The sequence below is a fragment of the Nelumbo nucifera genome, chromosome 1, assembly GCF_055504915.1.
Source record: "Nelumbo nucifera cultivar China Antique chromosome 1, China Antique-T2T, whole genome shotgun sequence".
NCBI classification, from domain to species: Eukaryota; Viridiplantae; Streptophyta; class Magnoliopsida; order Proteales; family Nelumbonaceae; genus Nelumbo; species Nelumbo nucifera.
Genome location: NC_142649.1, coordinates 182,133,399 through 182,247,821, shown reverse-complemented (window position 1 = coordinate 182,247,821; position 114,423 = coordinate 182,133,399). Strand labels below are relative to the sequence as shown.

The 114,423-nt window shown below is 38.1% G+C and overlaps 5 protein-coding genes across 21 annotated transcripts; 1 reads left to right on the top strand and 4 right to left on the bottom strand.

Annotated features, from left to right (window-relative positions):
• Nucleotides 1–7,608: 7,608 nt before the first annotated feature.
• On the bottom strand, nucleotides 7,609–14,110 carry SPO11-2 (sporulation 11-2). 2 transcript variants are annotated; one of them, XM_088895509.1, is made up of 12 exons: nucleotides 13,892–14,098; nucleotides 13,698–13,781; nucleotides 13,310–13,439; nucleotides 9,873–10,010; nucleotides 9,649–9,737; nucleotides 9,034–9,162; nucleotides 8,843–8,937; nucleotides 8,582–8,644; nucleotides 8,413–8,489; nucleotides 8,201–8,328; nucleotides 7,923–8,059; nucleotides 7,609–7,843 (listed from the first exon to the last, which is right to left on the bottom strand). In XM_088895509.1, exons 1-11 carry the CDS (start codon nucleotides 13,967–13,969, stop codon nucleotides 7,925–7,927), a joined length of 1,146 nt encoding a protein of 381 aa, XP_088751635.1. In that variant the 5' UTR covers nucleotides 13,970–14,098; the 3' UTR covers nucleotides 7,609–7,843; nucleotides 7,923–7,924. The 2 variants fall into 2 exon arrangements, with proteins under 2 accessions (XP_088751635.1, XP_010261366.1); XM_010263064.3 differs by lacking the exon at nucleotides 13,310–13,439 and having other exon boundaries at nucleotides 7,609–8,059; nucleotides 9,649–9,712; nucleotides 9,811–10,010; nucleotides 13,892–14,110.
• Nucleotides 14,111–16,077: 1,967 nt separating this feature from the next.
• LOC104600221 (RING/U-box superfamily protein) lies at nucleotides 16,078–28,342 on the bottom strand. Its single transcript, XM_010263065.3, has 9 exons — nucleotides 27,869–28,342; nucleotides 27,511–27,781; nucleotides 27,243–27,344; nucleotides 27,045–27,127; nucleotides 26,837–26,953; nucleotides 17,666–17,768; nucleotides 17,062–17,584; nucleotides 16,425–16,612; nucleotides 16,078–16,336 (listed from the first exon to the last, which is right to left on the bottom strand). Exons 1-9 carry the CDS (start codon nucleotides 27,985–27,987, stop codon nucleotides 16,235–16,237), a joined length of 1,608 nt encoding a protein of 535 aa, XP_010261367.1. The 5' UTR covers nucleotides 27,988–28,342; the 3' UTR covers nucleotides 16,078–16,234.
• A 1,709-nt stretch (nucleotides 28,343–30,051) lies between these two features.
• Nucleotides 30,052–32,347, top strand: LOC104600223 (putative pentatricopeptide repeat-containing protein At5g59200, chloroplastic). Of its 13 annotated transcripts, none has more exons than XM_088895505.1 (5): nucleotides 30,057–30,514; nucleotides 30,645–30,736; nucleotides 30,855–31,257; nucleotides 31,473–31,611; nucleotides 31,684–32,347. In XM_088895505.1, the coding sequence occupies exons 4-5, from the start codon at nucleotides 31,506–31,508 to the stop codon at nucleotides 32,118–32,120; spliced, it is 543 nt and encodes a 180-aa protein (XP_088751631.1). In that variant the 5' UTR covers nucleotides 30,057–30,514; nucleotides 30,645–30,736; nucleotides 30,855–31,257; nucleotides 31,473–31,505; the 3' UTR covers nucleotides 32,121–32,347. The 13 variants fall into 13 exon arrangements, with proteins under 13 accessions (XP_010261372.1, XP_088751626.1, XP_010261371.1 ...); XM_088895506.1 differs by having other exon boundaries at nucleotides 30,645–30,740; XM_088895507.1 differs by having other exon boundaries at nucleotides 30,057–30,736; nucleotides 30,855–30,996; nucleotides 31,134–31,257.
• A 1,148-nt stretch (nucleotides 32,348–33,495) lies between these two features.
• Nucleotides 33,496–60,483, bottom strand: LOC104600224 (uncharacterized protein At3g49140). 3 transcript variants are annotated; one of them, XM_010263073.3, is made up of 11 exons: nucleotides 58,676–60,478; nucleotides 58,502–58,592; nucleotides 58,202–58,430; nucleotides 57,933–58,035; nucleotides 57,754–57,821; nucleotides 57,500–57,664; nucleotides 57,250–57,375; nucleotides 55,447–55,776; nucleotides 54,289–54,441; nucleotides 34,452–34,547; nucleotides 33,496–33,802 (listed from the first exon to the last, which is right to left on the bottom strand). In XM_010263073.3, the coding sequence occupies exons 1-11, from the start codon at nucleotides 58,767–58,769 to the stop codon at nucleotides 33,698–33,700; spliced, it is 1,560 nt and encodes a 519-aa protein (XP_010261375.1). In that variant the 5' UTR covers nucleotides 58,770–60,478; the 3' UTR covers nucleotides 33,496–33,697. The 3 variants fall into 3 exon arrangements, with proteins under 3 accessions (XP_010261375.1, XP_010261376.1, XP_010261377.1); XM_010263074.3 differs by having other exon boundaries at nucleotides 58,688–60,476; XM_010263075.3 differs by lacking the exon at nucleotides 34,452–34,547 and having other exon boundaries at nucleotides 58,676–60,483.
• Nucleotides 60,484–74,373: 13,890 nt separating this feature from the next.
• LOC104600226 (dnaJ protein ERDJ2) lies at nucleotides 74,374–98,813 on the bottom strand. 2 transcript variants are annotated; one of them, XM_088895508.1, is made up of 12 exons: nucleotides 98,113–98,805; nucleotides 93,535–93,761; nucleotides 89,694–89,919; nucleotides 89,489–89,584; nucleotides 87,659–87,779; nucleotides 87,379–87,485; nucleotides 87,038–87,255; nucleotides 79,955–80,132; nucleotides 79,736–79,855; nucleotides 78,926–79,012; nucleotides 78,319–78,429; nucleotides 74,374–75,374 (listed from the first exon to the last, which is right to left on the bottom strand). In XM_088895508.1, the coding sequence occupies exons 3-12, from the start codon at nucleotides 89,877–89,879 to the stop codon at nucleotides 74,538–74,540; spliced, it is 2,061 nt and encodes a 686-aa protein (XP_088751634.1). In that variant the 5' UTR covers nucleotides 89,880–89,919; nucleotides 93,535–93,761; nucleotides 98,113–98,805; the 3' UTR covers nucleotides 74,374–74,537. The 2 variants fall into 2 exon arrangements, with proteins under 2 accessions (XP_088751634.1, XP_010261378.1); XM_010263076.3 differs by lacking the exon at nucleotides 93,535–93,761 and having other exon boundaries at nucleotides 98,113–98,813.
• Between the last annotated feature and the right edge of the window lie 15,610 nt (nucleotides 98,814–114,423).

Below are 114,423 nucleotides of genomic sequence, written 5' to 3'. Positions count from 1 at the left end.
TTCTATCTCCCGATCAATTGAACTAGCTTGAGGCAACACTCTCCCTCCCTCACTCTTAAAACTTCCATTTATTAAATAAATGTTTGTAATTGATTTGTCTTTAAAACCGAGAAAAAGTATTAACCGTTGGGGAAGTATTAAAACAAAGCTTCCCTAATGGTTGGCGTGCACATAAATCAAGATCAACTTTTATCAATACTTATATATACGAATAGGCATGATGGAATAAATGCTGATTTGTGATAGCATGACACCGTTTATGAAATAAACAAACTTTACCAACCACTGCCAAAAAAATTGGGTTGTAAAATCATTTGTTCACTCTGATCTTGATTCTATGATGAGGTGTGTTGGCCTACAAAATTAACTTTGGTTTTCAGTTTTGAAATGTCAGAGGTACCTTGTTTCCAATTACTGCCGGTGTTTTTGCTCTTTTTGATGAGCAAATTACTGCTATGTATTTTTGACAATAGCAGGGTATTTTATTGATTCTCCTTCCATTATGAGAGATTGGATCTGCTCCTCACACATGGCATCTCACATCGATTTCAAAGGCACATCCCACCAAGGTTTTTAAAATCGAATCGAACAACGAATTGATCAGGGGTCCGGTTATTAGGTCGAATGGTTTGACCTTTTGAACTAAACGAATGGCCCGTTCTGACAAATAATTAAAAAAATTAAAAATTTAAAAAAAATGGCCAAACTGTTGAACGATTTGAATGGTTTGACCACCTAAATCAGTGGTTTTTTTACCAAATCAACAGTTTTTGGGGAAATAACGATTCTGGGGTAAAATGGAATCGATCACCTAACCGGTTCCTAATTTTTCTGGTCCAACCATCTGATTTGATCTAGTTTTGAAAACCATGCATCCCACCATGCATTGGGAACATCTCCCATGTACCCTTGTGTACCCTTGGGTACAAGGGAGATGTTCCCAATGCATGGTGGGATGTGGCTGAGGTCGTTGTGTGAGGCCCTATGTGAGGAACAGATCCCAATTCCCATTACAACATGGTAAAAGAGGGGTTCAGGTACTTATGGCCGTAGACTCTCAGAAATGCAATCATTTCGTTTGCAGAACTTGTATGGCATTTTATAATATTAGGGATTTTTGGACTGCAATCCCCCTTAGAAATTGAATTTGCAACCCCTTCCTAGTCTATATAGCCCCCCTCCCCCCTATAAACTGCATCTTGCCCTTGAATTTGGCATCAATCCATGGGTAGGATTCAGTCCACCCCTAGTCTACTAGAAACTCCACCTAGGGGTGGATTGAACGGTAAAAACCCCTTTATATTATTTAATTTGTAGTTTACCAAGATGCGGGTGTCAAACAAGCTATATCATTTGCGTCAAACCCGAGCCTAGCCGACCCAGCCCACAATTTTATGTGGATTAGACTTGGATATTCAGTCTAAAGTTCAGGCTTTCTTTTTTTTTTGTTATTTTTTGGGCTGGCTGGCCCAACTTATTCCCCTACTGCTCTTAGTAGAGATGGAAGAAGGGAAGAAAGAGGAGGCAATAGGGCTCAACATTTCAAATAGGGCATGTTTTGAAAATTTAATGAACAGTTTGAAAGGTTTAATTTATCCTTTTTATCTATTAACATTTGAAGGTCAACAAGGTATATACAAGTAAATCTTGAAACTACATGATATAAGTGATTTCCTCAAACTTCATAGTATACATATTATCCCATCCCAAAATATACCAAAAGAACAAGGTCTAACTAACTACACATTATCTATCAATGAGCATGGGCCTTAACATTGCTTATAAAAAATTGAAAAAAAAACTGAACCGAACTGAGAAAACTGAATCGATCAATATGGTTAATTTGGTTTTGATTTGGTATTTTTGAAAAACCAGAGGACTAGTTTAGTTTTTAGTTAACCTAAAACAACCAATGGTTAACCAAACCAGCTGGTATATATACACTTTTCTTCATATTAATTACTTAAATTTTAGATCTATCATAGTTAAGATAGATATTGAAAATTAACAAAAGTAACAATATGATTAATAATTAAACTTAAATATTTATTATTCAATTATGACATCATGGATTTCTTTGAAAAGTTGGATCATTGACCCACCATCTAGATAAGAAAATAACATTGCTTTTGGATTAGTTTTAAATTAAGGAAAATTATAGTTGGAACTGCTTGTACATTTAAAATTAGGCTACAAGTTGGTCCATAAACCAACAAAACTCTAACAACTGGCTCTACATTTCAAATTATAAAAACCCTCACCATGTCATCGGAGGCTTATGTGGTTATTACCAATATGAGACTTATAATCCATATTGGACACAACAAAAGGCTTATACTAAAATTGTCTTTTAATGTTGGGTGATTGGAAAATAAAAAAAAAGGGTTTTTAGTTTCTCTTTCTCTCTTCCAATCTCCCACACACTCTCACTCACAATCATCTTTATCTCCTCAACGACTATGTGATTTGAAAATAAATAAAAATGGTTTTTGGTTTTTGTATTTACGTTCTATATAACAATTTATCCCATTCTCTCTATCTACTTATCATTTTCCCTCAATATCTCTCATTCTCTTTCTTGGTCAATTTCTCCTTCTCCCTTAATTTCTATCATTCTCCCTTAGTTTTTCTCCCGCTCCTTCTCTCATTTTTCTTTTTATTTTCTTACGCACATGTATGGTATTAATCAAATCGTATAAAAGAACATGAAACCAACTTTTTTTTTTCGCTTCATGGGGCTACACAACAAGGGGTAGCCCATCCCCTTTCCCTTAACCCCCCAACCCCTAGTGGCAGCGGGATTTGATCCTAGGTCTCTACACAACATGAGACCAACTTGGCATGGTTTAAAAATTATTACACCAATTTGATAAAAAATCACAAGAAATTCTTGGTATAAAATTTACACCAACTGGGGAATGATAGAGATTGAGGGAGAAGGAGATATTGACCAAGAGGGAGAGTAAGGAATAAGAATGAGAAAGATTGGAGGACAATATATATATATATATATATATATATATATATATATATATATATATATATATAAGAGAGAGAGATGTTTTGATTTGGCTACAAACCAAAATTGAGATAGTGGGAGAGAAACTAAAATCCTATTTTCGGTATAGGTTTTTTGTTGTGTCCAACATAGACTAAGAGTCACATGTTGGCAATAGCCACATAAGCCTCCGATGACATGGTTGAGGTTTTTATAATTTGAAATGTAGAACCAGTTATCAGAGTTTTGTTGGTTTCTGGAACAACCTGCAACCTAATTTTAAATGTACAACCGACTTTGACTACAATTTTTCCTTTAAATTATATATTTCATTTACATTATATAAAATATTTTTTACTTCACACTTAAATTTTGTATTACATTTCCATCACTGAAAAAATTATTTCTTATTTATAAAACTTATTTTTGTTCAATATAATGAAATGCACAATATTAGAGATGTACCCCAATATTTTTATTTTTATAAATATATAACATTAGATATGTGCCTAAAATTTTCTATATCTTTTTTTTTTATTTTTTGTGATTCTCTATATTTTTTTATTATTAAAAATTTTATTGTTTGACTATGACATCATTTAATTTCTAGGTAGATTTTGAATTTGGCATTCAATTTTCATCATTAATAAAAATATTTCTTACACTTTATAGTTATTTATTTTAAATTTTTATTATTTAATTATGACATTATTTATTAATCCATTTGACTCCAAATGGCCGAATTGCTACCCACCACTGGGAGGGAAGAAAATAGTTTTATTTTCAAATTACTTTTCAAAATGGTTAATTTTTATACTACTAAAATTAATATTGTGGATTTAAATACAAGAATTTAATGATGAGAAAAATATATCTTAAGTATAGGATTTAATGAAGGAGAATAGGAAAATACTTCTATTTCCATTTGGTTTTAAATTTTACATTCCATTCCCATCATTAATAAAAACAATTCTTATTTATCATACTTATTATTGTTTAATATGTATGTTAAAAATGGTCACAATTTTTTTAATTTCTATTTTTTAATTTTATTATTTAGTCGTGACAACATGGATTAACCCATTTGACCCAAAATGATTTAATTTTTAGGAAAAGTATAAGCTTTTATGTTATTGGAATTATTAATTTATTAAGTATGGATTTAATTAATAGAACTTAATGATGAGAAGAAACAAAAATGACTTAAATATATGATTCAATGAACATGAATGAATTTTAATAACTTAAATGTTGGATTTAATGAAAGAGAATTGAATATCTTTAAATTACCTCTTTTCAACTCATTTAATATCAAGAACCAATTATCCTATTTGCCTTCATTTTTTATTAATAAATTTAAATATTGAGAGGTAAATTTTGTCCTTAAAAAATTCCAGAAATATTATTGAGGCCAGAAATATACTTTTTAAAGTAATATAAATATAGTATAGGGTCATTTACTAGAACACTCTTTATAGTTTCACAGATTTACTTAAACATACCTTATAGTATGCATTTTTCTAAAACACCCCTTATAATTTGCAACCTATTTACTTAGTCAACCTTTCATTAAGAACTATGTGTGTGTACCATATGAAAATAGTAACATGGTCACCTAAACTAAGTGGAAAATGTTCAAGGGTATGGACCCATGGTTGTTTATTCCAAAAGTACTAACACTTTTTTTTTTTTTTGTATAGAAAACAAAATTGAATTGACCAAATAGAGAAAAATAGAGTGATTGCAAACTGTAAGGAATGCTTTAATAAAACACAAACTATAGGGGTGTTTTTAGTAAATGGCCCTATAATATATTATAAATATGCATATTTATAACATATTATATATTTTATATATTTATACATTTATTTAAAATATATATATATATATATATATATTAAGAATATAAAAAACCAAGAAACTGAAGAACCAAACTGGTCAACCGATTTGATTTGGTTTGGTTTCAGTTTGGGGATTTTAAAAAACCGGTAATACCGGTTTGGTTTAGAAAAGCACCACTAAATTGGTTCTCATCATTTTCATGGTTGAACCTGAGCAACAGAAGAAACTCCCTTGGCGTCCGAAATAATATGCATAAGAAACTGAAGAACCAAACTGGTCAAAACCAAAACTGGTCAACCGATTTGATTTGGTTTGGTTTCAGTTTGGGGATTTTCAAAAACCGGTAATACCGGTTTGGTTTAGAAAAGCACCACTAAATTGGTTCTCATCATTTTCATGGTTGAACCTGAGCAACAGAAGAAACTCCCTTGGCGTCCGAAATAATATGCATAATTTTCTACTAAACGTACAATTCAATTGTATAAATGTACATATTTCATGCTGGTATAAGGGCTGCCAGGCTAGCCAAGCTTTTGCTCTGTTCAGTGCAGGGTTGTTGAACGTGAAGCAGGGATGCACGTTTTGTTCGCTATGTCTCTCTCTTGAGTGCATGATCCAACGTCTTAAAGGTGTGAAGATTGAAGAAACTTGGTGATGACCCTTTTATTTTAAGGTAAATTTTTTAAACTACTCTTATGGTTTAGCTAAATGACTAAGTGTATCTTTATTGTTTTAAAATTGACCAACGCTACCCCTACTATTTTTGACAACTGATTAATACTTCCCTTACCGTTTGCATCTATTATCTTTCTGTCAAAACCTGTATATACGTGAAATCACATGGTGTTTAAAATTCTTTTAAAACCCAATATTACCCCCTCCCTTGTCCCGAATTCATTTTCGAGAGAACCGAAAAACACTATTAATCATCCCTTTCAATTCTCGGCACAACGGCAGCGAACAGGCATTGACCCTCTCCACCTCTGACCAGGTCCCTTCCCCGATTTCTCTCTCTCTCTCTCTCCTCTTCCCTCTCTCTTTCCCCCTCTTCTTCTCTTTCTCCATCTTGATCTCTGTTCATCGTCTTCTTGACGGTGAATAGAGAACTACCACCGATGAAACCCTGTTGGTAGACCAGAGTTGTACAGTTCGACTAGGGTACAAAAACTTGAGATGCTAACAATGAGTCCTCACGATGATCTCAGCAATGGCCATGAGAGCCGATTGGCACATGCCTGATTTAGGTACAGAAACAACTGGAGAAAAAATCTACCCCCATCTCCTCACATCTCCACCTCGTCGGAGGACCAAACCAAAGAATTTAAGAGGCTGCTACATCCTAAATTGCTTTGCCTGCAAGGAGGCATCTCAACTGCAAACAGGAGTTAAGCGAAGGGACCTGCAACGTACTTGTAGTTGATTTACTGAGTGGGGACTTGTGTAGTGAGCCAAGAGGGCTGATTTACTGAGACGAGATCAGATCATCGTCTCAGAATAGCTGATGGGAGACTCGATAATGGTTTGAACGATGGAGCTCTGAATGGAGCAGAGTTCTGGGTTTCACGCTTGCTGTCTGGTCGAGGAGAAGATTTGGTATGCTAAGTCGCCACGACTGAGGATATAAAGGCATATTTTAGATGGGGAAACCGAAGGAGTTGGCGTCAATCAACAAAACAGGGGCCATATTTATATCGAAAAGCATGGAGATGGGGGGCTGAAATCACTTTGTTGCTTAGAGGACCCGAGATGGATGCCTTTCCTTCTGTATTTGTTAATGGTCTTAAGGGAAAAGGCTGTGTTGTACAGCTCTGGACTCTGAAACTTGCACAGTATGCGATTGAAGAGGTTTTCAATCGCCGCTTCCATCCATGGACCAGCTGTTTTCATCGATTGTATTGCTCTAACTCACTCACAACTCTGGACTGTGTCAATCGCCACTCTGGACTCTGTCATTTGTTGCTTTTCTTCTCAGAGTTCTAGAGTCTAGAGCTTACATTTCCTTTTCTCTCCTCCCCTCATCGGCAAACAAAAGTTCAAGGATTGAATAATGGATAAAATAGTTTGCAAACAAAGTGGTCAAGCCCCGTAACTACGATCTGCACGGAGAATTCACAACTCTATGCAAAGACCTGCCTGCCTTGAACGGCTCCAATCACCGAGGGCCTTCCGAAGAAGAGCTCCAACAGGGTTTGATGAACCAATGTTTCTTTCCCTTTTTTACTATTTTATTTTAAAATTTTGAAAAATAAAGGGTAAAATAGTCTTTTTGTCTTTCTGTTAACAGGCACTAACGATAAAGATAGTATTAGTCAATTGTCAAAAACAGTAGGGATAGCATTGGTCAATTTTCAACAGTAAAAGTACACTTAGTCAATTAACTAAACCATAAGGGTAATTTAAGAAATTTACCCTTTATTTTATCAAATCCAAGTGCCTATGCGTTTTTGGTGGAAAAGCTACCTTTGTTTTGATGTAAAAGTGAGAATTATTTCATTTACTTATCATTGAAAATAGGTGGTACCGGGTAGCAGCAGCAAGTGAAAACCTTCTGATAACTCAAGGTGCTTACAGTTATCACGCTTGTAGATTATATGAAATCAGAATAAACAAAACCTAGATAAGGTGAAGCTTTCCATGCCTTTACCACGCTTGGCTCGTGATGGTCCAAGACTCCAAGCTCATGAACTTGTTTGGCTCTAGGTGCTGATTTTACCATATCCGGAGTTCATTTCTTACCCACTAGATTCATTTAGTTATGAGTCAAAACAGAAGCGGACGACAAACCCCCAAGACCAAGAGGTTTGAGCTAAATTACTGAATTTACTTTTCATTGTTATTCTTTCTATTGAAATGATGCACAAGGCTTCAGAAAACATCTCTACAATGATGGGCAACTAGTTTGAAGTTTTAAGTTGCAAGAGACTAGATTGATTGGCTGCCCAAGATGCGGCATTCAGCTAGATTTTACATCCGCTGCCTATAAACAAAACCTATCCCTTATCCCTTCAAGGGAAGAGAACATAATCAGGAGATGGAACCAAGGATAACAGGGAAAGAAGAAATATATAGGTAGGGAGGTTACCCTTAGATGTAATCAGATTGTACAATTTTTGTTGCAATATACTTCCCCAAAAAATCATAACCATGGAAATGGAGTGATTCAATTTCTGCCCTTTGGCCACTCTGAACCATTAATGTCAACTCTTCCCTATAGTTTTCCTACGGGGTAAAAAGACCACATCAGAGAGCAGTTTCAGATCACAAAAAACAAAGGGAAAAAAAACAAGAACTCTCTCTCTTGTATGATTTAGGATGTATACTTTCAATAATACGAGAGGGCAAAGTTCAAATTGACCTTACCTGCAACATCTCAGAGGACATCAAACTTTGAGCAATTTGCAGGTCCCATGGCTTCAGCGGAATGAATGATTGTTCAGGTATAAGGTGTAAATCACACCCTCGCATACCCAACCACCTAACATTGCAAGCTGAAAAGAAGAGCAAAGAGTACATGGATATCCATAGGATTGATTTATGCTAACTTGTATTGTAGCCAGGATAAGGAAGAGTACCATATTTGTAGGCCTCCAAACCCATTGTTATACTTCCAAACTTGAAGGTACAAAGTATAGCCAGTCCTGATGGGTTCCTTCAAAATAAGAACAAATAAATAGAAACAGAAGTTGTGAGCACTAATAAAATATATGATGTGTGGCATGAAAAGAGGTCCTCATGGTCCACCAGTCAACAAGTGCAAAGATTGGAAGATCTGGAAGAGCCCGGGTCAATCGATGTAGAAGTACCCTGTTTGAAATTGTAGAGATAGGCTTCGATGAGTTGGAAACAACCAAGGGAATGAACACATTCATTGATCAAAAAATAAAAAAGAATGAATACATTGAAACACATCCTTTGGATATGAGAACTGTAGAATATCTAACTAATCCAATAGGAGATGCAATTGAGTTTATGCTATAAACCATATAATCTGATTAGAATTACCTCGTGGCAATGTCTGGATATCCCTTGGCTGTTATAATTATACTTGGGATCTGATTAAAAATCCGGTCCTCAGCCAACCTCTGGAATATAGCATGCTATAGAAATATAGAAGTCCTATGTAAGAACAGTCTAGCTCACATACATGGTGAAGGGAGTCAATTGCTCAAATAGAATTACAAGGGGCAATTTACCTTTTCCACCACAATGATGTACCTAGCATCTGACTTGATGACCAGATTCTCTAATGAATTCAAGTCACCGGTAATAGCATGTCCAGAAGATCCACAAGTAGAACAGTCAACAATCTCTTGATTTGGCTCCTTGATTCATGTTTTGGATTGAAAAAAATATCGAGTAAGCAGCTATGCATGAAACCTTACTATGAGGTTCAAACCTAACTAGCAACATCTAGTTAAAATGGGTTCATTAGTTATGACCTTATATGTAAATCAAATTTCTAGGAAACCATTGTCTCCAAAAAAACACAATTTTCATATTCAAAAAAAAAAAAACAGCATATGATATGGGGCATACAATCGACAAGCCAAGAGACTGAATTTAACCATCAATTAGGGAGTTGCTTGAGACAACAATTACTTATCTGGATCATATTATTATTGATAAGGTAAAAATATCATTTCTAAGGCTTCTCTAAGTTATTGGACATTTAAAGAACATGAGTGCTTACAGCTTACAAAAATCATGGCTTAGCAATATGGGTATAAAGCACCTGTATCAAAAAGAACATGGTATGTTTTTCTCTTTAATTTAATGCATTTAGGCAAAACAAGAAAAGAAATATATACCTGAAGAAACAAGCGGCCTATGAGAGCCCCTCTGCTAGATGCCATGATCCCAAGGCTGTAACGACTGCACCGGAGAAAGGCAACAACATCTGTGATGCAAATCACCAAATATCCCAGAAAGTTAAATAGCAAGATGGTGTTCTTAGGAAAGGAAAGGAATACCTAAGGAAAAGAAAACCAACAGGGAAAATTGCTAAGCAAACCATGTCCAGTGGGGCATTGACCTTGGATGGTTTTGTTAACTTGCAGCTGAGAAGTGAAGTAATCTGGAGAACTACAAAGCAACTTGTAAAAGAGCTCCCTCTGAGTGACCTTCTTCTCATGAACCAGAAGCTCAATGCAGATTTCCATAACTTTCCATACTGGAGTAAAATGATTCAGCAAAACAACTTAGGCTCCATTTGTTTCCAAGTAAAATAAGGAAACAGTAAAATTTTACATTTGGTTCAGTTTTGCATTTATTTGGTTTAATTTCATTTTACCCACCCACTTTAGAAGGTAAAATTTAACTCCCTAAATCATAACCTTACTAAAAACTAAGTACAATAATGATTCATTATTTAGAAGGAATTTTTAATGGAAGAATCCTTTTATTCTCTTCTTCAATCTCCTCCCTCACCTCTCAACTTGCAATTTGCATTTTTGGCTCTTGATCAATTGAACCAGCTCTATCACATCTTCAAAGAACAAAACCTCATATAATGTTTTCTCTAATCCATAACCCCACCTCAAAAAAAGCCTAGACGTTATCTCAGATCTGAGGGATCTTGCCTCATCCCATTTTATTTCATCAATCGGTGCATCCATCTCTCTTGGTCCAAGCTTATCATGGAAATTAAAGGTGAAGATCTTAAGACCATTTTTGTTAGAAATAATAAGATACCATTTTTGTTCCTTAAAAACATTGTAATTAGAAAGCAGTATCTCAACAAACATTAAACCAATACATAAAGTCTGATAATGGCTACTATTGCAAAATAGAAAACCATTAATTGTTATGGAAGTGTTATCTTTTGACACTGTAATGGTCTATGAAAGTTATGAGCAGAAGCTCAAGGATACAAGTAGTTCTCCAACTCAAGACTTTCCATTTCTTCTAAGCTCGTACTACTAAGAAATGTAAATTAGGAGCAATCAGATTTTTCAAACTTGGTTTTCATTAATAGATAGAAACATTTAAACCTAGCATAAGGGTTCTTTAATGAAAGGCTTTTAAGAAGACTGGACTTAACTTACCAGACAATATATGATGATGGAACCATGTTTGTCACCAAACAGGAAAAAAGATTCTTTCTCTAACAATAATCTGAAAATTGAGTCTAACAACCCAGACCCTACACATTCTGTGGTGCCTGCTCAATCCATGGTCCATACTTTACAACAGAATAATTTTGACAGTGCCCTTAAGGCTTACAATCAAGATTGAGTCATTTATGAATGACTGAGTTAAATTCTTATCTAGGTGAGGTGAAATGGGTCATTAAATTATAATTGTATTACTGTTATCTTTTGATTCTCTAAAATTTTTAATTTCAGTGGCATACATCCAAAATTCCAAATAGTGAAGTGCCCCACTCCACATCATTCTAGAAAGCAGTGTAAAATTTTTTATGGATGCCATCAAAAGTGGAAAATTTTTCATTATTTTTTTTTATAAATGAATTTTTTCACTATTCTTTTTGAGCTAAAAGGTAACAGATTTCACTATTTTTTTGACCAATAACAGAAAGCAATTTTATTAATGAACATTAAAAAGATACAAGATGCTACAAGAAACAAGGGGAGAGGTAAACTCTCTTAACCCTCCCCAAAGAAACAATTCAGGATTACAACAGTGCCCAAAACAAGCAATCTCTTTCCACCCCTATCAGCAATGGAATTAGCACTTCTCTTTACCCACTGCAGATTTATTTCCATATCCTGGGTCAGCCACTTAAACTTCCTTTTTCATTAAAATAGTACCAAAACCCGCTTTCCTCCTTTTGCATATAACCAATTTTTAATCACCTTTGATAATCAACTTTCTAATGTTTAGCTCCTTTGCCCTTTGTATGCCTTCAATTGCCGCCAAGACCTCTGCTTTAAGTGAATCACCTATTCCAATAGACTGAAAAAAAAAGCAATAACTTTCCCTTCTTCATCCCTGAAAACTCCTACACTTTAAGGACCTGCGCTTCCTTCACCGCTTCCATCAAAGTTCAACTCAGTGAAACCATTAGTTGGTGAAGATCATGAAGGACTAATCGCAATTTTGAGGGGTGCTGAATTTGCCACTTCCTTCCAATTTCTAAGCAGAACATCTGTATGATATATCCTTGAAATTTTTTTCATTATTTTCTAAAATAATGTGGAGTAGGGAACTTCACTGTTTGAAATGGATGCCACTGAAATTGAAAATTTTACATTGTTTTTAAAATAATTTGGACTAGGACCCACATAAGGTGGTGCACATTTCAATATTTAGAAGAATGCCATCAAATTTTATAATAGAAAAATTATCTTTATTTTTTAGAATGATGTAGAACAAGTCACATTAGTAAGTGGAGTGTGGGCAGTTGGGGCTGTTTGCAAGAATGGCTTGGGTGAAAGCTTTGGGCTCTTTGAAGTTAGTTTATGTTTCCCAAAGGATTTTAAATCTCTCTTGTGGTGTTGGCAGTTCAATGGTTTGTCCAAGAAAGAGTCTTATGGGAACTGATTCCACCAGCAGTGATTTGGACAGAGAGAAATAGGGATTTTTTTGAAAATAAACACAGTACAGTAGATATAATATTAAAAGGCTTATGGGGCAGAATTTACTCATGGGCAGCAATTCACAGACAGCTAAGGATATACCTTTCATTTCGTTTTTTTTTTTTTTTTTTTTGATAATATGATCTTTTTGTATCTAGATTCTAGATCTGCAGTGTAATCAGCTTCTCAGTGTTTTCCCCTTTGCAATTTCTTTTTTGAACAGGGGACAGGGCCTTGTATATTTTGTTCAGTTTCCTATAATAGATTACCTTTTCTCACAAGAAAAAAAGTGTTATGGGCTTCATCATTTTTTAGAATGATGCAATGGTGCCACCTCAATATGTGGTATGGGTTTTGCCCCCATAGAAGTGAGGTGCCATACACTATACCTGTAATTAGCGTGTAACTAGCGGACCGGTGGGTTGGATGAGCTGAAATGTACTGTGTCCGGATGGACACGATATGTTAATAACGAAACTACGCTAGGCACATCACAGTTTTGTGCAGATTGTTTTTGAAAATTTCCATATATATTGAGGGCATGTTGCACAAAACTGTTTTGTGTTTTTGTATTTTTGTAACTACCGTCCTAGCAGAACCGGATATGAAATGCATGCAGGCCCATTGTCAATTTGGCATACACAATGCGGAGAGCCTGCATTTCTGGAGGTTCATCAATGGCAATGGGACTCGCCGACTGGGAGGGATGACCTCATAGATTAACACTACATGGTCATTGGCATTTAAACAAGTTCTCATTATGTGTATATGTTTTACATCCAAACCTTCAATTCTATATTCCTGGATGAATACAAATGGAGACAAATAAAAAGTGCGTAAAAACTGCAATACACTGTAAATTTTCCCTAGATAAAATCTTATTTGGAAATAAACGGAGCATGAATTTTGAAGAAAAGGTCTACATTATTACCTCTAACGAAGGCCTTGGTAGCATTGGCTTTCATCAGAGATCTTGCACAGAAAGAATGCGAAAGGAAAATTGATGACACGTCGGTCAACAAGCCATGACTCACTCGTCTATTATTTGACCTTCTGTTGATCTGCTCATGAGACCAAAAGAAGGATTCAATTGCAGAAAATTATCTTTGTTTGAACATTTCAAAACACAGACAAGCATCATTTGTTCACTCAAATATCGAATTATCTCAGGAAAAATGTCGAACCATCAAACTTAAATTATAATTCAGAAGTTCTTGCTGCTTCTCAGTGGAATATTGAGGGATATGGAAAAAATGCTCACGTTCGGAATTGACAATATACTTTACTTAGAGAGAGAATGTGTTTCCAACGAATCTAACCAGAGGAAGGCTGCTGATCGATGGATTTGGAGAAATCAATGTCCTGAGAAAATTCAGGACTGCTACTTCGATTCTTGCTCGAACCTGAACAAAATACATTTTGAGAGAAGAGATATTCCAGTGAAAGAACAGGGGAGAAGAAACAAAAAATTGTAAATAGTAGTCGGAGAAGAGAGGGGTTGTGATGACGACACCTCAGATGGTGGAAGGATTTCTGCGTAGCAGAGATGCTGATCTGAATAGAACAAAGAACTCTTGCAAAAATCCTCCATTAGAGCGAGTTTTTTCGCGCGCACGAGAAACCTCTTTATTAGGCGTGGGCAATGCTCGGCGTACGGATTGGTCGAACTTGTATTACGATACGGTGCTTAGAAGTTAGAACCTTCACCGTGTTCCGGGCCTTCCGGCTCATTGTATATCTCGTTATTGCAAGGTATCGTCTTAACGACGGGTTTAGCATTTGCAAGTGTACATGTGCCATTAATATGTTATTATTTATTTAAATTAGATCGTTAAATTATAATTATAAAAAATATATGATTTATCTAAAAATTATACTAGCATGAGAATGTAGAAGAAGATCCATAAATTCGAGACTAAGACACAATCTATATGCAATTATTACATTTTTATTATTAAATCAATTATTTTATATTTTATCAGTTTTCTTTTGTATATTACCAAAAAATAAATTAATTACTTAATTTAACCTTAAAATCTTAATACGCTAGCTAATAGGTATATAACTTCTTACTATCAAGGAGGCGGATAAATAAATTTTGATTCATATTTCATAATATGGATATATTTATATATTATAGTGGCATTGGTCACAGTATAACTTATAACATAATGTTATAAATTTTGATTGATCGAATCCTTTCCGGTATCATATGAATATCTTTCCGCCATCATTTTTCTTATTTTTATTATTAAAAAAAAAGGTTTTCCTACTTCATAATGAATTAGAAAGTTTAGTTCGTATCTTTTAATAATAAATCAAATTCAATCATTCAATTCAAACCCGTAACTATTAAAAATCAAATTCGGCTTTCTTCTTCAGTCCTATTGCTGTGAAGGTGAAGACAGTTTCAGATCATTGCTGAAGACTGATTGTCGTTGGAATATTGATGGCTGGCGAACTAATACTGTTTCAGACCCTTGACTTCCTAATGGTTGTACATGAGTTCACATCTTTGTCATGTAAATATCTCTCAATGATAATATCAAAATTGATGATGTCATCATCAATAGATGTTCCCAATACATGGCGGGGATGTGCTGTGGAATGTTGTAGGGCGCAGATCTGAACTTGTACACTGGTGCTTTGTGAAGTTGACTTGGAGCCATCCTATTCTGTACTCTCAAAGATATTCCATCACTCTGCTATTATCATGGAAGTAGTTTTGGTCCTTCAAATACCTGCTCCAGCATGCTTTACTCTCTCTCTCTCTCTCAAGGTTGATGCCCATCTACAATTCACACTTCTTGATTGAGGATTTCCTACTCACTTTTCCTACCCACTCTCTACCTGCAGTAAATTGGAGTCACACATCTCTCAATTCATGGCGGGTAGAGAGTGGGTAGGAAAAGTGAGTAGGCTAATCGTGATGGGAACACTGATTTCAAGCCATCTTTTGTGCTTTCCCTACTTTTGGAGCATCTAGCGTGCGAAGAAGCAAGAACCAGCTTACTTTTGAGCAAAAACAGCCTTGTGTTCCTGCAATCAGTGATGAAAATACTCGAGCCACTGGAGATTTCTACTCCTCAGCCTCACTGCTGGTAAGCCTCCCTCAACACTGATCTCAATTAGAGACGCTTTAATTTGGCAAAAACCTCCGGCTGGCCTCTTTAAAATCAACATTGATGGAGCTATTGCATGTAATCAGTCTGGCGCAGGCATTAATGCATTATCATCAGAGTCAGAGACATGGGCCGGTTCCTTTTTGCGAGAGGGGTTCAGCCTCTCCTTGCCCAGCCACTATGGCTGAAACATGGACTTTATTTGAACTTTTGAAGGTTTAAAGATAACCCAGGACCTGAACCTTTTTAACACAGTTGTTAAAAGTGATGCCAAATCCATTGTTGACATTGTGTTGATGGATATTTCTGAGGCACCATGATGCATTCAGAACTTGATTACGAGCTGCAGAGGTCTTTTACATAAGCAAAATTTGCTTTATCTTGTATACACGTTTTCTTGCCCCCCCCCCCCCTTTCATTTCTACTGTTCTGGGGAGAGATACCTAACTTTATTGTTATTATTATAGTAAAGGAAGAAACCTATTATGCTGAAAAGACATGATACCAGAAAAACTTTGACCAACCATATCCCAGCAAAAGGCTTTCCAGAAGTTAAATTGGTATTAATCTCAATCTATTACAACAAACATGGGAACCTTTTTCCTTTCTCATTTTCTCCTCATTCTGTTTTTAAGTTTAATAGAACTGGTAAATAACAATTTGTGCCTTCGGCTACAAAAAAAAATACATGGCAGCACAAAAATCAGAGCCCATTTACACTCACATATTTACTATCATGCCACTTTTCTAAAGAAATGCTCTATTTGCAAGCAGCCTTGAGATTGCTGGGCACTAGATTTGAGTCTCTTTGGCAACATGGTATTACCCTTATCATCCTGCACATGATAACAAATTAATGCTTTACTTATGGATTTGAACTGCTAAGAATAGGTGTTGAATTAAGCAGTGGAGGAGAAGACCCACCAAGAATGATTGGTTTTGAGATCTCAAAACTTTGATTCTGCCTCCTCTTCCATCAGCTCCAACAGCAATTAAGCTTCCACAACCTGATTGTTGCTCTGGTGCCTTGCTGTGGACACGTTTACACCATTTACCAAGATATCTCTTTGTTCCATCAGGCCCAATAAGCCCCCCGGAAAAGCATTGATCTCCTGTAGGTTTTAACATGAATTGAAAATCAACAATGTAATATGAAATGTTTCATAAATTTCTATATAGATGCCATCAGATAAGGTCACCTGTGAGGAAGTGCTCTATGAACACAATATCAAGACTCACCTATCCTAGAACTTTGCTTATAGATGGTCCTGTTAAGCTTAATATATGGCAATGATGAACTTTATTGATCAATACCTGTTCTCAGGCAGCCCGTCAGGTTCAGCTTTACAATGCTTTGGGCTCAGGGCCCATTCAAAACTTGATAAAACCTGAACCAGAGCCTAGCCCATGAACAGGTCTGTTGGGCCATCATTCAACAAATAATAATAATAATAATAACAACAACAACAACAACAACAACAACAACAATAATAATAATAAAGATGTAAAATATAGGTAATATTCCTTTGTGGCTGCCTAACTTGAATTTCAGAAAGCTCACCTGGCTGGGTAATGGGAACAGAAGATGGAGTCTCTTTTCTAATATTTATTAAAGGTGAAGCATCTGTAGTGTCATCAACAAGCAATTTCACATCTTTGGCTAAAACGCCAGCAGAAGTTTTGTTTATGTAATTCTTAGTAGCAATGCTTGAATCTGAGAACCCAAATAAATGGCCATCCTTATCTATAACTGAGTAATCATCATTATCTGGATCCAGAATGACAGTCGCATCCTGCTTTGAAGTATTTACACCTAAATCTTTGCCGAATTTAGAATGGTCCATTTTCCTGGAATGAAATGTATCATTGTTCAAGTGTCCACTTTGATTTGAGTTCTTGATGGATTTAACAGGATGCACCAATTGACTCGCTGATGGACTATTATTGATACATGGAGAGTTGGGGTTCCGATTCAGATCATTTGTATCAACCCCCTTGGTGGTAGTTTTCTTGGAGGCTTTCAAAGCCCTTAGGGCCTCATTATCCTTTTCTTCAAGAGCTGTCTCCAGTTCTTGCACCCTTGACTGGTAGGGACCATAAAAAAAAGATTTTCAGGTCAAATTTCAAAACCAGAAAAGGATGCATTTAGCAAGTACAAAGCATACCTTCAGCTTCTTTATCTTCTCTTCAGCCTTCTCAAGCTTTCTAAGAGAACGATTCTCTCCTCTTCCTAGCAGGTTGCATTGGGCCATCAATTCTTTGTAGCTCCTGCAGCAATGTATGGGAATAAGAATCATATAATAGATAAAAAGAACATAACCAATACTTCGTTTTTACATTCCATAAGTTACACCTTAGCTAGGTCCAAAGCTTCCATCAAAGTGAAAGATCTGATTGAACAGAACCCGCTACTAAATCTGATTAATCTGATTTGATCACTGACAACAGCTTAAGAGTGATCAAGTCTATCCTGGAGGTGCACTTAGGGAAGGAGTGTAATCCTTATTAGGCAGGACAAGCTTGAGCAGAATAAAAACATCATAATAACAGTGCAAATTTTAGGATATGAGCATTCTCACACAATTAAGTTGATTGACAGTTCTAAACAACGACAATATGTTACTTGAACTGATGCTTTAGTCCAACTGACTTCTTGATTCATCATTGTTCCAATAATAATAGACCTCATGTGTATAAACCCAGTTGAATGGTGTCGAACTATGAAACTGTAAATGGTTGAGCCATAAAGAAGAATATAGGCCAGAGCTCAAAGTTCAACATCTTTTTTTTATCAATAACTGTGAAATGTATTAATTAAGATTAAGAAAATTACAAAGCAAGGGGGCTAAACAATCTTAGCTCCCTAGAACAATCTTACCTCAAAGTTCAACATCTTCTTCATTTTAATACCATATATTCAAGTTTAGCCCTTATCTGTCTCCCTTATGTTTAGTTTATAAATAGTCGTTGTAGTTGAAATCTCAGAGTTGAATTAATAGAATAAGGGTATATTTTAATTTTTAAAGTTACCTGCAGGTAATAGCATGATGATCTTTCTCTTTTTTTTACCTCTTTATTTGATCAATAACAACAGCTTCATTAATTTTAAAAGAAAAGAGGGATTATGGATACAAGAGGGGAGATAAAATATCTTAGCTCCCCAATAACAGAATACAAAGAGAAAAAAATAAAAACTAGCCCAAAAGACTGACTCCCTATTCACCCCTTGCTTGGCCAACCCATCCGCAAATGAGTTGGCACTCTTCACCCAGCTGTATTGTATCTCAAAGTCCCTACACAGCCATAAGAACTGTTTCTTTTCATTGTTATAATTCCACAAACCACCATCCTCTTTCTTCAACCAGCTAACCACCACCTTCGAATCACCTTCCAGGATCAAACGACTGATATTTAATTCCTTTGCTCTTCGAATTCCTTCAAGCGCTGCAAGGATCTCCGCCCTAAGAGAGTCACCTTCTCCAATAGGGCCAAAGAACAAAGCAATAACAATCTCTTCCTCATTCCTGAAAACTCCTCCAATCCCAGAGGGCCCTAGATTCCTTACACTATTGCCATCAAAATTCAACTTTATAAAACCCAAGGGGGGAGGGGACCAAGAGGGACAAAGAGTCCTCTTGCACCTAGCAATGGAAGCAATCTCTTTCCAATTTCTTAGCAAGTCATCCACAGGAAAGTCTGAAAACAACTCCAAAGATTTTAGCAAGTGGGCAGCCCTTAAAAGGATTAGGTCTAATAGTTCTTCCAAGGTTCTTTCCTTGTCAAAAAAAAATACGTGAATTTCTTTCTTCCCACAGGGATCAGCACACAGTTGCCCTAATACTCCTCTACATAGTCTTCCCTCACTTCTTAGGCCATCTAAAAAAAGGAGAACAAACTTTGGATACTCTCCAGAGGATTCCAAGTAGGGGTGAGAAAAAAACCGAACCAACCAAAAAAACTGACTGAAACCAAACCGAGAAATCAGTTAACTGAACCGGTCGATTCGATTAACCATTTAATAAAACCAGCATTTAGCCAAACCGACCGATATATATAAAGTAATCTATATTTATATAATATATATATATTATTATTTTTCATTTCTTTTTGAAAATCGAATATACATTTTCGATAGTAGACTTTTCAAACTTTCTCTTTGAAAGTTTCAAAAAGAGCTTTGAAAATCGAAAATGGAAAGTTTCAAAGAGAAAGAGAAACTTTTGACCTTGCTAGAGTGCCAAACTAGAGACTGTCAGACTCTCAGTCTTGAAAATCGAAAAGTTTCAAGCTTTAGCCCTTTCTTTTCTTTTGTCACAGTGGTTTTTTTCCACCAGCAGTTTCTTCAAATCACACTCTCACTCTCTCAGATTCTCAGTTTCTTCCCCAATAGACTGACGGCCTCCGGTGCTCCACCCTCCGACTGAATCACCGATGGCTAGCGTCTCCTCTTAGATTCAGCCTTCACTCTCTCAGACCGGTATCTGGTGTCTTCTCTCAAATCTGAAATCTCAATCTCTCATCTCTCAGTTTCTCTCTCTCATTTCGACACTCAGACTCACTGATCTCTCTCAATCTCTTCTCTCTCAGTCTCTTCTCTCTCAATCTCAGTCACTCATCTCTCTCAATCTGTCTCTCTCTCTCTCTCATCTCTCTCACTCTCAACTCACAATTCGTTCACTCTCTTCAAACCATCGACAGGGAAGGTTCCCCCCCCCCTTTTAATATTAAGGGCATAAAAAACAAAAAAACCAAACCACACCAGTTAACCGGTCAACCAATTAACCGGTTGCATTAGTTTGGTTTCGGTTTAGTTAAATTGAAAAACCAAACAATTCAATTCGGTCCAGAAAATCACCCTAACTGAACCGTGAGCACCCCTAATTCCAAGAACACCCAAAGCGGGAGAAAACCCACTCCCACACAGTTTTAGTAACCTTACAAGAGACCATGAGATGGTAGCCAAATTCCCCATTAGCTTTACAAAGAGCACATCTATTAGGAAGTAGACAATAGTTGGGTCTCTTTCTCTGAAGTAAGTCAAATGTGTTTATGCTTTCCAAGAAAATTTCCCAACAAAAAAAACTAACCCGAGGAATAGGCTTGCTCCGTATTTCCTTAGCCGGAAAGGACAACCCAAAAGGGGTGGAAGGCTGAGTTAAGGTTTCAAAGAATGAAGCACAAGAGAAAGTACAAGAGGTAGATGGGGTCCAAAATCTGGTGTCTTCCTTATAGGATTTAGGAAAACATTCTCAAGGGTGGATAGCAAAGGTAACAAGCTGTCCAAGTTTGTATCCCTAATTGTCCTACGCAGGCCTAGGTTCCACCCAAAACCAGATGCAGAGTCTGAAGGAACCAAGAAAGAAGAGATAGGTTCATTTTTCAAATCTGACTGAGCATACAAGTATGGAAACTGGTCCTTCAGAGGTGATGTGCAACATTTCTTCTCTTTCTTTTTCTTCCTTTTTTTTTGTTTTCTGGATGATCTACTCGTAATTTCAATCCTTAGTTTTCCTCTTCCCACCATGTGAAGATTGTGAAGCCTTTCTTCTCATCTTACATCATCACCCCATGTTATATACATGGTAGATTGTAGGCAGCAATTCCACATGAAAAATGTGGAAATTTTCCTACCTCTCTTTGGTCTCTAGTGAACAATACAGTGTAGGATAACTATATGGAACTGTGTTTGAGAAACAATTATAGAGTATTTAGGAAGAGAGGAACTCAAGGCCTCAAGGGTCTTTTCTAGTATATCTAATTCTTTTGAGATTGTAATTGATTTGATCAAAGTCAGAGTGGCTCATTAAACCTGGAAGAGAGATGAATTCAAAAACCTAATAGATTCCATAATTAAAAGGTGGCAACTGTATATCTTTTTTCTTCATCCATAAGCAAGGTGTGTTTAAGCCTCTTGGGCAGTGCTACTGGGCTCAGCTCTAATGACTATCCCATTGGAAACCTAGGTATGTTTATGACACTTCAGGGGTTAGGCGGTGGAGATCATACTCATTAGTTTGGTACCAATTTGGAGAATATTGGAGAAAAGACTGATATTACTGCCAGGTCATAAGCTGAAGCATTAGAATCTTGTAAATCATGATACAAATTACAATTAGAATGAATCACAAAGACTCCCATTCAAATCCTATGATCCAATCCTTTTCTAAGATCTAACAGTCATTATCTTTTTCATTTTGGTAAACAAGAACTACATTAAGCAAACAAAACCAAACAACAGAACAGACATAGAACAACAACAAACAGAGAAAACAGCAGCTAAACAAATCAACCTAAAACAAGAAAACCAGATACCTAAATACCAAAACTACCAACAGAGGAAAGAACATCTAAAGGCCAAATGGGCACAACAGAAGTATAAGGTTCAGTGGTTGAACAACCCCTTAGAGCAAACTCATGGGCAGCCTTGTTTTGAGATCTGGATACAAAAGCAAGTTTGACATCAAGGCCCTGAATCCAGACTCGAGCATCTTTAACCACAAAGCAAATCTCAGACAGCACTTCCTTCTTGTGATCCAGGATAGCCAATACAAGGTTTCTGCAGTCACTAACAGTTATTATCTGAATCTCACCATCAGTTCGTGAACCTTATGATTTATCTGATTCAAGCAATTGAAACCAATTTGATCAGGACCTAGTTCTGTACTTTGTTTTGATTTCTAACTTTTCATTGGGTTCTTGTTTTAGAATCATTACCAGAAATCTTGTTTAGGTTACTTAAACCTTTGTTGAGTTTATTTCCATCATATGCAAGTTAAAAGCCATTATGCACATAGTTATGTTGTCTTAGGTTCATAATGTGCAGTTGGTAAAGTTTGTTGTCTTAATTAATAGTTAATTATATGGTGGATGTGGATTAAAATGGGGTAAATACATTTTTATATGTTTTAGCGTGGGTATCTTTAAATTTGACAAAACTCTGAATAACAGAAATAACCATATAATTTGTGAGATAATCCACCTTCAGGAGTCTAACTGATTCAATAGTCTCTACAATTTATAATACAATTAGATTTAAAGAAATGGGTTGAAGCCATATTTGGTAAGGTTTGAGCACATTAAGGTGGAAGTTGACTTGGGTTTTTGGTTGGATGGGGATGGCTTTTCTGGGCCATGGAGCTTGAAACACTACTAGGGAGTTAAAAACTTTGGCATCTAGAGCTAACATCATTCAGATGGATCCCTAAATCTGCAAATGTCTTAGCAGGTAGACTTGCCAGTGCTGGTTAGAAAGGTCTATTTTTTTATCAGGCTCTTTTTCATAGTGGTATACCTCTGTAAGGAAAGTGATTGCATCCAATTGTTTTTAGGATTTTGTGGCGACTAGTTGTATTATGGTCTTGCTTCAATCCATTAAGAAGTTTCTTGTGTTTGAATTCGAAAACATGAGTAGACACACACATGCATGCAAGTGCGTGCGTGCATGCACACGTGCACGCACACACACACACACACACACCAAAAATAAACCTAGATGGCTACTGGCATAACCCTATTGATTTCAAAAAACAAGAATGGTTTCAATAGCTAAGGAAGCATTTTTCATATTTGACATTGCATAGCCTTCTCCATACTTTATAGAAAACTTCCTAGCAAAAAGTCAAGGCATAAACATGTCAAAACTTTCATCCTTTCTATATTTCTACTTCTATAAACAAGGTGCACATCCTTGGAACTTGGTAAAAGATTCCAAGTTCATTCATCAAAATAGCTTCGTCTTCATCCTTACCATACTCTTCTCATTCCTTGATACCTCTAAGTTTATCGAAACAAGAAAAAGGTCAACCAGATTTGCACCCTTTGTAATGATTTTTTATCATTCACAGTTTTCTAATGAATTGGCTTGACAATTTGTCTACTGGACCCTCTAGGGTGTGGTGTAAAGTTCTCTATATCGTGTTCAATTGTTCACCCAGATGCTACTGTGTTTGATCACAGGTTAGTCCATACCCCTATCACTCTGCTCACTTAACAATGGACACGAGGGGTCCACAGATACCTTAGGAACATCGGTGCAATCATCAATTACACCAATGTTCTGACATAACGACAGTTATAATACCCATGTTCTGACATAATGGAAACATGGGTATTATAATCATCCCTGTCATATTTTCTGTAAGAAAAGACTTCATCAAGCACAAAACTCTCTAGCAACCAAAAGGTTGGGTTCCTTTCTTTCATCAAATCAAATAAAGATGTATTTCTTTATTTTTGAAAATAAAGAAACAGCAGTGAATTGTGTTATTGATCAAAAATAAATAAATAAACAGCAGGATTTTTTTAAAATAAAACACCTTCACTAGATACTGATAAAAATATATTTTTTGTATCTACTCATAAAGGGTTTGTACAGCAGGAGGATAAACTTGCACAGCGCCTTACTGTGTAGCTTTTGATTGTAATTTTTTGCATACTTTAATGAAATACTTCACCCTTTTTCAAAACAAAAAATAAATAAATATGTATGTCTTTACCTTGTCGTCATTGTTTACTCTTCTTCAACACACTAAAATAACAAATTGCCCCTATAAACTTGTAGGGGGACTTGATATTTATTATACTAGAGGTACCTAATTGATACTGTCACACATGCCAAATCAGCATCCATAAAGTCTTAGGTTAACTCTCTGCATGTAAGAACCACTACAAGCCCCAATTAAGTTCTTGATCTTTCTCATGTTTTTTTTTTCTGATAAGTTATTGACCTTTCTCATGTTTCCAACAAAATGAGAACTCGGCAGAAGTGTAGTGTCTCTCTTTCATTATCAATTTTAAGATGCTTGACATTCATTTAAACATACTTTTCAAGAGTCACGTAGGTGGGCATCTAGGTGACCACTGATTATAGGCCACATCATGCTTGCATCATCAAACCATGCCTTCTGGTTGAGAACATAGTAGTCAAAGCACCAAGGGGAAGACAAAGGAGCACCTAGCAGCCTAGGTGGGCATCTAGGTGATGGATATTTAAATACGAAAAAAAAAAAAAAAACTAAATCCTAAGTTAACTCCCTAGTGATCTTCATCAGGTAAGTACACATTTAATATCAAAACATAGAAACCAGCATATTCACACACAAAAAAAAAATACTATCAAAGTCTCATCAGTTGGCTCTTGTGTGTTGATTGGCCAAAGCCCTCAAGAGCTTCAGGCGGCTTCTGCAGACTTGTTTGTTAACCAAACCACAACAAATAAGAAAACAATAAAAAAGAACTAGTGTGTGACAAAATTATAAACCCAACAAATGAATAATTTAGTATAATATTGTAAACAAACAAAATATAAATATAAAAATATTAAAGAGCACCTTGTGCAGAAACAATCAGGTGATTGGGTGAGGTGATCCATCATAGGCGTTCAGTCACCTAAGCATCAGTTTAACAACTACAGTTGAGAAAACAAAAAATTGGCACACTCAAAGAAGAGGGATTTGCTGGTTCTGAAGCCTTGAATTGCTGGTTCCAGAACTATCACAAAAATGAACTAAATGCATGATTTTGCCTTTTTTTTGTTCGAAAATCAACCGGAACACATCCATAATGATGGACCAAATATTCCCTAAATCACCATGAATAAACCAAAATTGAAGCACTGCCATTTCTTAGGCTTTCTCTTGGGGGAGGGGTTTATAATGGCCTACACTGACCAACCATGATCAAAAGTAAAATACACCAAGTATAATGGATTAATCTCTAATCTCCATCAACTTGATTTTGGTAATGGTAACACCTTCCTTTTCGTGCCAAATGGGCAGCACAGCCCAAGAGTAACAATTTTGTCATTGCCTTCTTAATGTCAAAAACCATATAACTTCCATTTGCGGTGAGATTATGTCCATATCTGGAATTGTCATTCTAATCATCTTCAAAATTAATTGAGACCAGTGCATCCACCACGCACTTAAACCATGAAATGGCTTTCACACTTGCATTAGCATTGCCTCTTTTTTTCTGAGAAAAGGACAACTTTCATTAAAAGAAAGGATGTAAATGAGGAGATATACACAACAGCCAAACCAAAACCCAAAACCCAAAACCCAAAAAAGGAAACCTCCAAGGAATTAAATTCTTCTCAGCTGATAACCAATTCTTTGATTTCATTGAAGATGAAGCTGAACCTCCAATGTCCATCTTTTAAATTCTTCACCCAGCTGATAACCGTTTTAGAATCTCCTTCCACCACCAGACCAGTTAAATTCAGAATAGCTGCAGCTATCAAACCCACTAACAAGGCATGAATTTCTGCTTCTTCCAAGTCTGTTATACCAATCAGCCCACTTAACACCCATAGCAGATCACCATTAGATTCGATAATTTGGCCCCCAATCCCAACCTAACCCCTATGACTCAAAACACTTCTGCAACTGCCGTCAAAGGTCAAACTGAAGAACAAAGTCCACAGGGGTCTGGGAGAAAGGCTAGAGTGACTAGGAGACATCATACACAAGGAGTTTAGAACCTGCCACAGGTTTCAGTCCATATCTCCAAAAGGCACCAAACCTCTTTTCAGTTGGTCATGATTTTTTTCTAGTACATTCATGTTTAACACATTAGCTACACTTGGCACTGCCAAATTTCATTATCTTTAATGAATGATTCTCCACCACGCTTGTTAGAAGCATCAAGTGAGTTTTCATAATAGTCAGAACCTTTCTGCTTCTCCGTCTCCTTGATAAAGTTATTCTAGTTGCCAGGAAAAGAAACAAATCCATCATTTACAGCAATAGAGAAACCAAGCATTTGGCAAGCTAAAGACTCTTCAGACATGTAAAAAGTTTGAATATCACCAACAATGATTGCCTGTATAAAATATATTTCTTTTTTATGTACAAGTAATATGCAATCTAAGTCCATCCTTCTAAAATATTTCCCAATGAATTTAGGAGTGAATTTTCAAAATCAAGGATTTTTATCTTTAGAACTGTTGCCAACCCATTGCCCAACAATTGTCATTACATCATATTATTTTACTAAAAATCCACCAAAAGTTGTCTGTATCTGAACAAGTAATTTGCAATCTAATTATTCATGCCAATAATTTTAAACAAGGATGAAACAAAACTAATCAGGGAGTTCACATTGTCACCCCACAGGGCACTCCACGTGCACCCTACAGCACATTACCGCATCCTGACCGTGTATAGGGAACATCTTCCAATGACATGTACGGGAGATTTTCCCAATGCACACTGAGATGTGCATGTGGGGTGCCCATGGAGCACTGATGTGATCTCCTAATCAGGGATCACCTGCAAGATCTATAATAATCCATTCCTCTCATGCTTAAAAGAAAACAGAGCAGCAAGAAAACTTACTTGTTACGAAGGACCAATGACTTCTTTAGGACATCTATTGTATCTTTGGTGTTAGTTCCATTACCAAACGAAGCAAGCTTCAATACTTCTTCTTCCTCCAGGTTCACATCCGATACTCTAAGTTGCAAAACTTATGGTGAGAGTAAGCTAACAGAAAAATAAACAAAGACAATAATTTTATTTTCTTCTTACTCAGAACTTCCCTTACAATTTGAGTGCAGCAAGCTCTTTAGCCAGACCCACATTCCTTTCCTGAAGCCTGGAGCACTCCAATGATAACTTTTCAAGTTCCTGTAACATATAGCATCTAATGGAAATGGTGTAAAATATGAAAATATGATGCTTATAAATTTCATCCCTATTCAGAGAGTATAGAATCTAATTTAGGGGGAAAAAGAAAAGACACCTCGGATTTTGAATGAAGCAACTGCTGAATGACCACTTTCTGTTTCAAAGCTTCTTTTTTCAGTTCCAACTCTTTCTTCAAGTTGTCCTTACAGAGACAAAGCTGAGAGGAAATGGCAATAAGAACCCAAACGGAATGTGAATAAAAAGAAAAGTAGCCCTAATAAGATTTCTTCAAGATGAAGATTCAATATAAACATCCGTAATCAGAAGAACAGACAACACACAATACACAACAATAATTGCAAATATATGATTAAACCAAATACCTCTTCGCTGAGGTCTTTGAGATCACGCTGTTGGCGCTCAAAAGCTGAACCAAGTCCCGATATCTTCCCCTCCAACCTCTTCACTTCCCTGCGCAACGCCGCAGGATCTTCTTCCTCTCCGAGGAATGGTTTCTGAGACCGAATTAAATCGGCGGAATCGCCAATCCACTGGAAGTAAAGCCTTAGGGCATTCTCTGGAGAACAACATTGCTTGCAGACAGGGCAAGTGCTCTTCTTTGCCTTGGAGCAGTATTCAAACCATTGTTGGAGGCTGTTCTTTTAAGAGACGAAAGAGGTCTGATTAATGTTGTTGTCCATGAAGAAAGTAAGCAGCGATAGAAGGGGAAAAAATACAAACCAGAGCTCGTGAAAGACGTGACCGCAGGTCGAGATAGCTTGTAAGTCTTCGACGATTGGTTTGAAATCCTCGTAACAGATGGAACAGATGGTTTTGCCAAAGCCGCTCTCATCGCTCATGCTTGTTTGCTCCCAATCTTCCACAGTCACGTCGTCCAGACTATGGAGTCCAGACTCTTCCCTTTTATCCTTTTTCCTTCAATTCCTCTATCGCTTCCTTCATGGAGGGCGATTTTAAAATGGCAAAATAAACGGCAGAGAAGGGAAGTGTGAGCGGGAAGGGGAAGACGTCATGGAGGGAACCAAAATTGCACAAAAATAACAAACTACCATTTGTGCATCCGTGAAGTGCGATGGTGTTGTGGGACCCATTTTGTGATGTACCGTCGTGATTGTTTTTCCCATACCTGTGCAAACTGCAAACCGCACAAACACACAGCACACATCTCACTTTCAGACTTCAGTCTCTCGCTCAGTCACTCGTAATGCGTAAATCGTAATGCTGTGGTAACTAACTGGTGGGAGAGTCCGGAGTCCGGAGTCCGGACCCCGGATCTGTGTACTGGGAAACATCTCTCGTCATTTGTGGTGTTATTCATGAGAGATATTTCTAATACACGATGGATGGGGCTGTGAGGTCTCTGTAAGATGCGTTTGTGAGGAGTAGATCCCCATTCGTGGTGGGGCCCAATTTAGAGCCTTTGGTTCAGCTCACGAGTTGGATCTCCACGCAAGAAAACTGTCTAAGACTCCAAACATATCTGTATCCGCACATCTCCTTTCTGAGCGCTCCTCACATTTCACGTCGACCTCACATATGCTCATCCGTACATTGAGAACATCATTTTCTATTATACGGTGAAAAATGGCTGTAAGGTCGGTGCGAGAATCACTTTATAAGTGCATATGAGTTTAAATCAGCCCCCACAACATCCTACATCACATCCTCTACATTGTGGGGGTCGATTTGATTTTAGTGTAGATACAAATGATGTTGTTTGTGTTTGATTTCGTTTATGTTTATTGAATAAAGTTTGTATTTTATTTATTGGTAAAACTGAGAAATCGCAATAATTGTAATTGTTTATGACAATTAGGCGCCACTAGATTTCACATCAACATAATAGTGAATAAGCGTTTGATTATTTGTGGAAGCTTTAAAAAATAATTTCCACAAACGACTGGCATGCATAAAAATCAAAATTTATTGTTTTTACTTTCGATGCATGTAAAAGAGCAAGAGAGAAAATGCTGAAATGGCACCTATGTAGCACCATCAATAAACCTTTACGGAATAAACATAAACTGAACCAAACACCCTCATTGAAAGTTGAAATGCATCTAAACGGTTCTTTGTGGGGAGGAGATATGGACTGTTAGGTGACAGGATCTGTTCCTTACAAATGGATGCCTCACAGGCACATCCATTATGCATTTTGAACATCTCTAATGAATAATAACTAATTAATATAGGAAATGTTTCCGATGCTTGATAGGATGTGCGTGTACGACGCCTGTGAGTACCATGTATAAGGAGTAGATCCGGTCTCGACTGTTAGCTAACCACAATATCATCACAAGCCTAGACCAACGACTTTGGGTCGGCATCTGGGCCCCATGTGTATTCACCTGCTGGGTGCTGCTCGCTCTACTGTGTTTCGCGGGCTACATGATTACACTGAGGTAAAAAGTTGGAGGATGGGCTACCCCTTCTACCCCGCGAAAAAATCAAATAGGAACAGAGGAGAGTTGCACACCAGGTCAACTGGGCTATACGGCCCATATCACGTAGAGCCGATCCAGGCGTGCGACGTGCTTCCCTTTTCAGAGTGATACACTTATACCCAAGTGTTCATCGAAAAGACAATACTTCAGTATTACCAACTACCAAATCCATGTACTGACCCAACATCTGGATCTGGATGGTCCGAATAGAGAAGTTTATCAAAATTGTAACCTTTAGGCCATGTTCGTTTTTCGTAAAGTGGAGAGGGAAAGTTTGTAATCAATTGTGGGACCATGCTAAGGTTTATCAAAATTGTAACCAATTTATCTGCTTCGAATTTTAAATTTATGTGGGACCCATGCTAAGTTTTATTTTCCCGGATAATGATACCCTTACGACACTCGGGTAAATTGGTTTCCCGAGTGGAGGGTAAACGAATAAAAAGTAATATCTCAAAATTGCCCCCACAAGATAAGAGTCTCTTCGACTTTTTTTTCCCAGATCTCGGCGTTCTTCTCTCACCTCTGGGCTCTGCATTTCTTCTCCTCCATTCAGATTTTCTCCTCTCACCTCTCGGCTCTGCATTTCTTCTCCTCCATTCCGTTTTTCTCCTCTCACCTCTTGGCTCTGCATTTCTTCTCCTCCATTCCGTTTTTCTCCTCTCATACTATAACTCTCCCACCGCTCCTGTCTCCCTTCAACTATCTCTTCTGCCTCTCTCTCTCTCTCTCTCACACACACACACCAGTCACCACCGCTGCTGAGTTCAAAACGGCAACTAGTCGCCATCGCAGTGATGCCTTTCAAGCCCTAACATAACCCGCCGAAGAGCCAATCTTTCCCTTTCAGCACCGCCAAACAAAGGACTTCCTTGAGTCGTCTACGGGTATTCTTCCGTAAAGGCACCAAGGCCTCCTGCAGGTTGTATTCCACTCAAACATTTGAGCTTAGTAACTTACAGCAGAAAACGAAAACCTGTTTCTGTCGTGTCCGCCGGTTTTCGCTTGCTTGTGTGGTAGGAGAGCCGCTAACTGTGTGATGGCTGCGGCAGCTCGATCAATTGCTGGGTTCACGGAGTCTGTCAAGTATGGTGTTTCGCTATCGCCAGTTCCAAGCGGCCACTCCCTTGCCTCAGCTCGTTATGTGAGTATGTCTTCTGAATTCTGAATTTATCTACCTTACTTCATTCTTCTTTGAATATGAAAAGGAAAGGAAAAAAGGTTGGTTACATAAATCATAAATGGATGTTGTCATGGAAAAGGGGTACCGGATTTGCTCGCTGTCGACGAATGGATGCCGAGGAGACCCAAAAATCCCAATCAGAACTGTTGAGACCAGGACGTTTCCGGTGGTTGGAACACTAGCGATGGCTATGGAAAGTCTCAAGTTCAAACTGATTGTTTGTATGCTTGATCAGTACTGTTGTTTGTGATACTATTTTTATTGTTTTCCAGATTTTGTTACCAAGACTATGGAGATTATGGTGGGTATGGTACTCCTGGAGTCACTATCTGCCCTCATCAGGGTACTTTTCTTGCAGAGAGCATGAAATGCTGTAGATGTATCAGTTGCAGCACCTTTTAAAGGAGCCAAGGGGCAGAAAGGCCTCATAGAGCGTCAACTGGGACTTTTGGGTGCAAAGCCAAAGCCAGATTAATGCAGAGGTATGTTTTTATTGAGTCCGTAGCTATCTGCTTATATACTCTGACCCTATAGTTAGTTCAACTCCATTTTTATTGAGTCCAAGCTTTCTATAGTTAGAGGTATCCTTTTAGTTAGTGAAACCTGAAGTTTCTAGCCTTACCATAATGCAGAAATTTATTTGATCCATTGTTCTGCTTCTGTATGTTTTTATTGATTTTTTTTTCTATCAAAATAGGTGATTAAGGGACTTGACGAAGGGACTTTGAGCATGAAAATTGGTGGAAAACGTCGACTCTACATGTACTGTTGGAATGCCATGATCTCTGGACTTGCACTTCATGGTTATGGCCAAGCTGCTCTAAGACTATTCGATGGTATGAAAGACAGACACATAAGGCCTGATGATATCACCTTTGTTGCTCTTCTAAGTGCGTGTAGCCATGCAGGTTTGGTTGAGGAGGACTACCAGATATTTGAGTCCACGGAGGACTTTGGGGTCCTTCCCAAGATGGAACATTATGCGTGTATGGTTGATCTTCTGGGTCGTGTTGGTCTCCTTGACCTTGCATACAGTTTCATGAAAGCCATGTCGTTTGAACCTGGTGCTGTGTTAGGTGCTTTGCTTAGCTCTTGTCTGGTTCATGGGGATGCTGAGTTAGCAGAAACTGTATCAAAGCATATCATCGACAAGGCCGGTTGTCTGAGCGATGGAGAATACATGATGCTGTCTAACATGTTTGCATTGCATGGTAGATGGAAAGAAGCAGATAACTGGAGAAGAATGATGAAAGAAGCAGGGATTAGTAAAGTTGCTGGTTGTAGTACTATAGAGATCAATGGTAGAATGTACAAATTTCTGGCCGGAGACGGAGAATGTGGTTAAAGCTAGCTTGACGACATCAAGACCTCAAGAATACTTGATTAGAAAAGCTGGGTTGTATGAGTTCGCTTGATAGTTGATACTTGATATCAGCATATTAGCATCAATCATAAACATGTCTGATCCAGCTTCCAACATCTTTCAGCTCTTCTAATCAGCAAATCAACATCTTAAACAATTTCTGTTAAAACAAAACAATGGTGACACCAATAAATAAGTTATAGGTTTTGGATATCTGAGGCTAACTGTATTGTGAAACAAAGAGCACTTTCTTCAATGTGTTTATTGAGGCTGAAGTATCCATTATACAGTTTACTAAAATAGCATACATGCAGGATATCTGAGGCTAACAGTCCAGTCACTTGTTGCCTTAGCTTTTCTATATTAAAGCCTTACAAAATGCTTTGATTTTAAACCATCTGATAGCTTTTCCAATTATCTATTCAGTTGTCAATTAATTCTTATTTCTTTTTTCTATTTTTCAAGTTTTAACAGTCTTAAATGCCCAAAATTTGAGCCCAAAATAATGGCAGATGGTGCTTATTTCTATCGTTCTAGAGGAAAATTTTGAATTAGGCTCAAATTGGGTTTAAAAGAAGAGGTAGCATGGTTTATTTCCAAAAATTTTAGGGGCATTTAAGACTTTGTGACATGTTTTTCAAACCCATGTCCAAGGGTAAAATTGGAAAGAGATGAAAAAATAACAATTTACCCAAGAAAGTGGGTGTTGCATAAGGACATGGGAAAATAAGAAACTTCATTTACCTAGATAAATCAAACAAAAAAAAAGAACATGGGTAAATGTATTTCCGAAAATAGAACATGGCCTTAGTCCTTTCAAATTCTCTTCAAATAGGTCATATTGTCAAAAGAATTCGGTACTTCACTGGTACCCGAAAGTATATAAATCCCAACGAACAATAAATTGGGAACTGATTTTGATTTCCAAAAATTCTATTTACACAAAAATTCAAAGCGAAGATGTTTTATTTAACAAAGCTTTTCTATTCTTCCTTTTCTTTTTGTTATTCTGTCTTATTGAGACCTGCTATGCTGTTGCAGGTTGCAGGAAATAATACGCCGGCTGATTCAAGGAGTGAAACCTAATCAAAGGAAGTTGGGAAAGGATGATCAACGCGAACAATGTCCTCTGTTACCAGCTCTACCAGCCTCCTACCTCTCAAGTCTCAACAAGAATGCTTTGCTGATCAAAGATCTTGATGTTCATTCTGTAACTTGTTCACAGTTCTATTTTCTTTATCAACATCTCCGTTTGCAAATTGTCCAATTGCTCTTCATTTAATTGTTCCCAGCTTCCAACCACGATAGAATTGGCATTTGCTAAAAACAATGAAAGTAAAATATAGACAGCGAGAAGTATGGCAAAAACTCTGATCAAATAAATGAAAGGCAATGGATACCCAGCACCTTCTGTATATATTTCACATAAAATACATAAGATGCGTATCATTTCAAGGAACAGCTGACCTGACAGATTCGATTCAGGGACCCATAAATTACAAAAGAAAAAAAAAGAAAAAAAAACAATTAAGCAAATGGAAATGTACAACCCAATAGAGTCAGCATTCCTTCTGGTGGGCCTGTTGCGGCTTTGGTAATTTGTGGTGGATCCTTGGGAATAATAGTTCACGAAGTTGTCTCTCAGCACTATACTCTGAAGTGGCCTGCAAATAAAATTCATTCTTTCATTTACAGAGATAACATTTCAAACTCCTGTCCCCAAAAATTTCGGATATGCTAGGCTCTTCAGATTCATAAGATCATAGGAACAGAAGCTAAAAAATCAAATTGTAAGAAATGAATTTCACATTGAAGATGACATACCAATAGGATTACAATGCAATCTAGCAGTCCTGAATTGTGCATCTACCAGCTTCTGGTCAAACTGATAGAGACCCAATCCACACTGCACTGTGTTAGGATAGAGATCTGTTACCAACACAACGCTCCCAACATATCACTGCAGCCACACATTGGGAACATCTCCCTTGTCACTCATGGGGAGATGTTCCCAATGTGCGACTGTGATGGATGGTTGGGACAGTGTTGGGAGCAATTGTTGGTAGCAGATCGTAACTCTTTGTATTAGTTCATAACACAAAAGGAAACTTAAGAAGACACCTTAACTGAAATTGGTTTGAGTCTTCTTCATGATTTTATCCGAAGCAGAAACCTCAAACTTACAAAAGGAAACTTAAGAAGACCCCTTAACTGAAATTGCCTGACTAGGGTGGTTGAATTCAAAGAGATTACAGAGCAACAGAAACTTCAAGTGCATATTAGATATAAAGATTTTTAATCACCAAAGCATACCCGTGTCTTAAAAGCAAACCGCAATGTCTGGACCTGTGTTCCTGAGCAAACCCTCAAATCAAAACCAAGACTATCTACACCAACAAGCGCTGCCTCCTGTATCAATTTGCAGCAACAGTCAATATCTAAGATACCGATTCTAAAATTTCATGTACTCTAGGAAAATTCAGATTAGGGTAGATGTGCAGTTACTCCACAATACAAGCTCATAATCAATGTTTTAAAACACAGAGGCGACGCGAGGCATTCCACTACCTAGAGGCATGAGGTGTAGTTCAGAACGCAAGAGGCGTAAGCCTCCTCAAATAGGAGGGGGGCTAGGAGGAGGAAGGGGGATCTCATTTTTTTTCTTTATTTTTAATAAAAAAATTTTATATTAAGAAGAATAAAGATGCATAACATTAGTTGAAAGGGGGGGTCTTGTCAAATTGGAGGCGAGCTCGCTTTTCTCGCTTGCCGGAGCGGAGCAAGACCCCCCTAACTCAAAAAAACAAATTAGACTGCATCGAAAAGGGGGCGGGGGTTCGCCCCCCAACAGAAGGGGCAGGGGTCAAACCATTTTCTCTCCCCTTATCTTTTCTTTCCCTTTTCTTTCCCTTTCCTTTCCTTTCCTTTTTTTTTTCTTTTTTCTTTTTTTCTTTTTTGTCTTTTTATATAAGATGTGCATGAGGTGTACGCCTTTAGCATGCCTCATGAAAAAAGCGCATGAGGCATACGCCTCTTGCACCTAAGGCATACACCTCAGAGGTGTCAGCGCCTATGGCATACACCTCAGGGCATTTTGGGAGTGCCTCGCCTAGCGGCGCACCTCCAGGCATACGCCTCCCACGCCTTTTAAAACACTGTTCATAATGCATGTAACCTTTCTCCTAGGGATGCAAACAAATCGGATCGGATTCAAATCAGGGCATATTCAAATCCGATCCGACACTGTTCATGTCGAATCCGATCCAATCGGATCTGATAGGACATGATCCTCTGATCTGATCCGATCTGACTTTTTAAAAAAATTTAAAAAATTATTAAAAGAAAAATAAAATATACTAATTTAAATAAAGTAAAAACAAAAAATACAAGTACTTTTTAATTATTTTCATCATATATATACATGTTTTTATAAAAAAAAATATAACAAATTTATAAAAATACAATATAAAAATGTATTTATAAATAAATGAATAACATATATGTATATATATATATATATTTATAAATATATAATATATATCAGATCAAATCTTCTCGGATCGGATAGGGGTGATCCGAATCTGATCCGTTCCAACGATCCGAACAGGGGTGATCCAAATTCGACCAAATAGGATTGGATCTCAGATCAGATCACGATCCGATCCATTTTCACCCCTAAACTTTCTCCCCCTCCTTCCCTCTCTTCTCTCGGCCCTAATTGGGTCAATTGGGAGCTTCCTACATGAAACTATGTATTTCTGCCACATTGAGGGGTCTTGTGGTCAATCCAAACCATCTGCCAGATAAGGTACCCACTGGATTGGTATGTGTTTAATCCCACTGTCCATCACCCTTATGTTCCACCCACCTTGTATTGGAGCTTTGCCCAGTTGATTAGTCATTCATTTTTTAACATAAAGGTTGTCCATAAAATAAGACTATCTTGAACATGTCACAAGGTCGGTCAAAATTTTCCATTGACATAGGATGGGAAGAGGAAAACTGCCATTCCTTTTAAGATCCAAACTAATTTTCCATGTAGAAGATTCCTGGGTTATTTTGAAGAGCTCACTAAACTCAACTGGCAAACCCACAGTATACATTCATGCATGTGTGTATTGGAACAAATTTGCTAGTTGGATCATTTAGTGAGAAGTCTAAACAACCCAGGAATCTTCCACTGTTCCATGTGGCAAATTAGTTTTGAAACAATCTTATGTTCCTCTCCCCAACCTATGTCATGAAACAATCTTATGTGTAAAAGACGTTGACATACAGTCAAAATAAGCCCATCTATGGGTACCTTTTGAATTAAAAATTGAAATTTAAGAAAATCTGGATTGGCCATAGGATGATTTGGACTGTGAGAATGCAAACATGCACTATGTCTGATCCAGAGTTCCCCTATCTGATAGCAAATCTAGATTGGTTGTAGGATCCCTAGAGTTGCATAAATTGGTGGGGTCATCTACAGAGCTTCCTTGCTTGACCTGAATATGTACATTGTTTGCAGAGAAAAAAAAAATTCTTTCCAAAACATTCAAACAACATGAAGGGTTCACTTCTTCTTTTATGATGACTGGTGGGTAATATTGCAAGTCCCCAACTACAAGTCACATGGCTCTCTTTTGTTCCTGGAGTTAACCAAGCCAAACAGCCACAGGGCAGGCACCATTTCTACACATTACACTTCTCAGAATGGTACAAAATTTTACTACAGTCTCTTTTTTTTTTGTTTATGAAAACTGTAATGTAAGTTTTGTTTTCAATTGAAGTTTTGATAATAGAAAATCTATAATATTTATTAATTAATTTATTTCGTCAAATAATAGGAAACCTGCAAATATCAGCAATAAACAGAACTTGATAACAAAGAGTAATGTTTTCTCTTTATCCTCCTAGCAAACTGCGGGGAATAACAATTAGTCATCTGTTGAGACTTCTAAGTAATATTAAATGGTTAACAGGTTTCAGTGAGCACTGAGACATGGACACTTTGGAAACAAAGTCAAATAAAATATAAACTAAGGGGCTGATCATATGAGTGGTTTTGTTTTGAAAAACAAAAAATACATGTTGGTAAGCACCATCTTAGTATAGATCTCTCTAAACCCAGTCATACCACGTATCATAACAGGAAAATTCTAGTAAGGGAGCCACTTGGCCATTTTCCACTTTAAATTCCTGTTAAAGACCTCAGAAGCCCCAAAACATGCAATTTCCATAAGAGCTCTGATAGGAATGAAAGCCCACACTCAGGACCAGGCCAGGTTGATACAGCCCAAGCCCAAGCTCCAAGGGACTTGGCCAAAGGCCAAGAGGAAATAGGCACATGATACCACCACTCAACTTCGTATATTCTGGAAGGCCACATCAGTGTAATTAGTTACTCAGTGTTTTCCTTCATGTGCTCTAAGAGAGTATAGATACTGAGACAAGTGGTTGTCTACTTGTCTATAGAAAAACTAAAATAACAATTAGTCCACAATTTCCATATGAGATCCAAGAGACCAAGATTCCCTTGCGCAAGACCATTTCCAATGGCACAAGCTGCAACGTGTATGTAAACAAGGATAATCAATAGAATATTTCAAAGTGTACTTAATTAGTAAAAATAAGTTTGGTTGAAAAGAAAAAGAAAGGCAAAGAAAATCTAAAAGAGAGTAACTTTCCTTAGTTTGGTAAACAAGGGAAACCAAAAGACAAAAGAAAGTTAAGGCAAGATAGGAAGGTAAGTTTTCTCTTTGACTTCTTGTACTTTCTCTACATAAGGTAGAGAAAACAAAAGAAAACAGTGGAGAGAGTGAGAAGAAGCCAAGCTAGCTGTCAGCAGCCAATTTTTGGCTTAGCTCCTTCACTTTATGCCTTTGTTCTCGCTCCCAAACTTTAAAATCATTGAGATATGTCAACTACCATATCCCATCCCAAAATCATGACAATCAATCATAGAAACTGATAAGCCCCAAGGACCAAACCTAAATTCCTCACAAGATTCAACAACTTAATTTACGTTTCAACTCAAAATCTCTAGAGTTGATCATCCCATTGACAAATATTCCAACTGCACCAAGAATTATAATCTTGATGATCAAATCCCTCTCAGTAATTCCAAAACCCTAAATTAACCCACCCATTCAATTTCAACCGTAAATTCCCTCATTTCCTTCCGAAACTAGCAAGATTCCAAGTTAAAACCTTAATCTAAGCTAAATCTTCCAATTCAAATCTCTGATCAAAGATCCATCTTTTCCGTCAAATCTAAGATGTTTAGTAATGCCTACCCGCCAAATTTCACCTTGAGATTCCCTCATTTGACCCGCCATCAAGCAGAGATTCTATTTCAGCAAATCTCATTGATTAGAGCACATCATGCCATGGATCTCCATCATTCCAGATTTATTTGACCAATCGGACCTCACCACCATGTTCAAAGACCCAAAAAACCCCAATATGTCAATTTTTACGGCCTAACTCCTCCATTTAACCATTAAACTAAAAAGATTATTTCAGTGCTCCAGATTAAATCGCCCTTAGTTGGCCTTGATCTAAACATTTCGGCCAATCAGCTTGCTCCTAATAGGCCAAATAAACCCAAAAACCCCAAAATAACCCTTCTTGGACCTAGGAAGTGACATAAAGGCCATCTCTAATTTATGTTTTCTGCCATTAGCATGCCTAATTTGAGCCCTTCAAGGTCAGATACGAAAACCACTTCATTGGGGGGTCAAAAACCCCAAAATCTCTTCAATCTTTCATTAGGAACCATCAACAAATGATGATAGGAAGCTTTTACAAGCAAAATCTTCGAGATTTCACGCATGGAGAAAGCCCTATGAAGTCTTGGATGCGTGGAGAAGAAGTTGCAGACGTGGTTTGCTTTCTATCCTCTATAAGTCGTGCATTTTTTAAGGGAAAATGGGAGAAAAACGAAGGGAGAGCACCCACAATTCAGAGAAACTCGACCTTGAGTGAAAACATATCCAAACCCTATGTCAATGGGAATCCTAGGGTTTTGACAGGCATCCAGATCACTCCAGCTCTCCCAATCTCGTCCCTAACTCATAGCTAAGTCTAAGAAACTCTAAAATATACATTTCCTACCATCCAAGAACGTTTGGAATCGAACTACCAACGAGGATCACCTTCAACGTGCATTTTAGAGTCCATCTTAGTTGCTGGAAATTGTCTGTCAAGGCTACACTTGAGAGGTAATCTTCTCAGCTCATCTTGTTATTGTTTTTGCTTGATTTTTAGTAATTTTAGTTGATTTCTAAGTCATTTGCTTGCTTATTGTGGTGGTAAGTTTGAAGGAATTTAAGGTTCATGGAAGGATTCTTTAGTTTTATCAGCCAATGGTGCTTAAGGGATCACTAAGGGATGACTGGCCAGAGGTTGAAGTGAACTGAGATGGAGAGAGGTCGAAGTGAAGGAGTTTTCCAGAAGGTGAACAGGTGGAAAACTGAGTTGAAGGTTAAGACCAAGAGAATCTTGTTCGATCTTGGAAGGGCTGGAGGTAGGAACCTTTTGAAAATCGGAGAAGATAGGAGGACGATGGTCCTCCTAACTGATGCAGCTGTGTTGTGGTTGAAAGGATTTATTGATCGAGTAACCTACTCTAACAGGAAAGAAGGCTGGAGGAATTTTTTAGAAGTACACAGGAAGAGATTTGAAGTTGAGTTGAGAAGAAATGAGAGAGGATGGTTCATTGCTATCAGAGTTTTTTGACAATAGGAGACAGATGGTATGTATTCCAAAAGGGAAGGAGGTCCAGGGATGGTTGGCTGTTGCAGACAAATTACAACAATATTTGTTACATATTGATAGTGGCTTGAACAAGGTACTAGATGCAAACAAAAAGGAGTCTAGCGAACATAACCATTCGAACCAAATGGTAGTTGACGAAAGTGATGAGGTACAGGAAACTACAAAACAGAGCTTTTCTCTTTGCAGAGAAGCAATTGCTAGTTCGATGGGGGTTAAAAGATTCTTGATTGAGGTGGAGAAGAGTATCTGGGAGAGAAGAATGGTGTTAACAGCTAATCAAGAAGTGAAGGATTGGAGGAAAATTGCTGGACACAGTGGTGTGCAACCTAGGAACAAAATCCGATGTAGCTTTGAAGCCTTTCTTTGATAGGAAGGCAATCATCGATGTAGGTGATGGAGAGTGGGACTTCACTACGTTCAACTCTGAACAGGGATTGCTCCAGCTCCAAAATTGGAAGCCACTTTGTAATGAGATGGAACACACCACTAGAAGCTTCACGCTTAAATTGTTTGATCTTCCGTTTCATCTTTGGAACGAGCCGAACCTGGAGAAAATAGTGAGGTTGATGGGAGGAGCCTTGGAGGAGATTTATCTTCAAGATTTATATGCTGCTGAGGCTATTGCAGGGGTGAAACCAGAGTTGCTGCCCAGATCCATTGAAGTGTTCTCTGATGGTTTCTGGTATCGTGTCTGGTTGATTTCAGAAGTGGAAGTGACTCTTTGGGGAAGAAGAACCGAGGTTGAAGATGCTGATGTGGCGGGCTGGTGTACACGTGGCTTACAATCAGTGGTGAGGAATAGTGGCGAGCAGAGAAATCTTAATGGGGAAGCTGAAAAGTCGATAAAGGAAAATCAAGGGTTAAGTAATATATTTAAGGCAAAGATTTCAAAAAATTTTGAATTAATAGGAGCGAAAGAGGCCCGAGCTTCCTACGCTGACATGGCCAAGAGTGGTTGTGGGTCGATTAAGTATAAACCAAGAACCGTTTGCTCTGAACCAACCGGGAGTAGGCGCGATTCAATCCTTGGTGTGAAGACCAACCCACGTGATTTTTTAAGTGATCACGTGGGTTGGGTGAAGAAGCCTGCGACTGTAGACAGTAGCCTCTGTCTATCTTCTTCTCCAACAAAGGTAGCTGGGGCTGGTTTCATACAGTCACAAAGGACCGATCTTGGATCAAGGCGCCCTTGGCAATGGGCATCTCGCACAGATGCGGAGTCGGTTAGTGCTGTCCAGTCCTACTCAGACAGGCCAAACCCAAGGTATGCACGAGCTAGTGTGGATGAGAGGGAGGCAGTGGATGAAGATTGGATGGCCTGCATTGTGGAGGAGGTTGAAGGAGAGGAAGAGTTTGAAGATTCGACCAGCCTAGGAAGTGTAGGGGAAAGGAAATTGCAGTTAGAAGAAGTTGAAGCCACATTAAATCTAGAGTGGCTCTTTACAGAAGATGCAGAAAACGGAATTAATGTTGGTGTGAAGGCTCGATCTGATAGAGAAGAGGAGGCCAACGTAGCTGAGCACAGACAAACCCACGGGGATGGAAACTTTCGCTCACAACCAGAAGTTCCATTGCCAAACCAGAATGCTAGGCAGGTTATTTGTAAGGAGGTTTCTGAGGCTTCTCAGTGGCAAAATAGAACTATCTCAGTAAGGGGTAAACAGAAGGGTGTAGGAAGTAATCTTTGTGTTGTACAAGTGAAGGGAAAGCTGTCTGTTCAGAACCAAGCCGAGGACACAGAAAACATTCACAATCCAAAACAAGGAATGACAGACAATATTATCAATCCTTGCAATCCCACCCGAAATCAGAAAAACTCAGGTATCTGTGTCCATTCGTTTTGTGTTACTAATGATTGCTCTTTGTCTGTTGTGCTAGATTCCATTCCCATTCAAGAGAACGAAGCACGTGTTGGAGAAGAGGGAACAAAAGAGAATAGTAGAAGTGGAGAGGCTATTGAGAAAGGTGAAGGGGAAGAGGAGGTAATGGAAAGAAATTCAAGACTTTGGGAAATTTTTAAGAGGCTATTGGATGAGTTTGAGGAAAATAACATACAGAAGGAGATGGCAGGTGGGTTAAGTGTGAGGGTACAAGTAAGGAAGGAGGATCCAATAAGCAAAATGTAAGGGAGGTGAATAGTGAGGATTCTGTGGCAGCATTTGTGGGGAAACTTGGGTGTAACTTGAAAGATCCAAATGATCTTAAAATTTTCCTACAAAATGAGGGAGGTAAGGTGAGGAAGAGGAAACTGAGTGAGGCTGAAAGATTGATGAGGGATATTGGAGGAGACAAGAATCTGGGTGTCAAAGGGGAAAGAAGGAAGGGGGTTAAGTAATGATTTACTGGAATTGAGGCGGGGGGGGGGGGGAAGAAAAAAGAACAAAATGAAAATTGTCAGCTGGAATGTTAGAGGGTTGGGAAGTGCTAGAAAAAGAGCAGTAATTAAAGAGGCAATTAAGAAGATAAACCCAGATATAGTTATGCTACAGGAGTCTAAGAGAGCAGATTTTGATGTTAGGTGGGTTAGGAGCATTTGGAGAACTAGGGGAGTCAGTTGGGCTACCGCACCTTCTTGGAGGTCTGCAAGGGGTATAATAACATTATGGAAGAATGAGGTTGGCATAGCAATGGAGGAGTTGATAGGCCAATTTTCAATTTCATTGAAGTTTAGGCAAGTGGAGGATGGATTCGAGTGGGTGTTAACAAATGTCTACGGGCCTAATGATTATAGAGAGAGGAATCTATGGGAAGAGTTGGGGGATATAAGGGGCTTGTGGGATGGACCTTGGTGTTTAGGAGGTGATTTTAATGTAATTAGGTTTTCAGAAGAAACAAATAATCCTAGACAGAGGGTGACTACACGCATGAGAAAATTTAATCAATTTGTAGAGTTTCTTGAACTCAAAGAGATTCCTTTGGCACATAGTAACTATACATGGTCCAACCTACAAGTGAATCCCATATGCTCTAAGCTGGATAGATTTCTTTTTTTTTTTTTTGATGAATAATAGTAAGTTTATTGATTCAGAAGCAAATTAGAGTGAGTTCATACATCATCCCAGTGAGAGGCGCGAGCTGCAGCCCCTCCTTGAAACTTACAAGTAAACTAGGAAAGAAAAACAAGAATCACAACTGAGCCCAAAATAATTCTTCCCTATTTACCCCTTGCTTAGCTAACACATTTGACAAGGTATTTGCTGATCTCCCCACCCACTGTACAGTGACCAATATATTCCTTGTCAACCAACTAAATTTCTTCATTTCATTCTTGTATTGCCACATAGCCTCTTCAGAATTTTTTCAACCAACCCACCACCACTTTGGAATCCCCCCTCGATTATTAGTTGTTGTACCCCCAGCTGGTTTGCAAATTAGACCCCTTGTACAGCAGCTAAAAGTTCTGCCCTAATGGAATTCCCAATTCCCAAAGGACCTGAGTAGAGCAACAAAATCTCTCCCTTCTCATTTCTCAAAGCACCCCCCATTCCGGATAATCCTGGATTACCCATGCTGCTTCCATCAAAGTTCAACTTAATTGAGCCTTCGGGTGGAGGAGACCAGCTTGTAATTGATTTGGCCTTTAAAGATGAGCACCTTGCTACTGCTAACCAATTTCTCCAAATGTCATTAAAGAAGAACTGACGAAAGATTTCCAAGGTCTTCAGCCAATGTATTGCCCTGTTTAACACACAGTCTTTCAAATCTTGGCTGTTCCTTTCCTTATCTTGAAAAATTTTGAGATTCCTTTCTTTCCAAAGAGTCCAAGTCAAGGCAGCACGAGCACATCTCCACATAATTCTCCCTATTTTTGTAGGCCAATAAAAGGTAGAATGGTTGAAGAGCATGTGAACTTCTGCTGGTAGACTCCAACTACCCCCAAACAACGAAAGTAGCCAAGCCCAAAGGTCTGCAGAAAAGGGACAAGATACTAATAGATGGTAACAATCCTCACTGTGAGCTCTATAGAGGATACACCAATTAGGAGAAATACAGAGAAAAGGTCTTCTCTTTTGTAGGTTGTCTAAAGTGTTTACTTTCCCATGGAAAACTTCCCAACAAAAAGCCATAATTTTTGGGGGGACTGGCCTACACTAAATTTCTTTTGACGGAAAGGGTTGGTGAGTAGAAAGTTGAGAGATGGACTTGAAAAAAGAATCACAAGTGAAGGTTCCATTGGGTCTAGGAGTCCAAATCCTCTTATCTGGCTTGGAGGGATCCAAACAAATCTGATTAAGACACCCAAGCAAAAAAGAAAGAGACTCAATTTCAGCATCCCTAAGTCTTCTACGAAAACCAAAATCCCAAGTAGGATCTAAGGGTGTTCCCAAGGGTGAGACAAATTTTGAGACCACCTCTTTTTTGTACAAGAAAATAGAAAAAAGCGAGGGGAACAAATCCTTTAACGGTGAGTCTCCTACCCAAATATCCTCCCAAAAAAGGATAGAGTTGCCAGAACAAACTTCATTCATGATAAAATTGAGGAATTGAGGAAGGGTGTTGTGAATAGCCTTCCAAGGTGCTGCTAGGTTAACTTGCCTCGATACACCAGCATCCCATCCATTCTCTGACCTCCCATGAATGCTTCCCACCACCTCATGCCACAATCTCTCTCTTTCCAAAGGCCATTTCCCTAACAGAGCTTGATTCTTTCTAATTACCCTCCCAATTCCCAAACCACCCTCTTCTTTACTTCTGCACACAATTTCCCAAGTAACCAAGTGATCCTTTTTCTCTTGTCCCGGCTCCCATAAGAAGTCTCTCATCAACTTCTCCAGCTTCCTAGCTTCCCTAACTGGTATCCTAAAGACAAACAAATAATAGGTAGGTAAGTTAGCCAAGGTAGCTCTTATTAGGGTAATTCTTCCTCCTAGAGAGATATAGTTCCTCTTCCAAGAGACTAATCTCTTCTCAAATTTTTCTAACACTGGGGTTCAAAATCTACTCTCCCTAGGATTTGCCCCTAAAGGAAGCCCTAAATATGACATAGGCCAAGCAAAGGTGGAACACTCAAGACACTCCGCAATAGCCTCGACCTCCCCTACCTCCAAATTTATACCTGCTACGCAACTCTTTTCCAAATTTATTCTCAAATTAGAGACACTTTCAAATCCTTTTATTAGCTCCTTTAGGTTTGCTACCTTTTCACTAAGACCTCCTTCACAAAAAATCATTAGGTCGTCTGCAAACTGAAGGTGGGTGACGGGGACTTGGTGTCTCCCTATTCTCCAACCCCTAATGGCATATTCGCTGTCAGCCTTAGTAATGATCCTACTAATCACATCAGCTACTAAGGTAAAAAGGAATGGTGAAAGTGGATCCCCTTGCCTGACACCCCTACAAGCTGGAAAAAAATCCCTCACCGTACCATTTACCAGAATAGAGTAGTGACAAGTACTGATACACCCAAAGATCCAACTACACCACTTGTCCCCAAAACCACCATTCCGCATAACCTCTAATAGAAACTCCCAGTCCACCAAATCATAGGCCTTTTCAAGATCCAATTTACAAATGAATCCTTTCCTACTAGACCTTTTCATTTCCTCCACACACTCATTCGCAATTAAGATCTGATCTGTTATTTGTCACCCTTGAATGAAAGCCCCCTGAGTTTCACTAATGATGGTATGGAGGACTGTTTTGATTGTCAATGAGAGCACTTTAGCCAGAATTTTATAGATGCTTGTCACCAGACTAATAGGCCTATAATCTTTTGGGTGGTTGGCATCATTCTTCTTAGGTATCAAGGCCAAAAAGGTGGCATTAATTCCAAGGATTATAGTGTGATTGTCTGCAAATTCCTTAAAGACTTCAGCTAGATCCTCTTTCAACACCTCCCAACAGTCTTGACAAAAACCCATTGTAAAGCCATCTGGACCCGGAGCCTTGGATCTATCCATTAGAAAGACAGCTTTCTTAATCTCTTCTTCCTTGAAATCCCTTTCCAGCCACCTTGCCACTCCTTCATCAATATCCTTGGCCAATCCACCCTTTCCATGACTGTTCTCTCACTCAAAGGCCTTCTATAAATCGATTTGAAGTGGTCCACAAATTTTCTGGCTATGTCATCCTGGTTGGTAATCACCTCCTCTCCTATCTCTAGTTTGGTCACAAAATTCTTTCTTCGTCTCCCATTGGCCAAATCATGGAAGAATCTAGTGTTCCCATCGCCTTCCTTAATCCACTTGTGTCTAGATTTTTGTCTCCAACTGATTTCTTCCCTCAATAACACTTCTTCCAACTCCTTTTTTAATTGTCTCCTTAACACTCTGTCCTCCTCGGTCAGCCCATTGTGAGATTCCTTTACATCCAAATTCTCTATTCGAGAGATTAAGCCCAATTTTTGCTCCTCAATTCTACCAAACTGATCTCTATTCCACTCTTTTATTTTGGCTCTCAACCTTTTTAATTTCTTGTGGAACTTGATCCCCTTCCATCTTACCCCCCTCTCCTCCTCACCCCACCACTCCTTCACTTTTTTCACAAAATCTGGATGGGTAATCCACATATTTTCGAATCTAAAAGGTTTGGATCCTATAGGAAAAGACTCAGTTCCTATTTGGATAGGACAGTGATCGGAGGTGACCCTGGGTAATGCCCTAGCAACCAAGTTTTCCAAACTATTCTCCCAGGCAAGGTTAAAAAGGAATCTATCCAACTTCGAGCACAAAGGGGTTTCCTGAAGGTTGGACCAAGTGTAACTGGCTTGCAGCAGAGGTATTTCCTTCAGTTCACAATCTTCAATAAAACCATTAAATTTCCACATGCTTGTTGAGATTACCTGTTGGGGATTACTGGTTTCATCAGAGAATCTAATGACGTTAAAATCCCCGCCCAGGCACCAAGGACCATCCCATAGCCCCTTAATTGCATATAGTTCCTCCCACATCTCATTCCTCTCTCTATAGGAATTAGGGCCATAAACATTGGTTAAGACCCATACACACCCATTTTCTACATTCTTGCACTTAATGAAAACTGAGAATCTGCCTATCAATTCTTCCACTACTTCCACCACATCCTCCCTCCATAGTGTTACAATCCCCCCCGAGGCTCCCCAAGAAGGAGACGAGCTCCAACCTAAACCTCTAGACCTCCAAAAACTCCTCACCCATCTCCCATCTAATTCCATCAGTTTGGATTCTTGTAACAGCACACTATCAGGTTTTTCCCTTCGGAGTAGGTCTTTGATCGCCCTTCTCTTCCTTGCACTCCCTAACCCTCTTAAATTCCAGCTAATAATTTTCATCGATACAAAATAGCAAAGGACCCAATAAGAGGCCATATTCTCCTCATTTTAGGCCCTTCCTCCTATCCCCTCTACCACTGAATTCTAAATCCCCCTCAATGTCTGAGATTAGCCTTTCCACTTCAGATCTTTTTTTCTTATTTGTTCCTCTTGCCCCCCCCCCTTCCCAATTTCTCCATCCTTTCCAGCCAATGTTTGAGAAAGAATTTTACCCTTCTCACACTTATTTTTGCTACAGCATCTTTCTACGAGTCCTTCCTTTTTATTTTGTTCCTCCATCATTGTACAGATCAACTCCCAAATTCTATCTGCCTCCCCCTTACTACTTCCTTCCAACACCCTCTCTCCTCCTTCCACTATCACCCTCTCTCTTGCATTAGAAACTCCTGGATGGGAAGTTGGGATATCTGTTACAGGCATAGCAAACAAGTCAGTACCTAAAACAGAATTGACACCCATACCTGATAGAACAGGGGTAGGACTAGAATCACTGAAAATGACTTGCTGACAGGCGGCACATGGTTTTAAGGCCTTTCCCCTTTTTGGACAAGGTTGGGAAGTAGACATGGTGAAAGAATCACTTCCTGACAACCTACCCACTTGGAAAACCTTTCTCTGTGTTTCCGACACTGGAATACCCGCATCCATCCTCACGGCCGATTCTTGTCCCTCTCCACCAACATCCTGTAATTCATTAGACTCAGGGTCAGCTCCCTCGACGAAGAGAGGAGTTTTCACAGCTTTAGAACCAATTTCTTCACCATTCCTAGTCTTCCCGCCACCTGCCTCTTCAGTCTCTTCCTCTAAGAACAACTCTGTATGCAAACTTTCTGTTTCAAGAAGATCATTGTTGCTTTTTGGAGACAAACTTCCCAGACTTAGCGTTTCATCTCTATCAGAATCGTCGTTACTGTTTTGTTCACTCAACCAATCTTCAAGCCCTGTTCTATTCTCATCACTAGGCTTCATGTATCTCGGGTTGCGCCTATCTGGTGAGAGACGGTTTGCCAGGTTGGATGGGACCCACTGTAGAGAGCCTCGAGACTGCGAGCCTTGAGACTTTTTGCGCCTGAACTGTTCGGTCGAGAGGAAGGGTTCGGGGTTGAAGAAGATAGACGCTTTATCTCGTCTATCAGCTCATCCCTCCTCCCAGTCACGTGCTTACTTAACATGTTCCTCGGCCCATCTGTCTTATAATGGGCCTTGGGCTCAAGACTATAGGAGCCCAACATTAAATCCTTTATTTGAAAAGCCTTCTCCGGCCCACCATAATAGGGATCCACTCGATTGGGCCCTTCTTTTCGTCCCACGTAACCACTTAAAGAGTCACGCCCCCTGTTTTAATGGTCGAACCAGCAACCTTCCCTGTCTGAGATTGCTGGTTCAGCTTTCTCCCTTTCGACAATAGAAGCTTTTTGTCTTTTTCCCCTGACACCACCTGCGCAAAGGATCTGCCATTTGTCATACCCTCTTCTTGCTTTCTCCAGGTTTGACCTTCCAACTGCCCCAAAGCTTTTTGGCTTCCCAAAATATGTTGGCCCTTTTTAGTGAAACATCCCTTCCCATTTGAATTACCCAATCTCACTAGTCCACGTAGTGCTTCTTCTTCCTCCTTCACCCCTCCTACCAACCGAGCCTCCTTCCATAGCCCTGCTTCAATGGAGGAAGCTAACCACACAGAGACAAAGCTCCCCTTTGTTTGTACCTCTACCTTTTGTGGAATTTCTTCTGGCTTCACACCACTTAGCAGGATCACTACTGAATAGAGATCGCCCCAAAAAGCACCTTTCAAGATTCCTCCACACAACACAGCTATAAACTCTACTATTTCTTGTTTTCATAGATGGAATGGCAAGCCTATTACATGCGCCACCACACCATCTTCAACAAAAAAATCCTTGGAGTTGGATGTTGGATTCCATTTGAAGACTGTGAATGATCCGAACTCGGCCTGAACATTGATGATAGCTAATATTTCCAAATCATTCTCTAATGGATCTAGGATGGCTTTACAGTTATCGAAGGGGGTTACTATGAAGACACTCTTCAACTTCAACCTGGTTGCCAGTAAGTCAGCTACCCTCCTCCAATCATTAACCTTTTCCTTGACTTGTATCACAAACTTACTATCCCACTCCTCTCTCTCTAGACCTCCCATCATTCTGCAATGGCCTTTTGTTTTTGCCATGACCACTGGCCCTTGTTGTACCCTGTTGTTACTGAGATAAGCCTTCTCCTCCCTTATGGAGACTTTTTTCTCATTTGCTACTCTTTGAACTAAGAACTCTTTGAGCAACCAGTCTACTTCCCCCCAGCCTTGGTTCTGTTTTCCTGCTGGTAGACACACCAGTTGCCTCTGTCCCTTCCCAAAAAATCCAGTCAAAGCTATGAAGAACCCCTTTCTATTCCTCTTACATTCAACAACATATCTTCTCCCTTCTAGTGTACTAAAATCCTGCCAGTTTATCTGCTTACCTTTTGAACAGGCTCCAGCTATGAACTTTCTTAGCCACTCGATCACTTCTAATCCTTCCAGCAATATTGTACCCTTTTTCGCTTCCCTTACCTTCAGGCTTACCTTCCCCTTGATTCTCATCTCTTCGAACAGGAGATTTTTTGCTTCTATCTTCAAGGATCTCCTCCACTGACCTGCCTGCACGAACTCCATCCCCTCCATTTTCCCTCCCATCTTAGTTCCTCACCCTCTCCCCCTCTAAATTGCCTAGATGTCTTGACAACTATTAGATTTCCTTTTTCAATAGATTGGGAGGAACATTGGGGTAGTTTGACTTCTAGAGCACTTCCAAGGGTAACTTCAGACCATTGGCCTATTATGATTGGTGAGGAAGAGTTGGGAAATACAGAGCCTGCCCCGTTCAGATTTGAAAATATGTGGCTACACTACCCGGGTTTTATTAATAAAGTCAAGAATTGGTGGATAGAGAGTGATCCTATAGTAGAGTGGAAAGGGATGAAGTTCCATAAGAAGCTACAATTCTTGAAGGGTAAAATTAAGGAATGGAATAATTTAGAATTTGGGAGGTTAGAAGAAAGGAAGCAAGTTGTGATTGCACAACTGGAAGATTTCGATGTGAAGGAGGGGAGGGGTTGTATTACACAGGAGGACAAAGAACAAAGGTGGAAATTGTGAAAACAATTAGAGGATGACTTGCTCAAGGAGGAAATTAGCTGGAAACAAAAGTCGAGGTGTAAATGGTTGAAGGAGGGGGATAGGAATACTAAATTCTTTCATGTTTTGGCAAGTGGGAAAAGAAAGAAAAATTTTATCTCAAGTTTGGAAGTGGAGAGGATCACTTTATGTAATCAGGGTGAGATTGCTAGGGCGTTTGCAAACCATTTCAGATCTATCTATAGAAAACATTTAAGTAATAGGGTGTTGATTGAGGATATGGAATGGCAAAACCTAAGTTTAGAAGATAGGGAATGGTTAGAGAGAAATTTTGAGGTGGAGGAAGTAAATGAAGCAGTATTTTCTATGGATAGGTCAAAGGCTCCAGGCCCAGATGGTTTTATGATGGCATTTTATCAAGACTGTTGGGAGATTTTGAAAGAAGATTTAATGCCGGTCTTTGATGAGTTCCACAGAAGAGGAGTGATTAATCCAGGGTTGAATTCCACATTCATTGCTTTGGTTCCCAAGAAGAGAGAAGCAACACATCCAAGGGATTATAGACCAATCAGTCTAGTAAATAGTTTGTATAAGATCATTCCGAAGGTTTTGTCCCTTAGGATTAGACAAGTACTCAATACCATTATATCAAATAACCAAGGGGCTTTTGTGAGGGGAAGGCAAATAATCGATCAAATACTTATAGCAAATGAGAGTGTGGAGGACTTTAAGAAATCAAGGAAAAAGGGTGTTGTTTGTAAGCTAGATTTGGAAAAAGCTTATGATTTGGTAGACTGGTCCTTTCTGCTGGAGGTGATGATGAACTTTGGGTTCAGAGATAGATGGTGCAGGTGGGTTTTGAGGTGTATTAGGACTTGCCACTACTCTATTTTGGTGAATGGAACGGTGGTGGACTTCTTCCCAGCTTTGAGGGGAATAAGACAAGGAGACCCCCTTTCTCCTTTCTTGTTCACCTTGGTTGATGATGTCTTAGGGAGATTGATCTCTAGGACAAATTCTAGAAGTCTAACCAAAGGGTGGAGAGTAGGTAGGGAGAACATACCACTCGCACATTTGCAGTTTGCAAATGATACGATTTTCTTCCATGAAGGAGGGGACATGAATTGGATTAGGAATTTGAAACTTACAATACAACTCTTTGAGCAAATGTCGAATCTGAAGTAAACTTTGATAAAAGTTGTGTTGTAGGTGTGAATATGGGGGAAACTGAGATCCTTGCGTGTGCAAACATTTTGGATTGTTAAGTGTGGAATTGGCCTCTAATTTACCTTGGTCTTCCCCTAGGTGATAATCCTCAAAAAGGAAGTTTTTGGACTCCAGTTGTGGAGAGGTTTGAAAAGAGACTTGCATCTTGGAAGAAAAACTATCTATCTCTTGGAGGAAGAATCACCTTAATTAGGTCTACTCTAGCTAACTTGCCCATTTATTACCTTTCAGTTTTTAAGGTGCCTGCAGGGGTGGCTAGCAAGTTGGAAAAGCTAATGAGAGATTTCCTGTGGGAGCCAAGAGAGGAGGAAAAGGACCATAGGGTTAAATGAGAGAGGGTGTGTAGGAGTAAGCAAGAGGGAGGGCTAGGCATTGGGAACATAAGGAAGAGGAACTTGGCTTTACTAGGGAAATGGTTGTGGAGATTTTCATTGGAGAAGGAAAAACTGTGGGCTAAGATAATTTGTAGTATTCACAAGCTTGCAGAGAATGGTTGGGACTCTAGGATTCTAGCTATGTCTACAAGAGTATCACCTTGGAAATCAATCCAAGCTATTTTGCCTCTGTTTTCTCCTTGGATCATGTATGACTTGCACTCGGATAACCTCATTATGTTTTGGGAACATGTTTGAGTTGGGGAGTCTCCTTTGAAAGACCAATTTCTGACCCTTTTTGCAATATCCACCTTCAAAAATGAACCAATTGCCACATTCCTTGTTCCTTTAAATTCAAATTCTGGGTTTGGTTGGAATTTGGGTTTGAGAAGAGCACTCAGGGATACAAAATTGGATAGTACCTCAACTCTCTTGTCCATTCTTGATGGGGTTTTCTTGGAGCCTACAAAAACAAATAGTAGGATTTGGACTTTGTCTCCTTCCGGATCCTTTACTTGTGCCTCCTTTTTTAAAGCCCTAATACAACCGGAAATTCCTATTGGCTTGTCATTCCCTGTCAAGGAAGTGTGGTGTCAACCTATACCTCCGAGGGTTGGGAGTTTCTGTTGGGAAGCTTTCCTAAAAAGAGTTAACACAGGTGATTTACTTCAAAGAAAAAGACCCAATAGCCATTTATCTCCACACTGGTGTGTTCTGCAAAACTACTGGTGAGTCTGGTTACCACTTACTAATATCCTGTGTTTTGGCAAAAAGTATTTGGGAATGGTTTACTTCTTTGTTTGGGTGCAGGTGGATCTCCCCAACAAATGTGCAAAGCTTGTTTTCCTCTTCTTCTCTTGACTGCCCAACAAAAAGATCAAGAATCATGTGGAGATGTGTGAGAGCTGTTGTTTGTTGGACAATATGGGAAGAAAGAAATTCAATGATCTTTTCAGAAAAGGAGAGAGGTTTGGAAACTATGCTAAAAGTGATTCATATAAGAGTAATACACTGGCTGAAAACACTAGATGAGTTCACAGATTTTTCAACAGATGATATGTTAAGAAAATGGAAAGAAATTGCTTAGGTCAGTCTCAATTAAGAAAACCTTGAATCTCACATGGAACACTCCACCTCCTGGTTTTATCAAACTGAATTTTGATGGCAGTAGCATGGGGAATCCAGGGCTTTCAAGTATTGGGGGGTGTTAAGAGATGAGAAAGGTAATGAAATAGCTATGTTCTCTGGCCCAATTGGAGTGGGAGACTCTTTAAGGGATGAGGTGTTAGTAGCTTTAGAAGGGGTACAAAGGGCTAAAGATCTAAATGTCAAGAAATTGATTATAGAGGGAGATTCTGTGATCGTAGTGGACTGGCTAAAAGAAGACACTTCTAGATGTGGAGCTATAGTAATGAAAAGAGAAAGTTCAAATGGCTGATCAAGAATATGGAAGTTCAGTGTACTTGGGTAAAGAGAAATGCGAACTCCTTTGCTGATGGATTAGCTAGGCAAGGGGTTAATAGGGTGTATAGGTTATGGGCTCAGTTATAATTGTTGTTTTTATCAGTTTGGGTGCATTCCCAACTTCTGGGGAGTTAAGATACCTTAGCTCCATTTCTTTGTAAGTTTACTACTATTTAATGAAATCTGTTGTTATTAATAAAAAAAAAAAGGTATTTAAGGGAGAGAAGAGAGCGGTTTGGGGAATTCAGTACCCACTCCCTGAAAACATCCCCATTAAACCATGGTTGACATTTTTTTGAAGAAATTGTTTTCCATGAACTTTACAGTCCTTCAGCCCTTCCTTGTGTTCTAGTCTTGTTTGTTGATTAAGTAAATCTAATTTGTTTCCTAGAAGCCTAGATAGATCTCAAACTGGGTTGTGTTTGCAACTAAGGAGAGGGGTGCGTAACCCCTTCCCTCCCCTTATTCAAAGAACTCTTGAAATTCTTTTTCTAGGCCAGTGAGAGTGGAGTCCCTATTTGTCTAAAAATCTGAACCGTTCAACCTGAAAAGAGGACCCATTTCCTCTTAAACAAAAATGGGTGGTGACTCTATTGGGCCGACCATGAGCGTTTTGGAGCTCACACTAGCACTATTCACTCCTAAAAGAAAATCTTTCTTTTCTTTTCTCTCATTTTTCTCCACAACCAAACACAATGTAAAGATACTTGTAATGCGGAGTTTCCCGGTTTTGTGGGGACATATAGTTTAAAATTTAGTATATTCAAACACACAAAAATTGAAGACTGGTTAACAACATGCAAGTTGTGCATTGGAAATAGTATAAACCTCCAACTGCCAGGGAGCACAAAGTGACTCAATGACCCTTCATTTCTCATAAAAATACTCAGACAATTGCCACATGAGGTACAGAAACTTATTCCAAAGCACAGAATGCAGTACCTCCACTTGAACATTCTTGCATCTCCAACAGAGAGATTTTAAGGCTTCTGTGATCTTTTCCCCGCTAGCTTTCAGACGGGATAAAATTTTCGCTGATGAATGTGCAATAGCATCTGGCTTAGCTTCCTGAAAATCTTCTATTGCCACAACAGTCTGTAGGGAGGTCAAATGGAAAATAATGTTCACTGTAGTTTTGGAGATTGAATACATTACATACAAAGACATGTCCAATAAATGTAAGTCAGCAAAGAATTTATGATATGTAAAATAGTTAAAATACATACAAATGAATTAAAAACAACAAAAAAAGATAGGCTTCATCATTGATATCTAGACTGGAAGGAAAAAAAAAATAGTTCCACAAAGTAGAAATAGCAACAATTGGGAACAAGAAATAACTTTTTTGTAACAAGATAATTTTAAGAAGCCTGTCTTTTGAATTAGAATATCAATCTATCAGTTATTGCACAGTCTCTCTGAACCATAGCTTGATGAATCAACTAATAATAAAGGGGATTTTTTTTTCTTTTGACAAGTGGCAAAAAAGTAAATGCCAAATCCAATCCAAACCTCAGAAAAACCTGGATAGCCGGAACAAACATTGGGTAATGGCCCTTAAGTAGGGGTGTCAACGGTATTCGAAAATCTGATTTTGAATTCAAGATTCAACATAATCAAATTAAATTTGGGTATGACCTAATATGGTTTGATAAATATCCGAATTCGACCAATCATTTAATTCTTATATATAATATATAATATATAAAATATTTAAATATTTTATATAATTTCTATATAATATTTAAGTTATGTAAATAATTTATATATTTATATACATTATATAGATAAAATATTTATTTTATATATTTATTAATTACCTAAAATAATTAACTGGTCAAATTCGAATCGAATATTTAATCGAATTCGAATTCAAACATTGATTTTCAATATCCATCGGGTGTCGAATCGAATTTTCTAATCGGATTCAGATTCGACCCGTTTACACCCCTACCCTTAAGATTGGATTACCAATAGAAGATACAAAATACATTGTCTAATTTACCATGCATGCTTTCAAAAAAGATGGCCTGATGTCGTAAGTAGTTAACAAAAGCAATTAACTACTGTCAAAAAGAAACTACAAAGCTCAGAACATGCCTGGTTTCCATGTGCCAAAATCAGCTGAATCTTAACAATCTCCAATTTGTAAAACGAAGTCCTAGTTCTTAATCTTTCATTTTTGTCCAATTCCTCTGCCACTGGATTATCTTCAGATGTTGACTCACCATTAGCCATGCCAATATCTTCCAGTTTATTTTCTGCATTTTCCTCAACCTGATTATTTGAGTTATCATTTCTGCGCTCATGGCCTGGTATATACTTTTGGATGAAAGAACTCTCTTCATTAAAGGCAGGTCTTAGAAGGCCTTGTATAGCAAGACCAGCCGGAGGCTGTTCCATCCAGTCCACAGGAAGATCAGATGCAACCTAAACAAGGAAACACAAATTTAGGGTGACAGCAAGAACCATTGCAAGCAGTAGACAAAAGAAGAAGAAAAATAAAATGAAGAGTCATAATTTTTTACAAGGATATTTCTAGGTTGTTTTTGGTACTGTTGGTGTTTAAACCTGCAATGCTTTGAGTTGAAACAGGCCGCATTTGGAAGTGCATAAACACTGAACCAAATTGAATTTGCACTCCAATTCAGTTTTGCAGGCATTTGATAAGAATACGTTTTTGTACTGAAAATGACAGCAATTTTGTTTTTTTTTCCTGCATGTTAACATTCAAAATGGGAGGAAACTTTGCTTCCAAAAAATGGATGCAAAGTTGGTCAATGCAAAAAAGGTAGATCACAGTCTAGGAATTTGTGTTTGTACCCATAACAACCAAATACATTTAGTGAGAACGCAAAACCAAACCAATTTGCATTTTCATGAAGCACATAATTTGCATTTGCACTCTTACCGAACGCAGCCTTAAAACACAAGCACTATTGTTTGTACTTGAACCCTACTTTGTAAGAAATGCATGTTTTTCATCCATGTCAGCATCACATCAGTGCCACATCAGTCAGGGTGTTGAGACTTTGCTTCCTAGGAAACATCAAATTGATGTTTCTTGAAACACCCTTAGCATGGATTTCCATGTGAAGTGTTTTATGGGCATTTTAACTCAAAGCATCTCCAATCAAACAGAAAACTGACTGTTAACTCAAAGTGTCTGTGTAGCACTGATATGGCAGCATATTTATACTTCAAGCGCCAATGGTACCAAACAGCCCCTTAGATGTAAGTGTAAGGGGATGAACTTATATGTTGTGGATATGATAGTACAGAATAACCACAGACACATCACTGTGGTGACATCATCACAGGATAACTGTGGCCACCAACAATAGTTGACTGCAGACATCTCCTCCATTCACAGAAAAAACCACTGTCTTTAGATGCCAGACACAGACAGATGCCAGGCCACGGCAAAGCAAGCTGCTGATCAGCGGCACAAAAGCGAGGCCTGCAATCAACAAAAGCACCATACAGGCATGCGAGACATTCTGCATACGACATGTGGTAAGACAATAGAAGTGAAGGCCGTTACAGTCTGTGCAGGCTTCTAACTGGTCACCCACCATAGAATCTAACGTGTGTCCCTATCAAATCAGCCTAGATGTACAAGTTAACTGCCTTGAAAATATTTTCTGGAGTTCCTCATTCCATGCACAAATGATCCCTCTTCCTCTTCTATAAATAGCAGTCCCCTTGATGGAGGAGGGACAGACTCTCTCTTTCCCATTAATTCCTCCCTCCATTAGCCTTTGTTTACCTCCATTAGGGACTGAGCCCTAATCTATGTCTCCTTCTCAACTTCAAAGCCTAGACCACCACCACCACTGCCTTAGGATAAGATGATAGGATACTAAAAATATTAATCAATGTTACCATACTCGGTTAACTAACCTCAGCCAGCCTTTTAGCAAAATACATTGGATGAGAAGAACGCATTGTCTCTAATTTTGCCCAGTCACCAAGTGTCTCATCAGAATCCGATTCATCTTCCTCATCTTCAAGAATTGCAACCCAATCCTATGAAAATTAAGTAGAAAAAAAAAAGAAAAGAGAATGAAAACAAGGAAAATCTTAAATAGTAGAGTTGTTCCATAAATAGAAAATCCAAAATGATACCACAAAATCACAATTATAACCACACCTTTTCATGGTCATCGTTCTCATCTTCATCTTCATCTTCATCCTCATCAATATCATCACTATCTTCCTCTTCTTCAGCGATTTCTTCAATGCCAAAGTCAATATCAGATGCCATCAGTTCCATCTCCCTAAGCATTTCCATAGTATCCAGGCCTATAATCACTTGCTGCATTCAATATCATGATTGCCAGTGAGACATTTTGAGAATCGGTCAACTCATAAACAGTAGTAAGATCAGAATCCAGAAGTTTATACCACATAGTTATTCTCAGAAGTTAGAGTTTGCAGAATGTCTTGATCTTCATTCACCTGGAAATAAAGATCTGGAACATGCCCGTATCATTTAAAAGTTCGATAAGGAAACCGAGGATATCTATGCCAAAATACGCCATGACGAAACTTATCTATTAAGAAGCATGATTAATCCTACTTACTCCCATGTTCATCAGTTACATAAGGCAACTCGGGCCAGAAGATGTTCTCGTGAACTTCATCATTAACCGATAAAGAAAACATGAGAGTTGCTTTGCTGTTTACCTACACAAGGAGGAACCTCCATGATGGACTAAGAACTATATGAGCCAATCATGATTATGTTTCAAATAGAGTAACTAGAGTTATCAATACAATGTGTATCTAGTGAAAGCCTTTTTTAGTAACATGCCAATAAAGTTTTTTTCTGGATACAGAGAGCTTGTAGTACCTCAATTATGGTTCTAGCAGTTTCAGCGGCAGTGAGACTTGCTTCTTCACTGTCGTCCTGCAACGTAGGCTCCGCTATCTCCTCAAACGGATGGTAACGAGGCTTCCCATTCCGATCCGGATGAGCAGAGGCCGAGCCTGCGTGGTTTGCTGCTGCCCGAACTCTGGTTTTCAAGATACTGTTTCTTGTTGGGAGAGAACAACCATCAATGAGCCTTGGAACTCTGTTCCTGTAAATCAATTTCACAGCTTGTGAGCTCCAACTGAAGCACGACCACCGGAAGCAGTTCCAGAAAAGTACCAGGGTACATCAAGACTGCCGCCGTAAGACAGACGACGGGAAGTAATGTGGACGCCGACGGGGTCTTCGGAGCTCCATATGGGACGATAATCTAAGACCAAGAAATGTTCAAAATAAGAAAATTAGATATACAAAAGGAGAGGTGGATTTTGAGGATAAATGAATAAAAATTACAGAAATAATCACTTGCTATGCCGCCAGCGGAGCAACAACCGCCGGTTGTGGTGACGCGAAACCCCATCGCCACGGATGATTCGATCATCATCATTTATCCGGTCTCTCTGTAATCTGTGACGGTGGCGCTTTCTTTCTTCCACTAAACAAGATGAGAGGTGAGGAGGTTGGGTAAATTACAAAGACCCCCTGTATTATGGGGTCTGTGACAAAGACCCCTGTACTTTATTTTGAGATAAAAACCCCTTTATACTATGACCGTAAGAAAAACCCCCTTCTGTTAGTTTTCGGTTGAAATCCACCGTTTTAATTCCTATACTACCATTATAATAAATATTCAAACAATTGGGAGAAAAGCACTGTTCATCTTCCCCGAACAGCACCCCAATTCCTGCTTCTAGCCTTAGCCGCCCAGAAAACCACAGATCCAGAAGATCTCTTCAAGCTCTCCCTCCAAGTTGCCCTTACCGAGCTCTGCGAGAAGTTGTTATCGGCTTCCAAGATCAGCGACCTCAGGACATGGCTCAGCGCGGCAATCACGAACGAGCAGTCCTGCTTGGACGGGCTACAAGAGTTGAACAGCACCACCGCTGCAACAGTGCTTGAAGAGTTGAGGGTAGCAATGAAGAACTCAACCGAGTTTACAAGTAAACCTGGTGGTGATAGATTAGGTCGTTCGGGTCAACAGATTAGCCGAGCGGAGCGGCGCTCAGAATGATTCTTTATGCATTTGATGCTCAGAATGCCGCATTTGATGACTGCAATCAGTATGCCGTATTTGATGCTCAGAATGATTCTTTATTTAAAGTGGCTTCAATTTCATTTGCACTGTGTCTGTTGACTGATAGAGTGCTCTTCTGATCTCTAATGATCACGCCATACCCGACTGATTCATGGATGAGTCTCAGAGAAAAACATGGTTTCTTTGGATTACTCGGTCAGGGACCAGCCCTTCAAGTCCTTGAACTTTTAATATAGAAAATCACTATTACTGGGCCTCAAAACCGACTACCACCATCACCAATTTTTAAAAGCTGGATTGCATGTGGGCCTTTAGCTTTACTCGACCCATCATACAACAATGAACAATGTATGTATGACCAATCGGATCCACAGAACCGTTTCCTGCAGCAGTCTCCGGTCACCAGGGTGCATGGACGAGATAGAGTCTTCAAACTGGGTTAGGCAATCACGCAGCGTGACCACGAGAAGAGGATCGCCGTTGACCTTGGGGATAAGCTTTGTGGGTAAAGAAGCGAACTTTAAGAACACGATAAGGGCAACTTGGAGGGAGAGCTTGAAGAGCTCTTCTGGATCTGTGGTTTTCTGGGCGGTCAGTGAAGAATGGAGAGCCTGAGAATCAAGATGAATAATGCTTTTTTTCCAGTTGTTGTAACGGAAAAATCTACAATTTTAACGAAAAACTAACGGAAAGAAGTCTTTGTCTCACGGTCATAGTAAAGGAGGTCTTTGTCGCAAAACAAAGTACAAGAGATCTTTATGACAGATCATATAGTAGGGAGGGGTCTTTGTAATTTATTTTTTTTATTTGTTTTTTGTTTTGGGAGGGATTAGATACATACAATGGGGGGAGGTAAGTGATGGGCTATCAAATCATGTTATTTATTCTTTATGGGCTTTGGTCAATCCGGCCCATTTGCTAGTCCTGGTGGTTCGGTGAAAAGTCGGACGACTCAAACAAATGTTTGAGGGTGGAGTCGCTTCGGCTCCTTTTGGTTTGTGGGAAAACAAGGTATCCCCAACGCAGATGAATTAGAAGACCAATCCATCGATAGAGAGCCTTGCGCACGGGCCCAAACAGAAAGAAAAATGAAGTCCAGCAAGATGGAAAACATACCCGAACAACGCGACGGTCTTTTTGGTGGATGAAGCAATAAGAGCATGCATAGATATAGCATTCCCCATGCAATCTAAGCAATACAGGTTGCACTCGCTCTGGTTGGAATCTCCGTGGATTAAACAGGGGATGAAGTAGCTGGCCTTCAACATGGGTTTCAACCACGGCGGACCCAAATCGTCGTCGTCTATTGGAACCATTGGACTTACCTGAGAGAGCATACAATACCCAAAATCCATCAAAACTCAAAACGAGAGCCCCAGAGAATGAATAAGAAGAATAAGAACCGAATATCCAACAGCGCACCATGACTTTCTTTTGCTTGGTCTTTACAACCCCGATAGCGTGTTGTTGATTCTCGATATCAGCTTGTCCGGTTATAGAAGAACAGAGTAGAAAACCCTAGTAACCAAAGTTGGGGGGAAAAGTAAGCCACATTAAAAAGGAAAGGAGATTGGGAGAAAGGAAGTGGAAAAGCAGCAACTTTCAGTCTATCAATTGTTGGGCTGTAGCAGCAACATGCAAATACATTAAAATTGATTATGGCTAGAAATTATTATTATACCTATTTACCTACACAATCAAACGCAGCCGAGCATGCAAGTGGCGGCCTATCAAATTAATCCTACAAGTGACGGGCTATCAGATTAATCAAACACTGACGAAAAGACAGATTAACCCTCGAGCATGCAAGTGACGGGTTAATCCTAGTCGAGCAGTGACAGTAGGTTATCAGATCAAAGAGGCAGCATGTATTGCACGTGTAATACATGTTGGCCAGGGTTGTCGTTCGTCGTTCGTCGTTCGTTCGTTCTCAAAGCATGTAAGGTAATTTTCCTTCGTCGTTCATTCTCCCATACAAGGATCATTAGACAGAAAACAGTGCTGTCAGGATCGTCGAAGGGCAAAATAGAGAGGGCAAATCCTCGAAGGTCGCCGGAAATGGCCAGGGTCGCCGTTCGTCATTTGTTCGTTCTTCAGAGCATGCAAGATAGCTTTCCTTCGTCGTTTGTTCTCACATGCAAGGATTTTCAGAGGGCAAAACAAAGAGGGCAAATCCTCAAAGGTCATCGGAAATGACAGGGAAACTCGAAGGTCGCCGTTCTCCAGCAACTTTTGCCATCCAAGAGAGTCTAGCAAAAACGAAATCGAGGAAGGTCGTCGGAGGGCAAAGGAAGCATTTTACATGTATAAAATGCTTGCATATGAGGTGCGCTCTATTTTATATGTACAAAATATTTGCACATGAGACCCCTAATCTACTCGCACGAGTAGATTCCATTTTCTAAATATAGATAGATAGATAGAGAGAGAGAGATTTGGATGAAATGGGATGGGATGAGAAAGTGTGCAAATTTTATTTTTCACCATTTGGTTGTATAAGAGAAAATAATAGGAATATTTATTTTTATATTGTTGTTTTGTGGGAAAATAATTAGAGGTCGATATGAATTTTTTATAATCTTCTATGTTTTTCCCCTTAGTTTGCTTTTCATATTTTAAGATTTTCATGCTTGTAGACTCTTTTTCTCTCTATTTATTTACATAGTCATCTTTGCCATATGCCAAAGAAAAAAATTGACTATATGTAATTTACATAGCCTGACTTGGCCTTATTAGTCATCTTTCTCTCTCTCTCATTAATATCTTTGCTTCAGGGTTAAGGTTTTAGTTAGCACGAGCCCCTTGTTGCATGGGCTGATGGGCATGTCCAACTTTATATGTAATTAAAAGAGAATAAAACTGGTATGGCAGTTTCAAGATGCTACCAAGTAACTACAGGGCCGTTTGGTAAGTCCTTTTAGGAAGATTTTCTAATAGCTCTGATGGTCAAAAGATGCATTGAATTTTAACATTAAGATCGGAGCAATCTGAAGCCCATTTGGTTTAAGGCATCTTTTCGAGCAAAGACAAATAGGAAAAAAATGCAAAAGCTCCATTTAGAGCTTTCCAAAAATTGCATGTTTTTGGCTTCTCATATCTTTTTAGCGTATCGGCTTTTGGCGGTTAAATCTACCGTAAATCAAATGGGAAAAGACCAAATCGTAATCTGTCAAACTTATAAATAGCCGACAAACCACATGAAAAGACACACCAAACAGAACCTATATAGACTTGACCTTTCTATTCACCAATTTTATGGCAGATAAATTTATAGATGTAATTTCAATTTCTTGCATAAAAGATATACATCCATGTCCATACTTTTCGCATGTTATTTAGCTTTTTAGATTGTTGGATGACTGCAGGGTGGTTGATCAGTTTTCAGGTCTAAAAACGTCCAACAAATTGTGAGTTGAAAAGTAGAAGAGCAATCTAGACCTAAACATATCCAGTACTTATGATCCCCCATCCCCCATTGTCATTTTAATTTGTTTAACTCGAAGTTCTGAATGAAAATTGTAGACAATTTATTTATTTCATGAACAGGAGTTTTTGAGAAATGACTCATAAACATGGTGAAACAACATGGTTTTATCCCTGTTCTTCATAAAACCAACTCCTGTTGTCAATTACACTAGAATTATTTAAAAATTCATGTTTTCGATGTCAATTTGCCATATTTGCAATGTACTATACTATTCTTTTGATTTTCAACCACAAAATACAGTGAATGAGATAATAGCTTCCTGACTTGGGTGAACTGACTAAGTAAAACTAACTTAATTTTACTATTTAGGAATAGCTTTCCTATGGACTATAATCGCTCAAGTTAAGACATGCAAATGCTTTGTCAACCAGTGGTTAGGGAAAATATATCTCTCAAGCTCAAAATGGGCTTGGCTACAGAAGTCATCATATGTAAACACACAAGAATTGATGCTTGACAGAATTTGGTTACATGATCAAATTACCTAATGCCAACTTAATAGAATTTATCATGTAATGGATCTACAAAATACAATTCATTCTTTCTATTTCTTTGTATTTAAATCAAAACTTGCCTGATAAGAAATATTTTCAAGCGTAGATCTTGTACAATGAAGAATTGTCAAAAAAAAAAGTAACATTGGATAAACCACTCGCAATAAAATACATATAGAAAGATTAATGGTTCAAGTAATTGATGTGAGGAAACTTAAGTCATGTTTGGGAGTGCTTAAAAATATGCACTTATTCAAAATAAGTGCTTATTTGGGCCAGGACCACACCATTAAGCACTTATTGGTGTTTGGGAAGTAAGCCCGAAATAAGTGCTTATTTTAAAGGTAAAATTCCACTTCAGTACCCTGAATTTTGGGGGTAGTGTCAAGTTAGTACCCGAACTTTCAAACGTGTCATTGCAATACCTAAACTTTCAAAAAGTGTCAAGTTGGTCCCTGATCGCCAGTTATATGTTGAAAATGCCAAAACTACCCTTTAAAAGAAGACACTGTTCATTGTCTTCCACCTTGAGACTGAACCGGTTATCTTCAAAGAAAAATAGAGAAAAAAATGAAATATGATAGAGGGAATTGAAACAATAACTGAAAGCAAAGAAATAACTAGACAATAATGTGTTTCAGATCTAAAGGTATAAGGCAATGACTTCATTAGTCTAGAATCCCAAACACCTCAACCAGTTCAGTCTCAAGGTAGAAGACAATGAACAGTGTCTTCTTTTGAAGGGTAGTTTTGACATTTGCAACAAATTACTAACAGACGGTTAACGGTAGGGACCAACTTGGCACTTTTTGACAGTTTAGGTACTGCAGTGACACGTTTGAAAGTTCGAATACTAAATTGACACAATCCCCAAAGTTCACGGTACTAAAGTGGAATTTTCCATATTTTAAAAATAAGGCTTATTTTTTAAGCCCAAACTTCCAACTTTCTTTTAAGTGCTTATACAATAAGCACTTGTTCAATTTTTTTCTTACAAAATTATCCCTAGTTGAATTTTAAAATACCACTCATAAAACTATCCCTAGTTGAATTTTATAAAAGTACATTTGTAAAAGTGCTTTCAAAAAGTACTTCTATAAAAGTGCTTTTATAAAAGTACTTCCATAAAAGTGCTTTCGTAAAAGTGATTTAATTAAAGTGCTTTTATAAAAGTACTTTTATGAAAGTGCTTTCATAAAAGTACTTTTGTAAAAATGCTTTTGTAAAAGTGTTTTCATAAGAAAGTACTTTTATAAAAGTGCTTTTCATAAAATTTGAAAGAAAATGAATGACAAATTAGTCATAAATGCTTATTTAAGTGCTTATTGGAGAAAAAGACTATCAAACGCCCAATATAAAATAAGTGCTTATTTTTTAAAATTTAGCACTTGAAAAAGCTGGGTGCCAAATGCAAATAAGCGCTTATTTGAATAAGCACATGTTTTAAGCACTTATTTTTAATATAAGCACTCCCAAACATGGCCTTAATTACCCAATCAATTTTCTTGCTTTCATTTAAATTCTACAGATGCAACTCTGATCAATCTCTATCCATTATTTTCTTCTAGGAACCTATCTCCACAAACTTACCACCCATCTCGGCATGCTCAACCCTCTGAATAGAGGATTTTTCACTAGTTGAAACATGAATCCTCTTTCACTACTATGCACCAACCATATAATTTGCAACACACCCACAAACCTAGATTTGTTCAACAATCTAACAAAAGGCATTCTCACAGCTAAACTTGATTTTCTCTAAATTAGCGCAAGATGGTTTGTAGCAGAGCCAATTTTCGTTGCAGTAACCAGACTAGTTGATTTAGATCAAATGTAACGAGTACCAACGAACAAACTAAACTACTTGCTACTAGTCGTCACCCAAAATCCTTAGCAATAGCACTCATTGAACTAATTGTTTCTCTCCCAGAACAAACACCAACCTGAACACTGGATACATTTTATTCCTCTTGACAAAGTTCTACTCCCGGATTTGGAGGCCTTGACAATAATCACTTCTTCACGGTCAATCGTCGAAGATGGCTTCCTCGCCTGCCTCCTAAGATGGTTCCAAACTGCAGAGGGAACTTTATTCCTAATAGTTCGAAGAGAGTCAACTGTCGTTACCATAAACGACCTCTTCTTAGCAATCTTCCCAACACACTGAGCTGCCAATACCGCCTACCGACGTATTACTGATGGATCCCCTAGTGCCCTGATCCAAGGATCGAACAGAGGAATGAACTCAAACTGCTTGATAAGTGGCAGGACTCAATCAACAATGGAAGGCAAGTTGTAGTTCACATTAACGGCGCTCCTGCCTCTGACAATTTCCAACAATAGAATCCCAAAATTGAAGACATTGCTCTTGGTACTAATATTCTTAAACACAACTCAAGCAACGATCCATTAGTCTCGATGACCTCGAAAATGAGTGTAGTCTTACTTCCCATTGCTTAAAAATGTCAAAACAGTGACCTGTTGGAACGTGTCTGAAGTAGATGGAAAAGGCAAAGGAGCGTTGATTTGGTGCGACCCCACATTCTTTCTTTTTGCCCCTAATACTAATAAAAATAACACTTATCATATAATAACTATAGCCTTTTTGAAAAAAAATATATATATCAAATAAGGGTAATGGCACTGTTGCTCTTCTACCTCTATATCCATGCGAACGGAATTTTTACGAGAAACTCATAGAGCTTTCTTAATCAGAAGAACCGGCGAATGCACTCTCAAAGCAGATACATACAAACCATTTATGTCTTGCACGCAAAAATAGGACAGATGGCAGAAAATCTAAGAACAACCCCAAATGAAAGAGAAATAGAGAAGTTTCTTGAAATTACTTACCTGCCACTCTTCGTATCCTTGCATGCTTTCAAAATCCAATTTCTTGATAGCAACAACCATTCTATTTCCACTCTTGGAAGGTAACAATGTCCTCTCTCATCAATCCAACCCTTGAAAACCCTCCCGAAGCCACCCTAGCCAAGCACAATTTTGGGTTTAAAAATTCTTCATTGCGGCATTTAGTTCTGCGAAAGTGAAAACCTTCAGGTGTGGGGTCGATAAGATTTACCCATCTGGATAATGCTTCACCGAGACTTCTGCTCGTCGAATACTGGTTAGTGCCAATGCTGGCACTACCTGAAAGTCCATGTCCATCGCTGTTGTTAAGCTTCAATGTCCCTGTGCAAAGACAAAAAACACATTACTCATGTGAAATTTTAGAGAATCGATGAATTACTTGACTGAAATCTTTACATTTTTATCAGAAAAAAAAAAGTAGAGCACTGAGAATTAGAACATTAAAGTTCTTCTTTGGCACAGAATAAGAAAATGGAAAAATTTCTGATTAATATCCTCTACTTTGAACCTAGTGACACTTTGATCCCCGAACTTTGAGATGCTACAATTCAGTATACGAACTTTTAAAATGTGTCAATTTAGTACCTGCCGTTAACCAGTTGTTAATCAATCGTTAAGTGGTGTTTGAAAAAGACACAAATGCCCTCAAGTGTCATCTAATTTTCTTTATCAACTATCCAAACATTGACAAAAAATTCAGTCTCAAATCATCACCTCTTCTATTTAAAAAAGTTGGGGTCACGAGAATGCCCACTGATACATGACCCCAACTTTCTTGAATAGAAGAGGCAAGGATTTGGGGCTATTAATTTTTTGTCAACATTTAGATGGTTTATAAAGAAAATTAGATGACACTTGAAGGTTAAAAGTTAGTTAACGGTAAGTACTGAATTGACATGTTTTGAAAGTTCCGGTACTGAATTGTTGCATTTTAAGGTTTGGGGACTAAAGTGTCACTAGATGCAAAATACAAGGTACTAATAAGGAATTTTCCCTAAGAAAATCAAGGAAGTGTCCCTATTTCTTTAGCAGCGAAGGAAGACTAGAAATAGTGTGCAGTGCCCTTATTTGATGTTTTTCAAAAAATTTATCATATTCTGATTATTATATGAAAATTGTTATTTTTATTGATATTAGGGGCAAAAAGCAATTACTGGACCTTAAGTCTGTCTTTGGTTTGAAAGAAAAGGTAGGGAAACTCATAAAACGTCCCCTTCTTTTTTCCTATGAATTCTTACTTAGGAATTAAATATATTTGGATCTATTTTAATAGGATTAGGGAAAATTCTCGATTAGTATCCTATACTTTGAGCCTAGTGCCACTTTGGTCCCCGAACTTTAAAACACAACAATTCAGTACCCTAACTTTCAAAACATGACAATCCATTTCTTGTCGTTAATCAGATGTTAACTTACTGTTAAGTGACATTTGAAAAAGACACAAATGCCCTTCAAGTGTCATTTAATTTTTTTTATCAACCATCTAAACGTTGACAAAAAATTAAGAGTCCCAAATCCTTGCCATTTTCATTCAAGAAAGTTGAGATCACCAGAATGCCCACACAAATGTGACCCCAACTTTCTTGAATGGAAGAGGCAAGGATTTGGGACTGTTAATTTTTTGTCAACGTTTAGATGGTTGATAAAGAAAATTAAATGACACTTGAAGGGCATTTTTGTATTTTTCAAATGTCACTTAATGGTAGGTTAACATCTGATTAACGGTAGGTATTGGATTTTCACGTTTTGAAAGTTCGGGTACTAAATTGTCGCATGTTAAAGTTCAAAGACCAAAGTGGCACTAGGCCCAAAGTACATGGTACTAATTGGGAATTTTCCCATAGGATTATAAAAAATAACTTTTTATTTAAAAAATCTAGAATAAATTATAAATAAAATTAATTTAACATGGGGAATGGGAAAACCAGTGTCCCCGTTGGTGGGGATGGGGATTTTTGCAAGTCGGGATGAGGAGTGGCTCCCCACCCCATCCCACCCAAATTCAGATATACAAGGTGTTTGGAAGCGTGGGTGCTTTTTGGGACCGATTTTTAAGAAAAAATGCTCATGCTTCCAAGACCCGTTTTTCACAAAAATAAAATAAAATAACGCTTCTGTCACGTAGGCGGTGAGCAATACTATGCTATTTGGTAAGGTGATTTTCATCACTGTTTTTCATATATGTATTGACAGGTAAGCACCACATAGGATACACATCATGCATTGGTGGGGTCCCGATTTCAAGGCATGCCCAATTTTTTAATAATCGGCTGAACCAAACAATAAGATACATGGGCGTAAACGCCCATATGGATCTGACGTGACACCATTTTTTTTAAAAACAGCCACGGTTTCAAACATCCCCATAATCCCAACACAGGTTCCAATGACCTATCCCAATAGTCATTGCAGCATCATCCACGCATAGGTAAATGAAATCTTATGAGAAACCAAACCTCCTTTAAGGGAAATAGTTAACCAATCAGAGAGAATTTCTTAATCCCCAAAGTCAATGACATCCCACTTTAATAGAGAACTTGTGCAGGCACCCAACTGGAATTTGGAAGACTTCATCCAATCTTTCATCTTGAAAACTTTTCAACATTATGGTCTGTTTGTTTGCAGTGCAAATTCATTTGCACTAGTATAAGAGCCGTGGAATGCAAAATTGCAAATGAAAAGAGTGCAGATTCTGGTTCAGTTTTGCTTTACATTTGAGCTTTAATCAGGATTTATTTCATTTTGAACCTAAGGCTAAGCTTGGAAGGAGTACAAATGCAAATATGTAGAGTGCAAAATCTTATATTTTGTATTATTTTGTATGTATTTACGTTGTACATATTTGCATTTGTACTACTTCTAAACTGAGCCTAAGGTTCCATTTTGAAGGAGTACAACTGTACAAATACAAATATGTAGAATGCAAAACCTTGTATTTTGGTTGCATTTGGAAACGATGCAAATAAGTGTGAATACAAATATGTAGACTGTAAAATGGTAGGAATGGCAATGGGGCGGGGCAGGGACGGGGAAACTCTCCCCATCCCCGTCCCCGCGAAAATCTCCATCCCCGCTAACGGGGACAAGTTTATCCCCATCCCCACGGGGATCTCCATTCCCCGTGATTTTTTATAATGTTAACCATTTTATTTTTGTTTTTTGTTTTATTTAAAAATATAAAATAAAATAATTAAAATTTATGATCCTATTAGAAAAGAGTCAAACATATTCAGCCATATTTTTAAAAATACTAATATATAAATGTATGATTACATATATACATATATAACGTATGCATACATATATACATATATATTAGTGGGGATCCCACGGGTAGGGGATCAGGGCCCCGTGGGGCGGGGAGTGCTCTCCCCATCCCCGTTAATGGGGATGAAAATTTTCTTTCCCGTCCCCACGGGGGAAATTCATCCCCATCCCCGCTCCATTCGAGGTGGATCCCCACGGGGATCGGGGAAATGGGGAAAATTGCCATCCCTATAAAACGGTCCATATAAATTGCAAAGTTGGGTTAGTTTTGTACTAACAAATTTACCTTCTTATTGTAGTGTAGGTAGGGTAAAGGCTACGTTGGGGAAGTGGTCTCTTTAAAAGATAGAGAAAGACTGAGGGTTAGAGGGGTTTGGATGTTAGGTTAGGGCATCAAGCTCGGGTGGTAGAGCTGGGAGTCGATGGCAAGGGTACTTGATTGCTGAATGACTTTCAATACGAGAAGGATCTCTATTTATGGGGAAGATCCCGACATCCTAAAAGGTAAGAGATAAAGGTGCTCGTCTCCTGTTAGGAAAGGGGACATTGTATTTGTTACCAATCATTAAGTGCACCACTGGAGTTTTGCCACGTGTCTCGTGGAGATCTTCCTGAGGATCAGCTTTCCTTTCACTCAAGAGCCCTCATTACTCACATGTGCTACCACCTCTTGTGTACCTTACTTAATTGACATGGCGCTAGTGACGTCACCGCCTAGTGGGCGACATCTTGTTAGCCCTACATGGCGCTTTGCCACGTTTGCCCCCTTTAATGTTACACCAACGGGTGGCGTCTGGGCACGGTTGTTTAACGGGTTGTGGCGTCATGCCGGTAGAGGGTTTATCGTAGGTCTGAGCATGTGCGGATCTCACCGTGGGTTCGGCCCAAGTTTGCCATGGTTCAAGCTGCGAGTGGGCTCATCGAGAGCGTGCGATGAACCACGGGTTTTATCATGGTTCTGTGATGCACACTATGGGTTCATCACAGGCCTGTGGTGCATCGCGGGTTCATTGCAGAAGGAAAGTTAATTGTAGGCTATTCGCATGCATCCACGTGGTATCAATACAGTGTTTAATGTTCTATAAGGGACTGAATGAACACTATATACTTACACTTACCAATCAGACTTTTAGATGTAATAAATGCAAACATGAATTTCAATAAAGCATATGCCTTTTTTTTATCAAAAGCCCACCTAATGCAAATTTACTTCTTTTCTTATTGATGTACTTTACATCTTACTATCAATGTAAATATGCATTGGAAAATGTGTTTTATGTCATTTTTCGGTGCAAATTTACCCTGAACCAGGATTTACACTCTATTTGCATCATTTCCAAACGCAACCTTTGTATTTATTTGTGGTGTACATATTTGTATTTGTATTGCTTTTAAGTTGAGCCTAAATAAATGATGCAAAGTAAAACCTAAGACAATAGCAAATTATATTTTGTCATTGACTCATTTGCAATTACATACTTTTGCACCGGTGCAAATGAAAATTGTATTTCAAGCCTTAGAGACTACCATGGCAATCTTTTTTAGGTAGCATAGATTATAACAAGGGCAAATTTCTTAAACCGATTTAGCTAATTGACTAAGTGTATTTGAAAATTGACGACAAAAAAGACTATTTTACCCTTTATTCTTCTTTAAATTTTCAAAATAAAAAAACTCTAAACCTGCTAAAGGTATGGGGTTAACTCAAAATTTACAACAGTAGCTAGAAAAACAAAGACGGTCTTTCAGAGCGCTCTCTCTCTCTCTCTGAAATGGACATTCTCAAGAACCTTATCGTTGGATGATGAATCGCAGTTGGCCGACAACCATCAGCATTCATTGGAGAATTCAGTCCCCATGATCGCCGGCCTCAATTGAATGGCTGAGGCTCATCGATCAGGTGACGAGCGGAGGGATGGAATGGAAAGACATTGTCTGTTATCTGCGGCTTGATCCCCGGCGTGGACTGGTCGGAGCTGAAGTCGAGCAGAAAGCTTTAAGCTTTCCTAGCCTTATCCACCTTTAGAAGCAATCCTTTCATCAGATCACCCAACAGCTGCATCAGAACTCATGGAACACCATTTCACCGGAAACAGGAAGAGGAACACAACCTCTCCGGAAATTGCAGGAGCTCAAAAAACCTCGTGATTGCTGGTTTCGGTAGTGGCACCCGTGGGACCCGCTCCTTAGCTGATAGCTGCTTCGTCGCCTGGAGAGATGGAGCAGCGGAATCAAATGGTTGAAAGGGTCCAAAGAGTTCAAAAAACCTTGCGACTACTGGTTTCGGTAGTGGCGCCCTCTCCTTAGCCGATAGCTGCTTCGTCGCCTAGAGGTTGATGAAGAGAAATCAGATGCATTTCCCAAGCGTACGGTGGATGCAGTTCCAGCTAAAAAGGCATCAAAGATAGAAGACATTATGGTCAGAAAACAGTGACCAGGGTTTGAGACATTGCCGTCGCTAGAGATTCGCTATAATTGTGGAGGCCATACTACGAAAAAAGCTACTGGGTTCAAAGCTAGGAACTCGGCAATAGTGTTAAGTGGCATGAGTTTGTAATTAAATTGTTGAATTGGGTTTAAAAATCAAAACCAAGGACGGTTTATTTCTTTCATCAGAATTTAGAGTGGTGACGACCGGTGAGATTTGGTGTAGTTTTTCCACCAAATCATTGTACACATCGTTCCACACATCTCACCATTTCTTCACAAGCATTGTTAAGAAGAAGAGAAACTCAATTAACAAAACATCAATCCACGAGCTATCGAGTAAGAAATGATTGAAAGAAGCTGCAAAAACACTTACCGTTGCACAACAATGAACGACCTTCACTTTGTCAAGCTCTGCGTTCTCAGGGTGACGCCACAACATTGCACAGAGGAATGGGCTTATAGATATCCCTGAAGAACACATTCCAGAATTCTTAACTCTGCAGACGGGGTTGGAGGAGTGACTTTCAGGGTTTTCAGGAGATCGTCGCAACTAGTTGGAGGAGTGACTTAGCTAATAGCTGCTTTGTTGCCTGGGCTCGGTTTGAGAAAATGAACAGGACTGGGCAGTGGGTTTTGCTAGGACTCAGCGGTGGGTTTTGAGAACTCGTGCTACAGTGGCGATGGCGGAACACCTTCAAAAAAATGGTGAGAAATCACCGATGACGAGGGGAAGGAGAGGAAGAAGAAGAAGAGGGTTCGGAGTCTTTGTTTTTCCAGGAAGAGAGAGCGCTCTGAATTCTTTTCAAACCCAGATAGTGCCGATGTCAGAGACGCTGTTCCGAACCAGCGAACCAGTCGTTATGTGGATGATCGTTTCGAACCTCTGGAAATGTTGACCGTCCATTTCCAACCGCGAGTAATAGATGCTGCTGCGGAGATGCCATGCTAGTGCCAGAGGGGATAATGAAATTTCCTTCGGAGCCGGTGTAGGTGCTGGTGTTGGAAGTTATAATAAAGGTAAGTTGGGATATTTTTGAAAGTTATAACAGTTTCCTGATACACATTTGAATGGTTTTACGCTTAATCAATTAACTAAACGATAAGAATAGTTTAAAAAATTTACAGTTATGAATAGCATCAATTCAAATTAATCTCTTTGCTCATTTTGCTATCATTCACTCAAAACCTCCACGTTGTGATTGTGCATTAAACCACCAACACCATGATGTAAGAGGGACATCCGAATTTAGAAGTAGCCACCTCAAATCGAAATCATATTTAAACTGTCGAGACTCTCAATGCGGAAAAGTTGTATATCAAGAATTTCAAATTACCCCAAACAATTAATTCTGATGGGGACTGATTTCAAATTACCCCAAACAATGAAATAACAAAATTATAAGTACACATGGTATCAGATATACCCTAATTCCTATCAATACTTTGAAATTAGCATCACTGATAGTAGGAGCGGGCCTGAACGGAATGTTCTGATTTGCAAAGAAAACTATGATTATTACCAACATACTCTCTAAATCTTTAGCACAAGACCCTTTTTGAGAATTGAGATGGATAAAGATAAATGTGATTGAGGATCTGCTCAAATGACCTAGTTTTCTGTAGGAAACGTCCTTTCCTTTCATCCAATAGCCCATATACTGTTGAATGTTCTGATTAAAAATCATATTAATGTTATTAATGTTGTGAAGAGTCGCCAAACCTTTTGGAGGGGGGAGGGGAGACTTGCACATGTACAAAGTACAAACGTTCAAGACTTGAACACAAAAATAGACACGACTTAAGTTATAAACCAAGAGCCTAAACCATTGCACTCTTTTACAACAAGTCTTTACACCTCTCATTCCTTTCCAATGTTGAACTCTCTTCATTCCATATACTAGAATACCAACAATTAAATTATTTATTATAATCTCTCATCACCAAATTTGGAGGCTACCCATAGAGCCTCTTCATCCAATTGCTCTATTCTGTGCTATGATGGAATAAATGATTATATAAACCTCCCGGACCCCTAACCCATCTATGAACGAACGATAACGAAAAAACAAAGTCTTTCGCTTTAACCACTTGTGTATAAAAGAAAAGACTTTAACATGAACCCTCATTCGTAGTATGAATGCTCTCTCTCTCTCTCTCTCTCTCTCTCTCTCGTGGTCTCCCATGATCCCATCTGTGAGCCTAGATGGATCCCAAACACCCAGAGACGCAGGAAGAGGAACGTCCCATGTCATGTCCCATCCCGGTGCCATTTTCCAAAATTTTAACATGTAATCATATCAAATAAATATCATAATTATTCTTCACCCATCAAAAGAGAAAGGACAAGGCATTTCCTTTCTGGAGTTTCGATATGTAAATCATGAGATATAATTCCGGGCAATTTGGATTTGGGGGATCCAAGATTATGTGCTTAACTTGAAATTAAAGGCCAATCAGGAATATCAATACCCTACGGGTGCATAATATCCTATCTTATTCATGTAAGCTTGTTAAGGTTGAAGCTAAGTCCTTTACTCAGATTTTAAGTAGGAAAAACAAAGTTATCAGTTTTCACTCTTCATCTGTGCCTGAGCCTTCAGAACTCGAGCCGCTTCCTTCCCCATGTGCAACACCATTGCTCAAAGCACCAGTCTTCTTTGTATCTTGTCCATCCTCATCATCTTCACTATACTCACTCTCATAATCGTCGTAGCCATCTTCTTCATCATCCTCTTCCATCTCCAGTCCATCCTCCACAGTAGGTCCCTCTTCTGTCGTGAGACCACCCCTTGTCCCAGCTCGGCTTCGTTTCAAAACTTTTAACTTCAAATTTGTCTTCTTGTCACAACCAATCCATGAGTCACACAAGCAGTAGGAAGTCAAATTGTAATTTCCCTCCGCAGGGGCCTGGAATTTACCCATCACCAATCTCGACCCATTCCTCACTTTCTCAACTGCTTCACTAACTGCAGCGTTTATCTCCTTCACGCTAGCCCCTGATCCCTCCTTTGCTTCTTGAATGGCCTTTGATGCTGCTGTAATAGCTGTGGCTTCATCCATGAAACTAACCTTCTGGGACATCCATACTTCATTTGAGCCAGAGTCTGCAAGAAGCAACCAGTAGTTCTCTTCTTTGTGAAATGGGAAGTAAGGAGCATGGGGAAGTGCACCGACAAGGCCATTATTGCGCTTGAGTGTGACCCAAGCATGCATGGTAACAATATCGCCTTCTTGTATGCCCTCTTCGCCTTCTGTTTCACATGTAATTTCAATTGTTATGTAAGGCATCATTTCAAGGACTACTTCCACATCTTGTGCTTCAGCAGCAGAAAACCCGGCAGCTTGAGTCAGCAGGTCAGCACGTTCCTGTGGACTCATATCCCTTAGCTCTTGAAATGTACGCACTTTCTGCAAATGCCAAAAAAAATGAAGAAATCAAATACATGTTTAGTGGGGAAACAATAATGAGGTAAAAGAAAGCCGAGACTCTGAACTGACCTGCAGGCCATGGATGTCAAATAAACTCTTTTCTAATGACAGTCTGTGGTTTAAGCAGTTGGGATTTGTATTGGGGAAAGTGGCTAAACTGAATGAATTATTGCTTTGTTTTTTAGTGGATAAAATAACTAAACAATAGAACATTTGAGGTTTATAGTAATCAACCTAATTTCAGCTTCAGCCATTAAGAAGCTCACAACCTCAATAATATATTCACTAAAAACAAAGCAATAAGTCAGTCAATTCAGCATTTCAGCTATTAATGGTTTAGCCAAAACCCAAAGTTTTTTTGGTACAGCTTAGGCAGGGCCACAGGGATAGATGTTCACTAATTTGTTTTCTGATAACACTTTGTGGTCTAAGTTAAGCAGTTGGAATTTGAATTAGCCAAAACCCCAAGTTCGGTCAGTAAACTAGATAACGCTGGTTTATAAAACAAGTACTACCATTCTAGAAGTAGTGCACCTTTTTGCATCACAGACTGCAGGTTTCAATGCCCAGCCATCCCCTTCTTGGTCAATCACATTTTCCCCTAATTCAGTGCTTTAGAAGCATATATTTGTACAAATACAGATGAGAGAACAAAGTGGCACAAGACAAAACACATGCACAGATGGCTACCAGTTTTCTCCCCTAATATCAGGTATGATTTGAATTCCGGTAACTCCATAAAATTTTGGGAACCAACCTGGGTGGGGAGTGCCCCTCTAAAGGATCAGTTTCCTTCTTTGTATGCTCTTTCTGATTTGAAAAATGAGCCAATCTCGTCCTTCACCACCCCGTCCTCTTCCACTTCTGGGATTAGGTGGAACTTGGGTCTAAGAAGGGATTTGGGGGACTCAGACTTTGACAATATTTTGAGCCTTATTGCACTTCTTCATAACGTTGTCTTAGACCCCACTAGGGCGGATTCTAGAATTTGGACACCTAACCCCAACGGCATCTTTTCTTGTGCTTCTTTCTTCAAAGTCTTAAGTCAGTCCACCAGTCCTACCTTCCCCCCTTTTCCTATTGATGAGGTTTGGTGCAGAGCAATACCTCCTAGGGTTGGTAGTTTTTGTTGGGAAGCCTATCTGTAAAGAATCAACACTGGTGATCTACTCCAAAAGAAGAGACCCAATATTTGTTTGTCACCTTAGTGGTGTGTTCTTTGTAAAGCGGATGGGGAGACTGGTTTTCACCTACTGGTGCCTTGCCATTTTGCGAGGTCAATTTGGGAATGGGCTTTGTCCCTATTTGGATGTAGCCGGAATCCTCCATCAGACTTGCAGGGCCTTTTTTCCCCTTCTTTTTTCAGGTGGCGGATAAAAAGGGGAAGGACAATGTGGAGAGGACTAAGGGCTGCAGTATGTTGGACACTTTGGGAAGAAAGAAACTCTAGGATATTTAGAAGCTCAGAGAGGTGCAACAGATCTGAGGGCTATCATTCATATTAGGGCGGTACAGTGGCTGAAATCTTTAGAGCTTTTCACAGATTACACTTTGGATGACATGCTGAGGAAGTGGGGTGAAATTGCAAGTTGCACACAGACCAAGACAGTAATGAGTGTGGCTTGGACCCCTCTACCTGGTGGATTCGTGAAACTAAACTTTGATGGGTGTAGCAGGGGAAATCCGGGACAATCGGGGATTGGGGGTGTTTTTAGGGATGAAAATGGGGACATTTCTGCCATGTTCTCAGGCCCAATTGGAGTGGGTGACTCCCTTAGAGCTGAGATCTTTGCAGTTATGGAAGGAGTCCCGAAAGCTAAGGAGTTGAACATTAGGAAACTCTTAATTGAAGGGGATTCAGAGGTGGTGATAGGGTGACTGATTAAAGATCACAATGGCTTATGGAAGTACAATAATGAGAGGAGGAAATTCAAGTGGCTGGTGCGGGAGATGAAAGTTAAGATACGTTGGGTTAAAAGATCAGCTAATTCCCTAGCTGACGGTTTAGCTAAACAAGAGGCAGAAAGGGATTCACTGTTTTGGGCTAAGCTGTAACTATAGTGTGTTTTGTTTCTTTTTTTCCTTTTCTTGAGGTTCTTTGTTGCTCTTGGAAGATAAGCGTGTTTGTCTTCCTATTGTAAATCTTCTATTGATGAGTTAATGAAAGTGTTATTGATCAAAAAAAAAAAAAAAAAACACATGCACAGATGTGCTAATGTACTCTTCTCTACTTTTTCTGCTTACCTGCCAACAAGGAGTTCCTCTTTCGTTCTCTATTGTTCAACATTTGTCCAACTACCAGGTTGGACATGCATCTTACACAACTCCAATACTTACAATGCAAAAACACGAGTCTTTGGTTACTAAAAATATATGTTTATATCTACTTCTCACTTTTCTTCTGCCATAAAGAGCCTTACCCGAACGCCCCAGCTATCATGGACCTTGGGAGGGTTGGATTGGATATCAATCTAACCATTGGTGTTTTCTTTTATTTTGCCCTTTGTGGCCGCTCACAAACTCGAACCCACATTTTCATGCTTGTCAGCCCAAGATTTTACCATTAAATTAAGTAATAGCCCCTTATTCTTTATATGGTTAATTCTCGGCTTTTAAAATATGTAATAGTAACTAAAGAACCAAGATACTTGGGTTACCTAAATAATATACCAACATGGATTCCATGCCAGAAACCATGTAATTTTAAATTGATAAATACAAAACCAATGGGGATCTAAAGAATCCCATCTTTCCATCCTAAAAATTTCCCTATTGAAGTTTTTTCTCAAGGCATAGCAATCCATATTTTTTAGCTCCTCTCCCCACGATACTGCAGGGAAAAGATGACTTGATGATTGATGCAGCAGATTTTCTTCCTGAAAGGCAATAATGATACCTAAAGTTATATAAATGTACAAAATACCTTGCGGGCTATCTTTTTGACAACAGCCTCATTAAAATGTGGTAGCTGCAGAAATGGTGCAATGCCTTCAGCAGATGCTCCAGCTGCTTTTCTTGCACTGAGAGGGACAGCCTGCACCAGATATGTTAAGTAAGCAAAAGATGGAAATGGAATAAGCAGTTACTAACTAGAAGTTATATTATTTTCTTGATGAAAACACATGTAATACTTTCTCGAGAAAATAGGATGGATGAGCTTTGAACAACACAAAATTTTTGCTTAATGTGATAAGAATTCGGGAAAGAATTAAGCTACTCAATAATATGAATGCTACAAACAATGATCAGTGAATTCATGTAAACATGCAACAATTTTTTGATAAATAACAGTTACACCATACTGCTCACAAAAGCAGGCAGTATGCCAAAAGGTACAAAACATGCAACAATGATCCTGATTTATGCTTATGGCAGCAGTTTGTCAATGATCCAAGCAGCTCCAGAGGTAACCAATGATTACAAGAACCAAAGTTCCACATTTTTGTAAACTAGATGTAGCATATGCTAGAAGTGATTAAAGACAACAAAAGGCAAAAAAATAAATAAATACTCTTTCCAAAATGTATTACCTGGATGATACTTTGAGAAAGCTCGACGATACCAATTGCTGGCCTCAGCCATCCGTATCTCTGAGGAATGCGTGGCATAATTGCCATCTGTAAAATATATAAAAAAAAGGCAATAGTTGTCAGAAGTTCTTGTATGGAGATAGATAGAATGCTAAGACCAAAAATTTTCAATATTATTTGTGACACTTAAAGCATGAAAAGCATACATGAAAAAGATGTAATAACAAATGCAGCTGGACCATATTAATCATGCCAACCATTAGCTTGCTAATACATTCCTGATACTCGTAACATTTAAATTATGAAATATCTCAAGTTCTCAACATTTATAGTTCCTCAACAACAATGAAGAAGAACAAAGTAAAGAAAGGGGAAATGGATGGAAATATGAACAGAATTCACATGATCTGGTTTCAGCTGGATTTTAAATTGGAACCATTCCCTTTCCAAAAAATATTTTCCTATTTCAATCTCTCCCTTGACCATGCTGTCAATTTTCTCCTTTTAGTCATAATACCACATGCTTAAACCATCCAATCTACGTTCAAGAAAGACAACGAGTGCTACTGTTTTATAAGTTAGGTTTCCCAGCAAATTGAGCATGAATACCACAGGATTATTGATTACCTGCAGATTTACTCTGGTTAAATCGTTAAAGGGCTTGTTGGACCAAAACCTTCCAACAAGGAAAACGTTGGCACTTGGCAGAAAATATAACAAACCTAAACGGGTGTTGAAGTTTCATAATTCCTTAAAACTACATATAAGAATCTGGTTAAGGAGTGAATATGTAGGGAATATTGACATGACCTTCATTAGTTCTTCAAGAAGGGGAGGTGCAAGTTCGAGCACACGTCTGAAATCACTTTGCAAAGCTGAAGATAAAGCCACTGATTCCCGGGTTAATTGAGCCTGAATCAACAACTCTGTCTGAAAAGGCCAAAGGCATTCATGTAAGAATGCGGACCAACAAATCAAGAAAAAAAAATTAGGTCAATAACACAGATGAAAGATGCTATGACATACTACCTTCACAAGGGAAGGATGCTGCTTCCAGAACTTTGCTTGCTCTTGCTTAATATTCTTAAGATCTAGGTTCAACTCACTTCGAACTAACATGAACAGTTTCTGAAGGGGTTCAGTATCACTCCTACGAACTGGAATTTCCATGTATTCAGCAGCCTTGATAAAGACATCCATAACCTTGCTGTAAAATTTATGATGCAATTAGTATAAACAAAGAGACGGATTTTTAGGTAAATAATGAGTAACAAATTTTAATAAAGTCAGGTAAAAATGACTTATTAGATAAATCATTGCATGGACACAGACATGAAAATCAGAACCAACCTGAATTCAGGAGTCTGACTTGACAAGACAAGAAAAAAACAAGGACTTGCAGACACATCTATAAGCAAGTATAGACTATTAAAATACTCCATAAGTTGTTGAATTTTAACATTTTAAACCTATAAAAAAAATTAGAAGATTATCTTTCTTACTTCATAACATTTTCTGGGAAAAATAGCATTCAGTGTGTACAATTTTTTATGAATCATTCAGTGTGTACGTTTAAGTATTACATTTATGTCAAATAAGCAATGAGAGAGAAAAAAGTCACATAGAAGTGTCACCAAAGAATCCACGAGTATTAGAAACCAATGCATATCTGACGTACATTTCATTAATTTTGAAGTCCATGCAATTTAAACACACTTAGCAATGTAAGTAGTAATAAAGCTGACTCCATGTTGGTAGTGGGTTGGAATGTGAACAATAGTGAGAGTCCTTGGGTATTCAAAGGGGTAATAAGGGAAATCAAGAGGCCGGCAAGAGAAGTTGAGGTCAGCAAATGCACCGGAAGATTCCTTATTTTGGGCCAACTTGTACTTATAAAACATATGAGGGGTTGACTTGGACTGAGAGCCGTGGACTACTACTTAAATTTCTAATTTAACACCTACTGAAGGCCCCAGCCCAAAAAATAAAAGAAAAAGACACAAACAAACACATAAACACAAAGACACATACAAAACCCTTCTCCCACTTGCCCACACATATAAATAGGGCAATGCCATCATCAGTGTTTTCGAAGTTCAAGGCAAGGAACATGCCATTTTGCAGCAAGGTGTGAATTTTTGATAAAACAATTACAAAATAAAGAATCAATAATACATAAAAAAGCAAACCTGAGTTTAAAAGAAATTAAATGTCTTGGAAAGCCCTACTATCTTAACTTAAAATACATAAGCATAACATGGTAAACATATTCAAGTAAAAACGTATAAGGAAAAGCAAACATATGTGGATTGTAACAAGATGCTTCAAGCACTCAACAATTCAAGCATGTAAAACTTTCAATCTGTTTATTTATCTCTTAGTTGCATTACTTCAAGTAACTAGCACGATGTCAAACATCTTTCATACTTAATCCTAGTGGATTGACCTTCTACTTCCGAAAAAGTCCCTTAAGGCAAGCCCAAACAAGTCCATGTAGGGGTTTGGGGCAATGCTCCCAACCCAAATTTTTGGCCTGTATATATAAAGTGGTTGATTTTGTGATTCTAGTAGTAATTCATTCTATTTTCATATTAATAGTCATATTTTTGTTGCTTCTTTAGTGGAAATTTTGCTATTTCAGATCCTATTCACAAGAACTAAAATTCAGGTATTTGAAAATGTCTTTATTTTTCTTTATTTCAAAAGTTCTTTTTCTTTATCAACTTTTTCTTTTATCAATAACATCAGCTTCATTAAATTAAAAGAAAAGTGGGAATATGGATACAAGAGGGGAGATAAAATATCTTAGCTCCCCAATAACAGAATACAAAGAGAATACAAAGAGAAAAAATTAAAAACTAGCCCAAAATACAGTCTCCCTATTCACTCCTTGCTTGGCCAACCCATTCGCAAACGAGTTGGCACTCCTCTTCACCCAGCTGTACTGTATCTCAATGTCCCTACACAGCCATAAGAACTGTTTCTTTTCATTGTTAAAGTTCCACAAACCACTGTCCTCTTTCCACTTCTAGAAGTGGAAGCAATCTCTTTCCAATTTCCTAGCAAGTCATCCACAGGAAAGTCTGGAAACAACTCCAAAGATTTTAGCCAATGGACAGCCCTTAAAAGGATTAGGTCTAATAGTTCTTCCAAGGTTCTTTCCTTGTCTAAAAAATACGTGTGTTTCTTTCTTCCCACAATGACCAGCATACCGCTTCCCTAATACTCCTCCACATAGTCTTCCCTCGCTTCTTAGGCCAACTGAAAAAATGAGAGAACAAACCTTAGACACTCTCCGGAGGATACCAAGAACACCCAAAGCGGGAGAAAATCCACTCCCGTACAGTTTTAGCAACCTTACAAGAGACCATGAGGTGGTAGCCGGATTCCCCATCAGCTTTACAAAGAGCACATCTATTAGGAAGTAGACAATAGTTGGGTCTCTTTCTCTGAAGTAAGTCAAAAGTGTTGATTCTTTCCAGGAAAATTTCCCAACAAAAAAAGCCAACCCGAGGACGAATAGGCCTACTCCAAATTTCTTTAACCAGAAAGGACAAACCAAAGGGGACAGGAGGTTAAGTTAAAGTTTCAAAGAATGATGCACAAGAAAAAGTACCAGAGCTAGAAGGGGTCCAAAATCTAGTGACTTCCTTAGCAGGATTTAGGAAGACATTCTCAAGGGAAGCTAGAAAAGTTACCAAGTTGTCCATGTTTGTATCCCTAATTGCCCTACGCAGGCCTAGGTTCCAACCATAGCCAGAAGTGGAGTTCGAAGGAACCAAGAAAGAAGATATGGGTTCATTTTTCAAATCTGATAGAGCATACAATGAAGGAAACTGGTCCTTCAGAGGAGAATCCCCGACCCAAAGTTGTTCCCAAAATTATATTCGGTTACCAGAGTTTAGACCATACCTGATCCAAGGGGAGAAAACTGGAAGCAGATTGTGAATGGATTTCCAAGGAGAAGCAACTGAGGCCCTTGCCAAGATTCCAAGATCCTAGCCATTGTCTTCCAGCCCATGTATGCTAGCCACAATCTTAGTCCGCAATTTATCCATTTCTAATGAAAACCTCCATAAACATTTCCCCAACAAAGCCATATTCTTTTTCTTGAAATTACCAAGATTCCAAGATCCTAGCCATTGTCTTCCAGCCCATGTATGCTAGCCACGATCTTAGTCCGCAATTTATCCATTTCTAATGAAAACCTCCATAACCATTTCCCCAGCAAAGCCATATTCCTTTTCTTGAAATTACCAATCCCAAGACCTCCTAGTTTTCTACACCTAGTGACCACCTCCCAACTCACCCTATGGGCACTCTTCTCCTCTCCAGTCTCCCACAAAAAATTCCTTATTAATTTTTCCAAAAGATTGGAAACCTTTGAAGGGATCTTAAACACTGACAGATAGTACACAGGTAGGTTAACTATGGTAGACCTAATGAAAGTGACTCTCTCACCTAAAGAAAGATAATTTCTCTTCCAGGCCGCCAGCCTCTTGTCAAACCTCTCCATAACCGGAATCCAAAAGCTTACACTCTTAGGATTATCTCCTAAAGGGAGGCCCAAGTATGTCAGGGGCCAGTCCGAAATTGCACAACCTAGCTCACTTGCAAATTCCCTTAGGTCCCTTTCATCCACATTCACTCCCGCCACACAACTCTAATCGAAGTCCACCTTGAGGTTAGATATCTGCTCAAAGAGTTGCATTGTCACCTTTAGATTCTGTATCCAATTAAAGTTCCCTCCTTCACAGAACAGGATAGTGTCATCTGCAAACTATAGATGTGTTAAAGGAACCTCCTCTCTTCCTACTCTTCACCCCCTTATAAGATTCCTCGAGTTTGCTCTAAGGATCAATCTCCCAAGCACATCAGTAATCAGGGTGAAAAGAAAAGGGGAAAGAGGATCTCCTAGTCTTAGACCTCTCAACGCAAGGAAGAAGTCAACCACAATTCCGTTCACCAGGATAGAATAATGACAAGTCCTGACACAGCCCCAAATCCACTTACACCACATGTCTCCAAAACCAAAACTCCTCAAAACCTCCACCAAGAAAGACCAATCAACAAAGTCATAAGCCTTCTCCAAATCCAATTTGCAAACCACTCCCTTCTTCTTTGACTTCCTAAAACTCTCATTTGCAATGAGAATCTGATCGGTGATCCATCTTCCCTCCACAAAAGAACCTTGGTTGGGTGTAATAATAGAGGGAAGCACCTTCTTTATCCTAAGAGACAACACCTTTGCAATGATTTTGTACAAGATAGTCACCAGACTGATAGGTCTAAAATCCTTTGGTTGTGATGCCTTTTTATTCTTTGGGACCAAAGCAATGAAAGTTGAGTTCAAACCTGGATTTATTATTCCCCTTCTATGGAACTCCTCAAAAACTGACCTAAGATCATTCTCTAAAATATCCCAGCAGTCCTAGTAGAAGGCCATTGTGAAGCCATCTGGACCTAGAGCTTTTGTCATATCCATTGAGAATATTGCTTCCTTTATCTCCTCCATATCAAAACTTTTTTTCTAACCACTCTCTCTTCTCTGCACTTAGAGTCGATCAATCCAATCCCTCCAACCACACTCTCCCATTCATAGGTCTTCGAAAAATAGATTTGAATTAGCTTACTGGAGCCTCTGTAATTTCTGTTGAGTGGGACAACACTGCTCCTTCAACTTCCAAATTAGATATGAAATTCTTCTTTCTCTTCCTATTTGCCATTGAATGGGAAAACCTTGTGTTTTTGTCTCCTTCCTTTAGCCACTTACACATGGATTTTTGCCTCCACCTGATTTCCTCCTTAACCAAGATGTCCTCCATCTGCCTCCTCAAAACCCATCTCAACTTCCTTTCTTCCTCTCCAAAGGAGCCTCTCTCTTCCTTCATGTCCAACTCCTCAATCTGCTCCACCAAAACTTGTTTTCTCTCTTCTATTCTTCCAAATTCCAGCCTATTCCACTCCTTTAATTGTAATTTTAAGTATTGGAGTTTCTTGTGGAACCTCATTCCCTCCCAATCAACTACTAGATTAGCTTGCTCCCATCACTATCCGATCTTCTCGATGAAACCCAGATGAGTCAACCACGTGTTTTCAAACCTGAAAGGGGTAGGACCAACTCCTCTCATTTCCTCCTTAACCAACACTATAGGCCAGTGGTCTGAAGCAAGTCTTGGGAGAGCCCTAGAAGTAAGATTACCCCAATGTTCCTCCCAATCTGTTGAGAACAAAAATTTGTCCAACTTAGAGCAAATTGGCCTAGATTAAAGGTTGGACCAAGTGAAAATGTCTTTGTTTTATTTTAAAAGCTAATAGACCATTACTAGTGTATAAGCAGCAAACGGTAATTTAGAAGTTGATAAACCATTACAAAGGTCTAAAACACATAAAATCTATAAATAAAACAACAACAAAATAGCCATAATTTAAAGAAAGGCATGTGCCTAGGAGCACACTCTTTGAAAGGGCTTGTGCCCAAGTCAGTTGCATGAATCCTGTTTCACCATTCAATTCTATTCAATACCATATCTATTGTTAGTTGTGAGCCTTTAAATCGTATCTTACTACTTCAATCAATGTCCGTTTTGCTCTAACCATAGATCTTCTAGCTCCTTCAACTTGTAAGGGATATTTAGATCATTTCTTACTCGTGTTCAAGATGGTCTTCTCTACATGTGACCAAACCATCTTAGTCTTGCTCCCCACCCCCCTGTTAATTGAATAATTAATTCATTAATCAAAAGATGGATCTGTTACAAGTATCCCAGAGAGAGGTGAGAGGTGCAGCCTCACTCTAAATAGAAAGTTACATCCAACCAAATAGAAATTAGACTATACATCAAAGCAGCCCAAAGTATTCAAATAACAGAAGTATTGGCGTACAATGGAAAGCTGTACAGCCAAAAGTATTTGAGTATCCTCGAAAAAGTTAACAGCTTTAAGGAAGAAGAAAAACCATTCTCCTTGAAGTGAGCGGTAATTGATAACACTGCCTTAGAGCCTCATTAATGCCATTAATCGCTCTTACCATGAGGCTATTTTTCTGCTCAAAAACCCAATAACTCCTTTCCAGCCATGCAAACCATAAAACAGCCAACAGAATAGTCAACCAGAACAGGATGCCTTTTCCTGCCAATTCCAATCACTTTTCATCCCTGTAACAAAGCCTGAACAGAGTCAGGCATGCATTGGTAAGAGATGGCCTTGATCCAAGTCATGTAAGTGAAACTGCAATGGAGAAAGAGGTAGTTGGAAGATTCCTCCTCTCTCCTGCACAAGGGAAAGAAGATCTGGTAGATACCCCTTTCTTGCTAGCATCTGCTTAGTACAACATCTCTCCCAAACTACCAGCCAATTAAAAAACTTGATCATTGAGGGTGCAGCAGACCTCCAGATTGTTTTGTTAGGAAAAAAGAAAACCACAACCATATCCAACCCCTTCTAGCAAGATTTAACAGAAAACAGACCAGATTTAGATTTTAGACCATTTCCAGCATCTGGAATCTGGAACTTGGGGGTTAACTGCATGAGATTGAAGCATGAACAAAAGATGTGAAACTAAATGCAGCTCCCAATCATTGAAGTTCCTTCTGAAATCATGGGACCAAACAACATTAGCACCTATTGGAGGTACTCCTAGGTTCTCCTTCAAATAGTACTCTTGAATTATTGGAGGTACTCCTAGGTTCCTTCAAATAGTGCTCTAGAATTGGGAAAAAGATAGAAAATCTCACTAGTGGCATTGTTTTATTGGTGATACTTCAAGACAACTGAATGACCTTTTAGTTGTGAAAAATACAACATCTCACTAATTACTGTTTTCTCAGTGACGCTTCCAGACAATTAAATACTCCTAGTCCCTCATTTTATCAGTGATGCTTCCAAACAACTAGATGACCTTTTCAATTGTTGGATGTATCTAGAGAAGTTGTGATGCATCTCAATTATGAAAAAGTAGCGTTACAAACAGCACTGCCATCCTATGATCAAAACAACTATACATATGTAAAAAAATAGTAATTGTTGAATCTCAATTGGTGTGAGAAAAGATGCATATCACAGTATGATTTATAATGATCAAGATCCCGAAAAATAAAGATAGATGGATACCTGGGGGCCAAGGAAGGTTTCATGAAATAATAGTAAGTAGACAGTGTTTGATGCATGACATAGTTTCCAGTATATTTCGACGACCTTGAGAGATATATAACAGCCATTATCAAGGGCAAAAGAATACACACTCCAACAATCCCAAGTAAAAGTATTCCACCAGATGCCCCATCAATATTTAACAGGAACTGAGGGAGAGCTATACCCATTTGCATCCCCTGCATCCACAACAAATTAGGAAATTCACTTTTGAATGTAGTTGTTCTGTCTTTCTATGCTTAAGAATAATGGGAAGATGAAAGAGAGCTTCTAGATAAACAAGAGAAGTATATAATTATTACCTGCCTGCCATCCGGATGGCCATACTTTTCAAAATTTTCACGAGATACAGGATCTGTTAGAGCCTGGTAAGCCTTTGATATGAACTCCACAAAGTATTTGTGAGCCTCTGCAAAATAAATATTTAGCTATTGGTAATTGAGATTCATCACCGAAAGGCATCATATATCCTGAACTGAAGGTAAGAAGCAACAAATAGACTTTTCACAATTAATAAGTTACAGTTATCCAAAAAAGACAGAAACAACAAAAAGAGACTAAGAAACATTGAATGCCTTAAACCTGGATCTGGATTTTTATCAGGATGGTATTGAATAGAGAGCCTCCTGTAGGCCTTCTTTATTTCTGAATCAGAAGCTCCAGGTTCCAATCCAAGAATACTAAATGGCTCAAATACTTGGATCTGTAACAAAGTAGAATAACATATTGCAAATGAGAGGCAGCATCTGAACATTCTCAGTATTGACATTAGAAAGGGCTTGAAAAATTAGAATCAATGAACTTATGTTCCACAGAAAAATGCCTTAAAATAAATGGTTAGAAACTTTGATGCAAAAGATTCAGGCATAGTGTCAAACAACTAATACAGAAACCTGCAGATATGCACCAAAATAATCTCTGGATGACCACTTAAATATAATATATATGTGAATGGCATGTCTCAGTATTTAAACTAAAAAGCATCTGACATTACCAAGTCTCTTCAGTTCACAAAAAATGAAAGGAAAATAGAAAACATGTTAATGTTACATTGTAACAAAGGCAACATTTTAGACCACTTTTTTGTAGGTATATGAAGTTAGTTCAGAAAACATTAACTATTTTAATAGCATATACTTTTGCATAGGTGTATCCGTGAGTTGCCGAATCAGACTCTTGGACATGTATTAGATTCCAACTCCTATGTATGTTTTCATACAACACTGCCTACTACATTAAGTCCACAACATGTCTTCATATAATGGGTCTGTTGGGTCCAATCTTTGAGGACCAATGGTAGTTGGAGTTTTATTGGGTCTAACCCATTTTGACCTACCAAGGACATAAAATGGTTAACTATGAATAAAAGCCAATATATGTTATGAGTCATGCATAGTACTTTGACTTGCCCCCTCGGCCCCTCCCAGGAATTTAAACTCAGTACCTTAGCTTGTTATCCTTCACCTCACCCACTCCATTATACCCCCCCCCTTCTTCAACATATCTCAAATATTCCCCTCTCTGCAGTTTGAGAAGCACTGCATGGCAGCACTTTCCTCCTCAAGCAAACTCGTGTAGGATTGAAACAGAGAAAAATTGAACCCTTTCCCATGGATGTAACACTAACCGTTCTAAACAAGTCAATTCAATTCCATGACCACTTTGCTATTTGCTCTGGTCAAAAAAAAAAAAAGAAATTTCTTTTGCAATGGATCTAATTTTCCTGCGACCAAATCTGATGTTGCTGCTGAAAGTACAAACTCCAAAGCAATGGAGTCCAATTGAAATCATGAATAAACCCTTGGTATTAGCAGATTAGTTATTAATAGGCTTAATTGGTAAAGTGCTACTACCAAAAGGGTTAGTTCTATACTAGTTGCCTACAAACCATATAGGGTCTGGGTTGGTATTGGGCTTTTTTGCGGTTGGTTAGAGACAGGCCTACCCAGATCGAGACCCCATTCAGTCCACCGACAGCCCTGATTGATTCAGTACCACATCAGCCACAAAGCCCATCACTGCCCACCAAAAAGCAAATAAATAAACAATAAAAGAAGGATAGAAGTAATGCTATCTCAATATAAGCAATCAATAACAAATTAGCAGCCTCTCTAGATTTCAATCATGGATAGAAAATGGCCATTACCCAATGTTGATCCCAGTCAACTGAGGTCTTGGGAGGGGTGACTAAATATGGGCCTAACATTTAGTATTTTTTGCACAAAGTGATCGCTCTTGGACTTGAAAGGGGGAGTACAAGTTCAGAAAACTCTTTTTGATTTCCGACAGGAACACATGGCAATAGCTGCAAACTCTTGGTGTTACTTTTTTTCTGGGATCAGTAACTCTTGATGTTTTATTGTCCAAGTAAACAAAGATATTGAATAAGAATGAATGATGGCAAAAAAATACCTCACGGCTTATATGTTTAATGTAATAAACCAGGAATGCCATGATGATCCAGAGAAGAACAAGTGTCAAGTTACTACAAGTTGAGAAGTTTGATATCTGCAGAGATAAACATAAAAGTTGAAAAAATGGATAGAAACATACAAAATCGTTGACTTCCCAATTTAAACTTAAACAAAGTGTGTTACTTGGAAAGAAATGAACTTACCCGCTTAAATATGGATTTGCGGTACTTTCCCGAATGTGTACATACGGAACATGAACAATGTATGCTCTTTGTCTTTTTAGAGGCAGCACGGCATAACTTGAGTATTGTGTAAGGCACTAAAGGCAGTGCCATTATGGTCAAAATGAAGATTGGGAATAGTGCATTGTTTTCTTCTGATGTAGCCATTAGGATCTTTTACCTAGAACAATGTAGTTACTTCCAATACCTGCAGAAAATATTCTATTTAAACAGCCAGACACCTCTAACATCAAGACTTTTTGCATTCTATATCATAACAGATTAGATGTAGGCATGATTGAATATGAGCAGTCGTGCTTATGAGCAATTATAAGCACATATCATGTTACATATTTCAATTTTTAGTGTAAAGTAAATACCATTTCCAGCTGTCTTTGCTATATCCAGGTAACACAGCTCATATTTAAGTTTTTTTTTATTTTGTATTAGATGTTAGCTGTAACCTTTCATTAAAAATATAGCAAAAAAATATTAACTACAGAACCCCTTGAAACAAAAATTAAAAAGAAAAAGGAACAAAGCTGTCACAATACAAAAATGCCTTTCCCATTCCTGATTCAACTGCCATCTAGATTAGATTGACAATAACGACAAAAGGTGTCCTTGAAAATAAGGTAGTGGGCTAAGTTCCACAAGCCTTTGCCCCATGTCATTGCATTAGCAACATTATTGAGTTTCCATGAAGTAACCACATCCCAATTCAAAAATGTTCAAGTATTGATACACGTCAATGTGCAGTTGTACACAATTAGGGATGAAGAAATATATCACATATTAATAAATAATTTATCACCATGGAAGCCCTAATTGTCAACTAAAAAGAAAAACTGGACATAATGACCTTGTGTTAGTATGTGATAATGTGAGTGGAAAAAATAGGAAAAATAAAATGAGGAAAAAGTGTATTTGAAAGAGCCAAAGGTAGCATGAATTGAGGATATAATAAATGAAAGCAAACTGAAATGATTTTACCCATGTAAAGCAAAGGCCAGTAAATGCAACATTTGGAAGGTGATTTTTTTTTATAATTTAAATATGATTTTATTAACAAGATATGAGAACTATTACAGGCATCCCAAGGAGAGGCATAAGGTGCGACCTCTCCTTAAAAGAAATTACAGTTTAAACAAGTTGTAAATCCCACCTGCGATAATCTGAAATAAAAGAAAAAAAAACAGGAGAAGAAGAAGATGGAAGAGAGAGAAGTGATGGAGAAAGCAGATGGAAGAAAGCGAAGGAGAAGAGAGAGTAGTTCAATCCTCTCTTCAGCCCCCAACAATATCTTTTATTCTTTGATTGTAACAATGAGGACAATTACATGGTTACCCTTAGTAGGGCGGACAGCACTAAAGACAACAATAAAAAGAAAAAACAGGCCCATAACTAAGGCCCACTGCTAACAAACATAAGTCATAAACACGACTTAATGAGAATAAGGAAACTAAGGCTCATTTGGCACACCATCACATAACTTAAGAAAAATAAGGAAGCTAAGGCCCACTCGGCCCATCATCTCTACAAAACAGTAGAGAACATATTACAAAGCAGCCCAGTACCAAACCACTGAGTCCAGTGCAAGCTAATATTCATGTTTGGCAAGACAATCAGCCAAGGCATCCACCGACCTCCCCATTCAGTGTAAGCTAATATTCATGTTTCTCGTTAACAAATTAGCTTTCTTTAAGAGATCCCTGTAGCACCAAACCACTGAGTAAATATACCAGCCACCCCACAACAACTTAAAAGTCTCCTTCAATTATTAGATCTTCCACACTAAACTGATTTGCAATTTGAATACCATGTAGGGCCACTAATAGTTCAGCCCTATTAGAGCCCCAAAAACCCACTGCGCCAGAGAAGAGAGGTAAGATGTTGCAGTCCTTATCTCTCAAGACGCCTCCTATTCCAGAGGGTCCTGGGTTACCCTGACTGCTCCCATCAAAATTCAACTTTACACTTCCTTCAGGAGGAGGAACCCATTCTGCATTGAACCTATCTTTCCTAGAAGAACTAACTGCCACAGCTGACCAACTCCTCCAATGGTCAATTGGAAGGAGTTATTTGATGCAATTTGGCATTTCTAGTCTAGGGAAAAAAATTATAAAGGGAAGGACAAGAAAAACCTGAGTTCAGGTGGAAAAAGGGTTTCTTGGAATTATTCCTTAACAGAAGGAATACATGTAGAAGTAGATGGTGATGATGGTGGTATATCCTAACAACCAAAACATATTTCTATGACCAGACATGAGAAGAAAATGGAAATGAATGAAAAGAAGGTGCATAAGGAAAAGGATAACTACGAATGTATAATGGTGGATGTATTCATAAAGAACTATGAAGCACATGAACCAGATAAAAAAATTATTAACAAATTAACTAATGTTCTGGAAGAATTTCTGTCAAATGAAACTAAAGAAGTCCTCAATATTGCAACAATATGATGACTTCAACATAGTATTTAAAACAACCATTGGTTGATAAAATTCATGTAATATTAGACAGAGAAATACCAAACAATCACCACAAACAAAAAAGCAATTCCAATAATAAAACATCAAAACATTTACGGAAGCCAGTAAATATTCCATCAAAAGGGCAGAATGGCAGGTTTCTAGCATCAGCCTGATGTCCTCTCTTTTTCTTAAACACGGTAGGAATCCATAACCAGAGAGGTACTCTAAGATTGTTTTCAAGCATTTTATTTAACATTTAGTGTTCGTGTATATACAATGACATAATATATAAATATGCCTCATTAGGAGATTAACATCAACAAATTCTTTGGCAACTAGTTTGGATCTACACATGAATACCATCTTATTTCCACTATTCCCTTATATATAGGACCACACTTTTGTAAACTCGCAAGTCGTGATTAATCATATCACTAACCAATACCCCAATCAGCATTCAACCCCCCTCTCACCCTCTTAGAGCTTTCTAACTCTACTAGAGCATAAAAGTGGTCTTCCTTGCAAATAACAAAGCTTTTTAAGCCAGAATTCCTTACCCAATCACCAATTGCACCTATTATTAGGTTGCCTTAAATGTGTTCAGTTCTTTCTTTTTCCTGGTCTTTCCACTCATCCATCTAAGCATCTTCTCAAGTTCTCATCGATAACAATCATTACATGTAGTGCAGAATCAAGTGCCCAACATTAGTCTCGAGACTAAGTCTTGGGCCATTACATGCGTCGCTTGCCTTCTATTATCTCATGGGCATCGGTCACCTAGCTGAACTACGCACAGTATACTCCAAGGTGGCTTGATCTATTGTCAAACTACACAATCCAATGTATTCACCACGGTTCCAGTTATGTACATAACACTTTCCTCTCCCTGTTCTAAAGTGCACAGTATAAACGATAAAAGCATTGAAATCAAAAACCCACTAGCCAAAGAAAAGAAAATTCCCAGGTCCAATTGTTCTAACACGAAGATCAAAACAATAGGAAATACTTAAATCCGAATTCTACATATCCAAGGATCCATATAAAAAGCAGAACATATCCAAGATTCATGAAAAAAAAACGAAATCAATACTAAAGCAAACAAAACTAAAAAAAATAAAAATAACAAAATACATTAAAAAACCCAGGAAAAAAGCACTTCCAAGTTCTAACAATGTATGCCAAAATCCAAAGGAAGATACTTAAAAAAATTATTGAATCATCTATGATCCATATTATTCAGTTAAGTAAAAGAGTCTCAAATTGCAATTCTGAGACCTAAATTTCAAGTTAAAAGCCATCATCTTTCAATTTATAATCTTCAAATATAGATAAAAAAATAAAAAACTTACCTTGAATATGTTGGATTCGATTCTGACCAGTCCAATTCATTTGCAGCACTAATAAGATATGTTGGATCTTATTTTTATTTTCTATGGGTCACATGTTTTCTATCCTGAGAACAAAACTGCTTTTTTGTTGGCACTTCTGAATTTTCAAATGGTTGAAGTCGTCATTTTGAGAAGGTAGAGCTGTGAGAAGTAGAGAAACGCACAAACGCCACTGTTTGGGTCTTGACCTGGCATTCCCATCTTTCACATGGAATTTGAGAGAGATTGAAAATGAAAGCAAAAAGTAGAGGAAAGCAATCCACCACTGGTAGATTAAACATTGTGTAAACAGAAGAAAGCAAAAGACAGAGGAGCACTGATCAACCAAGCAAAAAACAAAAGAAAGCAAATCTTAATAGATTGAAGATGGGTAAACGAACCTAATGGGGAATTAGAGGAAGATATATACATTAGGCAACCTAAAGGTTTTATGCCAGGACAAGAGAACAAAGTTTGTAAACTGATTAAGTCTTTGTATTGCTTAAAACAAGCTCCCAAACAATGGCATGAAAAGTTTGATAATGTGTTAATAACAAATAGATATAATAGAAATGATTCTGAGATACGTCTATAGCAAGTTTGTAGATGATAAAAGAGTCATGATCTACCTATATGTTGATGATATACTAATAATGGGTACAAGTCTAGAAGAAGTAAAAGAAACAAAACAATTTTTAATGTCCAATTTTGACACTAAAGACATGGGTGAGGCTGATGTACTCATGGGGATTAAAATCCATAAACAACAAGGAAACTTTATTCTCTCCCAATCACACTATGTGGAAACTATACTTAGGAAGTTTGGACACTATGTCTATAAACCAATTAAGACACAACTTGACTGTAGTATCCAGTTAAGAAAACATGTAGGATAACCTGTTTCACAAAACGAATATGCAATTATAATTGGATTTATGTCATACTTAATGAACTACACAAGATCGGATATAGCAATAGCAGTTGGAAAACTAAGTCAACATACTCATAATCCCGAGAATGAACATTGGGAAGCTCTAATAAGATTATTAAAATATTTAAAGGTTAGTAGGGAACCATAAACTTTGGTTTGTATTATTCAAATATTCCTTCTATTTTAGAAAGTTTTATTGATGCAAATTGGATTTCAGATTCAAAAGATAGTACTTCCACTAGTGGGTATATCTTTACCTTAGGAGGTGGAGAAGTTTCTTCAAAATCAATAAAACAGTCCTATAACACAAGTTCGACAATGGAAGTCAAACTCATTGCATTAGAATTGGCAGGGTCCGAGGCAAAGTGTCTAAGGAACTTAATGGTAGATATACCAGTTTGGCCACAACCGGTTCCATCTATATCTCTCCATTGTGATAGTCAAGCAACAATAGCTAGAGCCAACAATAAAATGTATAACAGTAAAATAAGTCACATCCACCTAAGGAACAACTTGGTAAGATAATACCTCAACGAAGGAACAATTGCGCTAAATTAATTATGAGGCATTGATAGGAATGGAGTTGAAGCCCATAACATAAATAATTAGTGATGGATACCCAACCTATGTGAAAGGAAATCCCTGGAATCAGGTTGAATGGGTAAAAACAAATCACTAGATGACTTGAGAAAGCACTATCAAATCGTGCCCCATTATAGATGCCGAAGTAAGATAGTGCTCATTGCAAAATGAGGAGGGTGAGTGTAAGACTCTTAATTGATTAAGAACGGTGTGTGTAGTGCACACTAAATAACCGACCTAAGTGAGTGTGAAGTGTGGCTACTTCTATGAGAGCTCTAAGGGCTGACTTTGTAAAACACTCATGATTCCAAGAGGGGAACAAGGCCGAAATGTTTCAAAATAAAAAGAACCACTAAGGAAATGTGAGTTGAGTTGGTTGGCAAATGAGATAGTTACATCAAAGGGGAAAAGTTGAAGGAGTTTGACTCTACCCGTACTCTGTAACATAATTTGTCATACCCGAGTGCTGATTGAAGTCCAAAAGACATCGTCATGAATACTTCTCTCACCATGATGCTCATGTGTCCGATCTTCTTGTAATTTTGAATTTTGTGGAGGATTGTTGGAGGGACATTCAAAATTTCACGAATCTCCTCTCTCACTCCTTTGTTTGGTTTTGTTTTCTCTCTTTCCCTCAATCCCTCTTAGTGCATGTAGGAAACTCTTGTCCCACATTGCTTGGGAAAAGAATTGGCGTTGAGTATATTACTAGGATTGCTCTCCCTATGGGTAGGGACCATAGGAGAGAAATATATATCTCTACATGCATGTAGCGAGGAGGGGGGGTTAAAGGTGCTTTTCATACATGCATGCGGCAAGCCGAGGAGTGGGAATGAGCGAAGGCGCGAGTGCGTGTGTGTGTGTATACGTGCCTACACCGAACTGTTTTACCTTTGACCGGTTTAACCCATTTCGACTTTTAAATTTCAAAGTTTGTTTGAAACGTTTTCTTGCTTCTTCTACCTTTCAGTTTGTGTCTCTTTGAACAGATGCCTTGGGCAGTGTTCTGGAAGAGACACTTCTCTTTTAATGGAAGTGGTGGTCGACCCAGTTTTACACACCAACAAATCCATAGTTTTCTGTCTATTTCTTTCCTAAGCATTATCTTTTGTGGTTCACAGAGATCTAGTAAACGAGTGCACATCTACTAATGGCTTATGTGTTGTTTTATCTGGGTAATCGATTTGCAATCACCCGACTACCATAGGGGTCAAATGCAGTTTTAAGAAGAGTGACCAAGTAGCACAACTCAGCCCTCCCTTCCACTGCAAATCTCAGTTTCATCTTCACAATTCTACAACACTGTCGAAGTTTGGTTCAAAAAGCGTTCACCGATAAGTACCATTCAGCCTTATTTACATTATTATTCTAACAATCAATGTAATAGGGATTTAACGGAGTTGCTATCTTAACGGCATGGCTTAAAGTATCGATATAATACACCCTGTATCGGGCGTATCGTATCGTATCGTATCTTTTGGAAAAAGATGCGGTCCGAAATGCCTGTTTCTAGGTGTTTCGGGCCCCAACTTTTTTTAATAATAAAAAACATGTTTTAAGATTCCCAAAAAAACAAAATTTGAAAAAAAAGTAAAAAATAAAAGGTGTTTCGGCCGTTTCTAAGTACCGATACGATGCCGATATGCATATCGTATTGATACTTTGAACCTTGCTTAACGGTGGTCCAACTAGTTGAACCAGCCTCTAAAAGACAAAACAAAGAAAAGATTTTCCTCGTCATTCAAACTAGCCTCCAACTGTCTCTCATCCAAACCTAGCATATGGTGACCAGACCATAGGCAACAACAACAACCGACAACCGGCATTGGGAATCAACCAGCAACCAACAATGAGACTTTCTACCCACCTCCCTCTCTATCTCTAAAGTAATAATTTCGCCATTCCCATATTGTCCGCACCTAATTTTTGCTCGATCCCTTAACCATACATCTTTGTACTGTACTCTTAGACCCCAAAACTTGGAAACACAACTAGATCAAATCCAGGTAAGACTTGGATGGAAAAGGGAAGGGGTCAGGCACCCCTCTCCCGAGTCCAATAGGTGAGGGCCACATGGGATTCCAAACAAGCATGAGCATAAACAAAAATTTATTTAATTAACTACAAGCATATTTTCTTTGTAGATATTAACTAAAAACATACTAATAATCAATAAAGCAAAACAAATTAAGAACAAGCCACCACAAGATAATCAAACCTATTTCTGTTTTATTTTCTTTTTTTTTTGGTTTCTATTATTATTTATTCTCATTTGTTATTTGTTGTTATATACTTTTTTATCTTTTTATTTGCATTTTTTATTTTTTTTATTCTTCCTCTTTTTTTCTGATTTTTTTTACAACTGAGTTCTCACTGACTGACGGAAAATATTACACCCATGGTATTCTCCGGCCCTGGTTAACACAACAAAATTGGAATCGCCCCTGCAATCTCAAGATTTTCTACGAAAGACAATTTTACTTCTAAACAGCTGATTTGACATAGTAATGAAATAGCTCTTTTAAACAGATCCAGGCGCAGTAGCCATGATAGGCAGCCAACAACTAAGCAATCAATCATCAAAACAAAAGAGAGAGAGCAAGAAGACTCGAGGCACGATAGCATTACTGAAATAAAAAAATTAAAAAAAAAAAAAAACAGAAAGACATAATAACCTATGAGACGAAGAAATATGGCAACCCAGTTCACCGTTAACAACATAACAGAAATAAACCCAACGCCTCCCACTATTACCCATATGAATTTGATTCAAAGAATCATGTTCAACTAATCAAAAAAACAACGATGAAACAAACCTAACCAATCAAAAGGCAATGAAACAAAAAAACAACGATGAAACAAACCTAACCAATCAAAAGGCAATCAAACACGACAAACCAGTTATATTTGTCATCGGTCAAGAAATAACAGAGAACGATTTCATTGTCGCCTCTGAAACCGACAGTATTCAGTATTCTACCACAGAATAAAAGTAATAATAAAATAATAACAAAGAAAAACAAGTGAAAGGTGAGAACGAAGCATGCCTAAATCACGTTGTCGCCTGAAATCGTTCGATGGAGCACAGATACCGGGCTCGTGATGTTGTTGATCTATTTCTCCGAACCTCGGGCTGTAAATAGAGATTGCTTTCTTGGGAAGAGCTCGATAGATCCAGGAACGAATATGACAGGGTATCTGGGATTGGCTGAGTGCGAGATGCGCTCCTGAGTTCCTTTCTTCTATCGACAATGGCGATTGGTAGCTTCAACCGAAAACTGGAAGATGTTCAACGATCTAGGCGCGGGTTTCACTTGAAACTGACGAGGATGGATCAGTCATCGTTCCTGTTCAACGCCGCCACTCACCACTGTTGCCGGTTTGAACCCGCCGCTGCAACGGGGATGATGAACAGGGAAAGGGAAAGAGTGAAGACTAAGGAGAAGAAGAAGAAGAAGAAGAAAAAGAAGAAAGAGAGAGGGTGTAAGAGAAAAAGAGAGATGAGAAATTGGAGGTGGAGATCGGAATGGATTCACCGCCGCCGCTGGTTCTATGTCGTGAGGAAGTTGATGAACAGTGGATTTCGGGGGTTCTGAAGAAGAAAAACAATAAGAATAATGAGATTTAGAGGGAGGCCGGAGATGGGGTCGGAGAAGGTTGCCGCCGCTGATGCCCGGAGATGAAGGGAGGGGTCGTCGCTGCTCCGCCTCTCTTTCGAACGAAGACGAAGCTGAATCCCCCTAAATTGAAAACTTAGGTCTGCTTTTATCACGGGGCGAGGGGTAGTTTTTTAAGTTTTGGGAATGCAAGGGGTATTCTGATAATTGTAAGAAAATGGGTCAAATCGTGTCTATAGGGGTCAACCCGGGTCTTCTGGTTCAATGGTGAGGACTTTGAGCCAAAAAATAAAGGATTGAGATGGGTTTGACCACATACTCGGTTTGTGCATTGCAGGCCAGTGAAATTGGTTGAAATGGAATCTTTATAGATAAAAGAGTAAATGAGGGTATTTTTGGCTAAAATTTTACAATTGAGGGTTTTCGGACATTCCGAGTTGATTGGTGGGGTTGGATTTGCCCAAATGGACCCAGATTGGGCATGTATGGGTTTTTTTAGGTTAATTTGGAGACTCAAAACAAAATCTTTGTATGATCGAAAGGAAAACAATGTTTGTTCTGGATGAAATTTCACAAGATAGGGTTTTTTGGTAGTCTGCGATGATTAGTAGGGTTAGATTGGGATAAATGGGTCCAGATATAATGGATTTGGAATCCGATCAGTCTAGAGCCTTAAAATGGAATCTAGGAGCGATGAAGGGGTAAACAAAGGTGTTTTGGGCATAAATTTTATAGGTGGGTGTTTAGAAGTGTCAAGGATATGATGGTGATGTATGATTCGTCTTGGGGGGTCAAGATCGTAAGAATTTGGGTTGAAATTTTAATGAAAGGGCAAATGGGGGAATCTAGGGTTAAAATTTTATGGGCAAGTGTTTTGGTGCACTCGGAGTTTAATGGTGTGGTTTGATTGGTTTGGATGTGTCAAGATCAAAGGACATTGGGTTCCGAGTGTTTAGGCTAATGAGAGGGGATGAAAAGGAATATTCGCTTGATGAATGTTTAAATGGAAGAATTTTAAGTTCAAATTCATGGGAAGGCGTTTTGAGAGGTCTTGGTCTGACGGTTGTGTTTGATATGATGGTCGAGGTGTAAGTGAGGGTCGATCGAGCTATTAGATAGGTATTAAGCAAGTTTAACGGTGAAACTCATGTTTTTTGGGTGTTTCGAAAATATTATATGAGTTTGGTTAGGGATTTGGGATGAATTGTGGTTTGGGTAGAAAATTGAGCAAAAATCAGGTACTGACAACTGCCCCTCTTTGTTGTAAGGTAAGAAACTATAAAACAACAAAGACCAAAAGAAGCACACAGATATTTTTACGAATGATAGGCTTGGAAGAGGGGCAAATCGATGAAGGAGGATTGAGACAAAAAGGAACTCCCATGTAGCATCATTTCATCATGTTCATGCCATTTTATTATTGGCAAAGTGACCATTCCTAGGTATTAAGAACCTTTGGAATCAAGGTACATTTACCATAAAATAAATAAAACAAATAGGAAATAGTGATGAAAGCAAATTTTTATGTGAAAAACAATTACTTTTGGGAAAGTGACCCCTCATAGGTATTAGATACCATACAGAATTAGGGCACATTTGTCGTAAAGAAAAGCAAACATGTACAAAATAACGATGAAAGCAACTTGTCATGCAAAAACCAATTACTTTTAGCAAAGTGATTCCTCCTAGGTATCAGAAACCTTACGGAATCAGGGCACGTTTGTCGTAAAAAAAGGCAAGCACGTAGAAAACAGTGATGAAAGAAACTTATCATGTGAAAACCTATCACTTTTGGGAAAGTGGCCCCTCCTAGGCATTAGATACCTTACAGAATCGAGGCACATTTGTCGTAAAGAAAAGCAAATAAATAGAAAACTGCAATGAAATCAACTTATCATGTGAGAACCAATTACTTTTGGCAAATTTACCCCTCCTAGGTATTATAAACCTTATTAAATCATAGTACATTTGTCGCAAAGGAAATCAAACAGATAGAAAAACTGCAATGAAAGCAACTTACCATGTGATGACCCTTTGCTTTTGGCAAAGTAACCCCTAATAGGGGTTACAGAATCAATCATCAAGACTACGAAGGACAAAAGGTGCAAAAAATTATTTCAAAGAATAATCACAAAACACCAACAAATATTCTTTAATTTTAGTTTTTTTTTTCTTGAGAACATTTTTAAATATTTTAATAACATATTTCAAGTTTTAATAGAAATCTTGAAATATCACAATGTGAAATAATTGTTAAAGAGTTCCATACATTATTTATCCTTCATTCTCTTATTCTTTTGCTTCTTTTTTTGTGTTTATTTTTTTCTATTTTCTCTGTTTTTTTATTGTCATTTATATCATATTTGTTTCCTCAATTGAAATACTAGTGTCAGTCAAAGAAAGAAGACTTACAAACGAGATTTTTAACGTAGGTAAAGGCATATAGGCTGACATGGCCAATGGATTTTCTAACACGAGTTAACGCATAAAGATTGACATGACTAATGGATTTTCTGACGTGGGTCAAAGCATAGAGGCTGACATAGCCAACATAATTTTTTACGTGGGTCAAGGCATTGAGAGTAACATGACCAACAGATTTTTGGATGCGAGTCAAAGCATAGAGGTTGACATGAGCAACGGATCTTTTAATGTACGTTAAAGCATAGAGGCTAACATGATTAACGAGATTTTCTGACACGGGCCAAAACATAGAGGCTAATATGACCAATAGAATTTATAACATTGGTTAAAGCATAGAGGCAAACATAACCAACGGAATTTTCTGACGTGGGTCAAAGCATAGAGGTTGACATGACCAATGGAATTTTCTAACGCGGGCCAAGGCATAGAGGCTAATATGACCAACATAATTTTTTGACATAAGTCAAAGCATAGATGCTAATATGACCAATGGAATTTTTGACACCAGTCAAAGCACTAAGGTTGACATGACCAACGGATTTTTTGACGTGGGTCAAAGCATAGAAATAAATATGACCAACGGAAGATTGAAGTGGGTCAAAGCATATAAGCTAATATGACAAACGAAAGATTGACGTGGATCAAAGCATAGGAGTTGACATGACCAGCGAAAGCTAATGAGAATATCTTCAATGAAATTGGGATTTAGATATTTTAACTAATAAATCTTCAATCAAATTACGGATTCAATAAGTAGAATACCGAAGTGTGAGATAAACACCCGAAGGGATTTTTTGAAAATAGGGCAATGGTTTGCATTAAAGAGTTGAAAAAGAACCAACATATAAGTAAGGAAAAGGATATGGTATAATGGTGGAGTTAATATAGAAGTTGGGTATGCATTGAAAATGTCAAAAATATATCTTGTACAATGAAGTATTCAATTATCAAACAATGCATAAAGACATGAAATATTGGAATGGTAAGAGGAGAAACTTTGAAACTCAAGGGCAAAAGTGTTTTCAACCTTAACTCATACGAGAGTAATTGTTAGACAGTTTTGTGTGCCCTTAGCTTCAATTAGAATGATGTGCATTATGAGTTTATTGTAAATGAATAAAAGTACATATTTGATTCATGTTCACTTTGTATGTTTATGGGTAATACCCTTAAACTGAACACTTAATGAGACTCGTGTTAGTTTAGAATGTTCACAGCCGGTGGGTTGGTCTGGGGAGACCTATATTGATAAGGCTGACACTGTTGTGCCACCAAGACGGTTGGGGTGGCTTCTCTCAGTTGCCAGGGTGAGAACCTAGGCACATACAGTGTAGGATTAATTGAATTTTTGAACTGGACCAGATTTCCAGTATTGCCCTGTACCTTGGAAATTAATGGGCAAAACTGGAAAGTTACACTCGACCCCTAGACTCGATTATGATACCACACTAGGTGTCGGATTGGGTTGTCTTTGATGTACCAATCAGTGAGATCTTTAGCGGGGGTCAAAACCTAGGTATGTTGGTACAGTCTGAGAATTCATCTAAGTGGGTAATCACAGTGACAGGACCAGCCCCTTTGTCGGACAAAGGTAATGATTGGGGATGCACTCTCACTGATGGAAACCAAGACTGTCGGCAGCCGATTTCAATCGTTGATATTTGTTTTGCAAAATATATTTTATATGAGATATAAAAGTATATATATTATGGTTTGCAAAATATTTTAATTCTCGGGATCCATATAGGTAGAGAGTGCAGCACTATTCATTGCAGCCGAGGGAGATGTCATCTCTTGTCGGTCAGTATTTGATCATTATGGGCTGAGAGGTTGAGTGTATGACCATTGAGGGCAATACCTGATGGGCTAATCTTGCATCTGCCCACAGTCCCTGGGTGTTACAAGGTGGCTTGGCCTAGGGACCACTTGGGGTAAGTGTTGGGCCCATAGAGCCCATTTGATGGGTTTCAGGGGTGTACTGTCCATAACAGTGTATTCGGCCAGGCCTTGTAACAAAGGCTGGGCTGAACCCATGTGGCTGATGTGTAGATCAATGTTTGGGTCCCACGCCATACAAGGAAACCACTGGGCAGCAGTTTGGAAGGTTAAGTGAGCACACAACCTTAATGTGCCTAAAGCCCATTTCGAACTAGGCTAATTTGATCAGTTTAAATGAGAAGCGGATCTGGGATTAAATCAGTTAATAGGATTGGGCCTTAACCCTATCCACCCAGAGAGTCAAAGATCTAAATAAGATTAGGAGATGACTGATCTAATCTACAATTAAGATAAGGGTTTATCTTTATCACCTAAATAGATATCTGATCCAAATGTGATTTAGATAAGCAATTCCTAATTGGATTAGGAGCTGATTCTTTAGGGTTATAAGAAAAAGAAGGGGCGGCAGCCTTTAGACATACAGAACAACACACTAACATCTATAGTCTTCAGAGCTGAAATCACAGAAGAAAGATTTTTGCAATCTCTGCGAAATACTTTCTTGTCGCCTCCTTACTGCCGCCGCCAGACCTCCAACTTTGTAGGAGAGATCAAGATTCGATATTGACATTAGTCATTTGTTGGAAGCAGTGCTCACGTGCCATCCAGCTATTCATACGAAGGATCAGATTCTTGGAGAACGCTGCTGATTCTGCTCCATCCAGCACTGCGTCATCTTCAGTGGGAGCAGTCTTTGGATCTTTCCTTGGGCGTGAACACCTCCATTGAGAGATAATATTTCTCTGTATCAGGTATACCTCTCTCCTATTCCTTTTGGTTCAGATCTGGTTCAGTTTATGGTTCAAGATTGATCATTGAAAATATGATTTTCTAAATAGGGAATGTAATTCCCAGTTGAAAGGGAGAGACAAATTTTTTTTAAAATTCGCCACCTTATTCCGCAAGATTTGGGCGTCCATACGATGGATCTCTCCTCCCTTCAGTAATTACGTTCAAATAGGCTATGCTTGGTTCGCATCAGATGAGAGTGTGTATTCTCTATTCAAAGTCATTACTTAAAACTCATTGAATTCAAAATGAATGAAGATTGCTCTTCATATTCTTTATCAACATGAATCGTGCCTTCTTATTAAATAGGGAGGACTTTATTTTGAGACCAAATGTAAACGGGTATGGAAAATCAAAACTAGCATGTGGGTGTCATCATAAAAACTCCCACCATAACGATTGAAATATGCAAAAAAAACCATAAATAGTAGGAAATCAATGTAATATGAATATATTACTGATAGTACTTACAAATGGAGATAAAAAATACTTTGAAAACAACACACTTTTACACTTGCTCACAAGTACAATAACACCTAGAAAGTTATACAACAATCCTTACTACAAACACTCAAGAGGAAAATAAAACTTCTGGACTCTTCTTTTGCTCGAAATTTTTGCACTAGAAAGCATTGCACACTGAGAACTGGGGGAAGCGTTCCTTTTATAGATGTTGTCGAGGATTGTAGAGAATGGTAGAGAGGAACTGTTTTGTTCGAGCTTATCTTGAAGGCCTCTATGATTAAGATTCATTTTGGACTTTTCTTTTAATCATTTAAATAATTGAGATGCTTTCTTCCGACCTTATCCTTTTCTTTTGTCCTATTAGGACTGATTGGTGATATTTTCGCATTATTGATCTTCTTTTACTGTTGAGGATAGAAGGGAATCTCTCAACAGTTTTCTAATAATTGTCCCTATTGAGGGCTAAGTGACCAGATGCTTTTTGTCTCTAAGTCCTTTGAGATTCCTTTGCTTTTATCTATCATCCGTTCAGCAAATCGGAAAGACATATCTTCGAGCTCCAAAGGGTCTAAGTCAGGAAACTTGCTTTGGAACTTGTCCATGTAGGATTCAAAGAGAGACTGAAAGTTGCCATCTTCATCTGTTGACGACTTTAGGGTCTCAGTGAGATCAAATTTATCCCATCGCTTGATTTCAATAATTCTATAAATGGTTGGAAGCATCCATAAGACATTTAAGTGGTAACTCCATTTTAATATCCACGGGAGACGAAAAGTTTTAAAGAATTCGAGCTGTTTCACATGGTCAAATTCTAAATAACTTCTTCATTTCCCAAAAGCTCTGTATTTGTCAATTAACTCTTGTTGGGGAAAGATTTCGTTTGAGGCTCCCTATCTGGTCCACCACACATAGGCAGTCAAGATAGGGACCATGGAATTCTTCTAAAAATCTGATGAACCATGAATGTCTAAAAACAAAGTTTTGTGACAAGAAAACCTTGTACCAAGCATCTTGTAATCCTAGTAATTTAACATCCTAGGTCTTATGTCAATGGGCTTGGTGATGGATTTAGGTTTACTGGAATCGCCCCAAGTTGCCTTCGTCATAAATTTTACTATTACAAACTTGGAATACGCTAATTCTGTCTTGTTTGGGTCTCTGTAATAGTGTTGGATTCTCATAGAGCCCGTGTGTAGAAGGAATTGTTCATAATGTTTTTTATCTTTGTTTAGACCATATAGTGTAAAATGATAGTTGTCGAGAATAGTGAGAGCCAGATGCTAGAGTGTCCCTTCTGGATTGGCTTGAGAAGAAACATATGAGGCTTCCTCTTGAGAAACAGTTACCACAAAATCGGTGGAGTAGGTGATGTATTGGCTTGAATTAGCCCCATTAGATGTTGAAGAAGGATCCCTTATTAAGGGAGAAATAGAGGGGGACTGATTAGTCTTAAAACTTGATCCCTTTTGATAAGATCTTGGATTAGACTCATTAGTCCATCTAGATTGCCTCAAATTTGGCTTATCAGAAAACTTGGTCTTCTGCAGGTTCTGCAGGCCATCTTTAATTAGATTGCCTCGAAGAAATTCCCTGGTCAAAAAATCTGGCAGAGCATTATCAGAACCTTTAATATATTTAATATTAAAATAAAAATTGGATGAAATCGCTTGCCATCGGGCGAAAATCTGTTTTGAAACCAGGTTTTTAACATCCTTTTCCAAAATTTCTTTTTCCGATTTACAATCAAATTTCAAAGTAAATGTTGGTTTATCAAATCACTTTGAAATTTAGTGACGCGTAAGACAATACTAAGCATTTCTTTCTTTATGGTGCAATATTTCTGTTGGCATCTGTTTTTACTATCTTTAGGACTTTAGGGTGAGGAATATTAAGGCAAGGAAGGGTTTTTACCCTTTGTTTTATTCTTTTCATTGCTTGAGTGAATTGTTCATTCCATTATGGAGGATTTTTTCTAAGTCTTTTGTGTAGTAATTGACGATCTTTAGCCAAATCGTTATAGTAGTCTGCCACATAATTTAAACTACGTAAGAACCTCTGGAGTTGGTTTTTTTCCCTGATTTCATTGGGAAATCTATCGGCAAACTCTATTAGCCTTTGAATAAGTGCTATCTTTCCCCTGGAGATTTGATATCCTAAAAATCTAATTTCGGGTTGGATAAGTTTCATTTTTCTAGCGAATGCTGCCAATTCATTTTCTTTCGTTACTTTTAAAAAGATATTCAGGTGTTTCCAATGAGATTTTAGTGATGGGGAATAAATCAACACATCATCTATGTACACTATTATAAATTAAGTGTACTGGGTAAAAGTTTCATTCATAATTATTTGGAGCTCTGAAGGGCATTTTTTAGGTTAAAGGGCATAACATTCCATTCATAGTGCCCAAAAGGAACTGTAAAGGCAGATTTATATATATATCATTTTCATTTACTAAAATTTGCCAATATCCTGACTTTAGGTCAAATTTAGAGAATATAATTTATCACAAGCCTAGGCATTCTCTCTCGATTTCTGTGGTGTTTTCGACATAGAATGCTAAACAACTCCATGAAGACTTACTTGGCCTAATTAGACCTTTATCTAATAATTCTTGAATTTCTTTTTTACAGATTTCAAATAATCTGTTGTTCAATTGAATTGGTCTGGCCTTCATTGGGATTTTAGCTTCATTAAATCCCTCTTCATATGGAAGATCCACCATATGTTTTTTTTTTTAATTCCTGTACCAGAATGCGCTAGGGGTTTCAGCGCATTTTTCTTTTCCTATTTTTACTTGGAAATTTTTAATTTCCAACTGATTTTTTGGGTCTTTTAGCACCTTAATTAGTTGATTTTCTTTTCTCTATTTGTAGTTCAGAGATAAACTTGACTTTACCCTTCAGGCTTTTTTTAGGGTGTTTATTGTAGTGATTTTTGGTTTTTGACAAAATTTATAGGTGACTGTTGTTTCGCCTATGGTAGTAGTGATCCCTGTAGAATCTATTTGGCAGGGAAGGATTGATATCAAGAAAGGTGTTCCCAAAATGACTTCTTGCTTTAGGTCTTTAATCATAGGGAAGGTAGATTTTAAGCAGGTACCCTGATTACAAATATGGGTTGTAGGGATTTTATATTTTATTCCTAATTTTCTTCCATCAGCGACATTCACCTGCTAAAATGTTTTCTCAAAACATTTAGATGGGACAATTCCTTCTTTAATGCAATTTATATTTGTGCCCGAATCTATTAATGCGAGAACCGATAAATTAAAATATTTTATCGTAATGGTGACTTTTGAGTATCATTTTTTATATTTGACTTGTTCAATAGAGTATATGAACTCTTCATCTTCTCCAACAAATTATGTGGGTTCTAATTCTGAAGACTTTTCAATTTGTTTCACTCATAAATTCTCATATTCTAGTTGATTAACCGTGTCTTTTAGGGTTTTTATTTCCCTTTTGAGCTCATTGACTTCAGGATTGATATCATTCAAGGTAGGAAGTGGAGAAGTTCCTGCTTAAGCTTTTTTCATAATCTCACTATATGAAATTATATTATTGGCTTTGAATGGCTTTTTAGCCTTTTCCTTATTTTCCTTTTATTTATTTTGGAGGGCCAACAGTAGATGCTTTTTTCTTAATTTCCTCATCAGGGATTTCCTCTAGAATTTCTAAGAGGTGTTCTTCATCTAGGGTCAATACATTAATTTCCCCTTAAACTTCTTTTTCTGTACTTGTCTCATTTTTGTAAGTATATACTCCATTCGCGTAACACTTTTCTGAAGAGGTTGAGGACTCTCTCTCCGATTGCACTTCCTCCTCTGGTTTTCCTAATTAATTCACCTTTTTTGTATTTTTGAAACACTTATTAGCGTAATGTCCATTTTTTCCACACTTAAAACAAGTAGGGCTTTTGTTTTCTTTTTTTTTTTTAGAAAAGTTTGGTTTCCTAATTCTTTTTTCTTCTTTCTTTATGTAAAATTTTGATTTCTTTTTTCAGTGAACTGATTTAGAATGAGACGACTCAGGAGCCATTCCAAACTGGTAACAGAAATCTCCTAACTCTCTTTTAGAGTTAGCATTTTCTTTCTTAATTTGCTTATTTAGATGTAGATCATTACACAGTTATAATCCAACTTGTTTAATTATTTTAACTAAGTACCCATTTGTATAATGCGGGTATAGCATTCTACCACCTCCTATATTTCGGAGGTGAGTTCTTACTTTTTTCACAAATACTGGAGGAAACCAGAGATAAATTGTTATTTCCAGTAATTCTGCGTGGAGTTGGGGAGTCTGTGTAGTTTAGACAGAAAGACATCTTTATACCATCTAAAATCAGATTGTGTTTTACATCTTAGATTTTTTAATTGTTCACTTAACCTTCCATTCGTATTTTCTAATTTGCCTATAAAATGACCAGGAATGTTGTGAACCAATGTTGTGACGGCATCCTGAATAGGTTGGCCTTAGCTTAAGACCCTTTTCGCCATCAACGTCTCTTTTGACAGAATTTATGATGAATTCTTTTTCTATTTCGGTTAAGTAGTTATGCCACCAGCCCTTTAATTGTCCAGTAAAGGACTCGGGGATTACTGTGGCGATAACCTTTTCATCATTCCCATCTAATTTACTGGCGCTGGCATACATTGTCATGTAATATATCATCTCATGAATCAGATATTTAGATTTTCCATCTAAATTCCATTCATAAAAGGTATTCCAATTATAGCCAACATGGGGCTTGACTTGTTCTTCAAATAAAAATCAACTGGTGTATGCCTAGGGTAATAAGGCTTCTTGCTTTGATAAGAAATCTTATTTATCTCTGCTAAAGATTCTTCTAAATCTTTAATTGGTTCTGCATTTTATTCTTCACATCCCTCTTCCCCACTTAGTAAATTTATCGAGTGAGAGTTTGAGGCCTTTTCTACCTTCTCTATTTATCGGTATTTTTTCTCCCTTTTCGCATTTGAAGGAAGAAATTAATCTGGTTGTTAACCAAGAGTCTGTGCCCTTCTCAACTTTAAAATGTCTAGATGTCTCCCCTTTTTCCCATTTTGAATAGAAGATTAACTTTGTAGATAGCTCCTTTTAACTTACCTTTATTAAATCTAAATGAGTCTTTTGTATCTTCATATTAGTTGGGAAATTTGACATTACTGCCATAGTTTTTCCTTTTTGCTCATGGTTCTACAAAACCTCTAAAGAACTTAATAGGTTTTCTATTATATTAGTTTGTTTGCCTAGAACATTAAGGCATATATTTGTATAATTATTTTGTTATATAATTTGAGAGCAATGTTCTGGAGTGACCTTTTTGGATTCTTTTATTATTTTGTTATATATTTGTATAATTATTATGTGTAGCATAAAAACTTATAAAGGTCGATGAAAATTCTATTATTTTCTTAGAAGCAGTCTTCCATGCTCTATAAAGTTTTTATGCTACACATAATTCTAAATCTTACATAGGGGGTTTCATGGTTCTAAATTGGTTATGTCTTGAGAACCATTCGCAAAAGGGAATATTTTCCTTGACTTCATATCCTCGCACCACTCTTCCTTGATACAATCTCTATTTTCTTTAGATAATTTTTTAAAAGACCATTTTCTTTTTATTGGTTGAGAATTAAAATCTAATCTTATTAGATCTTTATCTATCTGAAATTCTTCTTTAATTTATAGGGTATTGATTTCGAAATCTGCCTCTATGGGCTCATAAGATTTCACTGACGGATTACATTTTGGAGCTGGATGATAATACGAAGGTGGAGTGCCTACTATTGGTGTTTCATAGCGTTGATGAAGTCGAGGTTCTCTTGAACCTTAGCTCTATAAATCCATCCTATTCACTGAATACATAAGCTAATTCACTGGACTCCATGGGTCTGCGAGGTTCAATTCTGGCTATTGACCAACTATCCGGCAATTTCACATCCTTCCATGTGATTTGCCTAGGAATGCTAACATTATTCATAGTGTTGGTTTGGAACAAGGTAGTCATTTCCCTTGTTTTTGTGATCCTTATATTTTGGCAAATAATATCTATGGTCTTAAAGTAGACTCTGTAGACTAATGCTACGTTTTCCGGTCCCGATTTAATGTCGAAATCTTGGGTCTGCAGCGTAAGGGTTAAGGCTTCATGTATCCCTGAATCCGTTAGTGACACCGAAAAATTAGGGAAGGCATTGAAATAGATGGACCTTGGTGACTCTTAATAAGGAATTGTTGAACTTGTTTTTGTCAAATAGGCTAAAGCTGTTGTTTGGAGACCTGGTCTTATTATGGTTTTTATGGCTACCTGGATTAAGCCAAAGTGTATAAAATGACAATCAGACTTCTTTTTATAGTTTTCTATTACTCGTCTATCTATAAGGGGAAAAGGTTTATGATTCATTTCCTATAGATACAGTTCTTTCTATAGTTCTTACATTAAGATATGTTTTTAAGCTAAACATTCCTTTCTTATAGATTTTCCGAGGGTGCAACCTTAGGTATGGTCCAATTTTTTAAGGGTTTTTCTATATTAATATAATTTATTTCTTCAGTATTTTTTATCAACATTGACTTTGTCAGGGGCGAACACTAGTACCACTGTCATCAAGGTTTTCTTTTACACTAGAGGTTGTCCTAAATAGTTTCTTCATCTTATCCTTTTACTTTGCCAATTAATGGTCAGTCAATTATAGCGGCCTTCAATTCTTCACGGCCTAAATGCGACTTCGACCTTGGTTCAAGGGTTCTAGCCTTAGTGAAACTGGTAGGTGTCTAAGCTGTCCAACTTGGGTTCTAGCCAAGTGATATCTCCGAAAAAACTACAATCTTTGGGTTCTAGCCAAAGGTTCTAGGAAGTATTTAGTTAAGAGGAAATCCTAATAAGGCAAGTACAGGAGGAGGAAGGTTAGATAGGGATCAATGGCTCTGGTACCAATTACAGTGTGAACAGTAAAGTAAACAGTAGAGTGAATAGCACCAGTGAAGACTATTCACTGGTACTGTTCACTATTCACCAGAGAAGGACGGTTAGATAGGAATATACCAATGAATAGGTAGGTAAAGGAGATTGCAGGGGTGATTCCAATTTTGTTGTGATAACTAGGGCCAGAGAAGACTATGGGTATAATATTCTTTGGTCAGTCAGTGAGAACTCAGTTGTTATAGCCAAGAGAAAAAAAATCATAAAAAACAGGAAGAATAAAAAATAAAAAATGCAAATAAAAAGATAAAAAATATATAATAATAAATAATAATATAAACAAAAAAAAGAAAATAAAACAAAAATATGTTTGACATAATAAAACAGAAATATGTTTGGAATCACCTCTACAATCTCAAGATTTTCTACCGAAAGAAAATTTGACTTCTAAACAGCTCACTCAAATGATTTAACATAGTAATGAAATAGCTCATTTAAACAAATCCTGACGCAGTAGCTATGATAGGCAACTAACAACTAAGCAATCAATCATCAAATCCAAAGAGAGAACATGAAGACCCGACACACGATAACAATACTGAAATAAAAAAAAAATAGAAAGAGATAATAACCAATGAGACAAAGAAATAAGGCAACCTAGTTCCCCATTAACAACACAACTGAAATAAACCCAATGCCTCCCACCATTACCCATATGAATTTGCTTCAAAGAATCATGTTCAACAAATCAAAACAATAACGATGAAACAAACCTAACCAATCAAAAGGCAATGAAACATGACAAACCAGTTATATTTGTCATCGGTCAAGAAATCACATAGAACGTTCAGAAGAGACACTTCTATTTTAATGGAAGTGGTGGTCAACCCAGTTTTATACACCAACAAGTCCACTGTTTTACTTCTATTTCTTTACTGAGCATTATCTATTGTCGTTCGCGGAGGTCTAGTAAACGAGTCCACATCTACCAATGGCTTGTGGGTTGTTTTATCTTGGTGATCGATTTGCAATCACCTGACTGCACCATAGGGCTCCAATGCAGTTTTAAGGAGAGGGACCAAGTGGCACGACTCAATCCCTTTCACTACAAGTCACAATTTCATATTCACAATTCTACAACACTGTCGAAGTTTGGTTCGGAAAGCATTTATCGATAAGTTCTATTCCTCCTTATTTACATTACAAGCGGAGTCACCCCTGCTTTGCAGGGGCTAGAATGGAATTATAACATTGCTATTTGTTACATTAAAAAAAGGAGATGATTTCTTAATAAGAATCTTATAACTATAAGTATTAAAGTCTTGAAACTCATCTAAAGACTTAAAAGAGATCATCATGTGCTCGTTTTTTAAATATTGTTTCAGAAAAACATCTCATATAAAAGAAGATGATCATACAATGATAGTTTTGAGTTCTATTTCATATCTATCCATTGTTTCAAATCGAGAACTCTCAGTTGACCCAGATGGTAGGACCGTTCGGCCTAGGAACCGTTTAGGCAACTGGTTCCATTTTAACCCAAACCCGGTTCCTGGCCAAAAATCGTTGAATCAGTCAATGACCTGGGCGGTCGAACCGTCGACCTGCTCAACAATTTGTGGTCATTTTTCAGTTTTTAAATTTTGTTGTAAGAACAGGCCATCCATTTGAACCGGATGAGCAAACCGTTGACCTAGAAATCGGTGGCCTGAACGGTTCCCTTTTTAGGTCATTTTTTCTAAATGTCAATAATTAGATGAAATAACTTTGTAGTCATAATCGTGGGAAAGGTGGACATTGCAAGGAATTCCAAAACCTTGAAAGATAAATCCAAAGTGGCCTTAAACTCACAAAAAAACAGTAAATCCACCAAACTAGAAAAACCCTATACCATTTTGGAGAATCATGAAGAAGAAGACCAAACACAAAAAAAAGAAAAAAAGAAAAAAAAAAAGGAACATACCGTACACACTCGTATGAAGGCCATAGTAAAAGAAACCTTTGAATAGTGAAAATATAAAAGCATAAAAACCATGGTTTTTGAACCATTGTTTACCAGCACTGATGAGACATTTTGACTCGGGAACCGTCCAAGGACTCGGTTCCGTTCTACCCCACTACCGGTTCCTGGCTAAAAACCATTGAATCGATCAACGACCCATTGACTCAGGTAGTCAAACTGTCAACTTGTTGACTCGTTCAATGGTTTTTGGCCATTTTTTTTAATTGGAAACCATCTAGGAAACCGGTTCTATTTTATCCCAATCCCGATCCCTGGCCAAAAACTGTTGAATCAGTCAACGACCCATTGAATCGGGTGGTCGAACCGTACAACCGTTAACTCGTTCAATGTTTTTTGGTCATTTTTTTTATTTTTTAATTTTTGCTGTCAAAATGGGTTGTTCGTACAGCCGGCAACGTCCGTACAACTGTACAGCCGTATGATACCACTTAATGGACATCTCTCATCCGAACCTAGCATCCGATGACCAAACCATAGGCAACAACAACAATCGACGTCCGACATTGAAAATCAACCGGCAACCAACAATGAGACTTTTCACCCGCCTCCCTCTTTATCTCTAAAGTAATAATTTTTCCATTACCATATTGTCAGCACCTAATTTTTGCTCGATCCCTAAACCATACATCTTTCTACTCCACTCTTACACCCTAAAACTTGGAAACACAACTAAATCAAATATGGGTAAGACTCTGATGGGAGAGGGAAGGGATTAGGCACCCCTCTCATGGGTCCAATAGGTGAGGCCCACATGGAATTCCAAACAAACATGAGCATAAACAAAATATTGTTTAATTAATTGTGAGTATATTTTCTTTATATATATTAACTAAAAACATAGTAATAATCAATAAATCAAAACAAATTAAGAAAATGCCAACACAAGAGAATCTAACTTATTTCTATTTTATTTTATTTTTTATTTATATTATTATTTATTCTCATTTTTGTTTGTTGTTATATATTTTTTTTATCTTTTTATTTACATTTTTTATTTTTTTATTCTTCCTATTTTTTTCTGATTTTTTTTACAAATGAATTTTCACTGACCGACTGAAAATATTACAGCCATAGTCTTCTCAGACCCTGGTTAACACAACAAAACACAAAAAAAATTGGAA

Excerpts from the sequence above, each read along its gene's own strand:
- SPO11-2 (XM_088895509.1), bottom strand. The coding sequence starts at position 13,969 with ATGGAGGATTTTTGCAAGAGTTCTTTGTTCTATTCAGATCAGCATCTC. Across the intron at positions 9,738-9,872 it reads AGTTAACAAAACCATCCAAG|ATGTTGTTGCCTTTCTCCGG; the intron begins GTCAATGCCCCA and ends TTTGCATCACAG. Across the intron at positions 8,490-8,581 it reads ATCTTTGCACTTGTTGACTG|GAACCCATCAGGACTGGCTA; the intron begins GTGGACCATGAG and ends CTTATTTTGAAG.
- LOC104600226 (XM_010263076.3), bottom strand. The coding sequence starts at position 89,879 with ATGGCTACATCAGAAGAAAACAATGCACTATTCCCAATCTTCATTTTG. Across the intron at positions 80,133-87,037 it reads AAACCTTCCTTGGCCCCCAG|CAAGGTTATGGATGTCTTTA; the intron begins GTATCCATCTAT and ends TAAATTTTACAG. Across the intron at positions 78,430-78,925 it reads TTTCTCAAAGTATCATCCAG|GCTGTCCCTCTCAGTGCAAG; the intron begins GTAATACATTTT and ends TATCTGGTGCAG.
- LOC104600223 (XM_010263070.3), top strand. The coding sequence starts at position 31,506 with ATGAAAATTGGTGGAAAACGTCGACTCTACATGTACTGTTGGAATGCC.
- LOC104600221 (XM_010263065.3), bottom strand. The coding sequence starts at position 27,987 with ATGAGCGATGAGAGCGGCTTTGGCAAAACCATCTGTTCCATCTGTTAC. Across the intron at positions 27,782-27,868 it reads CACGTCTTTCACGAGCTCTG|CCTCCAACAATGGTTTGAAT; the intron begins GTTTGTATTTTT and ends TTAAAAGAACAG. Across the intron at positions 16,613-17,061 it reads TGTTCCCATTACCCAGCCAG|GAGATCAATGCTTTTCCGGG; the intron begins GTGAGCTTTCTG and ends TAAAACCTACAG.
- LOC104600224 (XM_010263073.3), bottom strand. The coding sequence starts at position 58,769 with ATGATGATGATCGAATCATCCGTGGCGATGGGGTTTCGCGTCACCACA. Across the intron at positions 58,036-58,201 it reads CTGCTAGAACCATAATTGAG|GTAAACAGCAAAGCAACTCT; the intron begins GTACTACAAGCT and ends CTCCTTGTGTAG. Across the intron at positions 57,822-57,932 it reads TGTAACTGATGAACATGGGA|ATCTTTATTTCCAGGTGAAT; the intron begins GTAAGTAGGATT and ends GGCATGTTCCAG.